At 34.4% G+C, this 118786-nt stretch overlaps 1 protein-coding gene across 3 annotated transcripts; it reads left to right on the plus strand.

Annotated features, from left to right (window-relative positions):
* Positions 1-13300: 13300 nt before the first annotated feature.
* LOC136033555 (solute carrier family 15 member 2-like) lies at positions 13301-71605 on the plus strand. 3 transcript variants are annotated; one of them, XM_065714303.1, is made up of 15 exons: positions 13301-13445; positions 17724-17770; positions 24262-24340; positions 27818-27959; positions 31064-31183; positions 33153-33427; positions 40630-40715; positions 50914-51087; positions 53677-53928; positions 57982-58227; positions 60131-60237; positions 62294-62471; positions 64428-64619; positions 67010-67117; positions 71310-71605. In XM_065714303.1, the coding sequence occupies exons 1-15, from the start codon at positions 13355-13357 to the stop codon at positions 71496-71498; spliced, it is 2286 nt and encodes a 761-aa protein (XP_065570375.1). In that variant the 5' UTR covers positions 13301-13354; the 3' UTR covers positions 71499-71605. The 3 variants fall into 3 exon arrangements, with proteins under 3 accessions (XP_065570375.1, XP_065570376.1, XP_065570377.1); XM_065714304.1 differs by lacking the exon at positions 40630-40715 and adding an exon at positions 42421-42503; XM_065714305.1 differs by lacking the exons at positions 13301-13445; positions 17724-17770 and adding an exon at positions 21606-21747.
* The last annotated feature ends 47181 nt before the right edge of the window (positions 71606-118786 follow it).

Raw genomic sequence — 118786 nt, forward strand, 5'->3', positions numbered from 1 at the left:
CTGGAGCAGGGCCACTTTGTCCTCCTTCTTCGTCTTCGGTGAAGGTGCAGTTTAATACTATTTTCCAAATTTCCGCCTACAAATCTGCATGAAAAACAAGAAAAAGTGATCGAACTTTTAGGCTATGAAACTGCCGAGTAAAAATAAAGTGCCTCTAAAGGCTAGAGTGTTAATTGTCCTTTACCGAAGATTTGCTTAAATTTAATTGTAATTTGCAACGCTATAGACTTTAGCAAGGCTACGGTTGGGTTGGGGAGGGCAGTAGTGAAGCTCTAGTTAGTGGTAATTTGTGTTCGTTTTGATGTTTGACTCGAACGTTCGTTTTAACTTTATTTCTTGGGACTATATTTCTAATCCTCTTAAGTTTTAATATGGCCCTTTTACTTTTATTTCAAGAAATGTTTTTGGAAAGTTTTTTTTTATTAATTTTTGTTCGTTTTTTATTGCCGGGTTGGTTAATATAATGAATATTTGCCCAATGTTCAGGTTTTTGGCTTAATAGTTAGAATATCGACTTCCAGTTTAAGTTCTATGGTTGCATTAGGTGATTTTAATGTTATCTCTGATTGCAATCAATATAATTACTGCAGAATTTTCGTTTAATTTGAAATTGTTTGATTCTACCAATTTTTTTGTTTTTCTAATCCCAAATTCTATTAGATATCCAATCCTATCGAATTCTTTTGTTTTTCTATTTCTAAATTTTATCAAGTATCAAATTCTATCTAATTCTTTTTATCGTAATTCTATATACTCCAAAGAATCTTCCCGAGAAAATTTTCATAAGGTCACATATATTTATATATGTATGAAATAAGAAAATAAATCAGGCCTACTCTTTATTCATTTATTTATGACTTTTACGTGAGCGTTTGCTAAGTATGGTGCGGAAAAAATGTCATTTTGACAACTTGGGTGCACATAATGTCTCTTCAACATCGACCTCAAAATTCCCTGAAAGTTCAAACTTAATACCTTGTCCGTTTTTTAAGTATTTAACGTATTCCCTTTTGACAACCTGGATGCAAATAGTGTCCTTTAATTTATTTCAATATCCCCCTGAAAATTCTCTGAAAATTTTGATTTCATAATCTAACCGTTCTTGAGATATTGCACACACAATTTTGACAACCTGGATACAACTAGCATCTTTTGATTTAGTTTAACTTCCCCCTTAATATTTCTTGAAAGCTTCAACTAAATACCATAAGCCGTTGCTGAGATATTACACGTAGGCCCTATGGACAATATTGATGCACATAGTGCCTTTTGATGAAATTCAACGTTCCCCTTAGTATTCTATGAAAGTTTCAAGTTAATACTATTAATTTCTCCTGAAAATTGCAGATATGCCATTTTGACAACCTGGATGCAGAGGGTGTGTTTTGATTTAGATTGGCATTCCAATCAATATTTCCTGAATGGTACAACTTGATAATCTTACCCTTTCCTGAGATATTGCAGACGCACCCTTTTGGTAACTGGGATGCCGATACTGTCTTTAAGTTCAGCATCAGCTTCAACGTTCTTTTATAGTCTCAACTCAATAACCCTTAACTGTTTATCAGACATTGCAGATACGCCTTTTCACAACCTGGATGCATATAGGGTCTTTTGATTTAGTTTAACATCCCCTTAACATTCTATGAAAGTTTCAACTTAATACCTTTAATCGCTCCTGAGATATTGCATGACATTTTGACAACCTGATGCACAGGGTGTATTTTGGTTTACTTCAACACCCCAATCTGTATTTGCTGAAAGTTTCAACTTAATAATCTTAGCCTTTCCTGAGTTATTGCAGATACGCCCTATTGACAAATGGGATACCCATAGTATCTCTAAGCTCAGCACACCCTGAATATTCTCTTAAAGTTTCATCTTAATAAACTGTTTTTCAGACGAAGAAGATAAGCCGTTTCCACGACCTGGATGCATGTAGTGTTTTTTATTTAGTTCAACTTCCCCCTTAGAAATCCCTGAAAGGTTCCATTTAATACCTTTAGCCGTTCTTGAGATCAATATAGATACGCTCAGAGAAGCCCTGTTGACCACTTGGATGCACTTAGTCTTTTGATTTAGTACAATAATCCCCTCAACATTTTCTGAAAGTTTCAACTTTATGCCCTTAGCAGTTTCCGAGATATTATAGATACGTCCTTTGGATTAACTAAATGCAGATAGTCTTTTGATTTAGTTCAACATCTTCTTCAATATCTCCTAAAATTTTCAACTTAATAAGCTTAGCCATTTCCAAGATATTGCAGATAAAATCTTCTGACAACCTGGATGTGCCTAAACTATTTTAATTTAGTTCAATAGTGGTATTAGCAGTCAGAGTCGCAGTTGAAATTGGATTAATAATAGTAGTTGCTGGCACATGTAGTTGCAGTTGTGGTAACAAGAATTCGACATCGCAAGTCGTCACAGTCTTAAGTAGTGGCCATCACAAGCAGTCACATGTAGCCACAGTCGCGATCGCAAGTAGTTGTTGTCGGAAGTAGTCAAATTTGCAGTGGCAAGTAGGTGTAGTCATAGTCCCAAGTGTCGTTGTCGCAAGTAGTCATAATCGCAGTTGCAATTAGTCACAATAGCAGGCGAAGTCGCAAGTTGTAGAAGTCACAATAGTTGCATTGGCAAGTAGTCATAGTCGAAGTTGCGGTTGAAGACGTAGTAGTTCTTGTAGTAGCCCTGAAAGTTTCAAGTTAATACCCTAAGCCGTTCTTAAGACGCTGTAGAGACATCCTTTGATAGCCTGGATGCTCAAAGTGTCTTTTAATTTAGTTCAAGACACGCTGAAATTTTCGCTTAACGTCCTTGGCCTTTTCGGATCGACCCAAGATCAAGCATTCCTCCATTCCCTAAATTCTGTATATAAGCAATGGCTAATTGCATAAATTACAACCCTTGCCAGGGGGGGGGGTCATGTTATTCTCGGAGCCATAGTTATTGGACTTTTTGACTATTCTGAATAAAATTGCTATTTCTAAATTTGGGTCAGTGTTGAGAATGGAAATATTAAAAGGGGACGGGGGCTAGTTGCCCTCTGATCGCTTTTCAATATTTTTCTCAACATGCCCCAAAAGTTTCAAAATAATATCCTCAGCCATTCCTGAGATATTGCACATGCGCCTTTTTGATAACCTGGACGTATATTGTGTCTCTTGGTTTATTTCAAGATTTCCTGGAATTTTTACCTAAATATCCTTAGCCTTATTGAATCCACTCATGATCAAACGTTGACCCCTTTCCCAATAATAAATCATATACACAATGAATGGGAAAATTCTGATAATTTAGAGTCCTTAACCCTAGGGTTGTTGAGGGTCATCTCATTCCTCCAGGCATGGTTATGGACCTTTTGACTGTTGTGAAAAAATCTATCTTATGGTGTCGATCAGTGTTGAGGGGATCTAAATAGGGCCTAGAGAAGGCTAGTTGCCCTGTGATCACATTTTAATGTCCCCGATAAGATGCTCTGAAATTTTTCATTTAATATCCACTGCCGTTTCTAAGATATTACTGACACGTCCTTTTTACAACCGGCATGTACTTAATGTTCAGATTTTGTTCAACATTCCCTTCAACATTTCCAGAAAGTTTCACCTTAATACGTTAAGTTATTTTGGAGATCCAGGATCAAAGAATTCACCCTTCCCTATAAAACAACCCTTGATGTGAATAATAGGTAACTTCTGTACCTTACAGCCCTTGCTTTAGGGACTATAGAGGGGAGTCATTTCATCCTGGGGTCATATCTACTTGACCTAAAATAATTTGAACAAAATGGCTATCTCAGAATTTTGATTTAATATGTTTGGGAGAAGGCAGGCAGCTAATAAGGCCATGGTAGGGTAGTGGTGGTTGCTCCCTGATCCCTTTTCAGTATCCTCTTTAACAAACCCTGGAACTTAGTTTCCTCTGACGTTTCTGAAGTATATTAGATACTCTCTTTTGGTAATCTGGATGCACATACTGTGTTTTGATTTAGTTCAACGTTTTTCTCAACATTCCCTGAAGTTTGATGATAATAGTAAAACGGTGGATTCAGTGAAGATTTAAAAATTAGAATAGCCAAGGTCCACTTTTTTTCACAGTTGAAAAAAGTTTGGAAGAACAGGAAGATAATGTTGTGAACCAAGATTAGAATATTGGAAGCTACAGTGATGGCAGAGGTCAAGTATGTTTCTGAAGCGTGGGTGCTTTAGAAGACGTCGGAGGATTGTTAGATATCCAGAAGTATAGTCTATGGACCGTTTTGGGCATCAGTTTGACTGATCGTACGTCAAACGACAAGCTGAACGAAACAACAACAAGGTGTATGGTTCTATGCCACTTCCTAAGGCTATAATGAGAGAACGTTTGAGATGGCTAGGACACGTTTTGCAGATGAAGAATGCCAGATACCCTAAGATCGTTTTTGGCCATTCATCTAGGGCCAAAGCAAAAGTAGAACATTTCCCAATGTGGTTGTAAGAGATCTTAAGGAAGAATTTAAAGGAAATTGGAACCTCTTAACAAGTGATAAAGAGAGAACTTTAACAGATTGTTATGGACTACAGAGCGTGTTAACAAAATGAACAAATGAGTAATTCGTTTTAACAAAATGAATGGTTAAAAGTAATAGCACGAATGTTTGCATATGAGCAATGCAGACTGCCGTAGGTTTTATGTTCGTATCTCTTGTTTTGTATTATGTTTCGATGAGATTATTATAGCCTAAATAAAAACCCATGTGGTTACCCTACTAATAATTCTTTCTATATTGTCATTTACATATTTTAGCGCCAATGCATTTGGGTATTTAAACACGTGTTTCTGTAATTAAATACAAAAAAAACCTTCCAGGTCACGTATTTAGAGATACTATTTAAATATACTTACAGCCAACTATTTTGTGTTTGTATTTAGATGCTTTTAAAAGTGTGTTACCCATCGCTTGGTAAAATACAATGGGTAGTTAATAAATGACATCGTCATGTAAATAATTAATGACGATACGTAGCTTCTTGAACAACTTCAAGTTAAGATTTAATGTACAACAAGCTACTTTTATCTAAACAGAAAGTAACAAAATAAACCGAAAATGTATGCAATTGATTCGTCTTGCCAGCTCCAGAACATAATTGAAACTCAACCAAAAATAATAATAGTAATAAATATCAAAAACAGGAATACACGAGGATGAAGGGGTGGATTTTTTTCCAATGTAGGGGAAAAAGGTTTTTTTTCAAAATCTAGGGGGGGACATAAAATATAGGGGTATTGTTCGAAAAATCCTTCCCCTCCATTCCAATTATTGCCTCTGAGAAAATAGCTTATTAGTTTCGTTTTGAAAATAATTCTCTTATTTGTAATTATTGTAAGCAATTGAGTTTTCCACCCAGCATGGGTGTTATTTATAATATAGTGAGTGTTAATATAAAACTACGTTACTCTATTGCAGAATCTCGTCTACCTACTGTTTTTATTCACCCGTGGGTTTCGTGTAACCGAGTTTCCTGTTTTAATAAAAGACTCAATTTTCAAAATGTCAGTTTGAAAGAATTTATTCCCGAAGACAAAATATATCAACTTACATAGAAGAAATAGTTATAAACGTACAAGTAAAACTTATTCCTGTGTCGATAGAATGTCAGTGTCTAATTAAGTCACAGGGGTGGTCCGACGGGGGTAAGAGTGGCTGTGAGAGGGAAGTTGTTTCCTCCTACCATTTTTAAAATTGTATCAGTCGTTTGATCTTACATCAACTAGGTCCTGGACGATTAAATCAATCAGACCTGGTCCAAGTCGTATCTTCGTTCTCCTGGAAAGACCATATAAGCTTTTTGGGACAAAACAGCCTTTTTAGACTACTTCAGTGGTTTGACTTTAGCTCAAGTCATGGAGCTAATCAAAACAAGCCAAGAGTTTAATTAAACAAAGTTCAACAAATTAAACTGGATTGGCAGCCACTCACCTTGTTTCAAAAGTATGTAGCTTGCGTTTCAAAAGCACTTGCGTATAATTGTGCTCTGGGAGCAATACTTCATTTTTTTTCTATTTTATGTATCGATTTCATTTTCATAGCGAGAAAATAGTAAGGGTCTAATCATTATGGAAGATTTGGGCCCCAGGCCGGATTGATGAATATGGTGTTACATTTTTGAAAGCTGTGCATAATTCTTGTCTGGGGCCACAAAGGATGGTTTCGCTTGTTTTGAAGTTGTTCCGCCAAGCTTTGGGTTTTTCAGAACCATAATTCTGCTTTCGGGTGGAAAGTTCTATACAAGGTGGCAAGAAAGAAGGACCAACTTCATATTGAAGTGGACTAAAATCTGAAAGTGGTTCAGATGTCTGGTCTGCCTGTATTGGCCAAAAGTTTTGCTAGAAAAATATAGGGTTAAAAAAAAGGAATTTTCCCGGGTCGAGAAGTGACCCCATCTATATTGCTGTTTGTGATTTCGGTTCAATTTTGTTATTTCATTGTCTACGTTTAAGAATGAGACTTTTGCCTTGTAGACTTTAATAGCTCTGTTACCACTTGAGTAGAAGTTTTTCTTTTTCTCCTTCTTCTTCTGTTAAACACTGCAATTTTCTTCTTCTTTTTCTTTTTGTTTTTATCCTTTTTTCTGCATCGTTTTTCTTCAATTTTCTGCTTCTTCTTTTAAATCTCTTGTATCGCTAGATTAACAGTTCTTCTTCTCTTTCTTTCTTTTTCTTATTTTCTTCTCTTGTTCTTCTTCTTTTCAATAGTTAAAATTATTTAAAACTAGAATTTTGGCCAAAGTTAGGACTCTTTTTCTGATAATGTTCTGAACCTTTGAAAAAACTTCTGAAAAGGTTTTAATTTAGTTTACTCACAAATGGACCTATGGAATTTATATATGTACTTATTCTTATCGGTACTCATTAGGGCTGATCGCAGAAGGTACTAAATGTCCAATGTTCCGTTCATTATAAAAAAAAAAATTGTTTACCTCTTTTAAACGATACAATTTTTTGATTGTAGACATGATCCTTCTTATATGTTAATATATTTTTGTAAAATAGACTTGGTATTCATCTAGAAAAATCCATGGCTATCCTTTGAGGTTTACAATTTTAGTAGCAATATACAGGACGAAAGTCTGTTTTCATATTATCGTAATTTAGTAATGAATGACGTTTTCATAACCTTACAGGGCCCAACATGTAACTGGAATCAAGGTTTTTGAGCTTTTTGTTGGATGATTTCATATCAGAGAATTAAACGAAAAAATAGACATTAAATATATACAAATTACCAACAACAATAATCAAAGCTGTTAAAAAATGTATTTTACTGCAAACAATTACTGCCAAATATTCATTAGAGAAATCTTTGGCAACAATATGCAAGTAAAGAGTAACTTATGCCAATAATAACTGAAACTCTGAAGAAAAAAAAAATCAAAAACAACGTATATGGAACACGAATCAATATTTATGGTGGCCGCAAACATAGATATTCATCGAGTATAAAGTTACCCATTAAAAGCTAATAGTATAAGATTTTTTTTTATTTTAGAAAATGGGAAAAACCATCCCCTAAAAGAAAATCAATCATTATGAAATGAAATTACACCATTAAATTCAGCATATCTGAGAACTCCATAAAAGAGGATTTAAAGTTCCTCTTTACAAAAACACGAAATTTCATATTTCTTTTTTTTAGTAAAGATAACATACCATTGTAAAATAGCAATTTTCGCCATATTTGACGTAACGCAACAACTTTGGCCGGAAGTCCAAAAGGCTTTCAAGTGAAGATTCTAAGATAGCCAATCTATTTAAGATAATCAAATCAGGGGGTCAGAATGCCATGCGGTGGTGCGTTCATCCCTTAAGATACATTTATTCCTTGAAAGTATACGATATTTATTGACTATTTTTTGAAGTTTCGTATGACGGAGTTGAATCATTTCAGGCTTCATCAATATATGTACAGTAGTGTGTAACTCCACAGCGGCCTTGTAGGGGGGGGGACTAATTTTAAGGCCAGCAGGATGATAATTGAAGCTTTAAAAGTGAACTTTTAGACCCAAATTCCCCAACTATCCTTGAGATTCAGACATATATATCTATATAGATGGGGTAAGTGTGAATAGAATTAACCTTCCTCCCCCTCTAGCCCTCAATTATTTCGAGGAATTTATTTCGACTAAGAGGTTGCAACGTGACGTTTCCGTTGTTATAGCAGAAATATTTAAAGTGTAACAAAAATTATTCAATGCAAATATTTACCTGCTTTGAAAGGAAAGGAGAGGGGGGTCTTGTAAAAATAGGATTTGTCCAAGGAAACCCCCTTTGAAAAAATGTGAACATTAGAACCTTAAAATTCATTTTGATACCTAAGACTTTTTTTATCCAGATTAATATTTTAGGGTGTGCTTTTTCACCGGTGATTATCATTCTCGGTGAGCTGTTATTCAGATATTAAAGTTGAACTTAAACAACATGAATTCAAGGGGTCTGCAGACCCTCTCATATTCTTAAGTGCCCTGGATCACAATTTTCACAACAGTTAGGTGTAAATAAGTTGTGACGCTTCTCAATAGAAGCCGATTTTGAATATATTCTCGGAAAGCTTTTGTGTCAATTTTAATTTCAAATCTTTAAGCCCACGCCCAAGACAAATATTTCTGAGGTCGTTGGAGACCTTGTATCAATTTTCTTCTTTTTTTTTCTTTTTTTAAGTAGAAATGGTGATTTTGCTGGCCCCTATTAAATACTAAAAACTCTTCTAAAAACATATTCTAAAAACTTTGCCCGGTTTTTAAAGGAATACCTGGCCTGCTGATTTCAGGCCTGATGATTTTTTTTGAATAGCATATTTACATTTTTGTGCAACGCGTGTTTCTGTTGCGAAACAATGAAAAAGAGCATTTCGTTATTGGCTCCCATCCTTAAAGATGAGCCCTCCCCGTAATAAAATTTTCGATATACTATGTAGGTATACATAGTTGGTTGCAACTGTACATAACTCTGTGATCGACGCACTTAGTTGTCGAAAGCTAAGCTCCTTGTTCCTTTGGAGCAGAGCTTAATGCTCTGCTCCACCATTTTAGTCTGTTTGAAAAGAGCTAGTCTATTCTGAATTCCACCTGAAATAATGTGACTCCTCCTCATAGCTGTTATGTCTCGTTTTTCCTTTGTGACTCCCTTCCTGTTTCTGTATCTGGAGCCATGGTCTCTAGGATTTTTTCAGGGGAAGGGGATTACATGTAAGCTATGAGTTGTGTATCAAAATTCTATTTGCCTTCGCGTTTGTTACGTTTTTATGATTCGGACAAACATTTCGGGGTGGGGAATTCAAACCCCCTAATCATCCCCTTTAAATGGCCATCCCTGGAGCAAATAAAAAGTGGCCTAAAAACTTTGGTCCTTCTGTTACAAGAGCTCTGTGCACTTGCTAACGACTCGCAACTAAAAGAAAACTCATTCACTCAAACATTAATTCCCCACATTTTATTTTTTTATTTTTCTTTTTTGATGTTTTCTTAAATACATATATATTTTTTGGTTCAAGCTAAAGAAGGAGAGATGGTTGTCCTTGCGAAATATTCGCTTTGTTTTTTTTTCAGTATTTTTGTTTAACCTTAAAAAACCCTTTTTTTCATTTTTACTTATATTATGGTAAGGAAATGTGGTTTAAGTAATTATATATGTTTGAGAAGGGAGTTTCACCCCCTCAAACAGTAAGTTTCACCTTGGTAAAAAAAAAATGTCATTGTAAATACTGAAGTGTCCAAGTAAATAAGTTGAAAAAATGATATTTACCGGACGTAACACTTGAATGTTTCCTCTGGCTGCGGCCGCATATGATATTTATTTTGCCTCCGGAATAAAATACCCCTTTATATCTAAAGCCGAAAATCACCAACAGATTATGCACTGTAAAAAAGAATCTAAAAGCCCAAATTCTAAGGTCAAAACTTGAACTTTTTTCAGAGGAAAACAATAAGGATAAATACTTAACCTTTGAAGAAATAAAATTTTAAGAAAATAAATGTAAACATATTCATGACGTAAATAATTTCCCAGTTAAATGTTTGCTTGCTCGAAGACTGCTCAATTAAATTATGCCATGAATACCAAACGAAGATGCATAAATTATTAGTCTTCTTTAATTTTGCTACACTTTGATATCTATATATATTTTTCTGTTTTTAATCTCTTGAACGAAAAACCGTTTCCATGAAAGTTTAAAATCCTTAATTTTGCTTCCCTTCTAGATTATCAAAACAGAACTGCTAAATTCATACACATTTTTTCTGATTTAAATCTCTTCAACGAGAAGCTGTTTGCAAGGAAGTTTAAAATCCTTAATTTTCCTTTTTTGCTAAACTATCAAAATTTCAGAAATATACAATCATCTTAAATAAGGGGATATGAGGTAAAAACCAAAGGTGTTTCGGAAACTTATAAGGTCAGCAACTGGCGACAGTGTAAAAAAAATCATTAACGCCATCTAGCATTTGGAGACTTTGATTCACCCAAAACTGCTGCCTAGCATTCTTTTCAGGTATCTCAAAATGCAGGGAGGTTAAATAAAAAAGAATTCTGTTTCCAGTAGGTCTGGAAACAGATCGCCTTTGCCAGATTGGAAAGGGCAACCTGGCGGTCAATTGAAGAATAGGTGGACAATGGTCAAAATGATCCATTGGTGGATTCCGAAAGTTTTGCAGAAAGTGGAGAGCTGCTGAATCTGGTTTGCTGAAGAGCTGACACAACATCACGACAAACGGGAGTCAACCGTAAAGAGTCTTCTAGATACCGGGGAGGCATCTGCGTCTGGTTCCGCAACAAGTACAAGTAAGTAACTAACTAGCTTAACCTGTCAGAATTAAGCCAAGCTAATTTGGGACTACTTTGTGTACACTGGATGTTGACTTAATAATTCTTGAATCTAAGAAAAAGCTGATTAATCATTCCTTTCAGAGAAATTTCAGCTTTAATCCTATAATATTGCTGATGTGTTGTATCAAATATTCAATTTTCTTCTTTTTTACTACTTTTCTACTTTTTAATCAGGTAAAATCAGGTTTAGTCAGGTATAAAGTAGAAGACGCTACACTTCTTCTTTTTTATAAATTGGGAGGTCCTTGGACACAAAAGGCAGGTTCTTTCATCTTTTATTGTACTGGCCATAGCATTGGCATATACATGGGACCAGTTAGAGAAATGTGTTACCTGCAATAACCAATTACACCACTAGTAGATTAGTCTGTTCTTTAGGATCTCAATGGACACCATAAATGTCTTCTATCATCAAGAGGAGGGAGGTTAGAATTCAGGATTGCAATGGAATCATTTGGGGCTTTAGCCGTGGAATAAATTCGTTTGAGAGTAATAGTCTCCTCATACTGTGGCTGGCAATAAAATAAGTCATGCTGGATTGTTTCATCTGTTCAGTAGGACACACGGCGTAGGGGGGTATGATGTAACTTTCATCTAGATGACAAACTGGTGAGAAGAAGGGCACCTGATCTCAGGCGGTATAATTGCAAAGTATGCACCATAGTATGGAAGCGTGATGAAATCAATTTATTGTGATTCTCTTTAGATCTTTTATATTGAGGTCAAAGGAAGGGCTTGGGCTTAAAAAGGAAGCCTTGGATGCTAGTAAATCAGAAATATCATTTTATTTGATACCTTTATGGATTGGAATATGTTGAAAATGTATCTGAATGCCTTTGGTCTGAAGGTTCTAAAGCTGTTTTCTAATATTTTTTAAGTCATTATCATTAGAAAATCTATTAATGTTTTTGAATAAAAGTATTGCCGATTTGGAGTCAGAAAGCCAAATAGCATTTTTAGCTTATATGCAATAGTCTATGAGTACATATATGGCTAGACGAATGGCATATTGTTTGACCAACAAAATGGAAGATCCCAATGGAATGGGAGAATAAAGGTCTAGGGATGGGGTGTATGCTACTGCTCCAGCTCTCTCACCCTGGGGAGACCCATCTGAATAAATTTTTCTATGATTAGGGTACAGTTTTGCAATCTGTTTAGTAAAAATGGTCTGGACCCCATACTCGGGAGTCTGGTTTGTATTTATCGGAATAAGTTCTGCTTGGCAAATCGGCTCATTTTCCAAGGCGAGGTCGAAAAATGACTTCTACGCAAAAGTATATTTATATACAACATGCTTGTTGCCATATGTCTGGATTCTAGAGAAATTTTTGTTCCTTTGACCGAAGCCTCTTTCACTTAGGGAAACCAGTCCAGACACTTGTCTTAATTTCGAAAGCGGACTGTGTTTATGCAGTCCCGAAGATATTCGAATAGCAGAATTTTGTAGACTACACTTTCAGTGGCGCTAGTAGGTTTTAATATATGTCTTCCTATGTTAAATTGGCGGAGATCCAACTTCTAGTTTTAAATTTTCTTTGGTAGAAATCACGAATATTGCGAAGCTCTCGCTACTGGGTAGATTTCTTTCCAATTGACTGACATCCTTGTCAACTTCGTTCTTATCAAGAGGGGATACGGAATGCTGAGGGGGTGGGGTACTTTTTATGTTCGTCATCTAAACGTCTTCCGGAAGCAGTGTTTGGGCTTGCACCGAAGTTGGTGAAAAATAATAGTAGGGTAATTGTCCTAGTTTTTGGGGTGTGCTTACCTAACTTCACTTTTGTTGGAGTTACAAGCCCCTTCATCCTTATGAGACTCCTTAAGGCCTTTGCGAGAACGGATTTACATGAAGAAGTGTTAATCTTGAGATTAGGTGGGGGAGGGGGTAATTGCCCATCCCGATTACGTACCTGATTTTAATTAACAAATGCATTTTAGACTCACTAAACATAGCAGAGAACCCGTAAGAGCTACTGAAGACATTTATGTCAGGTCAATGTTTTTTAAAAATAAAATAAGGGGTTTATTCCAATAAAAGGAAGCAAAAATATAACCCTTAACCCTCCTTAAGCTTATTGATGAATTAATTGGCTCCATAAGTATTCTTAGTCTTTGAAAAACTGGAAATAACTTCCGATTTCATCTTCATTGCTTTTTAAAAGATTTTTTTTGGAATAGTCAATACTTATGTCGAAGTTTCGTCAGAAAAATTTCATCCATATAACCTCCCCGTCTGGATACGGTCTTGGGGTCAACAAAGTTGTTAAATTAAAATTGTGTTTATTCGAATTAACCATTAGACAAGAATTTTCACTGAAAAGCTTGTCAGAGTGACACAATTCTAATAAATAATCGTTAAAATATTTAGGTATTTTCCCAAGACAAGATAATTACAGTAGTTCATTCCTTATCTTATGGAACATCGTCCTCAAAATAATTGTTTTCTTGATTATCTTTTAGTTTGGTCTGTGCCTGACTTCTGTCAAAAAACATGTCAAAAAGGTCATCTTTGTCTTCGAGCTCGGAGTCGGAGACGAAAGTTGGCAAACCACCTCCATATAATACTGGCCAGACTGATGATGGTAAGTGTAGTTTATGCAAGGTCGTATCTAGGGGGGTGGGAATTCGGGTGCCCCCTTCCTCTGAAATTTATTTCGACTTGTGAAAACGTTACAAAAATGCATGTGAACATATTTTTGATGTGTTTCAAAAATTTTTATCCCCCCCCCCCGTCTCCTCCTTCCTGAAAAAATCCCCCCACCGAACAAAAATCGTGGATATGGCATTGAGTTAGTGTTTTATTTTCTGTTATATTTTTGTCTATGCACTTAAAATACTAAATTTATTAGGTGACCTATACGATTAATAAATGTTGTCACTAATATTCTTTGACGGTCAAGATTTGTATCTGTCGATTGTAATGAAATAAAAAAGGAAATATTTGTGGTCTGAAGGACCAAAATTGGGAGGAGCATGGTGCCTTTTCAATCGCTTCCTTATCAGATGTTCATAGTTAAGTTCGGATTACAGAGTCAGGTGTGATCACTGTGCTCCGTTTTTGTGCATTGTGATCATTCCATTTTTTCTGTAAGATTGATTTAACAAACTTTTACACAAAATAAGCTTGTCAAAGAAAAGTAAGGGCCTACATTAAACCAAACATGAGCAGAAATAAAGTCAAATAATGTTTCAAGCGTAAAACTACCATAAATCACCACTAATGAATACATGAAATCCCGATATGAGCAGAATTTAGTACTTTCAACGGTAAGAGTAATAGTAGTAGTAGTAATGGTAGCAATAATAGTATTAGTAGTTATAGCAGTATTAGTAGTAGTAGTAGTAGAACAATTTTATTGAAAATATTCATTTGTACAAAATTACTATTAGAAGTAATAGTAGTAGTGTGCAAATATTGTCTTTTTGTTCAATTAATCGTCTTCCTTGTCATTTTCAGCAAGTTCCAAATTAAAAACTCGGTCGTTTTCGAGTTACACCTTTTGGACAGCCCATATGCAACTATCGTGTTTTGATTTAGTTCAACACTCCCCACAATGTTCTCTGAAAGGCTTACGTGAGTGACCGAGGTCTTTTTGGAAATTAAAGGTCAAACATGCTCAAATTTTTCAATAGTAGTAGTAGTATTGGTAAAATTCTAGTTAATTGACTTCTTGCTATCTTGGAAAGGGTTTAGGTTAGGAAAATGAAACTTTCAGGGATGAAGCTATAGACTAAAGTATGTCCCGGGAAGGTATTTTGAAGTAACTACCTCCGCTCCTTCTCCCTCTAGAGGCCCCTGACCTTTGATGACCTTTAAAAATATGTGTGTTATAAAAGTGAAACCTTGCAAAATAGATCTTCTGCTTAATTAAAGTACAACAAAATTGTTTTCAGCTTCATGACTTTGCTTAATTCCATTTTATAAGGTTTTAAATATATGCAAATACATTTCCTAAATTTTGAAAAAAAAAAACATTGATATGGCTCAAAATTCTACTCAAATAACAGGAATTGTATTTTCATAACCAAAGGCAGAGAAAAAGCAACTAGTAACTGAAAATTAAGGTAAAATGTTGTTTTGTCAAAATTTCAATAGGTATAGACCTGTCATGTAGATAAATTTCAGGGCCCTCTAGAGGGAGAAGGAGTAGAGGTGGGTACTTCAAAATACCTTCCCGGGACATACTTTAGCCTGTAGACCCATCCCTGAAAGTTTCATTTTCCTAACCTAAACCATTTCTGAGATAGCGAGAAGTCAATTAACTAGAATTTTACCGTAGTATTAACTTATTAACCAAAGGAAATAACACAGACAAAATCAATCGGTAGCACACCAAAAGCGTTGCTTGCGAGGGTGTGTTACTAACAAAAAAGAACAAAAAATAGAAGAAAAAAAACAAAAACAAAAAAACAATGAGTTAATCTAAAATGAGCAGAAAAGTGAGATCGTGCACCGAGAAAAAAATTCACATAAATAATTCATACACAATCAAACAACATAATATCAAGATCCCGAAGCAAAAAAAAAAGAAAAAAAAACAATATACAATTATTTCCAATACTAAATCAATCAATCTCAATCTTTTTCAAAGGTATACCTACCAAGAAACCACACACGCAGCACGGCTTTAAATTGATTAATGGGCAATTCTTTGATACTTGGAACAAGCTTATTCCATAGCTTAGCCCCTCTATCAATAATTGAAAAAGCAGTCCTACTTGAAACTAGGAGAGGAACCTCAATATCTCCACTTGTTCGATGTCTATATACTATACACTATATAGCATATACTATATGTAAACAGCTGACGAGTTCCATAGCTTACAGCCCTTACCCTGAGGGCATCCGAGGCGGGGAGGGGGGGTTGTTGTTGACATCCGCAAAGATTTAGTTACTGGACCGTTCACCTCTGTTGAACAAAATTAATATTTCAAAATTTTGATTGGGTGTGTTTGGAGAGTTAATGAGAATGGGAGGACGCCTGCTTTCCCTCAAATCACTTTTGACTCAGGGCACTAGAACTTTTAATTTTCAGTCGAATGAGTTCCTTGCAAAGTCTTTACTACAACTCCTTCTATATGAAATATCCTGATAAAAAAAATATATATATATTACATTGTGCCTACATATTAGCGTATCTACAGAATTGATTTGTGTATTAAGTTGGAACTCTCGGAATAATAAATGAATAATGAATATAAGCAGTAAAAATTCCATGAGAGGTGAAACTTAAAAGAATTTACTTATAAAAATGGAAAACGGCGCTAGTGTTGGGAAAAACATGCAATGATATCTAGCGTGTGTCCTTTTAGCTCATTTTCTTGGCTCAGTTCCTTGCCATTCCAGGTAATCTAAAATATGGGGTAGCTGACAATTTTGAGTTTTTAGACAATAATGTTTTTACCTTCTTTATTTAATAAGAGTGACGATAGTTATTCAAGAGCATACTCAATACTGAAGACCCACCTACTTCCGAGTAACTCTACCCAGGTATTGTAATGGTATTATCAAATCCGTACTCTACTTTATTCCGCTCGTTTCTAAATGCTAGTTTCTATATTGCGGGATATGGGTTTTGTATTTCTGTTATTGTAAACATTTAGTCTATCTTCCCGGGTTATACAAAACCGTAAGATTATGATTATTTGCGTAAGATATCGTGTCTGGTAATAAGACTACTGCTTTTGTACTATTGGTATAAGAGTCGCATGTATCGACTTCGCATCAAAAATTGCATTCAAATTTGAAGTAAATTCCTATAAACGGAATTCCCTGTTATATTGTTCTTAGGAGGCCGGGCACTGAGACTTTTGTTTTGTATGTTTGCATTTCAGTAATCATTTTAGTGTTATTTCTTCCGTTTTTTTTTGCGTTTCTCTCGGACATTTAAGTTTTTTGTGTATTTTTCTTTTCCTTTTTAGTAATTTACTCATTTGCTTTATTTTAAAACTGGGTTAAAAGTATTTTTTTTTGTGTTATTATTATAATGCATATTAAAATCTTAAAGGCTCCATTTAGCTAAACTGACAAGACAACTGACTGAAATATTTTTTCCAAGCTCTTACCTCAAGCTTGAGCTTAGGGGCTTGGGATCTACGGAACATCATACTTCATTATATTATCCCTTTTTTATATTTTATATTATCCCTTTTAATTTATAGATTATTTCAAAAGCTCAAGGGTCAAATACACAAAAACAATGTATTCAAATGAGGAAATCACTTGCGAAACAAATTACATAGTGAAAAATGCCTAGTCTAGACACAAAATAACTTAATTGCATAAACTTTCCCTTCTTCCAAGTCTTTACCTATATTTACCAATAACTAGAGTTACTGTTGTTAATTTTCTATTTTTAATAATGTCAGAATCAGCAAATCTTCCTAGGTAAATATTTTCCCCAGAAATCAGAAAATACCAGGAACTCTTGGGGAAAACTGTCCAAATCTTCTTTGTCCTTTTTAAAGACGGGACAAGCCTACCACCCTTCAGGAATCACACTTTTTTATCAAATACCTATTGCCTTCTCTTGAATGGAATATTCCCTGATTTGCCCTGCTCTTGGCTGGATTTTACCCTTAGCTGTATCCCTCGACACGAAACCTCAAGTGGTAAATTACATTTGAATTAAACTTCCTCCCCAAAACTATATGGTTCCTCATGCTTTGCCAGTTTGATCCTGTTTTGATGGATTTATTCCCTCTTTCAGAAAACCCCCTCCCGCACAAGGAACGACTTCCTATGTGCGCACTTGAGCTACATTAATAAGATATCCTTTTGTTTTTTGTAAGCGAGGGTGTCTGCAGATCATGTCCTGCTTTCTATTAGATTCTAACCTAAATAAAGTTTTATTTTTCAGAAAAAACGGTGGCCAGAATGGATTCGGAAGATCCCAATAAGGAAAAGGTTAGTTTTTTTTTTTTTTTTTATTTAGTGATGTGTGCTCAGATTTACGTTTTTTTAAACTGAGTTTATTTTTAGCGAGAAAGTAAACATTGACATTAAAACTTAAAGTGAATCTGTTTAATCAGGCAAAAAATTACAAATTAGTTACTTTGCAATGTGTGTTTGTTGCAGCTATTACGAATTTTTCTTTCAGATATGGAACTGAAATCAAACAGTTCGTGGTAACGAACTGTAGTAAGGAGCGACCCGGCTCAATAGTAACCAAAACTCTAAAAAATGGAATTTTGATACCAATACCTACATCAAATGAATCGTATTTTAATGCTGATTTTAAATATATAAGTTTCATCAAGTTTTGTCTTACCCATCAAAAGTTACGAGCCTGAGAAAATTTGCGTTATTTTAGAAAATATGGGGAAACGCCCCCTAGAAGTCATAGAATCTTAACGAAAATTACACCTTTAGATTCAGCGTATCAGAGAACCCTACTGTAGAAGTTTCAAGCTCCTATCCACAAAAACGTGGAATTTTGTATTTTTTGCCAGAAGGCGGATCACAGATGCGTGTTTATTTGTTGTTTTTTTTCCCAGGGGTGATCGTATCGACCCAGTTGTCCTAGGTTGTTGCAAGAGGGCTCATTCTAACGGAGATAAAAAGTTCTACTGCCCTTTTTAAGTGACCAAAAACTTGGAGGGCACCTAGGCCCCCTCCCACGCTAATTATTTTACCAAAGTCAATGGATCAAAATTCTGAGATAGCCATTTTATTCAGCGTAGTTGAAAAACCTTATAACTACGTCTTTGGGGACGACTTACTCCCCCACAGTCCCCATGGGAGGGGCAACAAGTTACAAACTTTGACCAATGCTTACATATAGTAATGGTTATTGGGATGTGTACAGGCGTTTTCAGGAGGATTTTTTTGGTTGGGGGAGGCGTTGAGAAGAGGGGGATATGCTGGGGGAACTTTTCATCGATAATCTGTCATGGGGGAAGAAAATCTCCATGAAGGGAGTGCAGAATTTACTAGCATTATTGAAAAAAAAACAATGAAAAAATAAATATGAAAAAGTTCTTTCAGCTGGAAGTAAGGAACAGCATTAAAACTTAAAACCAACAGAAATTATTACGCATATGAGGGGCTCACCTCCTCCTAATACCTCGCTCTTTACGCTAAAGTATTTTTAGTAATTTCAACTATTTATTCTACGGCTTTTGTGATTCTGGAGTCATTCTTAATGAATTGGGACAAAATTTAAGGTTTAGTGTAAAGAGCGAGGATCTGACAAGGGGACGAACCCCATCATATATGTAATAAAAATATGAGAATGCAAAAGTTCTTTACGTAAGCTAATTTATAAGTTACGTAAATCTTTTACTAATAAAAATATTCGTAAAAAATTTAAAGTTCTAGTTGCCTTTTTAATTAACCAAAAAATCGGAGGGCAACTAGGCTTCCTCCCCCGCTCTTTTTTTCTCAAAATCATTCGATCAAAATTATGAGAAAGCCATTTAGCCAAAAAAAAAAATTAATTGTTAAAATAATTAAAACTAAATTAGTTTTAATTATTCCTCTGCGGAGAGCCAAAATCAAAACACGCATTGATTCAAAAACGTTCAGAAATTAAATAAAAAAAAACAAGTTTTTTTAACTGAAAGTAAGGAGCGACATTAAAACTTAAAACGAACAGAAATTACTTCGTACATGAAAGAGGCTGCTTCCTCATCAACGCCCCGCTCTTTACGCTAAATTTTTTTACTTTTTTAAAAAGAAGAATTGAGAGAAAGAGTCAAACTTTAGCGTAAAGAGCGGGGCGTTGATGAGGAGGCAGCCTCTTTCATATACGAAGTAATTTCTGTTCGTTTTAAGTTTTAATGTCGCTCCTTACTTTCAGTTAAAAAAAAAACTTGTTTTTTTTATTTAATCTACAAAAAGGAGTCGCACTCTCCTTTTAAGATAAATAAAAACCAAACCGATGCGTGCTCAGGGTTCATGTTTTCAGACAATAAGTTATTCTGCATGAAAGCGAACAGTGATAGTAGAACATAAGATACTTACGTATTATATTGACCACACCCAAGAAGTGAAGTTAGGTTAAACCCAATGAAATATTCCAAACTATGATGAAAATGTAATACTTTCTTAACAAAATTATGGAAAGTACAACAGAGAATTATAGAAAGTAGGCCGCCCAGAATTAAGTATATTAAATACCTAACCAATTCAATATACTATATATTTAACTAACATATACCTTTATAGTAGTTTATCTCACTGAGACTAGACTAATTGTCTCCGAATGAAGACAGAGAAACCGGTTTTACTCAGATCAAGAACAACAGTGTGGTAATAACACGTAAGTACCGAACTAAAGATGACATAAAATTACCCTAAAAATCATTGCGCTAATATTTCTGCACACCCTCAGCCTTGTTCTCTGTACTAAAGTTTAGTTCAGTACATTTCCAAGCAACACACGGGTGCTGGAAATGCGTTTTTACTTAGAATATTCGATCGATGTGTTGCCAAAACCTGCATTTTTTCTTACGCGACACGAAGTGAATCGGGGTGGTGGCAGATGGAGTTCATGCCCACCCCAAGATTTGACCCAAATGGCGCCTCTATATATTGTCCGTTATAGCAAGGGAAATTATTTTAACTTTGAGTAGAGCAAACCATGGCACATACAAACCAAAAGTCTGAACATGCGTTTTCGAACAAACTGCCTTGTTAAGACACAATTACATTTCCACCTGATTTAGGAATGATAACCATTATTTCGGTTAATCCTAACAATAACATTTTAATTTGAAAATAAATTAACATAAATCTTGAAAAAAAAGCCATAGGCCCATTGACAATGGTGTCAGATTGGCGACTTGTAACATTTCCCAAAGTAGGATATTTACAAAACAAGGACTTTACTGAAAACTGATCTTACGTGAGGTTTGAGAGAAAAAAACATGACACGATGTTTCGCCTCTGACTATATACAGGACTAGTGGCATATTATTGGTATTGCTGGTGCCACGAGTTCTAGTGTAAAACAAAAAGTTTCGTGTTTTGGGGTTATTCATTCAAAATTACTCCCCCATCTATGTAACCTTTGCAAAGATGGGAGAGTAATTTTAGGTAGGTGTGACGACACCCTCCTTTGTGTGTGTTTGCCCTGGTACCTTTTGAACGCTATAGTCTAGTTACAATACTGATAATACAGGGTAGCTTTGAAGATTCTAATCTCAAATTGAACTACGAAGGGAGGCTTTGTTGTTTGTAGCCTTTAACAAGAAATATAACACACAAACATAGAAATAACACTTAGACATAAAAATAACACACAAAAAACTTCTTCGGAAGGGGGAGGGCATTTCACGGAAATATAGGGTGTAAACACTTTTTTCATTTTTTTAACGAAGATACAAACAAACGATTTTTCAAAAACCAGTAGGAGGAGAGGGGCAAATTTTTTGAATATTCCCAAATCAGCGTTTTTCGAATCTAGGCGGGGGAAGTAAAATCTGATTCTCCCCTCTTTTTTGTATTACATAGTAATTTACAAGATTTTCCATTTTGATGGAGGGGAAAGTCTGTACCCCCTAGTTTTCCATTTTGACTCTACTTATAATTTTGGTGTAATTATGCTTTAGCGATGATTTAATTACAACTTAAAACTTGACTTGGCTCTGAAGCAATAAATATTCATAGCAAAAAAGAATAGTCAATACCAGGTCAATTATGCAACTGAACTTTCAATTAACAAGCATAATCAACTAGTTACAAATTATGCTAATGCATGGACCGATATGCCAATCAACTAGAATGAATGAAATTCACATCGGGTTACAGCTACAAATCGACCTTTAGTTAAAATCCAGAAGCCAAACCTGAAGCATCAATTTTGTGTATAAGCTTGTGTGATAATTATGAGGCATTCATGGACTTTAGATAGGGAGAGAGATGAAGAAGATCCCCAAAAGGTATTAGATACAAAGCCGTATTCAGGGGAGGGATTAGGGGGTTTTACCCCCTAATTATTTGTCCAACTCGTAAAAATTTAATAAAAACGCCTTTATATGCGTTTTTAAAGTTTTTTTGGGTAAAATTGGTGCAAACAGTATTACTGTCTTTCATATAAAGTGAATATACCACTCGATACCTTTTTTTTATGTTCTTTACAAATATAATAATCGCTTCTACCGCAAATTCAGATTTAAGCACTTTTTGACCTCTTAAAAATGACCTATATATGGGTCATTACAAATCTGTAATAGTTTAGAAACAAATTTGGGCTATATATTTGCACATCAGGGGGGTGGGGGTAAAGCATAGCATATATTAAATACGTAAACTAACCATTGCTGTATTTAATATGTGCTATGCTTTATCCTCCCCCCCCCCCTAATGTGCAAATGTATAATAACTCCATAACGGTGAGTTTGCGGTAGTTTTGCAAGAGAGAAAAAATGTTCCAAAAGTCAAAATGCATCTATTAACAATAGTTTCATGACCCTAAACAATTGTTCAGGTAATAGGAACATTGACCCAGATATCTATCTAGAAGTATTAAAAATAGCTAAATCTCTCTAAATCCAAAACAAATTTGGGTTATATATTTGCACATCAGGGTGGTGGGGGTAAAGCATAGCATATATTAAATACGTAAACTAACCATTGCTGTATTTTTTATGTGTTTGGGCTGCTGCACTGGTGATTTCTCTTCTCATTAAAATTCAATATGCACAAACACATGAAAAAAAAACAGTAATGGTTAGTTTACGGCTTTAATATATGCTATGCTTTACCCCCCCCTTCTAATGTGCAAATATATAGCCCAAATTTGTTTCTAAACTATTACAGATCTTTTATACCCCATATTTAGGTCATTTTTAAGAGGTCAAAAAGTGCTTAAATCTGAATTTGCGGTAGTAGCGATTAGGCTATTATATTTGTAAACAGCATTAAAAAAGGCATCGAGTGGTATATTCACTTTATATGAAAGACAGTAATACTGTTTGCACCAATTTTACCTTTTTTGTCCCCCTCCCGAATATAAATTGATGGATGCTGTCTTGACTAGATACTTCATTATTTACTATTGAAAATGTTATTTTTGTTTTGTCTCTTTAAAAGGAAATAGCCTTTTCAAAACAAGCTGGCAAAATGCCTTGGCAAACAAGCTGGCAAAAAGGCCGTCAAAAAGACGAGTGCTCTTTGAAGTGGGAAGGAGTGGAGTTCGGCACTTCAGAATGCCTTGCCAGGGGATCTCTGGATACATTCCTGAAACCCTTTCTGCAACTCGTGAATTAGCCGTAAAAATGCAGTCGAAAATCCTTATTTGAGAGTGTTAGATAAAGTCCACGGGAGGTAAATCCGTTCTTCTTCTTTTTTCTGGTACCCCCACCAAACGACAATTCCATTCGTAACCCTCCCTTACCATAATAAAGATCCTGCATACAGCTCTGGATTTTTCTGTGGCTTGAGTGTCGTTGAAGTCAAAATTAACCAAATTTGGCCTATTTGTAAAAATCGCCTTATCTAACCACAGAATTGAGTGAAAGTATAATAATCAGCAGAAAAAAAATCATGGCTGTGGGAACAACGGATAAAACGTAAGCGTGCGCATTAAAATTTCTAGAAAAAGTCAAAATAAAAGCGCCAGTAAACCACGAGTAGTTGCCTTGAGGATACTCATGATTACCAGCAACAGGGCACTATTTAAACAAGACATATCAAAAATGAATAAAAATGAGTACCAAATTTTAACAACATGTGGATCGTACCCTGTCCCAAGGGAATGTCGAGTTTTAAGATATTACTGTAATTTATGGCTGCCAAATTTTGACGTCATTCTTATCATCATTTATTTATAGAAGCTTTTATTTATGAATATTTATAGACACATTTGATTTAACCCAAGTTTAATTGGTTTTGGTGAAATTCTGAAATTCTTGGTAAAATTGTCACTTATTTTTTAACAACGTCAGCAAAATTCTTTTAAAAGACGAATCGAAAATGAAAAAATTGAGCGAAATTTCAAAAGCTCTTTTATAGCAATATTAGCGAAGTTTTAATGGTAAGTTTTATGATAAGAATTTGTTTGTATTAGTGGCTATTATGGATTGGGAGTGACAAATTCCTACTACCAATTTTTATAATTTCCATGTAATTCACCTATTTTGACGTTATCGAATTTGTGCCCCCTCCCTTATTTAATAATTGCATACATATTATCTACCAAGGTTATATCCAGAAGCTATCGGTTTTGATTACTCTCCTTCCCAAAACATTTTTTCCAATTGCAGAAAAGAAATAAGTAAATAAATTTTTGATGCGTTTTTTAAAGCACCCATCGAAAAGAACCCCCCCCCCCCGCTATTCTGAACAAAAAGGGTATTTTCTGCCATTAGAATTGAAGTAGGACCATGATTAGAACACACCAAAATCATGACTACTTTTAATATTAAATTCACTAATTCTTTTTCCTCTTGCAGAAACTCAAATACCCCCGGTCAGTGTTTTTTATCGTCGTCAATGAATTCTGCGAGCGGTTTTCTTACTATGGAATGCGAAGTAAGTGTTTATTTTTCTCTTTCGCTTGTGACCATATTAAACCGTCGCATGGAAGGGCTGTTTGAATTCTTTGCCAAAAAGCCAAGGACACATTCAAATGCTTCCTAAAACTAACTGGTTTATTTGAATGTGTCATTACGGCTTGATGATAAGAACTGTGCATTAATTCATCCTTATTTAGGAAGTCTAAATTATGGAGCTTCAAGGGGCTTTGATTTCCCCCTAAAACAGCTTTTGAAAGAAACATGAGGTTTGTTTCTTCTGACCTAAATAGAAATTGTAACAATTTTACTAGCAATCGTAGTTCCGCAAGCCAGCAGGAAATACTCGCTAACAATTTGTGAATATGTCTTATAATTAATTAAAAAAGACTCCAAGACGTGTTTCAAATAGAAGTAAAGGCCATATTAAAATTAGCAGAAATAAAAATCGGTAATCATTAAAACTCCAAACGACCAGAAATTACTATTAAATATTAAATGAAACCCAGAACGAACAGAAATTAAATAAACAATCATAGCAAACAAACGTATAACAGGCAATTTGAATATGCAAGTCAAACTTAAACGAACAAAGATCACTAAAAACAAGAGTTTGCACTGCTTCCTTCCCCAATGGTAAAAGTATAAAGCCTATTGCGTCATTAGCGCTTTACTGAACACAAAGTGTAGTACAAATATTTTCTCTTGCACTTATTACAACACTGAAAGTAAAATGAAAATTACAGTGAAATAAAATTTTGAATTGATGATCTTTCAGCAATTAATTTCATTATATATCAAATATTCAGTATAATCTATTAGTTCTTTCCAAGACTGTCTAAAACACAGTTTTTAGTAAAGTGCCAATGACCCAATAAGCTTTATACTTTTACTGTTAAGGAAGGGGACCGTATCCGAACGCTTGTTTGTAGCGATTTATGTTCCTTATCTAAATTTCCTTATTTAAGAATAAGTTTGGACATATTTTGTATTTAAAAGTTTTGAATTGTATTTTTGTTCTTCTTTTGAAGTTTGAAATTATCCTTCAAGTCTATTGAAGACTTACAGGAGCCTTTTCAATTTAAAGTTTTTGCCAAACTAAAAACGGTTCTGGGCATTGTTAGGAACAAGGATTTATTTGTTATCATATCTGCTACGTTTGATTACCACTAACAGTTTACTAAGAAGTTGGGCTAACAGTTTAAGAAGTTGGGGCTAACAATTTACTAAGAAGTTGGGGCTTACAGTTGACTAAGAAGTTAGAACTATGAAGCTAGGACTAACAGTTGATTAAGAAGTTGGGACTAACAGTTGACTAAGAAGTTGGGGAGGCAGAAGCATACCTATATTCATTTGTTACAGGTACGTACGTATGAGGAGGGGCTTTGAAGCCTGGCCTGTCCCCTAAATCTCGAATTTTCCTGAATTTATATAAACTTTTTATTCAAACTATCAAATAGAAACTGTTTATTATGCTCCCCCCCAAAAAAAATGCTACATTCTTGACTTAGCTCATGCTTCACCATTTTTGTTGTCTCACTTTGTCTTTGGTTTTAGGAATAAAAAAGGCGTTCGAGCGTTTTTAAAAAAAGAGGAGCAACTTTTCTTTATTAATATCCTTGATTTGTTTGTTTAAATCAAGCAGAAAAAAGTACGCTTTAATACTGTTGTTTCAATTTTGTAACGTATTTTCGTAAGTGTTTGTTATGATTCCATAAACATGTCCTCAGAGCGGGAAGTCAAATAAACCGGCTGTTTAATCGTCGTTATATTTATCCGTTGTCTCTTAGCCAAATTTTGAGCCACATCACGATCCTAATTTCGTGTTGAATTGGTGCCAAATTTTGAGCCAGAACACGATCCGTAAACATGTCCTCAGAGCGGGAAGTCAAATAAACCGGCTGTTTAATCGTCGTTGTATTTATCCGTTGTCTCTTAGCCAAATTTTGAGCCAGATCACGATCCTAATTTCGTGTTGAATTGGTGCCAAATTTTGAGCCAGAACACGATCCATAAACATGTCCTCAGAGCGGGAAGTCAAATAAACCGGCTGTTTAATCGTCGTTGTATTTATCCGTTGTCTCTTAGCCAAATTTTGAGCCAGAACACGATCCTAATTTCGTGTTGAATTGGTGCCAAATTTTGAGCCAGAACACGATCCATAAACATGTCCTCAGAGCGGGAAGTCAAATAAACCGGCTGTTTAATCGTCGTTGTATTTATCCGTTGTCTCTTAGCCAAATTTTGAGCCAGAACACGATCCTAATTTGCTGTTTTGTATAAAATTTTAATCCGATACAAAGTTTTTGAGGCGCATAAAAAAACTTTCCTGAGTTAAAAAGTAAACTTCCCCCTCTGTTAAAAGATTTTAATCCCCATGGATTTAAAAAATGCTCTTAAATGTACCTAAAGAAATTCAAAACAAGAGCTTTTCGATACTAAGTCTCTTTCAAAATGCTGCTCAATTCGCTTTTTCATGTATAAAATTGCCGTGCAAAAAAAAATGTACTTTATGGATTCTTGTCTATGATTAACTGAACAGAAAAAAGGCCGAATAAAAGAAAAGCTTTTTTTCTGTTCAGGTTACTTCACAGGAGCGGATCTGGAGCAAAATCTTGGGGGAGGCCCGATGTGACAAGGGCGCCAACGAGAAAAATCTTGAAGGAGGGATGTGACAAAGGAGCCATTATTTGAACAAATTGACAAGTTCATTCTAAAAAAGAGTAAAAAAGGATAATAGGGTGCCAGAAAAAATCTTGGTGGAAAATGGGGTCCTCCAGCCCCCTTGGATCCGCCAGTGTTACTTCAAAGGGCAATTTTTCCTTTGGCACTAAGCCGAAGGAAAAAGACTTAGCATTTGCCAAAATATCTGCTTTGTGTTTCCATTTTGTTCGCTACTGAAAATCTCCCTTGCTTGAATTGGCGTTTTTAATGTATTTCTTTTTTTTTCTTATCTTCAATTATTTTGATATATTATTATATTTTATTTTTTGTACATCCTCTTTTCATTTAAAATTTAAGTGGATATTTGATTTATAGAGGTTTATCTGAAATTAGAAAAAAATTTTCTCATTTAAGATTATGTTTGATTTAATAACAATGGCTTTTGATTCCAAATTAGAGGTAAGAGGTGGTGATCATTATTACAATTATTAGAGGTAAGAGGTGGTGGATACTCCCATAGTCGCTTTAAGATCAACAGCCAAAACTAAAAATACATCTTAAAAGAGGCTTAAAAGAGAGAGACTATGGGAATATATATATATATATATATATATATATATATATATATATATATATATATATATATATATATATATATATATATATATATATATATATATATATATATATATATATATATATATATATATATATATATATATATATATATATATATATATATATATATATATATATATATATATATATATATATATTACTTGTATTGCAGAAATTATTCATTTTTCATTTGTTCTCTATTTCCAATTTTTAGCTATTTTATCCTTATACCTGAACAAGGCACTTGGATTCCCCGAGGATACGGCAACCGTCCTCTACCACGTGTTCATTATGTTGTGCTACTTCACGCCAATTCTGGGCGCTATTGTTGCAGATACATTCCTTGGAAAATACAAGTAAGATTACTTTGTGTTATGGTTTGGAATTTGGAAAGATAATTGAAGAGCCACCTTTCATTGGTACCAATTCACAAAGATGTAAGGGGGGGGGGCAAGGTTTCCCTTCGTGAAGCTACAAAAATAACGCATTTTGAAACTATGGGGTTTTCTGTGTTCTTTTCATTTTACAAAATGAAACTGCCAAAAAAGTGTTTTACTATTGATATCAGGGGGGGGGTCGTGGTCAAAATTACCCCTTCTTGAGCCATCGCCTTCTAGGTATATTGTCACTTTTCCAAATGAAAATCTCTTTCTTAAGAAACTAAATTAGTTTTTTTGAAAGTGGACGAGGAACGTTATATAACTTTCGTTGAAACGGCAATAATATACGCACGGTAAATAACGGTAATAAAAAAAGAGACAGATTATAATTTATAGCTTTTTTTATCACCAAAGCTCTAAATTCTAATACTGCTTCTGTCTTTTTTGATTCTGCATTAAGCAGCCATGTTTTTGAAAATCCTTGCCACAACATACTTTTTCAAGAATCCGACCTTATTAGCAATGACCTAGACATTAAACATGTAGTTCGAGAAGCAATTGAAATCAGACTTAGGATTAATAATATTTCCTTAAATAGGGTCTTGGGAGATACACAAATTTAATTATAAATGACCTTACGAAATATTATAAAAAACCATTATATATTAACACAGAACCTTTCACAAATAGACCTATGAGATCAGCAGCCAAAAAAGCAAGATTGGCGCTAAAAATGTGTTTTCAAATCACTCTTTTTGATTTCAATAAATAGCCTCGTTTCATCACAATTTATTTATCAGTCCTGGTTGAACTTTGCTGAAGTAAGGATGCTGGGACTGTTCTATAATTTTTCATTTTAGTTTTATTGATTTTATCCTGTTGTAAGATTTTTCTTCTTATATATTTTTGCATTGCTGAGGACGGCCCTTGGACATAGAGCCGAAATATTCATTCTAATTTGTTTTCCACGGTCTTGAGAAATTCCCTATTGTTCGTCTTGTTTTTGGTGATTGTAATATTAAAAAAGTACTTTTTACCAAAATTACTATTCACCACCATTTTTTGTGTATATTCAAATTTTGTCCAAAATTGAAATAGAAAATTTAAACGTACTACTAATCAACGGACGGTACTAATCAACGTACAATTATGGATTTACACACAAACCAGGGACTGAATTTACCGGTACCTTAAATTGTTAGGCCTGGGTATGATTTGGTAAACAATCGGAAGTTAAATAAAAAAAGTTTTCCAACTGAAAGCAAGAAACAGATTTGAAACCTATTTGAATATTGTATTCTTCATGAAGGGAGCTATCTCCTCCTTAGCTCCTTTCTCTTTACTGAAGTTTGACTTGTGTCCAAGTTTTAAAAGAAAATTTTCAACTAGATATTTTTTTAAGACTCTTCTTATTTACGGAGTATTTATGTTTTTTTAAGTTTTAAAATTGCTCCTTACTTTAATGAAATTTAAATTATCTTTTAGTTAAATAGAAATTACCTTTTCTATTTGTTTAATTACATTTCAGGAAATAGTAGTTTTCTGAATATATTACTTTTGGTAACGCAGAAAAAAACATCAATATTTCAATGATTTCTGTTTGGATTTTGATGTGTAATCAGACAGTTCATGGTAAGCGAACTGTAAGTAAGGAGCTACCCGGCTCAATAGTAACCGAAAGTTTAAAAAACAGAATCTTGATACCAATAGATATATCAAAAGAATTGGCTTACTATGCTGATGCCAAATATATAAGTTCCATTAACTTTAGTCACACCTGGGAAAATTTTAGAGATTTTTTGAAAAAAAAATGTGATTTTTGAAAGAAAGGGGAAAGACCCCTCGAAGTTATAAAATTTTAATAAAAATCATACCATCAGATTTATTTTATCAAAGAGCCTACTGTAGGGGTTTCAAGCTCCCATCTCCAAAAATGTGGAATTCTGTAATCTTTTATAGAAGAAAGATCACGGATGCGCGTATATTTATTTTTTTCCCAGGTGTGATCGCATTGAACCAGTGGGCCTATTGAACATAATCCTCTAGATCCTCCGAAGTTTCATTCCAATACACACAGCCTTTCCCTTAGCCTTGTGAGAAAAAAAAATTGTGAAAAAACTGTTTTCGTCCATAGCAAGACCTAACTTAGTTGAGGTATACCTTTAGTTTTGGTCCCTCTCAAGATTTTTTTTCTTTAATGCAATTTTTTTAAATAGTCGCTGCATGGGAATTTTTTTTTATGGTTTCTTCCGTATACCGATTTTTTTAAACGTTAAAATTTCTCCTTAATTCTCATCACCAGCGCACTTTAAAATTAAATTATCATTTAGGTTTACATTGAATTCGTGAAGCTACAACGTTCAACACCAATGGTATCACGAGACTAAAAAAACATTTGTTTAGATAAGTGCTGCCGTAGTTTATTTGCATAATGTATGTTTGTTTCCTTTATCTGAGTATTTTCTTACGGTTTGTTGGCGTTCATTATTTTGAAAAAATACATCAAACTTACTCCGCTTGTGTTTTAAAAAATAATGCGTCTATATTGTGACCCTTAGTTTCAATTAATAGAGATTTATATTAATAGATTAATGAATTGATAAAAAGAAAAATTATATTAATAATTTAGATATCAGAAAGATATTAGTTAATATAGAAATATAAAAATAGATTTGTATTATTTGTATTATTTATATATAAATTATATAAATATAATCAGGTACTCATGCATGTAGGTAATCATGATTAAGGGAGGCTGACAGAGCTAAATACTAAATTAATGGAGAGTGCAGAACTCTTTTCTCTCTTTCTTTCTGTTCTTTCTTAAATTTTACTCCTATGTTTAAGGGGTTACTGTAACCAAGGGAAAGTGCAAGTTAAGTGTTTGGCTGTATAATTCATTTTTGTTTAGCAAACTCCTTATCTCTCTTTCTCTCCCCCTCTCTCTCTCTCTCCCACTCCCTGTGTTGGACTCAGGTAGTTGTTGCTATGATGGCTTCTCAAAAGGAGCAATAAAAATCTACATTGTTTATGGTACGTAACTTACAATAAAATGCATCAAATTGAATCTTTCTTTTCAGGACCATTCTCTATGTCAGTATTCTTTATGCAGTTGGCAATGTTGTGTTAAGTGTTGGCGCAATTCCAAACACAGAATGGATTGGAGCACCAGTAGAAGACGCTTATGGAGTGCCTCAGACGTATGTGTCTACTGCTTTCTTATGACTAAAAGTCGGATTTATTTTAGTGACTATAAATTGTATTATTTATATAAGTTATATATTATTAATAATTATATATTAATTATAAATTAATATATAAGTTATATATCACATATAAATTATATTTTAGTAACTATTAATTGTAGTTGCTTCAAACTCCTAATCCTCCTTTAAATGCGATTCTCAATAATGTAATAGGTATCCAAGTCGTTGCAACTACTTATTCTGCATATCTACTTGCATATGTACTCTGCATATGTACATTTACTTTTGGAAGAGGGTTGTTCAAAGCCCTCAAGGATTCAAAGGGAAATATGGCACAGAGCCCTCCATACTTTTCTATGTAAAATTTCGACTAAGTCTGAAGTTTGGAAAAAAAGTCAAGGTTCATAAAGATAAAAAAGAATATAAAATTCCGTCCACATTTAGTTCCTTACTAATAAAGAGCCTACCAGGTGGCCGTGTTTTCTCAGTTTTTTAAACTTTTTCTGAAAACAATTTTATTTTTGTTCTGTTTTCAATTGTACTTTCTTTATTTTAATTCAAGGGGTTTCAAATCAGCAATTTTAATTGGAATAATTGGAATAATTCAATGCGTCCTTCCTGTTTATTCTTCACAGAATCATCACTTTCATTCGTTTTTGTATTCTCCTTGGGGATTATTGACGATCTCAGAATTAATATTACCGACTAAACAAAGAAAGAAAGATATCAAAATAAAGAAAAAAAAACAAGGGTTATACGGCCAGTAGAAGGAAAAGAAAATGACAAACTCTACAACAGATACATCGCCTGTATGCTATATATCCCCAGATATAAACGCCTCAACATCACGGAACATCAAAAGCCCACCCCTCACCAAAACCATACAAAGACACAGATGGAGCTACCCAGGGCACGTACTACGCATGGACGACACCAGAATCCCCAAGCAAGCATTCTTTTGACTGCCCGAAAGCACCCGCCGTATAGGACGACTCCGTCGTACCTTCAACAGCGACCTGCGTCAATATAGGAGGTGGCCTGCCTCCTTATAACCAGAGTGGGAAGACATTATCGCTGCTACCAGTTACAGAGACAATTGGAGACTCTTATTAGACACCTTGGGTACCTCTGGAGGCACAGGAAGATCTAAGGATAAGGGTAAGGTATACGCCTTCCGGGCGTAAGGGTAAGGTAGTTCTGAATATGCCTAGTTTTATATAGGTGAAATGTCTGTTGTTCAGTTTGTCTTTTCTTTTCCTTCTTCTGGCCAGGGACCCCTTCCTTTCTTCTTTTGAGATCTTTCTGTCTTTGTTTTGTCATGGCTGGCGATCTCGGCTTTATATCTTTCATATTACTAACTACTTTGCTCAGTGGCACGAGCATAACACATTCCTTCATCCCATCGTAATTTCCGTTCACAAAGTCATTTCCTACTAGTTCTTTGATTAAACTACTACCGGACATTAATTCCTCAGGTCCTTCCATTTCAGCAAGAAGATATTAATTTTCATTCTTATTCAAGTGTTTCTGGTGTCTGGCTAATTACTTCCCCGTGGAAATCCCCCCTCTCTGTAGTCCCCGTGGAAATCCCCCCTCTCTGTAGTCAACCCCCCACGTTCAAAATAAATTTTAATGTGCTTTTAAAATATTTAGCACAGAGCCTTGTCTTCAGTAAAATTTATTGTAACTATTTTGAGTATTTATCAACAGTGGTCATAAAAACAAATAAGAAAAGTCCCTCGAATCGAAAACTCTAGAAAATTTTAGTTACCATGTTTTTTAGCCTAACAATTGAATTTGTTTTTGCATAGCACGTATTTAATATGCTTTTAGTCCAGCTAAAGTTCTACTTTAGTGTAATGCCTATGGTAACTTAGAATTATTTTTTCGTTTTTAATTTTAGCTTCACTCTTACTTTTCTTTAAAAAAAAAAAAATTAAGAAGACAATAATAATTTTTTCAGTGTGGTATCCCTAATTGGCCTTTTCATCATCGCAGTAGGAACGGGTGGTATCAAGCCTTGTGTTGCAGCATTTGGAGGGGACCAGTTTATTCGACCACAGCAAGATCGGCAGTTGGAGACTTTCTTTTCCATTTTTTACTTCTCAATCAACGCTGGTAGTTTACTATCAACAGTGGTGACCCCAATTCTTAGGGATGAAGTGGAATGCGCTGGCGTAGAAACCTGCTATCCTTTGGCATTTGGGGTACCAGCTATTCTCTTTGCCGTTGCTCTGGGTAAGCAAATTTGTACAGCTTGCTATAAAGAGTAGGATATAAGTTTTTGGTAACAGCTCTAAAATTAAGAATTTTTGTTTAGAAAATTTAGAATTCTTTGTCAAGTTTTATTATAATGTAGTTTTGGTCAGAATTTGTATTTTATTTTTAATTATAATGTTTCGTTACTGGCAAAAAGCACGTAGATGTAGCAATTTCCTGGTAAATGACCAACTTTCTATGATGTCATTGCTAGCAATTTCCTGGTAAATGACCAACTTTCTATGATGTCACTGCTAGCAATTTCCTGGTAAATGACCAACTTTCTATGATGTCACTGCTAGCAATTTCCTGGTAAATGACCAACTTTCTATGATGTCACTGCTAGCAATTTCCTGGTAAATGGCCAACTTTCTATGATGTCACTGCTACCAATTTCCTAGTAAATGACCAACTTTCTATGATGTCACTGCTACCAATTTCCTGGTAAATGACCAACTTTCTAAGATATCACTGCTAGAAATTTTCTGGTAAATGACCAACTTTCTATGATGTCACTGCTAGCAATTCCCTGGTAAATGACCAACTTTCTATGATGTCACTGCTACCAATTTCCTGGTAAATGGCCAACTTTCTATGATGTCACTGCGCCCCGCTAGCGGTGAAGAAACAAGGAAAAAGATAGAGGACACACTAGTGCTAATTGTGCAAAACCTTCCTTGTTGTTCGGGATGGGGAGGGAGCTGTAACTTCTCTGTGAAGGATTCTAGACAATGGAGATTCTAATGATTCAATTTACATTTTGATCCGACACCGATTTGATGTTCCCGTAAGTTCATTTTCTTAATAAACTTTTACTCTTCCGCTTAATTACTGTTTTTGAATCAGCTTCAAGAGATTGTTTGTTTGTAGCTTAGCATTATCTCTTTGAAGAAATTTTTAACTTTCGGCTGTTATGGGCCGAACTTTGTTCTGTAACCATGACTAACTAAGATGGAGAACTGGATGAATGTGACAACTTGAAACAAATTTGAGTAGAGAAAAAAAATCATTTTTTTAATCGCAAAGATAATAACACACATGTCTTCATTGCCTTTACATTTGGTTGTGATGATAGATGGCAATGTCTTATTTGACAACCTGTCAATACTTGCATTGATGGATGACGGTGAACAGCAAGTATTTTAAAACTGGAAAAATACTGTAAATTCACGTGGGTTTCCTTCACTGTTGCCCTAATAAAAGTCAGGAAATTTTAGAGATCTTAAGCAATTACTGATCCACTAAACTCCTATCCAGTATTGCAGTATTTAACACTATAATAAAAAAAAATCAACAAGATTCAATGAAATCAAAATCCAATTAAAACAATAATAATAAAAAAATTAAATAAATTATAATGTGCGACCAAATAAGGTTCATCAAAAACATAATAGAAAATGAACTACAGTACATTTTTTGGGGGGGCCATCATCAAGTTTGTTTCCTTAAATAGAAAAAAAATCTGTTTTAAAATGGAATCAAGTACCAACAATATGATTTAACATAAAACAAACTTACTACCCTATATATGGGCTAGCGCTCTCACCAGTCTCCCGTTCTCTAACCTAAATTTTAACAAGTGTTTTTCTGAATGTATTTTAGAATGCAAAATATTCACTCATTTGGTGACTACTTATGTGTTATTTACTGATTAAATTTCAAAAGATATGAAAAAGCATTTTATTTTTAATTTTTGTACAATCTACTGAGCCCTCCTTTGTCCTCTATTATGTTTATAAAGAACTATTACTGCTCTTACATAATAGTATATATTAAAGGATTTTATCAAGGATATACTAGTTTGACCCCCCCTCTCAAGAAAACAGCCACTTTCATTAATGCTTGAGCAACGATTTAAGGTTATAGCTAGGAATCAGGGCGTTACACCTTTTACAACAGCCATTGTCAGATAGCGATCAGAAAATGGGCTATTTTTTTTTTTATTTCTTGCATGACACAAATAATTTATGCAGAAAAACGGCCAAAATACCGAAAAAATTATTACAATACGTTGTAATATACTCAAATTTTACAACAATGGGGAACATTTTCCTTTCCCATGTGACTGGTGTATTATGGTGTAATATGCACGATGTAACTGGTGCATCAAACACTCAAATACTACGTCATCATCTTTGCTCATTCTTTCCATTATTAAACAGTTCGTGGTAACGAACTGTAGTAAGGAGCGACCCGGCTCAATAGTAAACGAAACTCTAAAAAACGGAATTATGATACTAATAGATACATCAAAAGGATCGCATTTTTATGCTGATTTTAAATATATAAGTCTCAAAATTTAGTCTTACTATCAAAAGTTACAAGCCTGAGAAAATTTGCCCTATTTTGGAAAATAGGGGGAAACACCCCCTAAAAGTCATCACGTTCGACGTATCAGAGAACTTTAGCGTAAAGAGCTGATTCTTGAGGAGGGAACAGCCCCTTTCATACACGGAATTATTTCTGTTCGTTTTTTTAACTGAAAGTAAGGAGCGACATTAAAACTTAAAACGAACAGAAATTACTCCGTATATGAAAGGGGCTGTTCCCTTCTCAACACCCCGCTCTTTACGCTAGAGTTTGAATCCTTATCTCAATTCTACTTTATTAAACAGTAAATCTTTCTCTCAATTCTACTTTATTAAACAGTGAAACTTTAGCGTAAAGAGCGGGGTGTTGAGAAGGGAACAGCCCCTTTCATATACGGAGTAATTTCTGTTCGCTTTAAGTTTTAATGTCGCTCCTTACTTTCAGTTAAAAAACTTGTTTTTTTATTTAATTTGCTTTATGGAGCCAGTTAAATTGGCAATTGAACTACCCATGCATGAAACTTTAAAAACTGATTTCCCAGAATTTAGAGACAATGCTTAGCCTACAGCATTGCTATTTAGACAACTAAATTGAAATATATTTTTAAAATGAAATATGAAGATTAGGTTTGTTTGTTATATCATGTTTTATTAAGCAGCAAAATCGTGTTGTTTGGATAACTGAAATACGTCAATGCTATTTGTTATCTCTTTCAAATAAACTAATATCTCATTTTTAGTTTTTGTTTTTGAAATGTGGTCTTGTGATTCGGCAAAAAATCAAATTCAAATAACTGATTTCCACATAAAGTCTACGTGTAAAGTTTAAAGTCCATAACGTATTCTAATCCTTAGTCATTTCTGAAAATGTTATTTTCTCTGTCAATTTAGCTATAAAAAATATTTAAAAGGAACAATCACAGTTGTTCTACAAGTCTTGATTATTTAGGGGTAATTCAGGGATTAGTTTTTGTAATTTACCAGGTCCCCTAAACCCAAAGGTGTTAAAAATACTTTGTACTTGGTGTTTGTTTTCCAATGATATAGCTGACCACATATTCTTGGAGTTTCTAATCGAATTTTAATCAAACTGTACTCAAATTACAAATACAGTAATCAAATTACATATACAGTAATCAAATGGTAACGTGGACGGTCCAAAAAATAAGTTACCTACTGCAAACGTAGGGTGTCATCTGATTCTATCCTAGTCTGTATCCAAGAGGTTCTGAATTAAGTCTTTTTGCCTCAGAAGGACTACATTATTATTATTTTTTTTATTCTAATGAACATATGCGAACCTTGTATCAAATCAAAGTTATATTGATTTGATATATGCATGTATTGGATTCACAAAGCTTCTTGATCACTAAGGTCCTTGCGTTGGCCCTGCAGTGTGTTGTTACAGCTGTACTCGAACCCTGGGGCCCCAATTATCAAGCTGAGATCATATCTACCATACCATCAGGGTACTTCTCTTTTGTGTTAGTTTGGTAATAAGGAATTGACCACAAAATTGATTTCAGTTTTAATTACTGTTCCAGTGTCTAGCCTACATATAGTTCATGGCTCATTCTAAAACTGAGTCTTTCCTAAAGAAATTGTTTTCTTATGCGGCAATACGGCAATTGTTTTCTAGTAGCTGGACTCGTACCCTGGGCCCCCTATTACCAAACTGAGATCAAACCTATTGTGCCATCAGGCTACTTCTCTTTTGTGTTAGTTTGGTAATTAGAGTTTGGCCAAAAAATTGATTTCAGTTTCTAAAACTGAGCCTTCCCTAAAGAAATTGTTTTCTTATGCGGCAATTGTTTTCTAGTAGCTGGACTCGTACCCTGGACCCCCTATTACCAAACTGAGATCAAACCTATTGTGCCATCAGGCTACTTCTCTTTTGTGTTAGTTTGGTAATTAGAGTTTGGCCAAAAAATTGATCTCAGTTTTAATGAATGTTCCAGTGTCTAGCCTACGTATAAAGTTTAAAGTTCGTGGCTCGTTCTAAAACTGAGTCATTCCTAAAGAAATTGTTTTCTTGTACGGCAATTTGGCACAATTCAACAAGACTTGAAAAAAATGAGATATATTTATAATTTCTCACTTCTATTACATGGCAGGTGTGACAAATCAAAGAAGTTATTTTTGAGTGAAAGCACTGTTTCCAGATATTTTGGAATATTGACATAAAAAGTAAAAAACTTTTTAACCATTTTCTACTTCCTTGTAACGAAAAATAGTTACGATTAAGCAATTTTATGAAAGTTTAACATACTGTGAGGAAAATATTTCCATTGCCAGACGAAGAAAAAGATTCTTTTAGGCATTTTCTACTTTACTATAGTAAAAATTGATTACAGCTATGGCTGTATTTGAATGGGCCACATACTGTGAAGAAATTATGTCCATTACCAGATGAAGGCGAAGATTTTTTTGGGTTTTTTTACTTTACTTTAACGTTTATAGTAACTTTATAGTAACTATAGCCGTTACAGCGATAGCAACGGCTATACTTTTATAGGGCTAACGGTTTTATTATATATTTAACGGTTTTATTTTATTATAGCAACGGCTATATTTTTATACTGTCTCTGCTTTTGATCAAAATTTTCGTTTTTGAACACTAGTGACTCTAGATCTTAAGACTGGTCGAAATTTAAAATTATCGAAACTCCGGCCGTGTTTTGGACATTTCTTCGTTTCTTTATACTTTTCTATTTTATATTGCTCTTTTTTTTAGAAATATGTTTTTTCTACATTAGCCTTTACAAAATAAGATTAATTTTTGTATAATTTTGTGCTGGAACAGACTTACAGAGCCAATTGTGGTCGAATATTGACTTTATAAAAAGTGAACAGTAGCTTCTTTTATCTTTAATTTGAATCCTAGCTGTTTTTCTGATCCATCCATCGTTTTCCAAAATAACCTACCTAGTTGTCAAATTTTGTTGTAGTGTACTAAAAAAAAAACGAACAGTAGTTTTTATACTTAATTTTGATCTCAGCTGTTTTTCTACCCGCTATAATTTACCCCCCCCCTCTAATGTGCAAATATATTACCCAAATTTGTATTTAAAATGTTCTTTGGTCTAGTAAAAAATAGACAACAGCTTTTATGTGTTTAATCTAAGCTTTAGATTTTTTTTTTTTAATCTGGCCTTTTTCATAATCTGTTCATCGTTGCATAAAATAACTCACCTATTAATATTGGTCTACTAAAAAACTGAACAGAATATTTTATCTTTAGCTTGAATTCTAGATTTTTCTGATCTGTTTGTCACTGTAAAACAGAACTGATCAAAAACTGATCTTCGTACACAAAAACACCACCAAGTAGTCACAACGTTATTGCACAATCAACTATTACCAAAAAACTATATATTAAGATTCCCAGTTTCAGAGACACTAATGACGCGGTATGGCACATTCGTTTCCAAAAATGCACGCTTTAACCCATAGCTGATCAAGATTTATGATCCACAAATAAATTTGAAGAGCGGCTTTAACCCATTTACTTTCAATTTCAGCGGTTTTTCTAATCGATTTATCTTCGTACACAAAAACACCACCAAGTAGTCACAACGTTATTGCACAATCAACAATTACCAAAAACTAAATATTAAGATTCTTTGTGATCCACAAATAGTTTTGCAACATAGCTTTGTGATCCAAAAATAAATGTGAAGAGCAGCTATAACCCATACTTACTTTACATTTCAGCGGTTTTTCTAATCGGTTCATCTTCGTACACAAAAACACCACCAAGTAGTCACAACGTTATTGCACAATCAACAATTACCAAAAACTAAATATTAAGATTCTTTGTGATCCACAAATAGTTTTGCAACATAGCTTTGTGATCCAAAAATAAATGTGAAGAGCAGCTATAACCCATACTTACTTTACATTTCAGCGGTTTTTCTAATCGGTTCATCTTCGTACACAAAAACACCACCAAGTAGTCACAACGTTATTGCACAATCAACAATTACCAAAAACTAAATATTAAGATTCTTTGTGATCCACAAATAGTTTTGCAACATAGCTTTGTGATCCAAAAATAAATGTGAAGAGCAGCTATAACCCATACTTACTTTACATTTCAGCGGTTTTTCTAATCGGTTCATCTTCGTACACAAAAGCACCACCAAGTAGTCACAACGTTATTGCACAATCAACAATTACCAAAAACTAAATATTAAGATTCTTTGTGATCCACAAATAGTTTTGCAACATAGCTTTGTGATCCAAAAATAAATGTGAAGAGCAGCTATAACCCATACTTACTTTACATTTCAGCGGTTTTTCTAATCGGTTCATCTTCGTACACAAAAACACCACCAAGTAGTCACAACGTTATTGCACAATCAACAATTACCAAAAACTAAATATTAAGATTCTTTGTGATCCACAAATAGTTTTGCAACATAGCTTTGTGATCCAAAAATAAATGTGAAGAGCAGCTATAACCCATACTTACTTTACATTTCAGCGATTTTTCTAATCGGTTCATCTTCGTACACAAAAACACCACCAAGTAGTCACAACGTTATTGCACAATCAACAATTACCAAAAACTAAATATTAAGATTCTTTGTGATCCACAAATAGTTTTGCAACATAGCTTTGTGATCCAAAAATAAATGTGAAGAGCAGCTATAACCCATACTTACTTTACATTTCAGCGGTTTTTCTAATCGATTCATCTTCGTACACAAAAACACCACCAAGTAGTCACAACGTTATTGCACAATCAACAATTACCAAAAACTAAATATTAAGATTCTTTGTGATCCACAAATAGTTTTGCAACATAGCTTTGTGATCCAAAAATAAATGTGAAGAGCAGCTATAACCCATACTTACTTTACATTTCAGCGGTTTTTCTAATCGGTTCATCTTCGTACACAAAAACGCCACCAAGTAGTCACAACGTTATTGCACAATCAACAAGTTGTATTACAGTAAGTTTTTTCCAGAGGAATGATCCTGCTTATTAATTAGTTATTACTAATTAACTAATTACTATCAATTACACTTATTAGTTTAGTATTTGGTTTTGGTGACTTGATTAAATGGTTTTGGGTAGTCTAATTTTGCAATTAACTCTTGGTTTAAAGGTCTAACTGATTTACTCTGATTCACGCGTCCTAGTTTTGCTTTTAGGATGTCATCTTCTGTAGAATTCAAGAAATGGTATCATAGTCTAGAAAACGACACCCATCTGGTAGGTAAGGGGGTCTTGGTTTGAGTCTAGTTCTTGGTAGCTAGCGATTAATATGTGTTAATTTTAGAAACTAATCACCAAAAATTGTCTTAAAGTGGAGTTAGTTTAATTAAGGCTGATTTATTCATTAAATTTATTCATTAAGATTTTCATTAAGATTTCCTAAAGTAAAAGTGTATTTCAATTAAAAAATGGAATTAATTTAATCAATACGAATCTATTCGGTCAAAAATAAAATTAACATTTTGTTTTCTTTATGAAAAGTAGTTGTCAAAAATTGTCCTAAAATAAGAACATATTTCACTCAAAATAGAATTAGTTAAATTAATGCTATTCTGTTCAACGTGCTAGTCATTCTGTTTCTCTGCTAGTCAAAAATAAAAATGATTTTATTTATTTTTACAAAGACTAGGGTATTTAAAAAAGTTGGTCCTAAAATAAAACAATATTTAACTAAAAATTTAATTAATTTGACTAATGCTAATCTTTTCAGTCATAAATGAAAATTGACATTTTATTTATTTTTGTGGACTCTAGTCGAAAAACTTGCCCTAAAATAAAAGCGTAATTCACTTAGAAATGAATTAAGTTTAATTAAAATAGAAAATACGCATTTATTTCGTATTATTTTTACATTATTTAGTAAATATGGATACTAATACTATTGAATCTATTAAGTTGTTCTTTGAAATAAAATAAAATTTTGTGAAATTGGTAAACATAAGAAACCAATTTGTAAATTTAACATTTACTATAAGTAAAATTGGTGAATTCACTGCAAACTGTTTCTAATTAGAACAAGAAAATGACTATATTTTTGTATTTTTATAAAATGTGAATTTACTGATTAGGTTAAAAATCACATAAAGTATTAACTCTCTCGAAATATGTTTTTTATAGACGATATTAGTTATCATATAAGTATAAAAAATAAAAATTTATAAATACGCTTCTACTAAAGTTTTATAAATACTGCTGAATGGCAGAATAGCCATTTTCTGCCAGAATGGCCGAAAAAATATCAAATAGTATTTTTTAAATAGCATAAATTTTTAATAGGACCTAATTAAAATTGGAAAGTTACAGCATTTTTCTGTTTTTAATTACTGATTTTGCGAAAAATCATATAATGTAAGTCTCCCAATTTTTTTTTATTGTGTAATAACAATTAGTTAATACAAATTACAAATATGTTATTTTGCAATAAAAATTATTTAATATAAATATAAATAAGTACAAATTTATATTCTTATCTATGAAAATTTATAAATTTACTTCTACTATTATCTGTAAATTCTGCTAAATTGCAGAATGGCAGAATGACCGTTTTCTTGCGACCGGCGGAAAAATATTGGTTTCTAACGGTATAGGACAATTCCGGTCTTAGGCAACAAAGTATAAAAACGCATCCTGATTGCATCTTATTATTTTACTTTTTATAGCGGTTTTTGTTGCTGGAAAAAGCTTGTATATTATCAAACCACCTGAAGGCAATGTGATTGTAGATACGATGAAATGCATGGGGGTTAGTATAACTATTTTCGTTTCTATGCTTTTGTCTTTTCTTGCTTGACTTTAGGGTCTGGTTATACATTTAGTGTCTTGTGTTTTAAACTAGCTTGACAAACAAACACAAAGTAGAAACGACAGGACAAAGAAGACGGCCCTTGGACATAGAACCGAAATATCCATTGAATTGAATTCTAGTGTCTTGGAAAAAAAATTCCTTATTTTTTCTACTTTGTTTTTGTTTAATATGGAAAGGCAGTGTGGTCTTCGTCGCTATTTTAGACTAGTTTAACCTTTGCAATGGTTCTTTATCATTAATGCACTATAGACATGGCTCTGGGACAGCAGCGAGAGAAAAAAAAAGCCGAGAATTCTCCTTGTAAGAAACAAAAAAGACTAAGCTATAAGCGTAGAGAAGTAAATGTGGAGAAGGAAAAACATGTTAAGAAAGCAACTTCTTAATAAGCAGAATAACTGTAGCTGGCATAATTTGCGTGCAGCCCCACTATACTCCCCCCTTATTTCTATTCTCCCAATGTGTGTCTTGTTTCAACCCATGCACCTGGAAATTGAACTGTGACGGAACAAGAGCTGGAAGAACAATTGAAGGAGTTAACTGCATGATTAATCTTTAGCTTGAGGACTAAAATATAGCTAAATGTTGAAGCAGAATGCATTGGAAATATATAATTTGGGCTTTATATTTACACATTAGGTGAGGGTGGGATTAAAGTATGACGGGGCTGCATGGAAAATGTGTTAGCCACAATTATTCTGCTCATTATAAAGTATGAATCTATACTTGTTTATTCGCAACTTGGCGTTTTTACCTTTTAGCAAAAAACAATGAAAAGGTATTAACTTGCTTTAAAAAAAAATTGGAAACGTGTTTGAAAGCTCCTAATCGATGAAACAAAAATCTTTATCTAGAAAATGCATCTGTGTACCTCCACGTTTTTTCTGTCTATAATTTCTAGCTATATATATTTACTCATCTATCTATATGTATATACTATAAAAGTGTTAATGCAATCTTTTTAATAGAAAATTTAAATCAAATCCTGCTTCAAAGTTGCTAAGCAATTTATATGAATACTTTCATCTAAAATAGACAATCATATATTTTGACTTGGTTTTCTTTCTATAATCTCTTTCAATATTTTTTTTTATTATTGCGCAATTAAGTCTCGGGCTAATTTTAATATAAAATAACAAAAAGGCATTGATTTGTTTTTCATTAAAAATTAAATCGGAAGCATATTTGTCCTTGCTATTCTTGTCCTTGCTAAACTTTAAAAAAATATTAATACAATCTCTTGAGAAAAGATTAAAATTGAAAACTTATTTGAAACTTGCTAATGGATGTGAACAAAAATGTCGTCTAAAATACAGGTCTATGTATTTCCACGTGTTTTCTGTCTATATGCTTATTCAATCGCACGTTCTTTGCCTTGAGCTACTTTTAATTAAATAAAAAAAAACTAATTTTTTTTAGCTGAAAGTAAGGAGCGACATTAAAACTTAAAGGTAAAGGTAAAGGTAAAGGATACGGCATTAGACTTTACAGTCCCTACCGGCGGTGCTGATCTCCGTTTCTTGGCCCTTCAGCCAGGAAGTGCAATGGGGGGTTGGGGGCCAGCCATCCTGTGCTTTCACACACCCTTCCTGTTTACCTTCCCCAGATTTCTCCAGGAACGAACAGAAATTACTCCGCATATGAAATGAGTTGTCCCCTCCGCAATCCCTCGCTCTTTACGCTAAAGCTTTTAATTGTTTTAAAAAGTAGAATTGTAGCAAAGAGTCAAACTTTAGCGTAAAGAGCGAGGGATTGCGGAGGGGACAACTCATTTCATATACGGAGTAATTTCTGTTCGTTTTAAGTTTTAATGTCGCTCTTTAATTTCAGCTAAAAAAATTAATTTTTTTAAATTTAATTTCTGAACGTTTTTGAATTAATGCATGTTTGGTTTTGGCTCTCCGCACATAAATTATTAGGGCTTTTACTAGGACTTTTTAACGAACGTTTTTATTAGTAAAAAATATTGTAACTTAAGAATTTTTAAACGAACGTTTTTATTAGTAAAAAATATTGTAACTTAAGAATTAACTTACGTAACTAGGACTATGACTAGATTTTACGCATATGAGGGGTTCTAAAAATACTTTAGCATAAAGAGCAAGATATTTATCTCCTCCTAAATACCTCGCTCTTTATGCTAAAGTATTTTTAGAACCCCTCATATGCGTAATAATCTCTGTTCGTTTTAAGTTTCATTGCTACTTCTTCCTTTCGGAAGAAAGGACTGTGGGGAGTAAGTCATCCCCAAAGACATAGTTATTATCATTTTTGACTATGCTGAACAAAATGGCTATCTCAAAATTTTGATCCGTTGTTTTTGGGAAAAAGTGAGCGTGGGAGGGGGCCTAGATGCCCTCCAATTTTTTGGTCACTTAAAAATGGCACTAGAACTTTTCATTTCCGTTAGAATGAGCCCTCTTGCGACATTCTAGGACCACTTGGTCGATAAGATGACCCCTGGGGAAAAGAAAAAAACAAAAAAACAAATGAACATTACAGTAGAAAAACAAACAAATAAACATATATACAGCAGGGTTCTCTGATGCGCTGAATCTGATGGTGTCATTTTCGTTAAGATCCTACGACTTTTAGGGGGTGTTTCCCCCTATTTTCCTAAATAAGGCAAATTTTCACAGGCTCGTAATTTTTGATGGGTAAGACTAAACTTGATGAAACTTATATATTTAAAATCAGCATTGAAATGCGATTCTTTTGATGTAGCTATTGATATAAAAATTCAATTTTTTAGAGTTTTGGTTACAATTGAGCCGGGTTGCTCAATACAGTTCGTTACCACGAACTGTTTGATAAAAGAGTATTAACGCAATATATTTAATTAAAATTTTCAAATTGACACCGGATTAGAACTTGATGATCGATGCATGTTTAAGCGTATCTCGCTTAGTTTTTATGGCACTTGGTATTAACCAAGTGGCATTTAACGATCACACATTCTTTTGGTCTGTCGGTCGATCTGTCTGTCTCGGTTTTGCTAGTTCAGGCACTTCCAGATAAGCTAGGACGATGAAATTTGGCTGGCATATCAGGGACCAGACCCGAATAATTTAGAAATTTGGGGGGATTGCGGGGACGGTTAATTCGGAAAAATTAGAAAAAATTAGGTATTTTTAACTTAAGAACGGGTGACCAGATCTTAATGAAATTTGATGTTTATAAACATATCATGTTTCAGAGCTGTTATTTTAAATCACGACCGGATCCGGTGACATTAGGGGGAGTTGGATGGGGAAAAATAAAATCTTGGATAACGATTAGAGTGGAGGGATCGGGCTGAAACTTGGTGGGAAAAATAAGCACAAGTCCTAGATATGTGATTGACATAACCGGAACGGATATGCTGTCTTTGGGGGAGTTGGGGGGAGGTTAATTCTGAAAAATTAGAAAAAATGAGGTATTTTTAACTTACGAAGGAGTGATCGGATCTTAATGAAATTTCATATTTAGAAGGATTTCGTAATTCAGATCTCTTATTTTAAATCCCGACCGGATCCAGCATCATTGGGGGGAGTTGGGGTGGGGGAACCGGATATCTCGGGAAATGCTTAGAGTGGAGAAATCAGGATGAAACTACGTGGGAAGAATAAGCACAAGTCCAAGATGCGTGGCTGACGTAACCGGACTGGACCCGCTCTCTTTGGGGGAGCTGGGGGGATAATACGGAAAAAAAATTAGACAAAATGAAGTATTTTTAACTTGCGAACGGGTGATCGGATCATAATGAAATTTGATATTTAGAAGGATGTTGTGCTTCGGAGCTCTTTTTCTAAATCCTGACCAGATCTGGTGACATTGGGGGGAGTTGGAAGGGAAAACCGGAAGCCTTGGAAAACGTAAAAATTGAGGTATCTTATCTTACGAATGGTTGATCGGATCTTAATGAAACGTGATATATAGAAAGATTTTATGTCTCAGATGTTCCATTTTTAATTTGAATTGGATCCGGGAACATAGGGGGTTGGAGGGGGAAACAGAAATCTTGGAAACCGGAAATCTTGGAAAACGCTTAGAGTAGAGAGATCGGGATGAAACTTAATGGGAAGGATAATCACAAGTTCTAGATACCTGATTGACATAATTCAAACGGATCCGCTCTCTTTGGGGAGTGGCGCTAATTCAGAAAAAATAGAAAAAATTAGGTATTTTTAACTTAACAACGGGTGGGATCCTAATGAAATTTGATATTTAGAAGGAACTCATGTCTCAACTCTTATTTTAAATCCCGACTAGATCTGGTGACACTGGGGGGAGTTGGAGGGAGAAACCAAAAATCTTGGAAAACGCTTAGAGTAGAGGGATCGGGTTGTCGTAGATACGTGATTGACGTAACAGGACTGGATCCGCTCTCTTTGGGGGAGCTAGGGGGGTTCATTGCTTTGACGAATTTGGTGCTTCTGGACGTGCTAGGACGATGAAAATTGGTAGGCGAGTCAGGGACCTGCACAAATTGACTTGATAAAGTCGTTTTCCCCGATTAGACCATCGGGGGGGGGCTGAAGGGAGAGGAAAAATTAGAAAAAATGAGATATTTTTAACTTACGAGTGGGTGATTGGATTTCAATGAATTTTTATTTAAATCCGTGCGATTGTGATTAAAGGATTAAAATCTGAGATAAAACTCGTGATTAAAATCCGAGTGGGTGATCGGATTAAAGGACCTCGTATCTCAGAGCTCTTATTTTAAATCGCGACCGGCATTAAGCCTCTGATTTTCCTTTTAAGTCAATCCATTGATTCTTAGAGTTTTGCTAGAGCTCATGCCATATGAGCTCTTGGGTCTTCCGGTCTCGTCACAAGTGCCAAATAATCTCTTTTTATGGAAGTGTAATGGTTTTAGACACTACATTGGTTGTAAAACCAATTTATGTCTGTATTAGTCAAGGGTAATATCTATATTAGTCGGGAGTAATGTCTATATAAGTTGGCGGTAAAATATATATTAGTCGGGGGTAATGTCTATATTAGTCGGGGGTAATGTCTATATTAGTCGGGAATAATGTCTATATTAGACGGTGGTAATGTCTATATTCGTCGGGGGAAATGTCTATATTAGTCGGGGGAAATGTCTATATTAGTCGGGGGTAACGTCAATATTATTCGGGGGTAATGTCTATATTAGTCCGGGGTAATGTCTATATTAGTCAGGAGTAATGCCTATATTAGTCGGGGGTAACGTCTATATTGGTTGGGAGTAAATACCTAAAAACCAATGTTTTTAGGTAAGGGTTCTTATGGTTTTATGGAAGCCCTTCTTTTTTTGTAACTTTGTGTCTATATTAGACGTCCAAATTGAGTAGTGAGCGCGCTAAATTTTTAATACACGAGACCAGTTTGAGTCTTGGTGTCGCTGACTGGTAATGGCAGACAGCGGTGTGACTCTGTAAGCCCAGACACAGTCGACCCATCTCTAAACGGCTATCTTGAAAAATTCTGGGGCAAAATACGGGAAGCATCAGGTAATATGCCCCCAACCACTCATGGCGCTCCCGGCCGAAGGCAGATAATCAGGAGATCGGTGCTTGCGCTATGCAGACCATTAGTCAGCATGCCAAAAAAAAAGTTGTATTAGACATGGTATGAGATGCTCTTGAATACTCTTCATCTAGAATTTAACCATATATAAAGTATAAAATCAAATATAAAGATTGCTACCATGACAACTTGCAAATTCATAATGTGACATCGATGTCCGCTTTTTGTGCAATTAAATAAAAAAACTAGTTTTTTAAACTGAAAGTAAGGAGCGATATTAAAACTTAAAACGGACAGAAATTATTCCGTATATGAAATGGGTTGTCCCCTCCGCAATCCCTCGCTCTTTACGCTAAAGTTTTTAATTGTTTTAAAAAGTAGAATTGTGGCAAAGAATCAAACTTTAGCGTAAAGAGCAAGGGATTGCGGAGGGGACAACCCATTTCATATACGGAGTAATTTCTGTCCGTTTTAAGTTTTCATATCGCTCCTTACTTTCAGTTTAAAAAACTAATTTTTTATTTAATTTCTGAACGTTTTTGAATTAATACATTTTTGATTTTGGCTCTCCGCACATTAATTAGTAAAATGAAATTTGCATATTTTTTTTTTTTTTTTGGCTAAACGGCTTTCTCTTAGTTTTGATTAGACGATTTTGAGAAATAAGGGGTGGGGAAGGAGGCCTAGTTGCCCTCCAATTTTTCGGTTACTTAAAAAGGCAACTAGAACTTTTAATTTTTAACGAAAGTTTTTATTAGTAAAAAATATACGTAACTTAAAAATTAACTTACGTAACAAACTTGTATGCTCTTATATTTTTTATTATGTATATGAGGGGGTTTGTCCCCTCGTTAGTACCTCGCCTTTTACACTAAATCTTAAGTTTTGTCCCAATTCTTTAAGAATGACCCCTGAATCAGAAAGGCCGTGGAATAAATAGTTGAAATTACTAAAAACACTTAGCATAAAGAGCATAAGGCCCCCTGGGAGGGGGCCTAGGTGCCCTCCAATTTTTTTGGTCACTTAAAAAGGGCACTAGAACTTTTCATTTCCGTTAGAATGAGCCCTCTTGCGAGATTCTAGGACCACTTGGTCGATACGATGACCCCTGGGAAAAAAACAACAACAAATAAACACGCACCCGTGATCTGTCTTCTGGCAAAAAATACGAAATACCACATTTTTGTAGATAGGGGCTTTAATTTTTGGCTATAGGGTTCTCTTTTACGCTGAACACGATGGTGTGATTTTCGTTAAGATTCTATAACTTTTAGGGGGTGTTTCTCCCTATAAATACAAAATTCCACATTTTTGTAAATAGAAGCTTGTAACTTCTGTAGTAAGGTTCTCTGATACGCTGAATCTGATGGTGTGATTTTCGTTAAGATTCAATGACTTTTAGGGGGTTTTCCCCTATTTTCTAAAATAAGGCAAATTTTCTCAGGCTCGTAACTTTTGATGACAAAGATTAAATTTGATGAAACTTATATATCTAGAATCAGCATAAAAATTCGATTCTTTTGGTGTATCTTTTAGCATGAAAATTCCGTTTTTTAGAGTTTCGTTTACTATTGAGCCGGGTCGCTCCTTACTACAGTTCGTTACCACGAGCTGTTAGATACTATTTGTTATTTATAAGCTAAATTCTAGCCAGTGGCACTGATTGGGCAGTTGAGGGGCATTTGCTCCTCTCCTTAAAAAAGAAAAACTGTTTGAAGTAGGGTGATATCCTGGATTTTTTTGGAGGGGGACAAAAATAATTTTTTGGGAGGAGGGATACAAAAACACCTTGAAAACAACACATCGAAAATTTGTTTATATACATTTTTGTTACGTTTTTACGAGCTGAAAAATGTTTCTTTTTTTGAGGGGGAGGGGGCAAACCTCCTAACCGCTGGATACGGCCTTGATTTGAAAGTTAAATTTTCTTTGCTTAATTTAATTTTGTGCTCTCAAACTTTTGGTTATTTTTTTGTAAAAAAAAAGTACAAAAGGTGATACATGGAAAATGTAGAAACATCACGAATTTTTATTCTTTTCGGATGGGCACGGACTCAGGGCCCGATATCTCCTTATTACAGCATATCGTTAAACATTTAGTATTTGCATAAGCCTTTATGTGGATAAAGGATGATCCTTTTTGGTCAACCATCTTAGGTTAAATGGAAAGCAAGTCGTCCTGGGCTGGGGTGAGAGGATGTCGTAAGGAAATATTTAAGGGAAATGAGAACTTCCTGAAAAGGTTTAAAGAGGGAGGCTTCGGATAGATTGGAACGGAGGAGGAGTGTGTGTAGCTATGTTGGTCTCCGGTGGCTTGGTGCTACAGAAAGTCGTTAGTAGTTGCAGTATTGGTGGTAGTAGTTGTACAAATTCCATCAAAAATATTTAAAAATCAATATATCTTATATTTAGTACGTTAAGTGGCTTTAGAGCGATCATAAGGCTGCCTCAAAATTTTTTTACAGCATATAATTTTTACCAACTCGATTTTCAACCCTGATATATCATTCAATTCTGATGTCAAAGAGAAATGGACTGAGTATTCGCAGGAAAGACATTTATTGGTCGGTTGTCAAGTCAAGCTGCCGAAAACCTGCTGCAAAACAATTCAGCTCCTGTTAGGATCTACCTTGTGACTGCACTAGGTGAAATAACTTAAACACTAATATCCTATTTATACCTAATATCCTGTTTTCTTAATTTTTTCTTATTATTTATTATTGTTATAGTATTCATTATCATTATTATATGGTTATTATTATAATTATTAGCATTATTATTATTACCAATTATTATTATTATCCATTATTTAATTTATTGAAAATAATTTGTTAATATATTATATGTACTATTTTAGCACGCAATATCGCGCAAGTTTAAGGCGAAAAAAGGTGAAAAGAAAAGAGATCATTGGCTGGACTACGCAGACGATAAATACGACACTTCTCTAATTCAGGACTTGAAAGGTGTCCTTACTATTGTTCTTCTATACCTTCCAATGCCTTTCTTCTGGGCTTTGTTTGATCAACAGGTAAGCACCTTTTCTACTTGATATCTATATATTCGTCTTATTCCTTATTTCTCTATCCTTTATATTTTCCTTTGCCTTTATTCTGGGCTTTGTTTGATCAATAGGTAAGCTCCTTTTCTGCTTGATATCTATATATTATTCTTATTCCTTATTTCTCTATCCTTTATATTTCCCATTGCCTTTATTCTGGGCTTTGTTTGATCAATAGGTAAGCACCTTTTCTACTTGATATCTATATATTCTTCTTATTCCTTATTTCTCTATCCTTTATATTTCCCATTGCCTTTATTCTGGGCTTTGTTTGAGCAAAAGGCAAGCACCTTTTCTACTTGATATCTATATATTCGTCTTATTCCTTATTTCTCTATCCTTTATATTTTCCTTTGCCTTTATTCTGGGCTTTGTTTGATCAATAGGTAAGCACCTTTTCTACTTGATATCTATATATTCGTCTTATTCCTTATTTCTCTATCCTTTATATTTCCCATTGCCTTTATTCTGGGCTTTGTTTGAGCAAAAGGCAAGCACCTTTTCTACTTGACATCTATATATTCTTCTTATTCCTTATTTCTCTATCCTTTATATTTTCCTTTGCCTTTATTCTGGGCTTTGTTTGATCAATAGGTAAGCACCTTTTCTACTTGATATCTATATATTCTTCTTATTCCTTATTTCTCTATCCTCTATCTTTCCCATTGCCTTTATTCTGGACTTAGTTTGGCCAACAGGAAGTAGCTTCTGTACTCTGTGTAGTTAAATCTCCCTCATATTCTGTATCTGTCAATCCTACATCTGTAATGACTTCCTTATTTTAAATATTCATGTAATATAGCTTCAAAAAATATGTTTTATCGTTCACAATCACAGAAAATTTAAATTCAGTAAATATTTTAATTTTATTTGCCAAAATTATGAATGTTAATTAAAATAAGTGCATATAGGTCAAATTGACAAATAAATTGAAGGCTAAACATGAAAGTTAGCTAACTACAAAATAATTTTTACAGAACTTTCATGTTCAGTTCTGCATCGTCTATGATGCTCTTGACAGCTGTGAATGTCATCCACATGCGAGAGGTCACCCTTATAATTTTTATTTTGCTGTTTTAATTTTAAAGATTCAGCATTCTTGGTTTTTAGTTTTTCGTATTTTTTTCATGATGGTCTTTTTCTGTACGTTTTCTTGCACTGAGCCCAACTTTACTTCAAGTTTTAGTTCAAATAGGTTTTAGGTGATGTGTGGCCGGCTATTGTAATTTAAGTGAATTTTGCTCAATGTGAATTAAAGGCGCTTATTGCTCGTTTTCAATTAAACATAAAATGTTTTTCAAAAAGTGTAAATTAATAGATTGCTTAAATTTGTTTTGTCAATATTGGTGCTGAAATTATTGTGACCTTATAATAATTATGATTATATTTTAATTGTAATTATCTTTATAATTATAATATGATCATTCCTTTAGTCGTTTCGATTCTTTCTTCATCCTTCTGTCAGATAATTGGGATACGTATTTCCAAACTTAATAAAAACTAAACTTTCAACTGCTTTGAATTTTTCTAGAACGTAATACGAATTTGTTCTGTTACAACAAAACGCGGTCTCATTATCACAATGTTTTTTCTTTCCAGTCTTTTATTGGGGATAAGTTGCATTTTGCTATACCCTCTGTGTATATCTGTGTAACTGATACAAACCTTTCAGGTTACAATTTAGGGAAGGCTTTATTTTAACAGCTTCTATATATATTTTTAGGGACAATCACGAGGTAGGGTTCTATCATGGTAGGATTTTGCCAAGATTGTGAGATACCGTATAGCTTATACAAAAGAAATGTTTTATCCTTGTAAATGCTATATCCTTCAACAATATATTTGCCATTTTGTTTGTTTTTTCGTTTGTTATATCTGTTTCATTTTTTTTAGTCTTTATTGTCTCTGATTCTCATGTTTTCTTCCGATTCTTTGAGATTCTCTTCAATAGGCCTACACTGCCACCCTATTTGTTTACTAACTGTAAATTTCTCTTTAACAAAACACACAAAAAAAAATGCTAGACATCAAATGCTTACTTGAATTGAACAGCTAATATGAGCATTATCAAAATGATAATTTGAGTACTATATTGTTTGTAAGTAAATCAGTATGAAATTAAATATTATATAAAGTTTGTCTACTTCACTCACCGCATGTCAAAACGAGTATGCCAAAAATATATGACAATGAAGTAAATCACGGCCAGTGAAAAGGTTTGTCATTTTTACATTTGTCCCTAATAATTATGTATAATTCTTTATTCTTCTTCCTGCGCTGAGGACGACTGAGTGGCGATCTCATCTAGAGTATTTGTGTTTTTTCTTTTTTCACTGGCTGTGATTCACTCGTTTTTTCATATGCTTTCTTGTTTCGTAATGCCTAGCCTGTCTTAATTTCATAACGTCTTTCTTATTAATGGGACATCTGTCTTGTTATGACGTCTGTCTTATTAATATTATGAAGTGTTTGTGATAGTATATAATCTTTTTATCAGCCTTCGCCCTGGGTATATTATTTTCACTTTGGGATATTATTTCAAAATGATTGACTTTGCAGGGTTCTCGCTGGACGTTTCAGGCAACACGTATGGACGGAAATCTTGGAGGAGGTGTTGCAATAAAACCTGACCAGATGCAAGTTGTCAATCCATTACTTATTCTCCTTTTCGTCCCAATTTTTGAAGCATTTTTTTACCCTCTTTTCAATAAAATCGGAGTCCTACATCGTCCACTTCAGAAGATGGTGTTCGGTGGTACATTGGCTGGGGTTGCCTTTGTCGTTTCTGGACTTGTTGAGTTACAGCTTGAGGTTTGTTTACAACTTTATTTCGTTGCTAAGTTTATATAATTGTTCTATAAATAATATCAACTAGAAATACCATGCAATACCCCATACCCAGAAATACCAAATACCCCATGCAATTAGAAATAATTTTAATTGCAAAGAGTGTTTACAAAACTTTTATTAAGACAAAGAAAAAAGGACATATCTATGCTACACATACAATAAAGTAATTTTCCTTGTTATTGAAGATGAGTATTTTCGAAGGTTTTTTGGCTTTGTTTTGAAACTTCCATGAATGTGTTCATCGTTACAATTCCTGAATCAATTGATATATATTTTTTTTCAGAGATATTTTAAACTGTTGGGTACTATGGGCTAAACTTCGTTCTTTACTAGACAGATAATTTCCTTTAAAATGAGCCCTTAAATAGTTCTCTATGATGCTCCAGCTCCCCTGTAGCAGAGGAGAAGGAAAAAACAAGAAAAAGTGGATAAGTCAGTGCCACCCATACAAAAAAAGGTCTGAGGGTGTTTTCTCACAGTTGAAAAATTTTGGAATACTTATCTTCGAAAAGTAATTGTTTACTCTATGTAATGATCAAGTACGTCCTGTAACTTTGGATACGGGTGCTCATACGCACAAGTGAGGCTTTTTTAATGGTTCTAAATATGTTTATTTTTGAGATAAATAGAGCGATAATTTATTCAAGGTACTTTTAAAATGAATACAACTATATTAAATATAAAATCTATATTCTTATTACTCAAGTTCTTGAGAACTAATAGCGATGGAGAAAAAAAAATAAGAAAAAAAGGTCACAGCAGTGCCACCCATGCAAAGAAAAAGATTTTTCTTGTTGTTCAATGTGGGGGACTGTACCTTTCCTGTATTGGGTTTTCAACAATGGTGATTCCGGTGGTACAATTTTTGTTTCGATCGACACGATTTTTAGGGGTTTTTAGGCTATCTATTGGAATGCCTATAAATTTGTTTTGTAATAGCCTTTTAGCATTATGAGTATTCAAAGTTTAGTTACCATTTCTGAACCAGCTTCAATTAGCAAGTTTTTCCCACTTAAAGATGTGTCAAAGATATAATATACAACCTTTTCCTATGTTATATCTACGAGAAATAACATTTTGTCTGGAAAATATTAGAGCCGACCTCCCTAAAAATTTATACTGAAAGAAATAATTAACCTATTTAACAGTTCGTGGTAACGAACTGTAAGCAAGGAGCAATGCGGCTCAATAGAAACAGAAACTCTAAAATGTCTAAAAACTCTAAAAAACAAAACTAGAAAAATTTTTGATATCATTAGATTTTTCAAAAAAAATCGGGTTGTTGTGCTGATTCCAAATTTGAGATTCACTAAGTTTAGTGTTACCCATGAACGGCAACGAGCCTGAGAATATATGCCTGATTTTTGAAAAAGGGGGGAACATCCCCTAAAAGTCAAATAATCTGAATGAACATCACACCATCAGATTAAGCGTAGGAAAGAACCATAGTGATCAAGCTCTATCTGTAAAAGTGCGGAATTTTGCATTTTTTTTTTTTTGCCAGGAGAGGAATCACAAATTCGTGTCTTTTTTTTTCGTTTTTCATTTTTTCCCCAGGGATGATCTAGAACAAAGGGTACTAGAGCATTGGGAGAAGAGTCATTTGAACGGAAATTTAAAGTTCTAGTGTTCATTTTAAGTGACCATAAATATCACACGCCCCTTTTTCCCAAATAGTCGTCTGATCAGAATTTCTAGGTAGCCATTTTGTCCAGTATAGTTGAGCGGTGCAATAACTATGTCTTTGGAGATGAACACCCAAACCCACTGGAGGAAGGGCCACAAGCTATGATATTTGCCCATTTTTTATATATAGAATTTTTTATGGGGAAGTGTACCGCCATGTTTCAGGGGAGGGGAGATTTTCTGAGGATGGATTTTCTCATATATGGAACAATTAGTCCAATAGGCTAACGACGTAGCATATTGGACATCATGATTATAAGACGACTTAAGAAGAAACACTTTTGTGAGAGCTAAAGAGAAAAAAAATACTCCCTCACAAACGCACAATTACAAGTATTTTTACGATACCCCATTTCAGGAGGATAAGCAGTTTTTTTTTTTGGGGGGGGGGAGTGAATAATAAATAAAAAAACGTATTTGACAGTTTCAATAAGAAGTGGCAAGAAATTTGGAAAAAATTGAATTACAGGGGAGGATGTAGGGGTAGCTCCCAATTATGTATGTCCTCTTAAAAAGTTGAACTTTTCCTTAAATTTTTAAGTGTCTAGAAACAACTAGCACACTCACCAAATCTATATAAGAAATTTGTCATCATTCTAATTAAACCTATTAACTGAATGTACAATGACACATACTCGGTTGGCTTCAGATAGCGGTTGCATAACATCAGACGATTGCTTTTGGGATAGAGGTTAGTTGCATAGCAGGTAACCCTGCTCCCTGATCATGACGTTATAAATAGGGTGCTATTATATATATATGGATTGTGCTAGATTTGTGTTTAGAATTATTTGATTGCTTGTGATTTGTGTTATCAATTATTTGAAAATTGTTATTGCTCTAAATCTTTGGGTTAAACTCCGATTTCTTCCAACGTGTAATTAATTTAAATTTAACTCTAATTTAAATGTATAATTAATTGATTAACTTAAGTTTAATATTGTGGCAAGGAGTATAATGCTAATAAAAAAATATGTTTTCTTTTAAATTTAAAGAAAGAAATTAAATGAAATTAAAAAAGAATTTAAAGAAATATTAATGAGTCTGGAGGATTTTTTGTATTAATTCTGGAAAAATTTCCTACGGATCGCTTTGTGTACCCAGCTGACTGACCTTATTTCAAACAGTAGACTTTGCGAAAAGTGTGGTTTAGTCCCACTTTCTAGGGCTATAATGAGAGAAGGGATGACAGATTGCCGAAGATTGTCTTTTTCGGCCAACCGTCTAGGACTAAACAGAAAGCAGACTGTCCGAGGTTGAGGATGTCGGTAAGGAAGATTTAAAGCAAAATGGGGATGCTTGTATGATATATCCCCTACCTAATGTTCTTCTAATATGTTTCTCCGACCCTCAGTCCTAATGAAATATACCAAATTATGATGCAAATATAATACTTTAGAAACAAATTTGGGCTATATATTTGCATATTGGGGGGGGGGTGGTAAAGTACAGCGGGTCTGCATGCCTAATGTGTTAGGTACAATTCTACATATTATGAAGTAAGAATTGTTTTCTAGCTTCACAATGTCCAAATAATTTACCCCCCCCCCCCGCCTAATGTGTAAATATATGGCACAAATTGAATATTTTCCATCTACTCTGTCACTTCTTTGTCTCGTTTCACGCTAAGCTAAAACAAACTAGAGAGAAAAGAATTGTATAATAATTGCATAAGAAGAATTCTATAATGCGTCAATAAATGAACTACTTGAGCGGTAGGGGTTTTATCATACAAGTACCGAAATGGGTACTTCCTGGGGGGACATAAAGAGGCATATCTTGAATAGACTACGATGGAGGAGGAGCGTGCGTAGCTGTGTCACCTTCAGGTGGCTTGGTGCGTTTTTTATTATTATTTTATTATTATATTATATTATATTATTTATTATTATATTATATTATTTATTATTATATTATATTATCTTATTATTAGGTGAGTTTTTTATTATTAGTAGTAGTTCTTTCAATATAAAATTTTCAAAATTGCGTAAACTTTTGGATAATCTTGGTTTAGAAATGGATCATCGTGGAACTTTTTATCTAAATTAAGAAATATGTGAGTTAAGATTTATTTAGATTTGCTTTTTTCTTTTTTTTTAATAAACAGTTCCGGCAATAAAATTTTTAGAAGATTAAATTATAAAGGTATAATGTGGTTATAGAAATTATTAATGTTTAATATAATCTAGTATTAAGATCAAATATGGCTAAGAAACACTTATTTTCGCTACAAAACTTTGGATATCGCTCAATATCATCAGAAAATCTGACTTTAACTCACCATTTGTCCTTAAGAACTTACCATTTCTACTTATCAATCTTTTCTAGCCAACATATGCGAAGATTCCTCCTACGAACTCTCTCCAGTTGAACATATACAACACGCTTGATTGTAATCTAACCATTAACTTTAACAACACTCAGTATGAGGTCCCACGTTTAAGTGCCTTACCGCTGGATGACAGTAGTGAATATTTCAAGAATGGAGTATATGACCTTGTGGCAACATCAATGAATTGCCCTGATCTCGTTAACGACACTCTAATGAAGACATTGAATATGACACAATACCCAGTAAGTTATTTAATTGTACTTATTAATTATAATTATATTTGACATATTATAATTATACATAAATTTGATTAAATGTGGTTATAACTACGATAATCATAATTGCTCAATATTCATCAAGAACAATCATGGAAATTTCTGCCAAGAGCAAAAAATTACTGGTATCCATACCTTCGACATTCCGCATACCGATTTTAGGCGGATGTTTTGACAACCTTCCCTCACCCCAATATTTTAAACTTTTATTGGTACTAAAAACTAAACTTATTAAACCACACTATCAATAAGTATCTTAAGCCAGAATGGATGACCTTCAACTTACGTAGCAAGTGTTGTCACTTCAATTCAATTCAATTCAATTTATTCAAAAAGAAAAGAAAACACATAACAACAATAATAATAAAGATCCTAGAAGCGAACTTATGAACTATTTTATGCATTCACTTAACAATATTCATTTATTAACTGCACTCCCTACTTTATTTTAATAAAAATAAAATTGCAAAATGATTTTAACTTTAAATTATTTATTTGATATTTTGCGCCCCTAAAATTTCTGTCGCTCCCCAAAAGTCGCCTCTGTGCAGGATATTATTTCCAGTCATACGTTTATTTGAGTTAATTTTGATGTACGACAAAAAAAAACAAGGACACAAATTTAATAAAAAGACAAAACCCGACGAGGGTATTTTTCACTCAGTGAATGAAAGAAGAAGACAGTGGCATTCACTAAGCCGTCCTCAGTACAAAAGAAAAAGACTAACCGTTTGAAGTAACCTATACAGAAGGAAAAAACTACATGGAAGGACACTCATTTAAATTTTGTCTTGTTCTTTATCTTTTTTTTTTTGCTTTTTATCGTGCGTCAGGTATACCCATTATGGTTTCAACGTATTTAATGTGCATTTAAACGTATTTAACGTATTTAAATTTGTGTTCTTTTCTTGTGTTTTTGTATTTCTGGCCATCTTCTTATTTAAGCTCCTTTGATAACTTTGTATTTATTTGTTTAAGTAAAATTAGAACATCTTTCTTTTGCTGATTAATTTTATAAATGAAACTAGAACTCTTTGTGGTATATCAAAAATACAATCAGAGTAACTTGTGCTCAACAATTTTGGAAGTTTTCTTAGGGGGGTTTCTCGTATTTCGTATTTTAACAAGTTGAATGTTAGATCGAAAAATATAGAATAAAAATAATTAAATTTCCTTTGGCCAGAAGTTTGAATATCATGTTAACTGATAAAAACCTATTCAGCAACAAGTCTAGATTAATGTGTAGAATTAGTTTTCTTTCTAGCCCCAGAAAGTTCAAGTTTTCGAAAAGTTCAAGTTCGAGTTATTTTTTGAGTACCAGCTTGAGTTTTTTTTCAAGTCCAAGCTTTAAATTTATACTTCAACTTCTAATTTAAGTTTTATCTCTAGCAGGGATGTGCTTTTCAGAGACCACTGGAAATTCTCAACTCAGCAATCAAACTTGTTGTTTTCAAGCACATACAATTCAGTTATTGGTAATCCTGATTTTTTAGCAATTAATATTCAATTACAAGTATATTTAAGTTCAAGACCAGAAACAAACGCTAACATATGTAGCAAACGTGTCGGAGATTGAACTTAACAACAAAAGTTTGGAAAAAATTTTGTCTGCAGAGAAATTGTATAATCAGACAGTTAAATAGATTAATTTATTTATTGTATAGACAGTTAATTTTTATGTAGACAATTACGGCTCCATTACGATAACTAAATAAATCGATGACGATTCGATTAGAATTTAATTGAAAAACGCAAAATTAATTGCAATCATTTTCCAATTAATTAAGCGTAATACTGAGCTCTAGTTTCTTTCAATTTAAATTTTTTATTTTTTGTTAGAAAATTAGTAAATTTACTATTTTAATTTTAGAGTGCATCCTTGCTGTTTAGCTATTCTTCAGATAGTCAGGGTTTTGATGCCCTTGACCTAGCGGAAATAGAACTAGAAAAATCCGATAACGCAAACCCAAGAATAAGGTAAGAAAACCGTCGTTTTAACAACTTTTATCTTGCAATAAAACTGAGAGATAGATTTCAAGCCTGTACATCTTACTTGCTTTATTATTGTCGTCCAGGATCTCACCCAAAGAGTATGGGTAACTTGCAAGAGTAGGAATTGGCGGTGGTGTCGACAAAAAACCTCAACATCATCTAGTTTGGTGACGCTTGGCATTTTTTTAAACAAAATAATAGGAATAATTAATTTATTTTTTTGTAGTTGGTAAAATTATTGTAGTAATAAGAGTCTGGTAGAAGTTCCTGACAGAAAAACGGTTACAATGAAAAATGCCAAGTATCGCGAAACGTTAGATGCCGTTGATGTTTATTTCCCAACGCTAGCGCCAGTTTCCAGTCTTATGTTACCAATACTCTTTGACATCAACCTTAAAATTTTTGAGGAAGGAAGGTATGTTTCAGGGAGTGAAGGGTACTAAACGAGATTGAAACATTAAAAGAATAATAAATACTTATTTCATACGTAAAGGCCCTTTGCTTCAATCCCCCGATCCCCCAAAAGGAGTAATATATGCCCAAGTTCATATATAGCCATTGTATTTTACAATAACGCTACTGTTTTCTTCTCTACTATTAAATAGTAAAAAAAAAGTTTTTTCAACTGAAAGTAAGGAGTAATATTAAAACTTAAAACGAACAAAAATTATTACATATATGGGGGGTGAGGGTTGCCTGCTCCTCAACACCTCGCTCTTCATGCTAAAATTTCTTACCATTTTAAGAAAAGCTACTTAACAACCCTTGTGTTTCAGGAGTCGTTTTTAAAGAATTGGGAAAAAGTTTACACTTTAGCGTAAAGTTTGCTAAGCCTCAGCGTAATGTTCCATTGGCGGGGGGGGGGGGGGTTTGAAACAAAGCAACCTTAGGAATGGCATAAGTATTTATGATTGTTTTTCAAGTTGTTTTCAGAATTTTTTTGGGTTTCCTTCAATTGGTTCTTTCTTTCCAAACCTTAACCCCGGTCCCAGGTTTGTCACAATTCTAACAAGAGTCGACAAAAAGCCTAACCTGTAAAATGGAATATATCACAAAAAGAACACTCACAATTCTATAGAATATTTTCTTACTCCTCCATTCAATGAAATATCTTTGACAATTTTGCCTTTAATCTAAGTTTTGTGTTGTATTGAAACAAATTTAGGCTCATAAATTCCCTTGGATTGAACCCTGTTGTATATTTGATAATTTACAGAATTCTGTTAATCCTAATTTTACTGTGGAAAATTGTACAATTAGGTACATTTTTGCAAAAATAGAGGTTTATTTTATGGCCTGCAGCTTATTGGAATAACTATGAAAAGAGATTTCCTTTGGCTAAGCCCCTTACCCTTAACACAATGTACATCTCTCTAAAATATGAGTGTGGAAGCTGTTTTTAACTTTTTTTGAAACTGTACCATTTTAGTAGAAATTTAATTACGTATTGTTGTATGCACTACTATTGTTTGTAAAGCTTCTTTTTCCTTCCAAAAAGCGGGATAAAATGCGGGCATGCAACAATCCTAACTTATAAAACTATTTTATTATGATTAAAAATATGTCTGGAATTATTTCGTTGAGATTAGGGACCAGACATTGTTTGCAATTTAGCTAGGATTTTTTCAGGAAAATTTTGAGTTTTTCAAAAAGTAAAGGCTTTTGTCAAATCATTTCTTTTAAGTCAAAGTAAATTTATTATAAGCCTTTTTTCAAGTTAAATCTTTCCAAAAATCGGATATATTTCAGCCAAAAATTGTTCAGCAAGCAACACTTTTCGTTGTTGTTGTTGTTTCGTTTCGTTGTTGTTAAAATTTTTCATTTAAAAAACAACACATGTTTTTCTTAAAGGCTCTTTTTATTTCATTTCCATTGAAAACTAGTTGAAATTTGTTCTTTTTTTTATGAAAAAAGTGACTAGGCCGTTTATTTTTCCTCGTGATTTATCTATGGCCCTGTTAAACAGCTTAATTCAAATTTATTTACTCATGTTGATCATTCTGTTCATAAAATGTATATAAATATTGCTTTCTATTTTCAGAATATTATATGATCTGGCTACAGAAAGTAATGGTGAGAATGTTACCTTCATGATTGGTGGATTTGAGTGGACTGGCCTGCCAGATCAAGGGAGTACCGAAAGCATGGACAGATTGAGTCCTGGCAGCTATGAAATTAAATACAGCATAGGAGGGGGAGATCCAGTTTTAATAAGAAGTGTATGTTTTTTTAATTACTTTTGTTTAATATTTTTATTTTTTAATCCCAAATTTCTAATTTTTAAGTAAAACCATAAGGGAAAATGAATGTTAGTGACATCATGTTTTAAGAACACGTGGTAACGTGTGGGACGTGGGAAACACACCAGCAACAGTCATATTTATTAAATAATATCAAGCCGTAGGGAATTTTATAAAATACCTTGTATATTAAATATTTAATTTCTTCGTAAATCCCCCCCCCCCCAGATACGTTTCAATATTAAAATCCCTTGTAACTCAGACGTTTTCTAAACATTCCATTATATCTAGCAAATTTTTACACTCATTTCTCTGAATTATAGGTTAAACACGAGAAATCTTTTCTGTAAAAACATAGCCAATAATTCCTTCGTATTTAACTTTAATTACTATGTTCTTTCATTTCTTTTTTCATAATTACTGGGTTCTCTCTCTGCCATACCAGTGGCTGTGTTGTATGCTTTTAGATAAATGTTTTGTATTTTGTTTTTCTTCTTTGTGTTTCTTTTTGATCTTTTTTAAATGATTGTTTTCTTTTCATATTTTGTTGCGAGGGTTGAGAGCGTACGTTTAGTTGTGATTGGTACAAGCCCTATTCGACGTTATATAGTTAGAAGACTAAAAAAATAAAACGTAAGGTTTCATTTCAACTCGAACATTGACAATAAATGTTTGGTACTAAGAACTATGGATATGCGGGCCCTTGACACTCCCTCCCCTCCGAAGGTCTCTAGTGTACCCCAAACATTTGGTAATTTTTCATCAAGGCTTGCCCTTATATAAAGTATCTAAATTAGCTAAGGGAGTTGGGTTATAATTAGAACAGACACGTGCACAAGCTTTAATTTTCTAAGGTTTCTTTAAACTATATTGGTTTCTTTAAACCAATCTAAGGTCCACCTCTAGCACCAAGTTCTTTGTACAGAAGTGAGGATTTTGTTTTAGTGTGTTTTCGGAATTTATAAATATATGTTTCGTTATGTTTAATGTTATATGTTTCGTTATATTTACGTTATGTATATGTTTCGCTAATTTAAAGTCCAATAGAAATTGAATAACTCAAACACTGCGTAAAGAATTCGTTCCTGACTGAATGCATGATAGGATCTCTTGTTTGTTTTTTACATTTAGTGGCATTTTTGCATTTCTAATTAAGGTTTTTATTATTCTGTTTTCTTAATTTAAATCTTTAGCATTTTTAATTGAATGTTTTAATTGAAGGTTGATGGTTAGCTTCAAGAAGCAGCAGATAATGAACCAGCTATGTAAAATTTTAATATTTGAAGAGAGACATCGTGTCAAAATATTTATCTCTGCTTATTATTTACACTGAGGGTATTCCTATAAAGAACTGAAATTATTTGGTATTTTCGACAAAATCTTAAAAGTAAAAGAAGGAAATAAGGGAACGGAAAGTAAAATATAAAAAAGTAAAAGTAACAAAAGGGAAAGGGAAAATAAAAAAAAGCTTGTAATTTTTTTTGGAAGGGCTCTCTTCTAGAAATCACTTTCTTCTAATAATTGTCCTAAAAAAATCTTCTAAAAAACAATTCAAAAATAATCTTCTATTAAGGGGATATTCTAAAAAAGAACTGTTTTCTTAAGTAATTTAGACGGGATCTTGAAAGTTAAATATTAATGCTTATAAAAGGGATAAAGGAATGTGCAAAAAGGAAATAAGGAAAGGGAAAATAAAATATTTGAAAAGGGAAAGTAACGAAAGGGAAGAGAAAGTAAAAAAAAGTTGCTATTTTTTGTAAGAACGTTATTGGAGATACCTTCTAGAAATTATTCTCTTTTAAAAACCATCACAATCATAATTATTCACTAGCACTTTTCTTCTTTTTTGTTCTTTTTAACACTTTTTTTTTTGTTTTACGATTTTCTTTTACATCATCTACTTTTATTACCATTTTTTTTTTGCTTCCTTTTTAGGAGGAGTTCTTAACTGGTGCTGTATATGAAGTAGTTGTTGCATCTGACAATCCTGGTGAACCATTCATGTTGGTTCAAGAGCTGACCAAACCAAATTCAGTTTCAATTCTATTACTGATACCACAGTATGTCTTGATAACAATGGGGGAAGTTATGTTCTCGCCCATTGGACTTCAGTTTTCCTTCACACAGGTAATTTATTTCACTTAGAAACACACCTTCAGTCTGATTGTGACGTCATCTATCTTTCATTAAAAATCTGATAGGCAGTGTTATAAATAGACTAGTAAATATAAAAATAAAAATACACAGGTATTTATTTCACTCGGGAAACACACCTTCAGTAAGATTGTGACGTCATCAATCTTTCATTTAAAATCTGACAGGCAGTGTTACAAATAGAATAGTAAATATAAAAGTAATAAATACACAGGTATTTATTTTCAATTGGGAAACACACCTTCAGTCTGATTGTGACGTCATCTATCTTTCATTTAAAATCTTATAGGCAGTGTTACAAATAGAATAGTAAATATAAAAGTAAAAAATACACATGTATTTATTTCAATTGAGAAACACACCTTCAGTCTGATTGTGACGTCATCTATCTTTCATTTAAAATCTTATAGGCAGTGTTACAAATAGAATAGTAAATATAAAAGTAAAAAATACACATGTATTTATTTCAATTGGGAAACACACCTTCAGTCTGATTGTGACGTCATCTATCTTTCATTTAAAATCTGATAGGCAGTGTTGCAAATAGAATAGTAAATATAAAAGGAAGAATTCGCAGGAAAAACACGCTATTGACAAATTTTGGATAATTTAAGCTCTTCTTGCATTTACTCCATTGTTCTTTTTTTCCTTCCGTGGTATTTTTCCGACAATTTGTTAAATTTGGTCGGCAAGATAAATAAATTAATTTTCTAAGGTTTATCTTCCCTGTGAAACATCGAATTTTGCCTGCAGCTGTAAATTGCTTTAAAGGACAAGATACTTATATTATTCTAATATTATATTATTTGATCCGTTAGTTTCAAATCTATTTATTTACCGAGTCATCATTGATATATTACTTGGGCTGTTAATTTGAGAATGATTTAAACTTACTAATAAAAATTAAAAAACATTCGCAGTTGTTCACATGGTGGGTATTAGATACCGGTTGGAGGCACTCCATAAACTGGATGTTAAGTGGGAGGATACGGTAAGGGGAGTACTGTCAGATAAGGAGGGCAATGCTAACAAAATATGTATGGTTAAGATGAGTAAAGTACATATTAGTCTCCCTGGCACTAATTAGCTTTTTTTAGGTATTCAGGATGTGACTATATTCAGTAAATGGGCCTTTGTGACCTGAGCATTGATTCAGTTTTAGAATTCCACAAACAATGATAATAACAGTAACCCCTTTTTCAATCTAAACCAAACTTAAACAAAAAATTTTCAACTACTACAAAAATTTTAAGTAAATTCTGACAATGTAGTCTAATAAACGAATCAAGCTGAATCGCAGCATCCAAATGATCTCAAAATTGTCATCTTATGTTGAAACAAAAAACCCTAGGGCTTGATAAAATGAACATACCAAAAGAGCATACCAAAAAATTGCAGAAGGAACATTTACCCTAGCAGACTAGCCGAGGAAATTCCAAGAGAAAAACTTGAGGAGAAAAATTTTGAACAAAAATTCAACAAGACTAAATATTTCAAGTAAACATCAACAATGCAATCTAGTTAATGAATCAAGCTGAATCACTGCTTTTGAATGATAACAAAATTGTCATCTTACGTTGAAAGATAAACAATATTGTACAAAAATATTGAGTAAAAGAACATACCGAATTGTAGAAAAAGAACATACCAAAAACTTGCAGATGGAACATTTCCCCTTGCAGACTTGCAAAGAAAATTGCAAGACAAAAACTTACGGAAGGAAATTTTGAACAAAAATTCAACAACAACAAAAATTTCAAGTATCAAGTAAAGTTCAATGCAATCCAGTAAATGAATCAAGCTGAATCACTGCTTTTGAATGATAACAAAATTGTCATCTTACGTTGAAAGATAAACAGTATTGTACAAAAATATTGTGGAAAAAGAACATACCGAATTGTAGAAAAAGAACATACCAAAAACTTGCAGATGGAACATTTCCCCTTGCAGACTTGCAAAGAAAATTGCAAGACAAAAACTTACGGAAGGAAATTTCGAACAAAAATTCAACAACAACAAAAATTTCAAGTATCAAGTAAAGTTCAATGCAATCCAGTAAATGAATCAAGCTGAATTACAGCTATTGAATGATATCAAAATTTTTATTTTGAAACATAAAAATCCTAGGGTTGCAGAAAAAGAACATCCGAAAAGCTTTTAGAGGGAACATTAGCTTTAAAACTATTTACTCGCCGACCCCCTATTAAATGGAAATCTGCCCACAGCCAAAAGTAGCAGACAAGGAGTGGATAGTAATAATATTTTCTTTTTATTATATTAAATTCTTATCTTATTGCTGTATCTATTTCTTATTATATTATTATATCTTATTGTATTATGTTCTTATTATAATATATTTTTAGGCTCCTGAGAGTATGAAGTCTTTGATTCAAGGCCTGTGGCAACTTACTGTTGCTTTTGGAAATTTGATCGTGATTATTATTGCCGAGGCGAAGATTTTCCCTAAACAGGTAATTTGTTTATTTATTTTGTATATTAACTGCTGTATAACTTAAGGCCTAGCCGAAGTCCAAGTATTTTACTCCCTGGTCAATTCCTTTTCTGAGGCGGCAACTTTGTGTAAGACAAAGATGTCAGTTTTCTTCATTGCTTCAACTAAACAAACATGAGAGGGTTGAAATTGAGGGGTTTCTCACTCAAAATTACGATTATTGCATAGTTATTCTTCGAAATTGACAAGTAGATAGGAAGATTTATTTGCAAAAGAAAAATTATTCGAGGAGAAATTTTTTCGGGGGGAGGGGGGTGAAACTCTTACGCTCCTGAACAATCCGACTGTTTAGTCCCTTGGTCTAATTTATGCATTCTCACGCGCTCTGATTACAGCTGAATCTAGTCTATTGAGGGGAATTTTTTACTTTGAAACAGAAATATGTAAAGTTTGATTGTAATTGACAAATCGAAGATTTATTTGCAAAAGAAAAATTATTCGAGAATAAATTTTTCGGGGGGAGGGGGGTGAAACTCTTACGCTCCTGAACAATCCGAGTGTTTAGTCCCTTGGTCTAATTTATGCATTCTCACGCGCTCTGATTACAGCTGAATCTAGTCTATTGAGGGGAATTTTTGACTTTGAAACAGAAATATGTAAAGTTTGATTGTAATTGACAAGTCGAAGATTTATTTGCAAAAGAAAAATTATTCGAGGAGAAATTTTTTCGGGGGGGAGGAAGATGAAACTCTTACGCTCCTGAACAATCCGAGTGTTTAGTCCCTTGGTCTAATTTATGCATTCTCACGCGCTCTGACTACAGCTGAATCTAGTCTATTGAGGGGAATTTTTGACTTTGAAACAGAAATATGTAAAGTTTTTTAAGGGACTGCAGCCAGCAAGTATATGCTATAGAAATAAGTCTCTGATCGTTGAATATAATATTTTCTGCTCTATTTTTTGATACCCCACAACAATAGTGTCAAGTGTAGAAATCTAGAATGCAAAACCGAAACAGGTTTTATAATTACTCGGGAATTATAAAAAAAAAATAATTGTCGGCTTTAAGATTTGATTAGATCAAAATATTCACCAGATTTTTTTCTATCTGTTAAAATAAAAACAGCCGAAATCACTAATTCAGGAACGTCATGCAAACTCCAAATGTTTAACATGGGAGGTATAGGAAGATTCCTTGAGAGCCCGTCCTGCCTTAAACACATCGCATATATCATAGGACTTGCGTTGCGTATTAAAAGATCATTAACTCATATCTCAAAATGTTGGATTATACAATGTTACTTGGTAAGGTAAAAAGGTAAAGGATTAGACTTTACAGTCCGTACCGGCGGTGCTGATCTCCGTTTCTTGGCCCTTCAGCCAGGAAGTGCAATGGGGGGTTGGGGGCCAGACATCCTGTGCTTTTGCACACCCTTCCTGTTTACCTTCCCCAGATTTCTCCAGGTACCCATTTAGAGCTGGGTCGACTCTGGCTAAGCTTACAGAGTCACACCACTGACCCCTGTCCCAAACCGAGGAATAGGGTACACTGGGATTCGAACCCGCGCCCTCTCAGACGAAGGATCCCGGATCCAGCGCACCAACCCACTCGGCCAGGACGGCTTACTTGGGTAGTAAAATAACTTATTGGGTAGACGAATGTTACTTGGGTAGCAAAATAACGAATAATGTTAGTAAATAAAAAACTAATAAGCTAAAAAAATATTTATTTAATAATTAACAACTAATAATTAGCTAATGCCGAAATTAGATAATAAATGCAAAAAAATTACACATTCTTTAGCAATATATGTTCTACATTTTATTCGATAATTAATAAATTAGGCAGTAGCCTGTTGGTCGAGAAAAAAATTCGTCGTAACAGTTATGTGGTCTCGTACCAGATGCTTTTTGGATTGAAAAAGTATAAAAAATAGTCCCTTTTCACAATTACCCAAAATTTACAACAATCCTTAGGAATCACTCCTTTTTTCCAAAGATTATTTCTAAGAGATATTTTTCTTAGCCAATGAAATTCCCTTTTACTCTGGCCCGATAATTTTGTTCTCGGGCTCACAGCAAAAAAAAAAAATCGAAAATTCGCCTTAAGGCTAATGTTCCCTCAGGAACAAGTAATTTTGCGACAAACCTCTAGGCATGTCGATTTTTTGGTTGTCGCCTGTTGATTTTGCGACTTGCACCAAAGGATATGATACTTATATCATTGGAACCATCAGTCTCAATTCTATTTATTCAAAGAGCCAGAATTATGGTTCTACTCAGATTTTTTCTAGGATCAAAACTTGCCTAAAAAATAAGGAAATTGTTCCTTTTTCAATAATTTTCAACTAATACTTAATGTATTTTCAGTCTAAAACTCCATGTAAACCAAACTTAAAAAATGTAGTTAGATAGATTAAAAATTTAATTCGCTGTGAATAATGGCATAGTTGTTGAAAAACAACAAAATTGTGGTTTTGTTAAAATGGTTAAATTTGTTAAGCGTTATACTATTAAATTAAAAAGTGTTAAATTCTGTTAAAATTGTTAAATCTGTTAAATATGCACTAGATCGCTATATTAAAAAATATTAAATTTTGTTAAATTCGTTAGATTTATTAAACGTTAAATTGCTACATTAAAAACGTTGGATTTTGATGAAATATTTAAATTTCTTAAACGTTATATTAAAAAATATTAAATGTCGCTTAATTTGTTAAATCTTTTTAACGTTAAATCATCAAATTATAAAATGTCAATTTAAAAAAAAAAAAAATTGTTAAAATCATAGGAGAGCAGGAAAACAAAACACAAAAATTGCACAGGAAACATAAACGTTAATATAGACATTTTGTTTTCATCTGGCGACAAATGTTAAAATTAGAAAACTTTAAATTTCGTTAAATCCATCAAATTTGTTTGGCGTTAAATCGTTAAATAGAACAAAAATATTAATTTTTTTTTAATCATAGGAGAGCAGAAAAACAAAATACAAAAAATTACACACGAAACATTAAACCTAATAAAAAACTTTTTGTTTTCATCAGGTGACGTAAAATCAAGCGGACAAAAGGAAGGTAGCAATCCTCATAAGAATTATCAAATCACTAAATTAAGTCAGTTTTCATAAGAATACACTTACTAAATTCTTTATTAAAAATGTTAAGTTCCCCGACATAAATAGCGGGTAGTTTAGCAATAACAGAACGTATATTACTTTCATGTTATTACTTTCATATATTTTTTCAAATATATTTCATATATTACTTTCATATACATTCATAACTTTTGAACATTTTACTTGTATATTACTGTATTAATAAGTTCATCCTCTTTGTGTGTATATATTGTATATATTGTGCCACATACTCTCTATTTTGTGCATAGACATTCAAGAATTTGATCTAGTGCACCCGCTCCATATAAGTCAAACAGAGGATAGAAACTATGCTGTAGCTCTTTATTTGCCAACTTCCTTTCCGTCCTTAGAACATGGAAAAGATTAGAAAGGCAGAAAGAAAGATCTTTTTGGCCAATTTAATGAACCGCTCTAGCCAAGTAAGCCGTCCTAGCCGAGTGGTTAGCGCACTAGACTTGAATTCTTTTGTCTGTGAGGACAGGGGTTCGAGTCCTGGTGTTGCACGATATTTGTTCTGGAACAGGGGTCATTGGCATAACTGTGTAAGCGCAGCCAGAGTCAACCCAGCTCAAAATTGATACCTAACGAAATCGGGAGAAGGTAAACAGGAGGGGTGTGCGAAAATACAGGACGACTGGTCCCCAGTGCCCTATTGCAATTCGTGGCTTAAGTGCCATGAAATGGATATTAGAACCACTAGTAAGGACTGCTAAGTCCATCGCCGTATTATTCACTTTTTAGCTTCTTTTTTTACCAATGTAATGGCCAAAAATAAATGTAAAATGTAAAAATACCAAAAATAAATCCTCTGGTAGGCATAAAAAGATCGTGCCAATATTTTTGGCCATTTTAAACCGGTTGATCAATTAAAGTGTTCGTTATAATTTGTTTTATTTTTTTGACTGGCCCCCCAGTGCCCTTTTGCAATTCATGGCTTAATTGCCATGAAACGGAGATCAGCACCACTAGTAGGGACTGCTAAGTCAATCGCCGTATTAGTCACTTTTTAGCTTTTTTTATGTAATGAATGACCAATGCAATGACAATGTAATAACCGTATCACCTTTTTCAGTCAGATGAATTTTTCTTATTTGCTGGTTTGATGTTTGTCGACATGATTATCTTGGCTATACTCGCTTGGCGCTATAAGTACAAAGAAACGCCTGACAGCAGCAACAAAGAAAAGAAGAAATCCATATCCGACTCGAGCGACAGCGAAAGTATAGGAGACGAAGGTCGTGAACAAGACACTGGAATGTAAGAAACAACAGTTGCGCAGTTGAACAGGTTCTACTGAGTAGTGCTCTATTTTTATACGGAATTTTAATTTTATGACATTCAATAAAAAATTTATTAATTAAATACAAACGCTGCCGCGAATTTTTTTCAGGCATATATTATTAGATATAATCTTAAAATACCAAAAATAAATCCTCTGGTAGGTATAAAAAGATCATGCCAATATTTTTGGCCATCTTACGCCAGTTGATCAATTAAAGTGTTCGTTATAATTTGTTTTATTTTTGTTATTAGCTCGTTTTCCTAAACTCATCGGCATGGTTGACCCACAAATTTGTTAAATTTGTGAGCCATTTTTCGACCCCTTCCAAATATTCAGTTACTTCTAAGTCTTGTCAATATATGCACTTGCGATGACAGCGAAAAAATATAGCATACTACCCCTGCATACTCCCCCAACGAATGATTGAGGACAGCAAAGTGAACAAAACAAACACTCAAAGGAAAACTTGACAGCCAGAGGTAAGAACAAATACTTGTAGCCGTGGTACCTTAGGCTCAAATCTTAGATAAGACAACATTTTGTCTTAGTGAAGACTTAATACTGTTTAATCTCAGAGTAGACGAAAAAGTTGAAAATAATAAACATAAATTTTTTTTAGCTTGTTTTCAAAATGGATTAAAGAAGAAGAAATTTTTTTCTGGAAAATCTATGAATATAAGTGAAAACGATGGTTGCAGAACATATTGGGCTTTTTTAATTCGCTTTTCTTAACTCAATGAATTTTTTTATTTATGCATTCTTAACTTAGATTAATATGATATGTATGTTATGTAATGCCCGAGACCTTTTGCGCCCATCATTTTCACTTATACTTATAAATTGTCGATACAAAATTTCTATTTTATAGTACGTTTCAAAAACGAATTTAAAACATTTTTTTCGTCGGTCTAAGATGAAAACTATAAGAAAAAAAGTCAATTACACATTTTAGATTGTTGTCTTGGGCTGATTCCTGGGGTTTAAAAGAAGTAATCTTTGTGAAAATTCATTCAGTTTTTTCTTGGACTCTTAACCCGCTCGAATCAATGTTTTTTTAAATAAATCTCTGTCTATATCCAAAAAATGAATTATCTTAACCTTGGCCTTACACATTCAAAATAGGATATAAGCATTTGGGAATCCATCCCTCTTGAACTTCTTCTCCTCCTGAAATTTGAAGTTAATCATCACCATTTGCCAACGAAGTTAGCAGCATTACATGCATAAAAACTAGCCTTCTCAAAATAGTTACTCGGCAGTATTCATTATGGGTTTCGCTTATGTCTGGCCTATACTGTGTAGTAAAGTAGTTCATTCTGTTTTGTGTTTTCAGAACTCATCCAGAAACACAAAATAAGTTATTTATGGATTTATCTTTTATTAAATAAAGCTTGAATTTGAGGATAAAGTCTTATTTATCCAAGCAGATTCCGCTAGTGAAGATGTTGAAGACGGAATAGCTAAGGCCAGGGAGTTTTTCAGTTGAAAAAAGTTTGGAAGAATGGGAAGATAAGTCTTCGAATCAAGATTAGAATTCCGGCAGCTACAGTGGTGGCAGTGTTCATTTATGCTTCTGAAGCATGGACGCTCCAAAAAACAGAGGAAGATTTGCTAAAAGTTGACTGAACCAAAAGTGTGGTTCAATCTCGCTTTCTACTGGCATAATTAAACAATTCGTGGCAACGAACTGCTGTAAGGAGCGACCAGGCTCAATAGTAACCGAAAGTCTAGAAAACGGGAATTTTGATACCAATATATACATCAAAAGAATTGAAATTTCACGCTGATTTAAAATATTTAAGTTTCGTCAAGTTTAGTCTTGCCCATCAAAAGTTACAAGCCTACAAAAATTGGTCCTATTTTCAAAAAAAGGAAGAAACAGCCCCTAAGAGTAACAGAATCTTTATGAAAATTACACTGAAAATTTAGGAAAATTTTCATTGTAATTTATGAAAATTTCATAAATTATGAAAATTTCATCTGCAAAAATGTGGAATCTGGTATTTTTGCCAGAAGGAAGATCACGGACGAGTGTCTATTTTTGTTCCAAGGGTGATCGTATCGACCCAGTAGTCCTAGAATGTCACGAGAGGGCTCATTTTAGAGCAAATTAAAAGTTCTAGTGCCCTTTTTAAGTGACCCGAAAAACTGGAGGGCAACTAGGCCCCCTCCCTTGCTCATTTATTTCCCAAAGACACCAGATAAAAATTTTGAGACAGCCATTTTGTCCAGCTTCGTTGAAAAATCTGATAACTATGTCTTCGAGGGCGACTTAATCCCCCATAGTCTCCGGGGGAAGAGCTGCAAGTTATGAACTTAGCCCGTTGTTTACATATAGTATTGGTTATTGGGAAGTATATTGACGTTTTCAGGGGGATTTTTTCTAGTGGGGAGGGGGGCTACGCGAGAGGATCTTTCTATGGAGTGATAGGGAAGAAAATTTCCATTAAGGGGGCGCTGGATTTTCCAGCTTTATTTAAAAAACAACCAAGAATTAAATAAAAAGTAAGTTTTTTAACTTCAATTAAGGAGCAACAATAAAACTTGGAACGAGCAGAAATTATTACGTACTAGCTGTTGGGGTGGCGCTTCGCGCCACCATAACACCTAGTTGGTGGGGGCGATTCGCGTCCCCCAGGCCCCCCGCGCGAGTAAGTCGTTATGTGCCATTGTAGTTGTGTCCCTATGTCCCACCTGTGAATATAGATAGATATAGATATGTTTTTAACTACGTAAAACTTGCGAATATACAACATTCTTCGCTGTCCCATTGTCTGTGCATATAAATAGATTGTCGGGTTTACCGACTCTTGAACATGCAATATATAATTGTCCATGGGAAAAATAATCCGCATTCAGATCTATACTTCATTATTCTAATGATTGCCCTTGAGCTTTGTTGATGGTGATTGCTAATCGAATATTCCCTGTGTCCCCGTCGTCATTTATATATCCCCCCGGCGTCCCCGTTGTAGTTGTGTCCCTGTGTCCCGGTCGTCATTTATATTCCCTGTGTCCCGGTCGTCATTTGTGTCCCGGTGTTTTTTTAAGTTTTTTTTTTCTTTTTAGGTGTTTTCTTTTTTTAGATTTTTTCGCGCCATATTAGTTACGCGCCATTGTAGTTGTGTCCCTGTGTCCCACCTGTGAATATATATATATATATATATATATATATATATATATATATATATATATATATATATATATATAGGTTTGCAAAACTTGCGAATATACAACATTCTTCGCTGTCCCATTGTCTGTGCATATAATATCCCTCCTGTGCCCCCGGCGTCCCCGTTGTAGTTGTGTCCTGTCCCTGTCGTCATTTATATTCCCGGTGTCCCAGTCTGTAATTTCTCTTTGAGTGTCCCGGTCGTCATTTGTGTCCCGGTGTCCCCGTCTGTAATTTCGTCAGTCGACAAACATGACGTCAGTCGACAAACAACTTCACGACAACATACAGCTCAATCCTTATAATGACGTCAGTCGAAAAACATGACGTCAGTCGACAAACAAACATGACGTTAGTACACAGACAAACAACTTATTTATATATATATATATATAGATATGAGGGGGCTCATCCCCTCCTCAATACCTCGCTCTTTCCGCTAGAGTATTTTTAGTAATTTCAAAAGAACTATTTATCCGAATTAAACGGCCTTTAGGATTCAGGGGTCATTCTCAAAAAATTGGAATAAACTTCAAACTATAGTGTAAAGAGTGAGGTATTGACGAGGGGGCGAACCCTCTCATACACGTAATGAAAAATATACGAACATAGAGGTTCGTTACGTAAATTAATTTGTAAGTTAAGTATATTTATTACTAATAAAAACGTTCGTAATAAGACTAAAAGTTCTAGTGGCCTTTTTGAGTAACCAAGAAAAATGGGGGGCAACTTTGCCCCCTGCCCCGCCCCTTTTCTCAGAATGGTCTGATCAAAACTTCGAGGAAGCCATTTGGCCAAAAAAATTAAAATTAATATGTAAATTTAGTTTTAATTATTCATCTTCGGTGAGCCAAAATCAAAACCTGCAATAATTCAAAACGTTCAGAAATTAAAAAAAAGCAAGTTTTTTTACTGAAAGTAAGGAGCGAGATTAAAACTTAAAACGAACAGAAATTATTCCGTATATGAAAGGGACTGTCCCCTCCTCAACGCCCCGCTCTTTACGCTAAAGTTTGACTCTTTCGCACAACTCTACCCTTTAAAACAATAAAAAAATTTCTTTTTTAATCTGAATGAAAATCACACCGTCAGATTCAGCGTATCAGAAAACCGTAATATTGAGGTCTTAAGCTCCTATCTGCTAAACTGTGGAATTTTGTAATTTTTTGCCAGAAGAAAGATCACGGATGCTTGCTCATTTGATGTTTTTCCAGGGTTGATCGTATTGACCCAGTGGTGCTAGAATATCGCAAGAGGGTTCATTCGAATGTAAATGATAAGCTCTAGTACTATTTTTAAGTGACCCAAAAAATTAGAGGGGAACTAGTCCCCCTCCCACGCTCATTTTTCCCCCAAAGTCACCCGATCAAAATTTTAAGATAACCATTTTGTTCATTATAGTCGAAAAATCTAATAACTAGGTCTTTGAAGATTACTTAATCCCCCACAGTCCCCAGGAGAAGGGTTGCAAGTTACGAACTTTGCCCATTGTTTACATATTGTATTGGTCATTGGGAGGCATACAGAAGTTTTCAGGGATTTTTTCTGGTGACGGAAGTAGGTTACGTGGAAGCATCTTTCCTTGGAGGAATTTTTCATGGGGGAAGAGAATTTTCCATGAAGGGGGCACCAGATTTCCCAGCATTATTTTAAAAACCATAAGAATTTAAATAAAAAAATAGTTTTTTTCAGCTAAAAGTAAGGGGCAACATTAAAACTTCATTCAGTATATGAGGGGGTACTTTCCCTTGTCAATACCTCGCTCTTTACGCTAAAGTTCGAATCTTATTCCAATTCTTCAAGAATGACTCCTGAATCAGAAAAGTGATTTAACTTTGAAAGTGCCAAAATAACTTTAGTGTAAAGAGCAAGTTATTGACGAGGGGGCAAACTCCTTCATATACGTAATAGCTTCTGTTCATTTTGAGTTTTAATATTGCTCCTTCCTTTTAGTTGAAAACTTCTTTTTTGATTTAATTTTTTTTAATAATGCTGGGAAATCCGGCACGCTTTTCACGGTGATTTCCTTCCCCCATAAGAAATTCCTCCATGGATATATCCTCCCAAGTAACCCCCTCTCCTGACACCCTTCACAAGAAACAATCCTCCCTGAAAACATATGTATACTTCCTGGCCACATCCCCCTTGTATCCCTGGCCACATCCCCCTTGTTTCCCTGGCCATGGAGCTTTTCGAGAGGGAATAAGTGTATGGTAATTCCATTTTGAATTGTATTTTGTATTGTATTGTATTGAGTAATTATAAACTTCTTCTTCTTCATCTTCTTCTCCGCCTTCTTCTTCAGGCTCATCCCCTCGTCAATGCCTCGCTCTTTGGGCTAAGTTATTTTGGTACTTTCAAAAGAGCTATTAGTTTTTGTTATTTATCGGTTTGTTGTGATGTTGTTGTTTTGTTTTGTTGTTGGTTTGTTGTTTTTTTATGATTAGGACCTTGAAAAAATTCCTCTCTAAGTGTCTGGTTAAACTGACTTAGAATTTTGTGATTGCGGCTTAGGGATAAAATTGTTTGATCCCCACAAAAAATCCTACACTACGATCTTTTTTCTTTGTTTTGTCTGTCTTCTGATGCTCCTCCGTGAGCATCAGAACTAGGCCTCCTACTCCACCACTTTTTATCAAAATCGTCCAATCAAAATTATGAGAAAGCAATTTAGCAAAAAATAAAATCAATATGCAAATTTCGTTTTAATTATTCATGTGCAGTGGGCCAAAATCAAAACATCCATTAATTCAAAAACGTTCAGAAATTAAATAAAAAAAAACAAGTTTTTTAACTGCAAGTAAGGAGCGACATTAAAACTCGAACGGAAATTATTCCGTATATTAAAAGGGTTGTCCCCATTTACAACACCCCGCTCTTTACGCTAAAGTTTGACTCTTTGTTACAGCTCTACTTTTTAAAACAATAAAAAGTACTTTAGCGTAAAGAGCGAGGTGTTCAGGAGGGGACAACCCTTTTAATATACGGAGCAATTTCTGTTCGTTTTAAGCTTTAATGGAAAAAGTGTGCGTTGGAGGGGGCCTAGGTGCCCTCCAATTTTTTTGTCACTAAAAAAGGGCACTATAACTTTTAATTTTTGTTAGAACGATCCCTCTTGCGACATTGTAGGACGACTGGGTCAATACAATCACCCCTGGGAAAAAAAAACAAACAAACAAATAAACACGCATCCGTGATCTGACTTCTGGCAAAAAATACAAAATTCCACATTTTTGTAGATAGGAGCTTGTAACTTCTATAGTAGGGTTTTCTGATACGCTGAATCTGATGGTGTGATTTTCGGGGGTGTTTATCCCTATTTTCTAAAATAAGGCAAATTTTTTGAAGCTCGTAACTTTGACGGGTAAGACTAAACTTGATGAAACTGATATATTTAAAATCAGCATTAAAATGTGATTCTTTTGATGTAACTATTGGTACCAAACTTTCCTTTTTTAGAGTTTCGGTTACTATTGAGCAGGGTTGCTCCTTATTACAGTTCGTTGCCACGAGCTGTTTGATTTTATGTATAAAACAGAGATAAAGGGTGATTTGAGCCAATCTGAGTTAGCCTTTGGTTTGCACTCATGTCTGTTCACATCCTGAAACTTAAACTTAGAAGAAGTCCATTAAAAAGAGGGAGAAAAACCTATATTATGTAAGAAAAAGATTTTATGAAAGGGATTAAGGAGTGAATATAAATAAAGAGGGGCAGAGGCAGGGACGTAGCTCCAGCATTTTAATCGGGGGAAGGAAGGTTGCAAAAAAGATCAGCACCCAGAGAGTCAAGGGATATGAGCTATATAATGATTTTAATCCAAATTATTGGGGGAAAACGGTCCCCTCTTGCACCCCCCCCAAAAAAAGACACCACCGGGCAGAGGATGAGCTTGTGCAATTTTCTTTGACTGATTCAGCCCGATGCTAGTGAACACAGTCGTAACATTTTTTAACTATCCTTTCCCAAAATGATTCTCAGTTTACAGTTTAAGGGCGAAACAACTTAATGGGAAGGAGAAAGGATTAAGCACTTGAATAATCCGTGGCAATGGAGGTGTATGTCCAGTTGTGTTTGACTGAGGCTGCTTGAGGCGGGATTAGTGAACACAATTTTAAACTGTTTAACTATCCGTTTCAAAGTGATTCTCAGGATAAAGATTTGTTTTTTTATTTTTGTTCTTGCTAGTTTCACCTTAATTAGGCTCAAAATCTAATCCGGGAAAAATTATAAAAATATTAAAAGTTATAAATATAGAGAGTCGAATGATCGATAAAGTTAAACACGTCCACGCAAAGTCCAGAGAGGATAAATATAGATAAATATTAGCGAATATGTAGTGTAAAAAAGTAGGGGTTTTAAGCCCAAGACCCCCTACTATTTTTAAGGTAACTGGGTCTATTCCTCTGTTTTTCCTAAGAATCTCCTTCTCCCGGACCCCCTTACTTGGCCAAAAGCACATCAAACATGCCACCATATGCACACAAATGCATACTTCAACCTAGTGGCGTATAAACGGTTGCGGGCCTTTAACTCTCTTCACACTGAAATATGAAGAATTGCTCTTCATCAACCCCTCTCCAATCGGAATCAGTGACTTCATTTCACAAAACTTAGACGGGAGGAGCAAATTATATTTTTTTTTTAAATCTAGGGGGTCAAGCTTTTCAATTTTTGCAATATTTTCAATAAAAGTACCAAAAAGGCATTTTCCAATGAAGATATTCTTTAAAAAAATTATTTACAAAATATAGGGGAGAGGGCGAAAAATAAAGAATTGGTCAAAGTCATCAGGAGGAGAACAAACCAAATCTTCCTCCAGTGCCCTCCAACTGACACCACCGATCAAAATAATATCATGGCTAAAGCCCTGCTTCAACAAATTAGGCTATTATGGATGAAGTTCAGTTAATTTTTTTTTTAAGCAAAGGCATTGACCATCCTGATGCTAATAATTAATGTACTTTTCATAGTTAATTTACCGTGGAAAAGCGATTCAGACAAAGTACCACCTGTTACCTATCCGTGTGGGTGTTCAGAAACGGTACATACTTTAAAATAATGTCAAAATTCTATTGTGTAATTAATTTAAAGCCACCTTAATCACATTAGGCAATAGCCAATACATGTAAATCATTCAAGTAGTCTACGCTACTTATGTTATTGCTACGAAATCAGCTCCTTTCGTTCATCTAGCTTAAGGCCTTTTTTCGCGAGCAGAAAAGATAAGCCGGCTAACTTTGCCGTGGTTTATTTCTATGATTCGCGACTAGCAGAAAGATGCCAGGCTGCTTTTCGCGAAAAGACAAGAATTGGCTAGATTTGAAAAACTGACCCCGCCTGACAGCAACAAGAGAAAAATAAATTTTAAGAGGAAGGAAACTAAAGGACTACGGCCAATAGAAGGAAAAGACAAATTAAACGACGTGGATCTTTCACCGGTATAAAACAAGGCGTCTTCGGCACTAAAACAAAGCAAAAATCCAAATTAACCTAAAATCAAAAAAATCTAAAACCAATATATACAAAAAACAATATACAACTGTTGTAACTGCGATTGATCGTACTTATCGGTTACTTAATAAACACTATAGAATTTCGATCGCGAATGATGCAAAAATGACACAAGAAACTGGTCATGCAACTTCTTTATACCACACAATTAGCTTTGGCTTGGTTGGAAAATAAATGGTAGCTATATCTTATTTAAGTATTTAGTTGGTATTTTGGTTTGGTTAGGTTAATTCACTAATTTAATATATGCTATGCTTTACTCCCCCCCCCCTAATGTGCAAATATATAGCCCAAATTTGTTTCTAAACTATAATATTTTCATCATATTTTGTTTGATTTAATTAGTATTAATCGAGCTTCACTTCCCGACTGTTTATTATATAACCTATAGGTATTTGATTGAGCACCACAGAAGCTAAATATTTCAATATTTCAATAAGACTGTTTACTATATAACCTATAGGTATTTGATTGAGCACCACAGAAGCTAAATATTTCAATATTTCAATAAGACTGTTTACTATATAACCTATAGGTATTTGATTGAGCACCACAGAAGCTAAATAGAGGTACTTCAATGAAACTACTTAGGTCTTTCATGAATCCTGCCTGCAGGCGGAAAACGTTTCTGGCTAATGGTTTGGCACTGATTTCAAATTATTGCGCTCATGACTTTGATAAAACATCCAATATTGACTTTTTTCATCAGGTTACTATCAATTGCTTCAAGAAATAAAACGTATTTTTGAAAACACTGTAACATAATGACCAAGACCAATTATCGACACTAGTTTATGCATAAAAATTAATTATAATAATGGAAGCGTGGTTAAGTTTTAAATAAGCGACTTTTTCCTTCATTATTCGCGGATACCCCGTGTTATTTTCACTAACCTGTCTTATGAGCCAGCTGTACTTTCCATTGGTTTTTCGTGACTGGCACGTTTTTTCCACTAAAATATGGCTTGGCACAAACTTCCCCCTTAAACACAGCTACGAGACCAAATCAGGTCACGGGTAAATTTAACAAGGTGCCTTAAAACTATGATTATTAAAATCAGTTTTTGTGCAATAGAATGAATTGAATGCAGTAGATACTGGACTCCTGATTCTCTGCCTTCGGCTGGGAGTACTCTGCGATGTTGGGGGTTTGTGGTCGGAGTTTATCCTCCCCCCTCTGCGGAAAATACCCTCCGGTAAATATCCCCCGGAAAATATGACCCCTCTCCTCACCAGTTTTCTTAGTGATCAGGCCAATGAGTTTAAACTTCCAAAATATTAGCTAACAAATATAAATAGTGTTTCTGCAAAAGGGAGATAACATAATGCATATTTTCCAACAAAATAATGCAATCACTCATCAAACTTAAAAACATATGGCTGAGAAGATTTTAGGAATATATAAGTTTTCCTTCACTGTTAAGGTAAAGTAGGGGAGAAAGAGAGAGAGAGAGAGAGAGAGAGAGAGAGAGAGAGAGAGAGAGAGAGAGAGAGAGAGAGAGAGAGAGAGAGAGAGAGAGAGAGAAAGAGACTGAATCTGAAGATTTCATTGATAATCAAGTTTTCCTTCAGGAAAGTATATTAGGTAATTAGGACACAGTTCATATTAAAAATCAAGTCAAAATCAAAATCATATTAAAAATCAAATCAGCTTATTTGACTAGAATATATAAGGCTTCGTCTTGATGCACACGATGAATCTGCCTGTGGGGTACTTGGCCAGTACTTTTCAACTGTGTCTTCATTACAATAAAATTGGGGAGGGGGGCTCAATACACCCTAAAGCCATCTCAGCCTCAAACATTTAATTATAATACTTAATCTGGGAAATTTATTAATTTTATAATTTTCCTATTAAATAGAGCTTTTCTATTGAAATTTTGACTTTTACTAACATAATAAACAAAAATATAAGCTATTACAGATATAAATCACCACACTAAGAAAAACTTAAAATTCTACTAACGCGTAGCGGTTAACTCTATTAAAGTTATTTCATTGAAGTTACTATCTTAGAAGTCGAATTTCAACAACATAATTTTTTACTTTTCATCAATTTTTCATTTATCCTCTGTACTATAAGTATTCTGTTTTGACAAACTGTATGTAAAGAGCAACCCAAGTCAATAAGGAATTCTGATAATAATATGTTCATGTTTAAAGCTAACTCTTCGTGGGAATTCAAAATTGGTAAGAAATATAAAGTTTAAGGCTATATGTCCAATGTTGCTAGCACAAGAAAATATGCATAAGTTTAGGAATAGGGAAAAAGACCCCACCACACCCAAAAAGGGAGACAACTTGCTGAAAATCACAAATCAAATCCACCCTTAAATCTCGCCATCAGTTTAAGGGGAATTGCTATCTTCTGGAATCATCTTATCTATCGATTATAAAGTTTTCAAGTTTGTGTGGCCAAATTAGGTGGTCTTGCCACAACTTGAAGAGCTGTGGCAATAGATTGTGTGGATTAAAGATTGTGTAGGATAACAACACAAAGCAGATTGTGTAGGATAAAAGATCCGAGTAAACGTCAGAAAACTAAAACCCAACACCTGCTTTCCCAAAGTATCAGAAAAACCTATTAGCTGTTTTTTGGCGGAAAGAGAGATGTTCAGTTTTGGGGAAATTTACATCATTGAAAAGCGTAATTTTTTTTTATTAGTAAATGGAGCGTAATTTTCCTTTTAAAGTTCAAGAAAGGGTAGTCCCTAAAAATATTCTAGCACGCCTGCTAAGCAAACGCTAAAATATCATTTGAGCAATTTGGTAGGTTCTTGACTCCCATGAGGTACTACTCCCTTTGACTGAAAACCTTGCCGACGCAGGTGACGTAAATTTTCATCGTCTTTTCAATCAAATTTCGTATTCTAACCCCTGATACTCAATAGTTATTGATGGTAAGTAGTACCCTGGGAGAATTTGCTAATGGGCCCTTTGTCTCTGAGATGATCAGCCGACGGTGAAGCTCACAGAATGATACATGGTATTAAATTCCCTTAAGGCTCCTATATGCAACTATGTGAAATCTTACATTTTCCCTAAGTGGGTCGGTCTCGAATGTGGGTTTGTTTGATAGTGTGTGTGTTTTTGGAGGGGTGACCATGTCAAACCAATGATCACAGATTATCAGGAGTGGGATCCTTCTAGCATAAATTCTGAGATTGGGCCTCTTTCTTAAGTAAGAAAATAAACCGTGCCACAGCAAATTGCTGGTTTCTGCAATTTTGTGGTACATAAAAACAATTTTTTTCCACATCAAGCCATAAGCCTATTGAAAATAATTTATGAGATTGCTGAACAGTTTAAAACTATAGACAAGGTATATTATAAATCCTCCCAATTTCAAAGGCCCCACTTGACGCACTGACAAATTCAACCCGTCTATATACGTCAATACCAAATGAATGGTTATTACGTAGAACACACATGCAATAGCCAATCACATACTGGGACAAACAAAGGCCAGGCTTTTTAATATCTGAAAAAAAATTTTTTAGAAAGTAATGAGCGACATTAAAACTTAAAATGAACAGAAATTATTCTGTATATGAAAGGGGCTGTCCCCCTCCTCAACACCCCACTCTTTACGCAAAATTTTATTGTTTTGTTTTAAAAAGTAGAGTTGTCAGAAAGAGTCTAAATTTAGTCTAAAGAGTAGGGCTTGGGGACAGCCCCTTTCATATACAGAATAATTTCTGTTCGTTTTAAGTTTTAATGTCGCTCATTACTTTCAGTTAAATACTTGTTTTTTGCTATTTAATTTCTGAACGTTTTTAAATAATGCAGGTTTTGATTCTGGCTCACCGTACATGAATAATTAAAACGATATTTGCATATTAATTTTACTTTTATTGGCTAAATGGCTTTCTCAAGGTTTTGATCGGGTGATTTTGAGAAAAAGGGGTGAGGGAAGGGGTCTAATGGCCGCCCAGATTTCTGTTACTTAAAAAGGCCACTGGAACTTTAAATTTTATTTACGAACTTTTTCATTAGTAATAGTTACAAATTAACTTACGTAACGAACTTCTATGTTCGTATATTCTTATTACGTGTATGAGAGTGTTCGCCCCCTCGTCAATACCTCACTCTTTACACTAAAATTTGAATTTTGGTCCAATTCTTTAAGAATGACCCCTAAATTACAAAGGCCGTTTGATTGGAGTAAATAATTCTTTTGAAATTACTAAAAATACTTTAGCGTAAAGAGTGAGCTATTGAGAAGGGGACGAACCCCCCTCATATGCGCAATAATTTCTGTTTCTTTTCAGTTTCAATGCTGCTCCTTACTTTCAGTTGAAAAAAAAAACACTCGGTTTAAGTGACCATACAGATTGGGTCAAGGGAAAGTCTTGTTTTCTGCCATTTTAGGGCACCGAACTACGGCTTTACATCGAAGAGGACGAATTTACAATCTATTTGGTACCTGCAATCTACCTGCTTTCATTTAAGAAAAAATGAAAGATCATTTGTTAGAGAGTATTTAATTTTTTTGAGGGGGGGGTTAAATATTGTGCTTTTTTTAAAATAAGAGAGATCGATTTGAAGTTTGAGTTGATTATGGTTATGTTGTGATTTTCAATGGAATGTATATTTTTACTTGTTATTGTCGTACGTCTACAAAACTGTAAAGTTTTTCTTGGTGCGACAGCATTTTCTTTGAAAGATGTGTTTTGGTTTTGTATCTGATGAAAATAAATAAATAAATTTAAAATTCTGAGAAGCTAATTGAATTAAAGTATTAATAACTATATGTTAACAATATTTTATACGAATAATTGAAAAAAAATTGCATATTAATTTATTTTTATGGCTAAATGGCTGTCTCATAGTTTTGATCGGACAATTTTGAGAAAAAGAGAGCGGGGGAGTAGGCATAGTTACCCTCCAATTTTTTGGTTATTTAAAAAAACAACTAGAACTTTTAATTTTTTACGAACGATTTATTAGTTAAAAGATACGTAACTTACGAATTAGCTTACGTAATAAACTTCTATATTCGTATGTTTTTATTACGTATATGAGGGGGCTCACCACCTCGTAAATACCTCGCTCTTTACAATAAAGCTTAAATTTTGACCAATTCCTTAAGAATGACTCCTGAATCATAAAGGCCGTAAAATAAATAGTTGAAATTAATAAACTTACTTTAGCGTAAAGAGCAAGGTATTAAGAGGAGGTGAACCCCTCATATGCGTAATAATTTCTGTTCGAGTTAAGTTTTAATGCTGCTTCTTACTTTCAGTTGAAAATACTTTTTCATATTTATTTTTTCATTGTTCTTTAAAAAATGCTAAAAAATCCTGCGCCCCCTTCATGGAAATTTTCTTCCCCCATGACAAATTCCTCCATGGAAAGATCCTCCCGCAAAACCCCCTCCCCTAAACCCCTCCCTCCAACCAAAAAAATCCCCCCAAAAGCGTCTGTACACTTCCCAATAACCATTACTATGTGTAAACACTGGTCAAAGTTTGTAACTTGCAGCCCCTCCCACGGGGACTGTGGAGGAGTAAGTCGTCCCCTAAGACATAGTTGTTACATTTTTTGACTATGTTGAATAAAATGGCTATCTCAGAATTTTGATCCGGTGACTTTGGAAAAAAACTTGAGCGTGGGAGGGGGCTTAGGTACCCTCCAATTTTTTGTGTTACTTAAAAAGGGCACTAGAACTTTTCATTTCGTTAGAATGAGCCCTCACCCGAAATTTTAGGACCAATGGGTCGATACGATCACCCCTGGAAAAAAAACAAACAAAAAACAAACAAATAAACACGCATCTGTGATCTGTCTTGTTGCAAAAAATGCAAAATTTCACATTTTTGTAGATGGATGCCTGAAACTTCTGCTGTAGGGTTCTCTGTAGTCCCTCAAATTAGAAAAAAAATTCTGATTTGGAAAAAAAGGGGAAAAACCCCCTTGAAGTCATAGAATTCATATGAAAATCACACCATCAGATTCAGGCTATCAAAAAACCCAACTTTAGAAGTTTCAAGCTCATATCTTCAAAAATGTAGAATTTTGTGATTTTTGCCAGAAGAAATATCACGGATACTTGTTTATTTGTTGTTTTTTTCCAGGGCTGATTTTAATGACCAATTGGGCCAAGAATTTCGGGAGAGGGCTCTCGTCTAACGAAAATAAAAAGTTATATTGCACTTTTTAAGTAATCTGAAATTAATATTAACTATCGAAATCAACATCGAAAGGAGTTACATATATGGTGTTTGGTCATATTATTGGATAACTAGCAGACTGGACCCCAAATTCACAATTTTGGTTTTCTGAGACACCAGTTTTTCAAAAATTAATACAATACAGATTTAAGGCAGTTACTTTCTTCCTCCTCAAAGAATTATCCTCTGGATAATACAATCTTGGCGAGAATTTACCCCGAGCAATTACCGTTAACATCTCCACGCGTAAAATTGAATCGTTAACAACAAAGCCAGTTATATAAACCATTTCCGTACAGAAATTCTGGCAAATTAATACAGCGTAAAATTTCTCCTGAAATTTTCAATCTCTGAAACCTTCCCTTTCCATAGAAAATTCTCCCCGTGCAAAATCGTCTCAGCAGAAAGTTCGTCCTCCGCTTCCCAACCGAAAAATGTATTCAGACTTCCCAATAACAAATGAAATAATGGGCTACTTTTATAACTTAAAAACTTTTCCCAGGGTCTCTACGGGGTTCTTTTAGTTATTTGATCATTCAACTATGTTGAGCCAAAAAGTTATCTCAAAATTTAGGTCGGAAGATTTTGGGAAAAAAGTAGCGTGGGAAGGGGCATGGTGTCCCTCAAATTTATTGTTCACTTAATAAGTGTGCTAATATTTTATTTCCGTTAAACGAGAGCCCTCTCCTGAAATTCTTGGTCCAATTGGTCATTACAATTAGCCCTGGAAAAAAAAAAACAAATAAACAAGTATCCGTGATAATATTTCTGGCAGAAATCACAAAATTCTACATTTTTGAAGATGTGAGCTTGAAACTTCTAAAGTTGGGTTCTTTGACAGCTGATGGTGTGATTTTCATATGAATTCTATGACTTCTAATTTGACTTCTATGACTTCTAAGACTTCATATGAATTCTAATTTGACGGACTGGTCCCTTAAATCCCTGGTTAATTGCTTTTAAAATGTATAAATCAATAAATGTACGTTGATTAGTACCGTCCTTCGTTTAAATTTACAATATACTTAAAAACTGGGCGATGTATAGTAATTTTGGTAAAAAGTTCCTGTTAATATCACCAAAAACGAATTTCGGTTTGATAAAAAGGAGTATTATAGTCTGTATGGATGGAAATTCTGTGAGACTTTTGATTTTCAAACAGTATGTGGTAACTAACTGTAGTAAGGAGCAACCCGGCTCAATAGTAACCGAAACTCTAAAAAACGGAATTTTGCAACAATAGTTACATTAAAAGAATTGTATTTTGATGATGATTTTAAATAAATAAGTTTTGTTAAGTTTAGACTTGCCCATAAAAAGTGACGAGCCTGAGAAAATTTGCCTTATTTTAGAAAATAGGTGGAAACGCACCTTAAGAGTCATCGCATCGTAAAGAAAATCACATCATCAGATTCAGCGTATCAGAGAACCTTTCAGTAGAAGTTTCAGGCATCTATCTACAAAAATATGAAATTTTGCATTTTTTGCCACAAGACAGATCACGGATGCGTGTTTATTTGTTTGTTGTTTTTTTCCCAGGGGTGATCGTATCGACCCATTGGTCCTAGAATGTCGTGTGAGGGCTCATTCTAACGAAAATGAAAAGTTCTAGTGCCATTTCTAAGCAGCACAAAAAACTGGAGGGCGCCTAGGCCTTCTCCCACGCTCATGTTTTTCCCAAAGTCACGAGATAGCTATTTTATTTAACATAGTCAAAAAACCTTATAACTATGTATTTGGGGACGAATTACTCCTCCACAGTCCCTGTGGGAGGGGCTTCAAGTTACAAACTTTGACCGGTGTTTACACATAGTAATGGTTATTGGGAAGTGTACAGACGCTTTTGGGGGGTTTTTTTGGTTGGAGGGCAGGATTGAGGGGAGGGGGGTATGCGGGGGGATCTTTTCATGGAGTAATTTGTTATGGGGTAAGAAAATTTCTATGAAGGGGGCACAGGATTTTTTGCAATTTTTTAAAGAACATTGAAAAAATAAATATGAAAAAGTTTTTCAACGGAAAGTAAGGAGCAGCATTAAAACTTAACTCAAACAGAAATTATTACGCATATGAGGGGTTCACCTCCTCTTAATGCCTCGCTCTTTACGCTAAAGTAACTTTATTAATTTCAACTATTTATTCTACGGCCTTCGTTATTCAGTGGTCATTCTTAAGGAATTGGGTCAAAATTTAAGCTTTATTGTAGAGAGCGAGGTATTGACGAGGTGGTGAACCCCCTCATATAGCTATTAAAAACATACGAATATAGAAGTTCATTACGTAAGCTAATTCGTAAGTTACGTATATTTTTACCAATAAAAACGTTCGTAGAAAATTAAAAGTTCTAGTTTCTTTTTTGAATAGCCAAAAAATTGGAGGGTAACTATGCCTGCTCCCCCGCTCTCTTTTTCTCAAAATCGTTCGATCAAAACTATGAAACAGCCATTTAGCCATAAAAATAAATTAATATGCAAATTTCTTTTCAATTATTCATCTGTGGAGAGCCAAAATCAAAACATGTCTTAATTTAAAAATGTTCAGAAATTAAATAAGAAAAACCAGTTTTCTTAACTGAAAGTAAGGAGCGATATTAAAACTTCAAACGAACAGAAATTACTCCATATATAAAAGGGGCTGTTCCCTCTTCAACTCCTCGTTCTTTACGCTAACGTTTTTTACTGTTTTAAAAAGTAGAGTTGAGAGAAAGAGTCAAACTTTAGCGTAAAGAGCGGGGCATTGAGGAGGGAACAGCCCCTTTTATATATGGAGTAATTTCTGATCGTTTTAAGTTTTAAAATTTCTCCATACTTTCAGTTAAAAAAACTTGTTTTTTTATTTAATGTACATAGCTGAAGCCAATACAACCTCTACAATAGGATTTTCTTATCGATAAATACACTGTATACATTTGTTTAAATACATTGAAGAGCTTCATATAAATAAAAAAAGAAAAATTTTACTATTTAAAATTGCTGAAAACTAAGTATTTGCCACCTCAAAGAAATTTCCTAACAGGGCTGATAATGACCTGTCTTGCCTTTTCTACCTCTTTACTGGTAGATATGGGAATGTAGCATTTTAGTTGTATAGAGAAATATTTAATTAATTCCTGCTCCCCCTTCCTCTTTCAATATCTATCTGAAGACTCATGAAGAGGATGCAGTTTCTTCATTAAAATGTACTTTCTAGGAAACTGCCCTGCACCCACCTATACGATTACCCCCCCCCCCCTCATTATAGCTGATACGCAATTAAAGATCACCAAGCGTAGCCTAATTTCACTACAAATAAAGCGAATCAACTTGGTTGAATCCATTACTGCCAACGTGTGACATTACTTCTTTTGAAACGGGAAAGCCTAACATATAGCTATTGATACTTTTAATTCAATTAAAATCTCAGAATGGTCTAAATAAATAAAATTTATTTATTTATTTTCATCAGATACAAAACCAAAAAACATCTTTCAAAAAAATGGCGTCGCACCAAGAAAAACTTTACAGTTTTGTAGACGTACGACAATAACAAGTAAAAATATACATTCCATTGAAAATCACAACATAACCATAATCAACTCAAACTCCAAATCGATCTCTCTTATTTTAAAAAAAGCACAATATTTAACCCCCCCCCCCCTAAAAAAATTAATTACTCTCTAACAAATGATCTTTCATTTTTTTCTTAAATGAAAGCTGGTAGATTGCAGGTAGCAAATAGATTGTAAATTCGTCCTCTTCGATGTAAAGCCTTAGTCCGGTGCCCTAGAATGGCAGAAAACAAGACTTTCCCTTGACCCAATCTGTATGGTCACTTAAACCAGAGTCTTAAACTTTACGTTGGAATGAGCTCCTTCCCAATTATCTTGGGCCTTCAATTTGATACAATCAATCCTTGCAAAAAACAACAACAAATAAACATGCATTGACGATGTCTCTTCTGAAAAAGAATTCGAAATTCGACATATTGAAGGTTGAAGCTAGAGAGTCTCTGCTGTTGGGTTCTCTGATATGGCCCATTTAATAAAGGGATTTTCAGTAAGACCGCTTGTATTTTTGGGGGTATTTCTTCTTTTTTTATAATTAAGGCATCTTTTCTGAAATTTTTGCCATTGGGTTGGAAAAATAAACTTAAAGAATTTTATATATTTAGAATCAGCACAAAAATTCAACACTGCCATAGTAGCAATTGTCAGGAAAAGTCCATTTTTCTTTTGGTGAATATTGATCCAAGTCACTTCTTACTTCCAGGGTTTTTATCACAAATTATTTGACAACAATCTCTTGTGGCAAACTTTTATTTAAACCTGTTCAATTTACTTAGCTGAATAGGACAATAAAAATAAAGAGGGTCAATTTGACAGGTGGATAGCAAGTTTAAATTTTGTTTATCTTCAATTATTGTATTTTTTTATTGTCTGAATATATACGGCATTTGAGTTCGAAGGGGAGAATTGTCCTGTTATGAAAGAGGCTATTATAAAGTCAAAACGTGGTATCTAAGTAGGCAGGATGATTTTTGAGTATCCCTACAATTTCTATAAACTATTTTAAGGCATAGAAAATTGCACAAGGACGAGTCTATATCTGTTAAAACCTACGGAAGCAATAAATCTTTCTGTAATTTTGGCTTGAATTTAATTTTCTTTTAAGATTACAAGCATAATATTTTAATATATTATTGATGAAATAAATTGATCCCTTTGCCAGGAATCCCTGTCGCTTAAAATTTACTGTATTTTGTTTAATTTTGCTTGCAATTTAATTGCACTTTTTAATTGAGAGTTTTTCCCTAAAAGTATTTAAAAACTAACTTATTCCTGCGAAAACAATAACCTGAAATATATATCCCCTATCATACAACCACCACTACTATTTTGGCGTCCATCCCCCTCGGAAAATTTTCTGCTGGCGCCCTTGTGCACACCAACTTTATACTTTTGTTTCTACTTTTTTTCTTTTTTTTTTTTCATGTAAGGACCATATTTTCTTTGTTAGTGTAATCGTTAGTGCATTTGAACATTGAAAATAACATAATAACAGCATATGGAGTTATACACGTTAATAAATTTAAGAGGATACAAGGCTACAAATTAACGATGAGAAAAACCCTTTAAAAGAAAATAGACATGAAAATTTCACATTTATGATAACGAGGGATGAAAAATATACAGTACTCATCCGATCAAAATTCATCCGATCAAATCTACAAGTCATCCGATCAAAATTTTGAGATATTCATGTTCATCAGCATAGTTGAGTGGTCAAGCAATCATGCCTCTAGGGATGACACGACCCTGGATATTGCCGTGGTGGGGTGGGGGTATTTTCTTCAGGAGAGACTCCCCAGTGGAGAATTTCACACAGGGTTTCACAACTGAGATATTAAGAGAGGAAAACTTCCAAGAAAAACTTTTTGCGGAGGGAGGATTTTTGGCATGATTTGAAAAACAATTAAAAATCGAAAGCAACAACAATTCTTTTTCAAACAAAAGTAGGCTCAAAACAACTTTCTAGGTGGAATTGTCCACAAAAATTTTTTATGGGGAATATTCAGAGGGGATTGAATGGCCTTGGGGAGGGGATCTTACGTGGGAGAAAGTTTCCGAGGAGAAATTTTCTTGGGCTGGGGGATTGTCCATGGAGACAAACGATGGATTTTTCCGCATTATTTGAAAAACAACCAGAAATTGAATAAGGACGAACTAATTGTCCACTAAAAGTAATGAGCAACATTAACAAACAGAAATTATACCGCATGAGAGGATGGATCCCCCTCCTTGACAACTCGCTCTTTAGGCTAATTTTATCTTTTTTTCATATTATTTAAAAGCAACAACTTAAACACAAGAGCCGTTTAATTAGAGTCACAAGATCTTCGGAATTAAAAAAAAAAAACATTGCCGTAAAGAGAGAAGTATTGAGCAGGGGTTATCCCTCTTGTATACATGGAAACTTATTTTCTCTTGTTTTAATGCTGCTCTTAAGAAAAATGATTGTTTTTTTTAATTACCGAAAGCTTGAAATTATTCTTAGGGGAAATATTGACAAGTTGCTGATTTGAATAGCCAGTAACATATTTTTCTTTATCCTAAGACAGAGTAATACCTAATCAAGGTTTTTATAATGTTCAGTCCTGTAATGGACGTCTTTCTTCTTTATTCAATACTAGCTGTTGGGGTGGCGCTTCGCGCCACCCCAACACCTAGTTGGTGGGGCGCTTCGCGCCCCCCCAAGCCCCCCCGCGCGCGTAAGTCGTTACGCGCCATATTAGTTATGCGCCATTGTAGTTGTGTCCCTGTGTCCCACCTGTGAATATAGATAGATTTATATATGTGTTTCAAACTACGCAAAAATTGCGAATAAACAACATTCTTGGCTTTCCCATTGTCTGTGCATATGCAAAGCCGTATGTACTAATAATGACGTCATATACAAACGCTCTTTTTACAAACAAACAAACATGCATCCACATAACTCGTTTTTATATAGATAGATACAATACAAATTAACTGCGTAAAACTTGCGAATAAACAACATTCTTCGCTGTCCAATTATCGCTGCATATGAATACATTGTCAGGTTTACCGACCCTCGAACATGCAACGTACAATTGTCCATGGGAAAAACAATCAGGATTAAGATCTATACCACATTTTTCTAATGATTGACCTTGAGCTTTGTTAATGGTGATTGCAAATACTAATCGAATTGGGAATTGCAATCTTTTAAATTGAAAAAGCAGATCCGTTGGAATCATGGGAATGCGAGGAATAAGAACAGCCTCACCCTTATAAGGCCCTGTCAAGATTGTGGCCTCTATTAGGTTTTCCATTGTTTTTTTTTACGGCAAGTCGCGTGCCATTGCAAAGCTTTGGTGGGTTGATATTTCTTAAAAGTATTATTGGTACGCCTATTTTTAGTTGTAGCACGTGTGGTGGAAACCCTGAAGGATCTATGGAATTTAAAAATTCAGATGGATAATTAACCGCTTCATTTGGTTCCAAAACTGTGTCGACTGACTTGTAAAGGACTGCCTGGTCTCGAATCTTGTTCAAAACAATATTGTTGATTTTTTTACGTGTGCCTATAAATTAGAATTTTTTAGGCAAGCATTCATTTCGTCTGCAGGAGTTAAACTACGTAAAAATTGCGAATATACAACATTCTTGGCTTTCCCATTGTCTCTGCATATACAAAGCCGTATGTACTAATAATGACATCATATGCAAACGCTCTTTTTACAAACAAACAATCATGCATACATACAACTCGTTTTTATATAGATAGATAGATAGATAGATAGATAAAATACAAATTAACTGCGTAAAACTGCGAATATACAACATTCTTCGCTGTCCAATTGTCGCTGCATATAAATAGATTGTCAGGTTTACCGACCCTCGAACATGCAACGTACAATTGTCAATGGGAAAAACAATCAGTATTAAGATCTATACCACATTTTTCTAATGATTGACCTTGAGCTTTGTTAATGGTGATTGCAAATGCTAATCGAATTGGGAATTGCAATCTTTTAAATTGAAAAGGCAGATCCGTTGGAATCTTGGGAATGCGAGGAATAAGAACAGCCTCACCCTCAAAAGGCCCTGTCAAGATTGTGGCCTCTATTAGGTTTTCCATTGTTTTTTTTACGGCAGGTCGAGTGCCATAGCAAAGCTTTGGTGGGTTTATATTTCTTAAAAGTATTATTGGTAGGCCTATTTTTAGTTGTAGCACGTGTGGTGGAAACCCTGAGAATAATATCTCGAGGTAAAAACTGATCACCGACCATAACGATGGCCACTTCGTCGATAGTTGGAGCATTGTATCTACGCACATGTTGGCCAGGAGGCGTTTTGTCAGCGGAAATAACAATTTTATGCGTATAAGTAGGCATCAAATCGATGGCTGTTTTGAACAGACGCACTAAATTATTATTTTCGTGGAAAAGATGTTGTAATTGGGAAAAGATTGTCCTTTCAATGTTGGGAGAAATTTCGCAACGTGCATTCAATTCAGAATTTCTATCACTGATGAAGTACAATTGTAAAAATTTATGATTCTCGCCTGAGAATGGTAGAAGAGACCCTGCTCTATGATAAATTTGCCCTTTTACTTTGAAAGTAGACATAAATTGATCTGGATTTTCAATTTGGGCTCCAAACGACGTCATTTGGAAACATGAGTTGTATTTTCTGATTCATTTATATTCCTTATGTCCCGGTGTCCCGGTCGTCATTTATATCCCCCTGTTTTGTATCCCGCTTATTTTTCAGTTTTTTCCTTTTTTTAGTTTTTTTTTTTACTTTTTTAGTTCTTTTAGTTTTTACGTTTTTTAGTTTTTTTTTAGTTTTTTAGATGAATTTTTTTTTTTAGTTTTTTACCTTTTTTCTTTTTAGTTTTTTATTGGTTTTTACCTTTTTTTAGCTTTTTATCTTTTTTATTTTTTTTTATTTTTATTTTTAATTTTATTAGTATTCTTTTTCTCTTCTATTTTTCATTTTTCCTTTTTTTTAGTTTTTTTAGTTTTTAGTTTTTTAAGTTTTTTCCTTTTTTTAGTTTCTTTAGTTTTTTAGTTTTTCGGCTTTTTTATTTTTTTATTAGTTTTTAGTTTTTTTTTGTAGTTTTTGCCTTTTTTTAGTTTTTTCAGTTTTTTTTTTAGTTTTTTACCTTTTTTAGCCTAACCAGGATTTGAACCTGGGACCTTCATTCTCCGTTCTGACACCCTCTCTCACCGAGTGACTACTCCAGCATGTTCATTTTGGTGTTTTAAATGGTATATTATTAACCAAATTAATGTGTTTTACAATATACTAAGCATCGTCATAACAAAAATGATGGCAACTAATTTCATGACGTCAGCCGAAACATGACGTCACCTGATCCATCCACAGATCCACACACAGACAACTTATTTTTATATATATAGATATAGAAAGAATACTCTTTAATTGCTAATTTCGTAGTACAATCTTGCCAAACCGTAGATTTAATCTGAGCAGAAAAATTAATATCAACTATAGAAATCAGCATCGAATTAAGTTGCCTGTCATTTGGTAACATTATGTTTATGGAATAAATAGCAAACTGGGCCCCAGAGTCACAATTACGGTCTTCTGAGACGCCAGCTTTTCAAAAATTATTAGTACAAATAACGTGGCAGATTTTACATCTTATCAAGTCAACGCTTTATTTATAACCTGTCTTTTGTGAAATTCTACTTTACCTTTACCGTCATTTTTAAAGTACATTTCAAAAAATGAAATTATGATTGAATGTCATGTACTTTTAATCATATATACAAAATATTTCTCATTTCATAATTTCACAATATGTTTCTTTAAAATATATTAAATTTATATGAAAAGCATATGGTCAAAAAATTAAAGGAGAAACGAAGAGTTACTTTTCACGCAAAGGTTCTGTTATATCATAGAAGAGCGATTTGTTTCTCACTGTTACCCCTAGACATAAAAAGCTTGCTTCACTATAGTTCTGCATAATTTCACTGGTTTAAGTGTGTTGTGTATTTATGTAAGTTAACAGTTTTAATTCTTAGATTCAGCGAAACCATTTTCAGATATCGCCCTAGCTTGATATGCTCGCATATTTCCAACGGTAAATACTCACATCATAGTCAGTGAGATCTCTTGGAGGGGGGGGGAGTGATTTACAAATGTAGCTTTTGCTTGTGTTTTTGTTAAAAAATTCATTTTTTGCTATTTTTTTAACAAAGTGACCTAGTGTTTTATTTGTTTACCACGACTTCCGACCCTATTTCTTTTCTGTTAATTACGCATTATGCTATTTAATACTTTTGTTTCAATGATTTATTCCTTTACTTTTTGCTCGGAAACTTGAAGCCATTAATGAGTTGATAGATAAAAATAATATATAATTAATCCCAATTTAAGAATAAGCGAGTATTTTTGTCATAAGACCTTTTGAAAAAAATAATTTCGAAACAATGTGCCATGGACGTGTATATATAACGACTTATGCTTAGGCTGTTTAAAATACGGCTTAAAAAATCAATATTAATCAAATGATTTCATTTATTTACGTTATCTAGGTACTAATTAATTAAATATGCTTTCATACATGAGAGGGGAGGGAGATGGAAATAAAAAATAGACAATAAATTTTCAAGGACGATCATGTGAACAAAAATTCCAAATTAGTTAAAATCTTGATATTTTGATCGCAAAAGCTGCTGAAAACAGCTGTGAAAACTTCACTGACTACTCTAAAGATCCGAACTGTTTGCGCCACATTCTGACCTGGTTAGTTTTGTTCATTTCATTCAATTATTTTTAGAATGTGCTGAGTAGTGGTTAATATAGGTCAGACATATATTCTCTTGTTTTATACTATATATCCATGGTTGCGGGCAGGGGGGTCATAAAGTAATTATAAGGAAACCAAAGAAAAGAGAGCCTAAAAGGGAAGAACCATGGAAAAAATGTGTGTTGTTCCATTCATGGTTGCCTGCCAATAGACTTTGACCCTAAAAACTTTTTGGTTTTCTACAAACATTTTTTTGATGATTTGGCTTGAGTAGCAAAAAAAAATCTTTATTGTAATGAATAGTAGATAAATAACGATCATTGTGAGTAACGAAAGTAGAAGAGCATAACTATTGATAACACTAAATCAAAGAACAAGCTATTTATGGTGATCCTAAATATGTATTTGTTTATTAGTAATTAGTGCAGTTATTAGTGCAAAGAAAGTTCGTATAACTATAGAAAACACAAGGAAAACAACTTAATAAGGGATAATTTCAGTAAAAAATATGCCGTCTACTTTTGTTTTCATTGCAAGAGCACCCATGAGCTGATGTATGAAGCCACTATAATCAGAAATGTTTTCCCAGAACGGAATGCTGGGAATTTCTGTATTTGCCCCCTGAACGGATACGGTTTTTTGTGTTTTATTATCTTTTATTTTTTTTCCAGGAGTGATTGTATTTATCTAGTTATCACTTTGAAAAAGATTTTTTTTTTACAGTTATGAAGCAAAAAGATGTCAAATATATTGGTTTTTGGTATTAGAAATTAAATTAAAAATATTGAATTTAAAAACTTTGTTTGATTTTCTTCTCTTGATTTTAATGTTTTACTTTGAACAAACTGCTTTGATTATGCGTCACTTTTTATAAATATTGGGTCTACAGGTTTTAAATATTTTGGTGTTTGATAACCAAGTTCAAAACTGTCGATATTGTTAAAAAAAAAATCCGTTTAAAGCTTCGACATTGCGCAACAGAACTGAATGCTGGGAGTTTTTATCTTAGTTTTTGTAAATAGGGTATTATTTTATGTATTTTTTGTACTTTTTCATTTTTTTCATTTTTATTTAATTTTACTTTAACTGAAGTATTTTTTCCGTTGCCTTTAGAAAAATGTTTGTCTCTAAGCTTTAAAAACATGTTTTCAACTGAAAGTAAGGAGCAGCATTAAAACTTCAAAATAACAGAAATTGTTACGTGTATGAGGAATTCCCCCCCCCCCCCCGCAATCCCTCGCTCTTTACGCTAAAGTTTTACTCTTTTCCACAATTCTGCTTTTTAAAACAATTAAAAGCTTTAGCGTAAAGAGCGAGGGATTGCGGAGGGGACAACCCATTTCATATACGGAGTAATTTATCTTCGTTTTAAGTTTTAATGTTGCTCCTTACTTTCAGTTTAAAAAACTAGTTTTTTTATTTAATTTCTGAACGTTTTTGAATTAATGCATTTTTGATTTTGGCTCTCCGCACATAAATTACTAAAATGAAATTTTCGTATTAATTCTTTTTTTGGCTAAATGGCTTTCTCTTAGTTTTGATCAGAAAATTTTGAGAAATAAGGGGTGGGGAAGGAGGCCCAGCTGCCCTCCAATACGTAACTTAAGAATTAACTTACGTAAGAAACTTTTATATTCTTATATTTTTTATTATGTATATAAGGGGATTTGTCCCCTCGTTAATACCTCGCTCTTTATACTAAATCTTAAGTTTTGTCCCAATTCTTTAAGAATGACCCCTGAATCAGAAAGCCCGTAGAATAGATAGCTGAAATTACTAAAAATACTTTAGCATAAAGAGCAAGGTATTTATCTCCTCCTAAATACCTCGCTCTTTATGCTAAAGTATTTTTAGAACCCCTCGTATGCGTAATAATCTCTGTTCGTTTTAAGTTTTAATGCCACTCCTTACTTTCAGTTGGAAAAACTTTTTCATGTTTATTTTTTCATTGTCTTTTTTATATTAATGCCAGAAAATCCCGCTCCCTTTTCATTGAATTTCTCTTCCCCCATGACATATTCCTCCAAGGTAAGATCCTCCCTCATAGCCCCCTCTCCTCGGCCCCACCCCCAAACCAAAAAAATCCCCCAGAAAACGTCTTTACACTTCCCAATAACCATTACTGTATATAAACACTAGACAAAGTTTGTAACTTGCAGCCCCTCCCCCAGAGACAGTGGGGGAGTGAGTCATTCGAAAGACTTATTTATTATAGTTTTTGACTATGCGGAACAAAATGGCTATCTCAAAATTTTGATCCGTTGACTTTGGGAAAAAAATGAGCGTGGGAGAGGGCCTAGGTGCCCTCCAATTTTTTTGGTCACTTAAAAAGAGCACTAGAACTTTTCATTTTCGTTAGAATGGGCCCTCTTGCGAGTTTCTAGGACCACTTGGTCAATATGACGACCCCTAAGGAAAAAAACAAAACAAACACAAATAAACACGCACCCGTGATCTGTCTTCTGGCAAAAAATACGAAATTCCACATTTTTGTAGATAGGAGCTTGAAATTTTCGCTCTAGAGTTCTCTTATACTTTGAATGCGATGGTGTGATTTTCGTTAAGATTCTTTGACTTTTAGGGGGTGTTTCCCCCTATTTTCCAAAATTAGGCAAATTTCCTGAGGCTCGTAACTTTTGATGACAAAGATTAAATTTGATGAAACTTATATATTTAGAATCAGCATAAAAATTCAATTCTTTTGATGTATCTTTTAGCATCAAAATTCCGTTTTTTAGAGTTTCGTTTACTATTGAGCCGGGTCGCTCCTTACTACAGTTCGTTACCACGAACTGTTTGAAAGTAAGGAACGACATTAAAACTTAAGACGAACAGAGATTATTCCGTATATGTAATGGGTAGTCCCCTCCTCAACGCCTCGCTCTTTACGATAAAGTTTGAATCTTTGTCACAACTCTACTTTTTAAAACAATAATAACACTTTAGCATTAAGAGCGAAGCGTTGAGGAGGGGACAACCCCTTTCATATACGGAATAATTTCTGTTCGTTTTAAATTTTAATGTTACTCCTTATTTGCAGTTGAAAAAATTTGATTTTTTTATTTAATATCTGAACGTTTTTGAATTAATGCACGTTTTGATCTTGGCTCACTGCACATGAATAAATAAAACGAATAAATAAAACTTCGAATAAATAAATGAATAAATAAAACTTCGTCAATACCCCGCTATTTACACTAAATACGTATTTATTTTCTCATTGTTTCTTCTTAAATAATGCTAGATAATCCTGCACCCCCTTCATGAAAATTCTCTTCCCTCATGATAAATTCCTCCATGGAGAGATCCTCCCACCTACCCACTCTCCCCGACCTACCCCCCAACCCAACACGAAAAAGTCCCCCCGAAAACATCTAACCATTACTATATGTAGACAATGGTCAAAGTTTTAAGTTCCAGCCCCTCCCCCGGGGACTATGGGGGATCCAGTCGTCCCCAAAGACACAGTTATTAGGTTTTCGACTAATCTGAACAGAATGGCTATCTCTGCGTGGGAGGGGGCCTATGTGCCCTCCAATTTTTGGTCACTCAATAAGGCCACTGGAACTTTTAATTTCCGTTTGAATCAGCCATCTCGCAACATTCTAGGACCACTGGGTCGAAACGATCACCCCTGGGATAAAAACATAAAAAAAAACGCACGCATCAGTAATAAGTCTCCTGGCAGAAAATACAAAATTTCACATTTTTCGTTAAGATTCAAAGACTTTTAAGGGGTGTTTTGCCCTATTTTCTAAAATAAGGCAAATTTTCTCAGGCTCGTAACTTTTGATGGATAAGATTAAACTCGATGAAACTTATATATTCAAAATAGATTAAAATCCTCTTTTGATGTAACTATTGGTATCAAAATTCCGTTTTTTTTATTTTGGTTACTATTGAGTTGGGTCGCTCCTTACTACAGTTGGTTACCACGAACTGTTTGATATGAGTCTTTAGTATTTGGGAATGAATACTTAAAATGAGGATTATAATTAGATCTATAGACGCAATCTGTGGTAATTTGGCATTTAAAGAGCTTTTGGTACGAAAAATGTAAATAGTTATGGTTACTATTGAGCCGGGTCGCTCCTTACCACAGTTCGTTACCACGAACTATTTGATTGTAGATAACTTCAAAGACCACACTGCCTTTCCATGACGAAAATATAATAGTTCAAAATAAGGATGAAACCTTTTAATCGACAGTGAAACAAATATAAAATTTTAACTGAATATTTCGGAAACATATACAGTGTCCATCATCAGCAGTAAAACTCCAGCAGTAGAACTGTTATATTTTCACTATTTGATTGGTCTGAAGATTCGTTAAACCTAGGAAAGGTTACTAGTAAACTTCATTCCCACAATGAAAATATACAATTCAAAACTTGATTGGTTCTTTTATGTGATATTTTGAGCCGGTGGAAACAATTTTAAGTTTTTGAGTCAAGACATTTTTTCCTCGTAAACTCTCTGTTTCTCTATAGTTTTCATTTGTAAGAAATTTAGACAATATTTCAGGGCAAATTGATTTGAAAATTTCAAACGAAAGTCAAGTTCCTCAGCCAATATTTTGTACAGGCGATAATTTATCGGTTTGCTGAGGGATTAAAAAAAAGTCACAAAATAAAACAAGAATAAAAATAAAACAGATACTAGATACTCAAATTCACGCAGATGACCGGGATTTCGAAACAGGATCAATACTAATAGTTAATTTCATTTTCACTTTCTTAAAATGCGTTAAAGGTGATTATTTGCTGATAAAAAATGTTATCCCAATTTGGTAATTAGACAGATAAGTACTTGAATGAGGCCTTGTCCCTGCTCACCTATGCAATCACCTAGGATAAACATGACAGCCAAGCACAATCGACCAAAAAAGATATTAAAAAGGACACTAAGGTCCATAGACATTAAATATCAATAAATGCATTTAACCCATCAAATGTAAAATCTTAAAATTTCTAAAAAAAATTACTACTAAACAGGGGAGATACTTTTTTGGTGATTTTTTAGCCTTTACAATTGTTTTTTCCATCCACCTCCATAGTTATACAGATTTCTTGAGTCATGCTTACACTAATAATGAAAATTGACAGCCAAGGTTAACCAAATAGGGTTAATTTTTTTAAGCCAAAATAAATGTTTCCTAGCCAAAATGGTAAAAAACCAGTTCAGCCTAGCAGTATTTTGCTCCTTTGACCGTTGCAATCGATAAATCAAATATGAATGGGACGCTTGGTTGTGAGCTTTAAGCTTAAAATTTGAAACTTGCAAGGATATTAAACCTCTAAGCAATTAGGCTAGTTATTTTATGAATTGCCAAACAATTATTTTATCAATTGTCAACCGAAGTTCAGTTCCCAAACCAGTTTGGGTTACGGAACAAGCCTGAAAATCTAGAAGGTGTCCTAGTTACGAGGGCAACCAATCGCTATTACAGGCAAAACATTTAATAGGAGAGTTGCAACCCATTAATATTATTTTTTTTTGAAGTAGATTTGAGTGATAATGCTCACGAAGAATGCCTTAAAATTTACGCTTAAAATTTTGGACTATAAAGTTAGAACCTTATTTTCAAACAATTCGTGGTAACGACCCGGCTCAATAGTAACCGAAACTCTAAAAAACAGAATATTGATATCAAGAGTTACATCAAAAGAATTGCATTTTAATGCTGATTTTAAATATATCAGTTTCATCAAGTTTAGTCTTACCCATCAAAAGTTACGAGCCTGAGAGAATTCGCCTTATTTTAGAAAATATGGGAAAACACCCCATAAAAGTCATTGAATCTTAACTAAAATCACAACATCAGATTCAGCGTACTAGAGAATCCTTCTGAAGAGGTTTCCAGCTCCTATCTATAAAATGTGGCATTTTGTATTTTTTGATAGAAGACTGATCACGGATGCGTGTTTATTTGTTTGTTTTTTTGCTTTTCCCATTTTTTTCCCCAGGGACGATCGTTTTGACCCAGTGGCCCTAGAATGTCGTAAGACGGCTTATTCTAACGGAAATTAAAAGTTCTAGTGCCCTTTTTATGTGACCAAAAAATTGAGGGTACCTAGACCCCTCCCACGCACATTTTTTCCCAAAGTCACTGGATCTAAAAATTGAGACAACCATTCTGTTCATCTTAGTCGAAAATCAAATAGCTATGTCCTTGGGGACGACTTAACAGTGCCCGGGGGAGGGGCTGCAAGTTAGAAACTTTGACCATTGTTTACATATATTAATGGTTATTATGAAAGTGTACAGATGTTTTCAGGGGGACTTTTTCGCGTTGGGGTGGGAGTGGGTTAGGGGGAGGGGATTACATGGGAAGATCTTTTCATGGAGGAGTTGATCATGAGGGAGGAGAATTTCCATGAAGAGGGGGAAGGATTTTCTAGCAATATTTAAAAAAATAATGAGAAAATGAATATTTTTTTTTCAACTGGAAGTAATAAGCAGCATTAAAACTTAAAACGAACAGAAAATATTACGCATATAAGAGGGTTCGTCTCCTATGCAATACCTTGCTCTTTACGCTAAAGTATTTTTAGTAATTTCAACTATTTATTGTACTGCCTTTGTGATTCAGGGGTCATTCGTAAAGATTTGGGTATTAGAGCGAGGTATTGACGAGGAGGCGAACCCTCTCATATACATAATAAAAATACACAAATGTAGATGTTCGCTACGTAAGTTAATTCGTTAGGTACGTATATTTATTACTAACAAAAACGCTCGTAAAAAAACTAGTCGCAGTTTTAAGTAGCCAAAAATTGGAGGGCATCTAGGCCTCCTCCCCTACCCCTTTTTCAAGATCGTCCTATCAAAACTATGGGAAAGCCATTTAGCGAAAAAAAATAGTATGCAAATTTCGTTTTAATTATTCATGTGCGGTGAGCCAAAATCAAAACATCCATTAATTCAAAAAGATTCAGAAATTATATAAAAAAGCAAGTTTTTTAAAATGTAAGTAAGGAGCGAGAATAAAGCTTAAAACGAACAGAAATTATTCCGTATATGAAAGGGTTCGTTTCTACCCCAACGCTTCGCTCTTTACGCTAAAGTTTTTTATTGTTTTTTTTTTTTAAATAGTGTTGTTACAAAGAGTCAAACTTTAGCTTAAAGAGCGAGGCGTTGAGGAGGGGACACGCCCTTTCATATAGAGAATAATTTTGGTTCGTTTTGTTTTAATGTCGCTCCTTGCTTGCAGTTAAAAAAGCTTTTTTTTTTATTTCATTATGTAGCAAAAGCTGATATACCAAATTTGTATTTTCTATTTTCGAGCCACTAAAGCTTTTAAAATAAGATTCCTTATTGCCACTGGATTTAAGGATCTAGGAGACACTGATTTAAGGATCTGCACTAATAGCTCATCATTTCCACCACTAAAAAAAATCTTCTTTTAAAATTATCAAATGCACCCAAAAATAAAATATCCTAATCCCTCCCCAAAATACCGCAGACTGGGCAAGTTCATAGTCTATTTGGAAAATTAACATCCCTTTAAATTGTTGCAAGCGGTAGATAATTATCTAGCACCTGAATCCAAATTCTAAAAAAAATAGTTTTTAAAATAATTTAATATGATATTCTTCATCAAAACATTCTTTTGATATTTTTCTGTAAAAATAAACTAGGCAAAGCTCTGCCAGCTCTTCAAAGCTGAATATTTGATTTACTCAGTGTCAAATCTAGTTAAACTTAGGATGGTTTGGAAAAATTGCACACGAAATACGTTAGTAGCCTAACGCAAACACTATTTAAGTCCCGCGCTCAACAAAAATGAGCTATTGGCATATCAATATATGAAAAATCTCTTGTTGATCTAATTCTAATTCTGAAAAATTAGAAAAAATGAGGTATTTTTAACTTGTGAACGGGTGATCGGATCTCAATGAAATTTGATATTTAGAAGGATATCGTGTCTCAAAGCTCCTATTTTAAATTCCGACCGGATCTGGTGACATTGGGGGGAGTTTGGGGTGGGGGAACCTAAAATCATGGAAAACGCTTAGATTGGAGGGATCGGGATGAAACTTGTTGGGAAAAATAAGCAGAAGTCTTAGATACGTGATTTACATAATTGGAACTGATCCGCTCTATTGGAGGGGGGGGGGGTTAATTCTGAAAAATCAGAAAAAATAACATACTTTTAACTTACAAAGGCGTGATCGGATCTTCATGAAACTTCATATTTAGAAGGACCTCGTAACTCAGATCTCTTATTTTAAATCTCAACCGGATTCAGCGTCATTGGGGGGGTAGTTGGGGGGACTGGAAATCTTAGAAAATCTTACAAAAATGAGCTATTGGCATATCATTATGTGAAAAATCTCTTGTTGATCAATTGGTGCAGTCTCCTCAGTGAACGAGAACCCAATCTTTTATGATCTATGTAGCGATCCTTTGATGTTTCTTTATAGAATTATTGCTTTACAAAATCAAAAAAAAAGTGCGACAGACATAATTTGTTTTTTCAACTTCACAAATTTTAAGATCAAGCTAGACAACTTGAGACAAATACAGTTTTGAAACCACCCTACTCTGCTAAATTCCATTTTTCAATTCGCTTTTACCATAGGATATCGTGAGAAAATTAGGATCCCTTTTTTTCCGTCCTAATACACCTTTCAGTGAGAGTATCCAATCTTTTTATAATCTGTAGAGCTATCAATGGATGTCCAGCATCAATAGCTACTTTCGCCGAATTGGAAGCAAAAAACTTTAAATTCATTTTAGGACCTCAATAGAGGATTTGAAAAAAGGTTGACCGATAAAAAAAAGACAAAATGATGCTACCCTGCCAATAAAGAATTCAAAAGCTAATCAGATTCTGTCTCATTGAATAGTGAGATGTTATCAAACAGGGTTTCAACTCCTACATCAGAACATAAAAAGGTATTTTTCTTGATTATATACCCAGAAATAGATACCTAATTCGCAGTGGCGTAGCTACAATTAAGGGACTGTAACCCACTAGTTTACTAACAATCTACAGTTAGGGATATCTATAGGAAGGGGGCCTCGTGGCCAATTCCCCCTGAAATCTTAAGTTTTCCGAAATTTCTGAGCGCTCCTTGTTCAAGTTATAGCAAGCTTTTTAAATTTACTTTTTAATAAAATTTGCTTTTTAATACTGGACTCCTCCAAAAGGCTTTTCCATTTTTGCCTCCCAAAAAACATTCCCGGGTACATATATGACATATATCGTACTTAGGTATTTTTCAGAATTTTAAAGCACATGACCTTTCTTCACTTATAATCCCAAAGGAATAAATTTTCGCTAAATCCTTGCTAATTAACAATAAATTGGGGCTTGTGGGTAACTGCTTCTTGCGCTGAAGAACCTCCGCGATAAAAGCTTGAAAAGACTTGGCAGAATACTACTTGTAGTATATTCATGGCCACCCCGGGACCAAAAAGAGTTTAGGTATTGGTGGGGTGACCACCCAGCCGTGGCAGGCAGCTTAAGGAGGTTGAAGATACGTATAGAGGGTATATAAATATATATATATATATATATATATATATATATATATATATATATATATATATATATATATATATATCGCAAGAATCAAGAAAATTCTGAAGGAGCGATAGCAACGACCTTATTGAAAAGCTAAAGGAACTAGGACGGTTCAAGGTATTTGAATTTTGAATTTTACAACTAAGAATTACTATGAGACCCAATTTTAACCAAAGATGCCAGAGTACATTCAAAAGAAAAAGAAAACACTTAAAAAATTAAATTATAAAACAAAAAATAGTATATTATATTATATTGTGTAATAGTATATTATACAATAGTATATTTCTATATTGTAGAACGTCTTTGTAGATTTAACACAATTGCATGAATACTTCGAGGCACTAATTCAACTAATTACTTTGATAATTGTTTCAATTCAGCTAATTACCTTATGAGATAAAATTTCTTTTGGCATTTTGCCTTAAATTAAGAGAAATCAAGGTGTTCTTACTAGCAAAATCAAATAAGTGGTTAAGAACTGGAACAAATACTTTTTTTCATAGTAGGCCAAATTTTCTAGAAAAAACAACACATTTATTTTTCAAAAACAGGAACCAATTGGCTATTCCCCAAAGCCTCATTTGAAATATGATATAATGTTGAAATACGATGCAATTACCCAAAGTGGATAAATTTTGTAATTTTTTTCTTCTGTTTTTGTTCTTTACAATGTTACAAATTCCTTGGCCCATGTCTGCTCCCCCACACTAAATAGAAATAAAATCATTTATCTATTTCTCAGACCTTCGTTAAGCCATAAGCCTATTTTATGAAGAATGTGTTAAAAATTTTAGTTTTCTTCCTCCCATTTCTTTACATTGGAATTTGGAATTCCACTAATTTTGCTAAAGTCACTGGTTTCAAATTTAGACTAATTAGGCAAACCAAGCATATCATTTACTCGAAGTTATTCATTTTCAATATTTGGCAAAATATTATAAATTATAAGGTTTCAAATTCTTTCCTTTATGGAGTCAAATTTCTACTGATCGCCGGTATATCCTTGCTAAGGTGTGGTGTTTCTAAGGTCTGAGAAATGTTTAGAAATTGTTCAATCAAATAATTGAACACAATGTCGATTAAAATTCCAATACGAATTTCAATATATGGGTACCATCAATCTCAAATATCAGAAGAGCAGATGAAATCCTATTCAAAGAAAGTGGACACAAACTACCCAATCAGTAGAACAGGGGGACTTTTCTCCGTGGGAATACCCATGCCAGCATCCCATGGGAAATTCGGGTAGCGGGTGACGCTCTTTTGTATAAGCGTCTAAGGCGTCTAAGGGACTCTTATTGGAATGCATGATGAACGTATAATTTTAAAAGGGGGATCTCGTGGGATAAGTCATTGGGGTAGATGGATTATGTAAAGGAATTACAGTTGGTGACCGGAATCGTGGGATAAAATATTGCGTAGATGCTTCAATTTAATGTCTTAGAACAACATGTGTTTGAAAAATTAGTCTAAGGGGTTCGGGGGTCTTGGTTGATGCTTGTACATGGATATGATAGACCTAATAATACATCCAGGTTAGGACAGGCGATATAAGAAGCGAAAGTGCCGCAAGGATTTATTGTGGAAGAGCTAAGGCAAACGCTTGAGACATAAGTTTTTGTTTATGTGCTAAGGTTTCTAAATAGTAGCAACTTAAGCCCCTTTCATAATTTGATCTACCAAATGAAAGGAACAGTCCAAAATGGACTCCCTTCCCTGCGTAGAGTAAGCCTAAGACAAGTAAGACAATTCTAAATTGGCCTATTAAAAACCAAAGCGAAATATTTGGCAAGCACACAAAGAAGGGTCTAAAGGAACCTTTGCGTTCCTTAAGATTGTCCTAATACGTCTAATCAATTTTGTGATAATAATTTTGTTATTGTTTTGATAAGTCTACCCCGTCCACCCTCTATAATATTTTCCCTTTATCCTATGAGTCTGCTCATGCCTGAGGATATCCACAAAGCAAGAGTTATTTTAAACAATTATAAGAATGGTGATTGTCTAAATAAAATTATAGTCCACTAAAATGCAATTGGACTTGTTCTTTGAAAATATAACCCTGCTTTATAAGGAATCCCTACTACACTGAAGAAATACTGAGTAATTACAACCGAAGGATCATTTAAGCTCTCCTCCAATAGTTTCGTGGAAAATTTATTATGATGTCGTGTCCAAAGGGGGGGGGGTGAGGGTCCTTAATCCTGTTTCTTCGAACAAAATTTTGTAAAAGTGGTAGAATACTAAAACAATAACAAAAACTGACATTTTTATGCAAAAAACTTATTTTGAAGCCTCAAAAAACCCTCTTCAGGCTGTAAAATTATTATTGCCACTCACGTCATGAAAAAACGCTATTTATACCGAATAATATAGGCTACACAGATCATGGTACTTAGGTTGGAAAATCAATTTATTTCACTCCCTCGGGAAAAAAATCCACTAGACTTCTCTAAAACTTGATATTTTTTACCAACAGGGGACCCAGTGCCTTCCCCCATAGATTTTGAAAAATATCTCCATTAAAAAAAGTGGAAAAAGCCTTAATTAAACAAAAAAAAACTTTTTGTATCTCTATTTTTAAAACTCTAAATTTTGTTTGCCCCTTCCCCTTATTTTGCCAATGTGTACCAGTGATTAAGTCCGTCTGATTCTCCTTCAGCCTCATTGACATAGATTAAAAAGGAGACATAATTTTATTCTAAGACACTTCCCTATAGCCATTACCTTTTGTAACAGTAAGCAAATAGCGGTCATCTAATTTTCAATCGGTAAAACACAACAGATAATCTCCCAAGCCAAGTCAAAGTGCCTTTGAATTTTTGTTTGTTTTTTGTTATCTGCTCTAAATTCTCCAACGTCGCATGAAGCGTCTTTGACACTTGAATGTTTTAGATTGAGATGCTTCAAATATCGGTGCCGTAAAACAATGTCAGGTTAGAATTCCAACAAAGCGGGCGTATAGAAATGATAAAATAAAATGGAACCAAAATAAATCAGGTTTAGTTTCACTAGCCAAAATTGGGTGGGCGGTGTGACAGAGAGACTGCAACGAAATTTGTTAATTGAGGTGCATTTTTCTTCCTGGTATGAATATACTCCTGCCTAAATATACTGGGCATAATGAATTTTATTGATTTTCTCCTGTTGTAAGCTGTTTCTTCTTATATATTTTTGTATTGCTGAGGACGGCCCTTGGACATAGGGCCGAAATATTCATTCTAATTTGTTTCCCACTGTCTTGAGAAATTCCCTACTGTTCTTCTTGTTTTTGGTGTTAGTCATGGTAAAAAAAAAAAAGGGTAAAGGATACGGCATTAGACTTTACAGTCCGTACCGGTGGTGCTGATCTCCGTTTCTTGGCCGTTCAGCCAGGAAGTGCAATGGGGGGTTGGGGGGCCAGCCATCCTGTGCTTTCGCACACCCTTCCTGTTTACCATCCCCAGATTTCTCCAGGTACCCATTTAGAGCTGGGTCGACTCTGGCCAAGCTTACAGAGTCACGCCACTGACCCCCGTCCCAAACTGAAGAATTGGGTACACTGGGATTCGAACCCGCGTCCTCTCAGACGAAGGATCCCGAATCCAGCGCACCAACCCACTCGGCCAGGACGACTCTATCTACTCGGCCATGGTACTCAGTCATGGTACTTATGTCTTGTAGCCACCCCACTCACGTTCTTGGTCTGACAGAACCAGTTTCTGTATTTCAGTATGTACTCGGTGATAATTAGCTTAGCGCGAGAGTGTATATATTTATACACTATATACACTATACAATACACTTAATACAGGTATATTTTAATTCAATATTTTAGTTGGTATTTGGTTTAGGTTAGGTAAGGTGAGAAACCATTTATATAATGCATTAGTGTGGGGGGGGGCTGATTTCCATAATTTTCTATGGTAGTTTCCAAAATTTTATTGCTAAAGTATTTTATTTTCTTTATGCTTAGGTATATTTCATTAGGATTAACCTAATTTCATTCAGATGAAGAACTCGATTGAGGTGGTTATAAGACACCCCAGAAGTGGTGGAACCACCCTATGGGGTGGCTATAAGTAGCTATGTCATAATCAGGGACATTGGGGTGTAGGATCTATATCCCCTCGAAATCTTCATTTCGGCTTCGCACAGAACATATCTTCTATAATCCAGACCCTTTTGTGCAGTTCGAGGAAGCAACAGCCATTTTCAATGATAAGGTTTTCACTGAATGGGCTCTTGAAGCGCTAGAAATAAAAAACAAGAGCTAAGAGCTCATATGGCACTTGTGACGAGGTCGGAAGAGCCAAGAGCTCATATGTTATGAGGTCTAAAAAAAATTCTATGAATCAATAGATTGCTTTAAAAGGAAAATCAGAGGCTTAATGTCGGTCGGGATTTAGAATAAGAGCTCTGAGTCACGAGGTCCTTCTAAATATCAAAATTCATTAAGATCCGATCTCCCACTCGTAAGTAAAAATACCTCAATTTTTCTAATATTTCTTCTCCCTTCAGCCCCCAGATGGTCAAATCGGGGAAAACGACTTTATCAAGTCAATTTGTGCAGCTCCCTGACACGCCTACCAATTTTCATCGTCCTAGCACGTTCAGAAGCACCAAACTCGCCAAAACACTGAACCCCACCACCTAACTCCACCAAAGAGAGCGGATCCAGTCCGGTTACGTCAATCACGCATCTACGACATTTATGAGCATTTTCAAAGATTTCAAGTTTCCCCCTCCAACTCCCCCCAATGTCAAAAGATCTGGTGAGGATTTGAAATAAGAGCTCTGAGACATGAGTTCCTTCTAAATATCAAATTTCATTAAGATCCGGTCACCCGTTCTTAAGTTAAAATACCTCAATTTATCTGACTTTTCTAAATTAACAACCCCCAACTCCCTCAAAGAGAACGGATCCGTACCAATTATGTCAATCTCGTATCTATAACTTGTGCTTATTCTTCCCATCAAGTTTCATTCCGATCTCTCCACTCTAAGGGTTTTCCAAGATTTCCGGTTTCAAAGATTTCTGTTTCCCCCTCCAACCCTCTATGTCCCCAGATCTGATTCAAATTGAAAATGGAGCGTTTGAGACATAAGATTCTTTTATATTACAAGTTTCATTAAGATCCGATCACCCATTCGTAAGATACATGGATTTTCACGTTTTCCAAGTTTTCCGGTTTCCCCTCCAACTCTCTTCAATGTCATCGAATCTGGTCAAGATATACAATCAGGGTTCTAAAGCACGAGATCCTTCTAGATATCAAATTTCATTAAGATCTGATCACCCGTTCGTAAGTTACAAATACCTCATTTTTTCTAATTTTCAGAATTACGCCCCCCCCCCAACTCCACCAAAGAGAGCGGATCCAGCCTGGTTATGTCAGTCACCTATCATGGACTTGTGCTTATTATTTCCACCAAGTTTCATCCTGATCTCTCCGCTTTAAGCGTTTTCCAAGATTTACGCCCCCCCCCCCCCTAATGACACTTGATCCGCTCGGGATTTGAAATAAGAGATCCGAGTTTCGAGGTCCTTCTAAATACGAAATTTCATTAAGAAACGATCACTCTTTCGTAATTCAAAAATACCTCATTTTTTCTAATTTTTTAGAATTACCCCCCCCCCCCACAAACTCCCCCAAATAGAGCAGATCAGTTCCGGTTATATCAGTCCCATATCCAAGACTGGTGCTTTTTCCCCACAAAGTTTCATCCTGATCCCTCCACTCTAAGTGTTTTCCCAGAATTCAGGTTCCGCCCCCTCCCCATCCCCCTTCTCATTCACCGGATCCGGTCGGGATTTAAAATGAGAAATCTGAGACACGATATCCTTCTAAATATCAATTTCATTTCCGATCACTCCTTCGTGAGTTAAAAATACCTCATTTTTTTATTTTTCAAAATTAACCCTCCTCCCCCAACTCCCCCAAAAAGAGCGGATTCGTTCCGTTTATTTCAACCACTTATCTAGGACTTATGATTACTTTTACCACCAAGTTTCATCCCAATCCCTCCACTCTAAGCGTTTTCCAAGATTTTAGGTCCCCGCCAACTCCCCCCCCACTGTCACCGGATCTAGTCAGGATTTAATATAAGAGCTCTGAGACACGATATCCTTCCAAAAATCAAATTTAATTGAGATTCGATCACACCTTCCTAAGTTAAAAAATACCTCATTTTTCTAATTTGTCAGAACTAACCCTCCCCCACCCAACTCCCCCAAAGAGAGAGGATCCGTTTCGGTTATGTCAATCACGTATCTAGGACTTGTGCTTATTTTTCCCACGAAATTTCATTCCGGTCCCTCAACTATAAGCGTTTTCCGAGATTTAAGGCCCCCCCTCAATTCCCCCCAATGTCACCGGATCCAGTCGGGATTTAAAATAAGAGCTCTGAGACATGATATTCTTCCAAACTTCAAATTTCATTAAGATTCGGTCACTCCTTCGTAAGTTAAAAATGCCTCTTTTTTCTAATTTTCAGAATTAACCCTCCTCCCCCAACTCCCCCAAAGAGAATAGATACGTTCCAGTTATGTCAATCACATATCTAGGACTTTTTTGCTTATTTTTCCCGCCAAGTTTCATCCCGAACCCTCCATTCTTAGCGTTTTCCGAGATTTTAAGTTCCCCCAAACTCCCCCCAATTTCACCGGATCTGGTCGCAATTTAAAATAAGAGCTCTGAGGTACAATATCCTTCCAAACATCAAATTTCATTAAGATCCCATCACCCTTTCGTAAGTTAAAAATACTTCATTTTTTCTATTTTTCCTAATTAACCGACCTACCCTCCCCCCCAGATCGTCAAATCACGAAAACGACTATTTCTAATTTAATCTGGCCTGGTCCCTGATAAGCCTACCAAATTTCATCGTCCTAGCTTACCTGGAAGTGCCTAAAGTAGCAAAACCGGGACAGACAGACCGGCAGACAGACCGACAGAATTTGCGATTGCTATATGTCACTTGGTTAATACCAAGTGCCATAAAAACAAACACATTTTTGCAGGTTTATCAATTAATAGAGATACTGGTAATTGAACTACTGATCGTATTTATGATATTATTCTTTAAAATGAACCCATATTCAAAAATCAAGTACTACAAAATTTTTAAGGGATTCGTTCAAGTAACAATCCTAAAAGATTAGCGACATAAAAAGTTTTGCATAAAATTACATCGCAACAAAATATTTCAAGTTCATTTGTCATTTAAAAATGGTGGGGTGGGGGGGGGTTTGATGAAGGTAGCTGCAAATTGTAAATGCAAGTAAGTTTATATTATACATTTTATGTTATTTTATTTTATATATAGTCTATTTTAGTTTATATATTTTTTAGTTATATTTCTTAGTTTTAGTTTCTAGTTTCTTTCTTTTCTTTTTTGCTTTACGCTGAAGACTCCTTGCTATATAGGGGTAAAATATTCGTTGGATTTTGCGGTTTTTCTTCACTTTCATTTACTGGCCATAGACCCGTTTTTCGTCTTTACATTCATTTCTTTGTTTTTGTCATGGCTGGCCAATTCGGCTTTAGATTTATGTAATATTGAGAAAAACACAAGAAGGGAATACTTATTGATGTTATAATATTTTACCCCTTCAATTAGCTTAATTGGTTTCCTAACCCCTCAAACAACATTTTGATGGGAGGGGTGATTCATATCCATAAACCTCAGCGAACTTTGCACCTTTTTGTGGCGTTGTAAAATTCTCGTTATTAGACTAAGCAGGTAAACCAGTTCAATTAGGTTTACGCTTTTCAAGTGTTAATTGGATGTTTCCGTAATTAGATTAATTAAAAAAAACAGGTTTTTTTAAATGAAAGTAAGGAGCAACATTAAAACTTAAAACGAACAGAAATTACTCCGTATATGAAAGGGGCTTTTCCTCCTCAACGCCCCGCTCTTTACGTTAAAGTTCGACTCTTTCTCTTAACTCTATTTTAAACAGTAAGAAACTTTAGCTTAAAGAGCGGGACGTTGAGGAGGAAAAGCCCCTTTCATATACGGAATAATTTCTGTTCGTTTTAAGTTTTAATGTTGCTCCTTACTTTCATTTACAAAACTTGTTTTTTTTATTTAATTTCTGGACGTTTTTGAATTAATGCATGTTTGATCTTGGCTCTCCGCACATAAATAATTAAAACGAAATTTGCATATTAATTAATTGCAATTAATCGGAAGATTTTGAGAAAAAAGGAGTGAGGGAGGAGGCCTAGTTGCCCTCCAATTTTTTTGAATACTTAAAAAAGCAACTAGAACTTTCAATTTTTTTACAAACGTTTTCATTGGTAAAAATTATACGTAACATACGAATTAACTTACGTAACGAACTTCTATATTCGTATGTTTTTATTCCGTATATGAGGGGGGGTTCAACCCTCGTCGATATCTCGTTCTTTACACTAAAGCTTAAATTTTGTCCCAATTCCTTCAGAATGACCTTCTGAATCACAAAGGCCGTAGAATAAATAGTTGAAATTGCTAAAAATACTTTAACGTAAAGAGTGAGGTATAACAAGGAGGTAAACCCCTCATATGCGTAATAATTTTTGTTCGTTTTAAGTTTTAATGCTGCTCCTTTATTTTCAGTAGAAAAAAACTTTTCATATTTATTTTTTCATTGTTTTTAAAATAATGCTAGAAAATCCTGCGCCCCCTTCATTGAAATTCTCTTCCCCCATGAGAAGTTTCTCTATGGAAATATCCTCCAACGTAACCCACCCCCTCAACTCTCCCCCTAAACCAAAAAAATCCCCCTGAAAACGTCTGTACACTTCCCAGTAACCATTACTATATGTAAACACAGGTCAAAGTTTGTAACTTGCAGCCCCTCCCACAGAGACTGCGGAGGAGTAAGTCGTCCCTAGAGACACAGTTATTAGGTTTCTCGACTATGGCGGATAAAATGGCTATCTCAGAATTTTGATCCGGTGACTTTTGGGAAAAAATGAGCGTCGGAGGGAGCTCAGGTGCCCTCCAATTTTGTTGGTCACTTATAAAGGGCATTAGAACTTTTAATTTCCGTTAGAATGAGCTCTTTCGCGACAATCTAGGACCACTCAGTCGATACGATCACCCCTGAAAAAAAAAAAAAAAAAAAAAAAAAAAAAAAAAAAAAAAAAAAACAAATAAGTGATTTGTCTTCTGGCAAAAAATGCGAAATTCCACACTTTTGTAGATAGGAGCTTGAAACTTCTTAAATAAGATTTTCTGATACGCTGAATGTGATGGTGTGATTTTCGTTAAGATTGTAAGACTTTTAGGGGGTGTTTCCCCCTATTTTCTGAAATGAGGCAAATTTTCTCAGGCTCGTAACTTTTGATAGGTATAACTGATCTTGATGAAACTTATATATTTAAAATCAGCATTTAAATGCAATTCTTTTGATGTAACTATTGGTACCAAAATTCCATTTTTTAGAGTTTCGGTTACTATTGAGCCGGGTCGCTCCTTACTACAGTTCCTTACCACGAACTGTTTGATTCATTGGATTCATGTGATTTTTGGCGTACCACGACCTGAATGTACATCTAAAATTTATTATATTAAATTTTAATTTTTGTTTCTTTTGCTGATTTCATTTAAAGTGTTGATTCCTTATTATTTTTATCATATAAAAGAAAAAGTAATTTCGGTATTCAAATGTCAAACTTTTTTTTACCCATTTGAGCATGCAAAAAAAAAGTTTTGCCGTTAAGTATTTATTAAATCAGCACAGTCAGCACAGTTGTCAGCACTTTTAAGTCAGCACAGTTGTGTTACCAGGTTCGGTTGGGTTCAGAGAATCCGGCTCAGTTTTCGGGTTGTACCATGGGCTTCTTACACAGAGTGACCAGACGCTATTTTGGCTCTTTTTTAAGATGGTTGCACATTTAATTTCTCGAGTTGGCACTTTTCTTAGGGGGGAAACCGTTCATCGGCTCATTTTTACTAGAAAAATGGAGCTTTCGGCACATTTCCGCTTTTAGGTGGCGCAACTTTCGACCAAACAACTGGCAACACTGTCTGAAACTAATAAGGCTTTGTAGGGGTGTTCACAAACAAAGGAGAGCCTTTAAATTTTCTGGAAAAATAAAAAAAGATGGATGGGGCCCTTTGAAGATATCTTGGGCTTATGAAGAAGGAGTTTCCCTGCCTCTTACGCATTCGTAAAATATGATGGAGGTGGTATTTAAAACATTTTACCACACGTGCCATTTCTAAAGTAGCAAATGTAGCGCATAAGGTTTTTCTTACCAATGCCTCGAGGTTTTTTTGAGGTGGCACCCTCTTTCCACCTTCTGGTGCATATCTCAGAATTCCACATGTGCCACATAATTCCGCCACGCTTGTTCAGTCTCTATCACGCCTGGTAAATTTCTGGCACAAGTCACCTGGTGTACGGGATTCCTGAAAGTGGGCACCCCTTTGGGATTTTTGGAGAGCAACACAAAAAGCAAATATTAGCAAAAACAAAAAATCTTCTTTTTAATTTAGCCCCCCCCCCCCGTTGCAAAAAGAAAGCGTCTAAAGCTGAGATGAGACAATATTAAAAATCAGAGGCTAAGCAGTTTTGTTGCTCAAATAAAAAGCAATCCCTCTCACGTATTTTTTTTATTTATCTGTTATGCTTACTTAGCAAGGAAAATCAAAAGACGCTAAGTGTTGCCAGATTATCAAATGGGGTATTTGCAGCATCTCGAGAGCGGATTGACGAGAAGAAATTTTCAGAGGGCGTAGGGGAAGTCAGCAAGGGGATCTCGAATTTTGACTCAGGGGAGATATCAGAAGGGACAAACTAAAACTGTTTTGTTTCCAATCAACCTGTAACTTTTGGCGCTATAAGCCCCTGTTGGACTAGAAAATATTCAAGGTGGGTTAGCAATAAATAAAAGTCAAAGGACGTTCTATACACCTGAGTCATCAAAATCACTCGTCTGAAATTTTTTTTATAAATTTTGCAACGTGTTGGGGAGCCAAGAAAAACTTTTTGCTTGGGTGAGGGGGCTGCACTAGATAGAAGACACTAAATGTGTCATACTTGTCAAAATAGTTCATCTGCAATAAGAACAGGAGTTTCCCCCAGGAAATCTCCACCTCCTGGAAAATCCCCCCATGGAAAATTCCCCCCCAGAATATCCCCTGCGGAAATTTTCCCCGGAAAAAATTCCTCCCCAGGGAAAATTCTTCCATACACAAAATTGAGCATTCAAGAGAAATACAAAATAGGAACCTACCTCAAAATGTTGATCAGATGTCCTAAGGGGTAAAAACAGAACTAGGCATCAAATCGGTTCCAGTCTTTGACTTTAAAAAGAGGAGCAGAACACTCAATTTCCCAAGTTTCCGTGACCACGAGGGAGAGGTTGGGTATGAGCAGTGGGCATTCCCCCTCTTATAAGGAATAAATTTTGTTCTTTTTCGGGTTTAATGTTATTCTTTACTTTCATAGCAACGGCATAGACCAGAAATATCCCCGAGAATGAAGAGGTATTATTTATTGATTTCTGCCTGCACCTCCCCTTTCTTAGAACTAATTCTGTGTTTACCCGAAGGCTTTTTTGGCATTAAAATTCACCCTTTAAGGTATCTGCCCCTTTCCCTAAATACAAAACGATCAGAGAACGCTAATGTAGAGGTTTAAAGCTCTCATCACAAAGATTTGGAACTTCGTATTTTTGCCAAAAAGATCACAGATGTGTGCGGCTTGTGTTTTTTTTGTTTCCCCCACGGTTTATCGCATCGAACCAAGGTTTCTAGAAGACGGGACTAGGGCTCACTCGAACAAAAATCAAAAATTTTAAGTGGCATTCTAAATAACCAAACAGATTGGAGGGCTACTAGCCCCCTTTCCAAATACCTTTTCCCCCATAGACATCCAAATTAATTTTTGATATAATCATTTGGTTCATTATAAAAATGCCAGATAATTATACGGTGGGGTGGGGGGCCGGTTGCACTCTAATCACTTTTGGCTTTCAAAAAGGGCACTAGAACTTTCGATTTCCAATTGAATGAGCCCCTTCAAAGTTTGTTTATGACCACCCCTTGCATATGAAGTGCATCTGGCAAAACAAAATATAATAGTACTAATAGTAATACATTGAAGCCTTATGACCCTTTAATATAGGAAACGCTAGACCTTTGCAAACCGGTCTTGTTTCTTTCGTTCGCATTTTTAATCAGAAAATTTGACAATTTGTTTAATCTTATTCAATTTCGTTAAAAAATTAAACATCTCGTTATTTTGTAACCTTAGGACATCGATGTACCCATTTTGTACTTTCTCTGTTTCTGCTCAATTGTGCATGTCGATAAATTCTCAGTGGGGGGGATTATGTGGGTGAAATTTGCATGGTGGAAGTTTTCTGCGGGGAAAATCTCCGGGGGTCAGAATTTTTCACGGGGGGAGTTTCCCATGGTGATTTTCCGGGGAATCTTCTAGTGAGGCAGCTATTGGAGGGGGAGGGAACTATTTTCCGGAGCTTTCGATGGAACCAAATGCAACCATAATTATAGTTAACTGAAAACTGGTTGTAGGAAGGGACTTCAAATGGAGAGGTGGTGGAGGGGCAATTGACTTCAATGCTTAGTTTGGCCCCTTCTTCAAGATCGT

This window comes from Artemia franciscana, chromosome 12, assembly GCF_032884065.1.
Source record: "Artemia franciscana chromosome 12, ASM3288406v1, whole genome shotgun sequence".
NCBI classification, from domain to species: Eukaryota; Metazoa; Arthropoda; class Branchiopoda; order Anostraca; family Artemiidae; genus Artemia; species Artemia franciscana.

Excerpts from the sequence above, each read along its gene's own strand:
- LOC136033555 (XM_065714303.1), top strand. The coding sequence starts at position 13,355 with ATGTCAAAAAGGTCATCTTTGTCTTCGAGCTCGGAGTCGGAGACGAAA. Across the intron at positions 24,341-27,817 it reads TTCTTACTATGGAATGCGAA|CTATTTTATCCTTATACCTG; the intron begins GTAAGTGTTTAT and ends TCCAATTTTTAG. Across the intron at positions 67,118-71,309 it reads CGAAGATTTTCCCTAAACAG|TCAGATGAATTTTTCTTATT; the intron begins GTAATTTGTTTA and ends CACCTTTTTCAG.